This window comes from Amphiura filiformis, chromosome 9 (genome assembly GCF_039555335.1).
Source record: "Amphiura filiformis chromosome 9, Afil_fr2py, whole genome shotgun sequence".
Taxonomy (NCBI): Eukaryota; Metazoa; Echinodermata; class Ophiuroidea; order Amphilepidida; family Amphiuridae; genus Amphiura; species Amphiura filiformis.
The window spans coordinates 35,050,688-35,194,866 of NC_092636.1; the positions used below are offsets into that span (position 1 = coordinate 35,050,688).

General features: G+C 36.3%; 5 protein-coding genes across 9 annotated transcripts; 3 read left to right on the plus strand and 2 right to left on the minus strand.

The window, feature by feature from the left end:
• The first annotated feature begins 22,226 nt into the window (after positions 1 to 22,226).
• Positions 22,227 to 27,389, plus strand: LOC140160055 (uncharacterized). Its single transcript, XM_072183325.1, has 5 exons — positions 22,227 to 22,328; positions 23,335 to 23,894; positions 25,008 to 25,179; positions 25,910 to 26,067; positions 27,175 to 27,389. The coding sequence occupies exons 2-5, from the start codon at positions 23,357 to 23,359 to the stop codon at positions 27,387 to 27,389; spliced, it is 1,083 nt and encodes a 360-aa protein (XP_072039426.1). The 5' UTR covers positions 22,227 to 22,328; positions 23,335 to 23,356.
• Positions 27,390 to 29,216: 1,827 nt separating this feature from the next.
• On the plus strand, positions 29,217 to 34,891 carry LOC140160925 (ras guanine nucleotide exchange factor A-like). Its single transcript, XM_072184273.1, has 5 exons — positions 29,217 to 29,460; positions 29,804 to 29,932; positions 31,213 to 31,346; positions 33,659 to 33,972; positions 34,789 to 34,891. The coding sequence occupies exons 1-4, from the start codon at positions 29,254 to 29,256 to the stop codon at positions 33,804 to 33,806; spliced, it is 618 nt and encodes a 205-aa protein (XP_072040374.1). The 5' UTR covers positions 29,217 to 29,253; the 3' UTR covers positions 33,807 to 33,972; positions 34,789 to 34,891.
• A 368-nt stretch (positions 34,892 to 35,259) lies between these two features.
• Positions 35,260 to 67,992, minus strand: LOC140160923 (protein saal1-like). Its single transcript, XM_072184269.1, has 11 exons — positions 67,800 to 67,992; positions 58,043 to 58,175; positions 55,988 to 56,113; positions 55,161 to 55,244; positions 54,576 to 54,655; positions 43,769 to 43,947; positions 42,078 to 42,201; positions 41,145 to 41,227; positions 40,132 to 40,305; positions 39,356 to 39,813; positions 35,260 to 39,003 (listed from the first exon to the last, which is right to left on the minus strand). Exons 3-11 carry the CDS (start codon positions 56,000 to 56,002, stop codon positions 38,878 to 38,880), a joined length of 1,323 nt encoding a protein of 440 aa, XP_072040370.1. The 5' UTR covers positions 56,003 to 56,113; positions 58,043 to 58,175; positions 67,800 to 67,992; the 3' UTR covers positions 35,260 to 38,877.
• An 82-nt stretch (positions 67,993 to 68,074) lies between these two features.
• On the plus strand, positions 68,075 to 91,273 carry LOC140160924 (thiol S-methyltransferase TMT1B-like). Of its 3 annotated transcripts, none has more exons than XM_072184272.1 (3): positions 68,075 to 69,052; positions 80,531 to 80,810; positions 88,482 to 88,568. In XM_072184272.1, the coding sequence occupies exons 1-2, from the start codon at positions 68,519 to 68,521 to the stop codon at positions 80,765 to 80,767; spliced, it is 771 nt and encodes a 256-aa protein (XP_072040373.1). In that variant the 5' UTR covers positions 68,075 to 68,518; the 3' UTR covers positions 80,768 to 80,810; positions 88,482 to 88,568. The 3 variants fall into 3 exon arrangements, with proteins under 3 accessions (XP_072040373.1, XP_072040371.1, XP_072040372.1); XM_072184270.1 differs by lacking the exon at positions 68,075 to 69,052 and adding an exon at positions 74,318 to 74,988; XM_072184271.1 differs by lacking the exons at positions 68,075 to 69,052; positions 80,531 to 80,810 and adding an exon at positions 87,172 to 87,820 and having other exon boundaries at positions 88,482 to 91,273.
• Positions 91,274 to 109,459: 18,186 nt separating this feature from the next.
• LOC140160926 (FHF complex subunit HOOK-interacting protein 1B-like) lies at positions 109,460 to 142,645 on the minus strand. Of its 3 annotated transcripts, XM_072184274.1 has the most exons (12): positions 142,529 to 142,645; positions 136,254 to 137,158; positions 135,618 to 135,776; positions 134,677 to 134,763; positions 134,016 to 134,042; positions 124,253 to 124,297; positions 117,767 to 117,937; positions 117,080 to 117,159; positions 114,939 to 116,704; positions 111,831 to 112,009; positions 111,007 to 111,217; positions 109,460 to 110,381 (listed from the first exon to the last, which is right to left on the minus strand). In XM_072184274.1, the coding sequence occupies exons 2-12, from the start codon at positions 136,953 to 136,955 to the stop codon at positions 110,128 to 110,130; spliced, it is 3,681 nt and encodes a 1,226-aa protein (XP_072040375.1). In that variant the 5' UTR covers positions 136,956 to 137,158; positions 142,529 to 142,645; the 3' UTR covers positions 109,460 to 110,127. The 3 variants fall into 3 exon arrangements, with proteins under 3 accessions (XP_072040375.1, XP_072040377.1, XP_072040376.1); XM_072184275.1 differs by lacking the exon at positions 134,016 to 134,042 and having other exon boundaries at positions 109,461 to 110,381; XM_072184276.1 differs by lacking the exons at positions 124,253 to 124,297; positions 134,016 to 134,042.
• Between the last annotated feature and the right edge of the window lie 1,534 nt (positions 142,646 to 144,179).

Here is a 144,179-nt window from a genome sequence, read left to right on the forward strand (position 1 = left end):
TTCAAAGTTTGTTTCAGTATCATACGGTATTCCGTTCTTGAGATATATCAATTTTAATATTTACCATGTTAATCAATGCAGGAGCTTTAAAGACACCTGCACCAGAATCGAGCAAATTACGGCATGTCTTGCGACATTTTCTTTTGGTATAAAAATATGGAAAGTTCGTGTTTATACTATCTACTGAAGATAGTTTAAATTAAATTGATGGTGTAATTTTGATTTCCAGTATAATGCTATCTACTGAAGGTCAAGTTAAAATATTCAACCAGTTAGGCCTGCAGAGTGTTGTCACGTTATTTTGAAAATAGTACTCGAACGTCATAAGCGTAACGGATGCGCGCATAACGCGTGGTCTCAAATTCGCGCGTTGTTTTTACGCGGTCATTCGCGACATTCGATCTATCTTGGGTAGATAGCAAAAGCATGGATGAATAATACGTGCGTTCGTGCGTAAGAAACAAATTAATACTGAAAAACTTTTGTTCACAAATGGACTTTTTCCCAGTCAGAATATTATGAATTAAAAGTTGTGTAAGACAGTATGTTGTTTATTTTAATCAAAATATTTCTGCTAATAAAACATGTTTGTATCGAGTTTTTCCTGCTATTGCTGCACATTTGCTCTCTACCAAAGATAGCTTAAATATAATGCATTTTGTTATTTGTATCTCTTGAAAAAAATAGATGGATGGTTTTAGAATTGTGATAGTGGTGCTATCTATTAAAGATCAAATTAAAATGTCTAGGTGTTGCGATATTATCTTTTGGTAGGCCAATAATTATGCAGAATCCGCGTGATTTTCCTATCTACTGAAGATAACTCAAATTAAATGCATAAATCTATCCCACTCAGGAGACAAATATGACAACATAGGCCTTCATTTTATTTGAGCTATGTTCAGTTGATAGAAAATCAACAACATGAATTTAAAATTAAACCAAAACAAAATGTCGCAACACTTGACATTTTAATTTGATCTTCAGAAAATAGTACACCAGTAACATGATCGATTTATCTCGTTCAGCAAACAAAAACGACAACCAACAAGCATTTACATTTGAGCTATCTGCAGTTGATAGCAAACGCACACGAATTCAACATACGCCAAATAAAATAAAACAGATAGCGAAATGTAAAGGCTTTATTTCAAAGTTTGTTTTAGTATCATACGGTATTCTGTTCTTGAGATATATCACTTTTAATATTTACCATGTTAATCAATGCAGGAGCTTTAAAGACACCGGCACCAGAATCGAGCAAATTACGGCATGTCTTGCGACATTTTCTTTTGGTATAAAAATATGGAAAGTTCGTGTTTTTACTATCTACTGAAGATAGCTTAAATTAAATTGATGGTGTAATTTTGATTTCCAGTATAATGCTATCTACTGATAGTCAAGTTAAGATATTCAACCAGTTAGGCCTGCAGAGTATTGTCACGTTATTTTGACAATAGTACGCGAACGTCATGAGCGTAACGGATGCGCGCATAGCGCGTGGTCTCAAATTCTCGCATTGTTTTTACGCGGTCATTCGCGACATTCGATCTATCTTCGGTAGATAGCAAAACCATGGATGAATAATACGTGCGTTCGTGCGTAAGAAACAAATTAATACTAAAAAACTTTTGTTCACAAATGGACTTTTTCCCAGTTAGAATATTATGAATTAGAAGTTGTGTAAGACGGTATGTTGTTTATTTTAATCAAAATATTTCTGCTAATAAAACATGTTTGTATCGAGTTTTTCCTGCTATTGCTGCACATTTGCTATCTACCAAAGATAGCTTAAATATAGTGCATTTTGTTATTTTTATCTCTTGAAAAAAATAGATTGCTGGTTTTAGAATTGTGATAGTGGTGCTATCTATTAAAGATCAAATTAAAATGTCCAGGTGTTGCGATATTATCTTTGGGTAGGCCAAAATTATGCAGAATCCGCGTGATTTTCCTATCTACTGAAGATAACTCAAATTAAATGCATAAATCTATCCCACTCAGGAGACAAATATGACAACATATGCCTTCATTTTATTTGAGCTATGTTCAGTTGATAGAAAAAACAACAACATGAATTTAAAATTAAACCAAAACAAAATGTCGCAACACTTGACATTTTAATTTGATCTTCAGAAAATATTACACCAGTAACATGATCGATTTATCTCGTTCAGCAAACAAAAACGACAACCAAAAAGCATTTAAATTTGAGCTATCTGCAGTTGATAGCAAAAGCACACGAATTCAACATACGCCAAATAAAATAAAACAGATAGAGAAATGTAAAGGCTTTATTTCAAAGTTTGTTTCAGTATCATACGGTATTCCGTTCTTGAGATATATCAATTTTAATATTTACCATGTTAATCAATGCAGGAGCTTTAAAGACACCGGCACCAGAATCGAGCAAATTACGGCATGTCTTGCGACATTTTCTTTTTGGTATAAAAATATGGAAAGTTCGTGTTTTTACTATCTACTGAAGATAGCTTAAATTAAATTGATGGTGTAATTTTGATTTCCAGTATAATGCTATCTACTGATAGTCAAGTTAAAATATTCAACCAGTTAGGCCTGCAGAGTATTGTCACGTTATTTTGACAATAGTACGCGAACGTCATAAGCGTAACGGATGCGCGCATAACGCGTGGTCTCAAATTCTCGCATTGTTTTTACGCGGTCATTCGCGACATTCGATCTATCTTCGGTAGATAGCAAAACCATGGATGAATAATACGTGCGTTCGTGCGTAAGAAACAAATGGACTTTTTCCCAGTTAGAATATTATGAATTAGAAGTTGTGTAAGACTGTATGTTGTTTATTTTAATCAAAATATTTCTGCTAATAAAACATGTTTGTATCGAGTTTTTCCTGCTATTGCTGCACATTTGCTATCTACCAAAGATAGCTTAAATATAATGCATTTTGTTATTTTTATCTCTTGAAAAAAATAGATTGCTGGTTTTAGAATTGTGATAGTGGTGCTATCTATTAAAGATCAAATTAAAATGTCCAGGTGTTGCGATATTATCTTTGGGTAGGCCAAAAATTATGCAGAATCCGCGTGATTTTCCTATCTACTGAAGATAACTCAAATTAAATGCATAAATCTATCCCACTCAGGAGACAAATATGACAACATATGCCTTCATTTTATTTGAGCTATGTTCAGTTGATAGAAAAAACAACAACATGAATTTAAAATTAAACCAAAACAAAATGTCGCAACACTTGATATTTTAATTTGATCTTCAGAAAATAGTACACCAGTAACATGATCGATTTATCTCGTTCAGCAAACAAAAACGACAACCAAAAAGCATTTAAATTTGAGCTATCTGCAGTTGATAGCAAAAGCACACGAATTCAACATACGCCAAATAAAATAAAACAGATAGAGAAATGTAAAGGCTTTATTTCAAAGTTTGTTTCAGTATCATACGGTATTCCGTTCTTGAGATATATCAATTTTAATATTTACCATGTTAATCAATGCAGGAGCTTTAAAGACACCGGCACCAGAATCGAGCAAATTACGGCATGTCTTGCGACATTTTCTTTTGGTATAAAAATATGGAAAGTTCGTGTTTTTACTATCTACTGAAGATAGCTTAAATTAAATTGATGGTGTAATTTTGATTTCCAGTATAATGCTATCTACTGATAGTCAAGTTAAAATATTCAACCAGTTAGGCCTGCAGAGTATTGTCACGTTATTTTGACAATAGTACGCGAACGTCATAAGCGTAACGGATGCGCGCATAACGCGTGGTCTCAAATTCTCGCATTGTTTTTACGCGGTCATTCGCGACATTCGATCTATCTTCGGTAGATAGCAAAACCATGGATGAATAATACGTGCGTTCGTGCGTAAGAAACAAATTAATACTAAAAAACTTTTGTTCACAAATGGACTTTTTCCCAGTTAGAATATTATGAATTAGAAGTTGTGTAAGACTGTATGTTGTTTATTTTAATCAAAATATTTCTGCTAATAAAACATGTTTGTATCGAGTTTTTCCTGCTATTGCTGCACATTTGCTATCTACCAAAGATAGCTTAAATATAATGCATTTTGTTATTTTTATCTCTTGAAAAAAATAGATTGCTGGTTTTAGAATTGTGATAGTGGTGCTATCTATTAAAGATCAAATTAAAATGTCCAGGTGTTGCGATATTATCTTTGGGTAGGCCAAAAATTATGCAGAATCCGCGTGATTTTCCTATCTACTGAAGATAACTCAAATTAAATGCATAAATCTATCCCACTCAGGAGACAAATATGACAACATATGCCTTCATTTTATTTGAGCTATGTTCAGTTGATAGAAAAAACAACAACATGAATTTAAAATTAAACCAAAACAAAATGTCGCAACACTTGATATTTTAATTTGATCTTCAGAAAATAGTACACCAGTAACATGATCGATTTATCTCGTTCAGCAAACAAAAACGACAACCAAAAAGCATTTAAATTTGAGCTATCTGCAGTTGATAGCAAAAGCACACGAATTCAACATACGCCAAATAAAATAAAACAGATAGAGAAATGTAAAGGCTTTATTTCAAAGTTTGTTTCAGTATCATACGGTATTCCGTTCTTGAGATATATCAATTTTAATATTTACCATGTTAATCAATGCAGGAGCTTTAAAGACACCGGCACCAGAATCGAGCAAATTACGGCATGTCTTGCGACATTTTCTTTTGGTATAAAAATATGGAAAGTTCGTGTTTTTACTATCTACTGAAGATAGCTTAAATTAAATTGATGGTGTAATTTTGATTTCCAGTATAATGCTATCTACTGATAGTCAAGTTAAAATATTCAACCAGTTAGGCCTGCAGAGTATTGTCACGTTATTTTGACAATAGTACGCGAACGTCATAAGCGTAACGGATGCGCGCATAACGCGTGGTCTCAAATTCTCGCATTGTTTTTACGCGGTCATTCGCGACATTCGATCTATCTTGGGTAGATAGCAAAACCATGGATGAATAATACGTGCGTTCGTGCGTAAGAAACACATTAATACTAAAACACTTTTGTTCACAAATGGACTTTTTCCCAGTTAGAATATTATGAATTAAAAGTTGTGTAAGACGGTATGTTGTTTATTTTAATCAAAATATTTCTGCTAATAAAACATGTTTGTATCGAGTTTTTCCTGCTATTGCTGCACATTTGCTATCTACCAAAGATAGCTTAAATATAATGCATTTTGTTATTTTTATCTCTTGAAAAAAATAGATTGATGGTTTTAGAATTGTGATAGTGGTGCTATCTAATAAAGATCAAATTAAAATGTCTAGGTGTTGCGATATTATCTTTTGGTAGGCCAAAAATTATGCAGAATCCGCGTGATTTTCCTATCTACTGAAGATAACTAAAATTAAATGCATAAATCTATCCCACTCAGGAGACAAATATGACAACATATGCCTTCATTTTATTTGAGCTATGTTCAGTTGATAGAAAAAACAACAACATGAATTTAAAATTAAACCAAAACAAAATGTCGGAACACTTGACATTTTAATTTGATCTTCGGAAAATAGTACACCAGTAACATGATCGATTTATCTCGTTCAGCAAACAAAAACGACAACCAACAAGCATTTAAATTTGAGCTATCTGCAATTGATAGCAAAAGCAAACGAATTCAACATACGCCAAATAAAATAAAACAGATAGAGAAATGTAAAGGCTTTATTTCAAAGTTTGTTTCAGTATCATACGGTATTCCGTTCTTGAGATATATCAATTTTAACATTTACCATGTAAATCAATGCAGGAGCTTTAAAGACACCGGCACCAGAATCGAGCAAATTACGGCATGTCTTGCGACATTTTCTTTTGGTATAAAATATGGAAAGTTCGTGTTTTTACTATCTACTGAAGATAGCTTAAATTAAATTGATGGTGTAATTTTGATTTCCAGTATAATGCTATCTACTGATGGTCAAGTTAAAATATTCAAGCAGTTAGGCCTGCAGAGTGTTGTCACGTTATTTTGAAAATAGTACTCGAACGTCATAAGCGTAACGGATGCGCGCATAACGCGTGGTCTCAAATTCGCGCATTGTTTTTACGCCGTCATTCGCGACATTCGATCTATCTTGGGTAGATAGCAAAACCATGGATGAATAATAAGTGCGTTCGTGCGTAAGAAACAAATTAATACTGAAAAACTTTTGTTCACAAATTTACTTTTTCCCAGTCAGAATATTATGAATTAAAAGTTGTGTAAGACGGTAGGCCTATGTTGTTTATTTTAATCAAAATATTTCTGCTAATAAAACATGTTTGTATCGAGTTTTTCCTGCTATTCCTGCACATTTGCTATCTACCAAAGATAGCTTAAATATAAAGCATTTTGTTATTTTTATCTCTTGAAAAAAATAGATTGCTGGTTTTAGAATTGTGATAGTGGTGCTATCTATTAAAGGTCAAATTAAAATGTCTAGGTTTTGCGATATTATCTTTGGGTAGGCCAAAAATTATGCAGAATCCACGTGTTTTTCCTATCTACTGAAGATAACTCAAATTAAATGCATCAATCTATCCCACTCAGGAGACAAATATGACAACATAGGCCTTCATTTTATTTGAGCCATGTTCAGTTGATAGAAAAATCAACAACATGAATTTAAAATTAAACCAAAACAAAATGTCGCAACACTTGACATTTTAATTTGATCTTCAGAAAATAGTACACCAGTAACATGATCGATTTATCTCGTTCAGCAACCAAAAACGACAACCAACAAGCATTTAAATTTGAGCTATCTGCAATTGATAGCAAAAGCAAACGAATTCAACATACGCCAAATAAAATAAAACAGATAGAGAAATGTAAAGGCTTTATTTCAAAGTTTGTTTCAGTATCATACGGTATTCCGTTCTTGAGATATATCAATTTTAATATTTACCATGTAAATCAATGCAGGAGCTTTAAAGACACCGGCACCAGAATCGAGCAAATTACGGCATGTCTTGCGACATTTTCTTTTTGGTATAAAATATGGAAAGTTCGTGTTTTTACTATCTACTGAAGATAGCTTAAATTAAATTGATGGTGTAATTTTGATTTCCAGTATAATGCTATCTACTGATAGTCAAGTTAAAATATTCAACCAGTTAGGCCTGCAGAGTATTGTCACGTTATTTTGACAATAGTACGCGAACGTCATAAGCGTAACGGATGCGCGCATAACGCGTGGTCTCAAATTCTCGCATTGTTTTTACGCGGTCATTCGCGACATTCGATCTATCTTGGGTAGATAGCAAAACCATGGATGAATAATACGTGCGTTCGTGCGTAAGAAACACATTAATACTAAAAAACTTTTGTTCACAAATGGACTTTTTCCCAGTTAGAATATTATGAATTAAAAGTTGTGTAAGACGGTATGTTGTTTATTTTAATCAAAATATTTCTGCTAATAAAACATGTTTGTATCGAGTTTTTCCTGCTATTGCTGCACATTTGCTATCTACCAAAGATAGCTTAAATATAATGCATTTTGTTATTTTTATCTCTTGAAAAAAATAGATTGATGGTTTTAGAATTGTGATAGTGGTGCTATCTAATAAAGATCAAATTAAAATGTCTAGGTGTTGCGATATTATCTTTTGGTAGGCCAAAAATTATGCAGAATCCGCGTGATTTTCCTATCTACTGAAGATAACTAAAATTAAATGCATAAATCTATCCCACTCAGGAGACAAATATGACAACATATGCCTTCATTTTATTTGAGCTATGTTCAGTTGATAGAAAAAACAACAACATGAATTTAAAATTAAACCAAAACAAAATGTCGGAACACTTGACATTTTAATTTGATCTTCGGAAAATAGTACACCAGTAACATGATCGATTTATCTCGTTCAGCAAACAAAAACGACAACCAACAAGCATTTAAATTTGAGCTATCTGCAATTGATAGCAAAAGCAAACGAATTCAACATACGCCAAATAAAATAAAACAGATAGAGAAATGTAAAGGCTTTATTTCAAAGTTTGTTTCAGTATCATACGGTATTCCGTTCTTGAGATATATCAATTTTAATATTTACCATGTAAATCAATGCAGGAGCTTTAAAGACACCGGCACCAGAATCGAGCAAATTACGGCATGTCTTGCGACATTTTCTTTTGGTATAAAATATGGAAAGTTCGTGTTTTTACTATCTACTGAAGATAGCTTAAATTAAATTGATGGTGTAATTTTGATTTCCAGTATAATGCTATCTACTGATGGTCAAGTTAAAATATTCAAGCAGTTAGGCCTGCAGAGTGTTGTCACGTTATTTTGAAAATAGTACTCGAACGTCATAAGCGTAACGGATGCGCGCATAACGCGTGGTCTCAAATTCGCGCATTGTTTTTACGCCGTCATTCGCGACATTCGATCTATCTTGGGTAGATAGCAAAACCATGGATGAATAATAAGTGCGTTCGTGCGTAAGAAACAAATTAATACTGAAAAACTTTTGTTCACAAATTTACTTTTTCCCAGTCAGAATATTATGAATTAAAAGTTGTGTAAGACGGTAGGCCTATGTTGTTTATTTTAATCAAAATATTTCTGCTAATAAAACATGTTTGTATCGAGTTTTTCCTGCTATTCCTGCACATTTGCTATCTACCAAAGATAGCTTAAATATAAAGCATTTTGTTATTTTTATATCTTGAAAAAAATAGATTGATGGTTTTAGAATTGTGATAGTGGTGCTATCTATTAAAGGTCAAATTAAAATGTCTAGGTTTTGCGATATTATCTTTGGGTAGGCCAAAAATTATGCAGAATCCACGTGTTTTTCCTATCTACTGAAGATAACTCAAATTAAATGCATAAATCTATCCCACTCAGGAGACAAATATGACAACATAGGCCTTCATTTTATTTGAGCCATGTTCATTTGATAGAAAAATCAACAACATGAATTTAAAATTAAACCAAAACAAAATGTCGGAACACTTGACATTTTAATTTGATCTTCGGAAAATAGTACACCAGTAACATGATCGATTTATCTCGTTCAGCAAACAAAAACGACAACCAACAAGCATTTAAATTTGAGCTATCTGCAATTGATAGCAAAAGCAAACGAATTCAACATACGGCAAATAAAATAAATCAGATAGAGAAATGTAGAGGCTTTATTTCAAAGTTCGTTTCAGTATCATACGGTATTCCGTTCTTGAGATATATCAATTTTAATATTTACCATGTAAATCAATGCAGGAGCTTTAAAGACACCGGCACCAGAATCGAGCAAATTACGGCATGTCTTGCGACATTTTCTTTTGGTATAAAATATGGAAAGTTCGTGTTTTTACTATCTACTGAAGATAGCTTAAATTAAATTGATGGTGTAATTTTGATTTCCAGTATAATGCTATCTACTGATGATCAAGTTAAAATATTCAGGCAGTTAGGCCTGCAGAGTGTTGTCACGTTATTTTGAAAATAGTACGCGAACGTCATAAGCGTAACGGATGCGAGCATAACGCGTGGTCTCAAATTCGCGCATTGTTTTTACGCCGTCATTCGCGACATTCGATCTATCTTGGGTAGATAGCAAAACCATGGATGAATAATAAGTTCGTTCGTGCGTAAGAAACAAATTAATACTGAAAAACTTTTGTTCACAAATTGACTTTTTCCCAGTCAGAATATTATGAATTAAAAGTTGTGTAAGACGGTATGTTGTTTATTTTAATCAAAATATTTCTGCTAATAAAACATGTTTGTATCGAGTTTTTCCTGCTATTCCTGCACATTTGCTATCTACCAAAGATAATTTAAATATAATGCATTTTGTTATTTTTATCTCTTGAAAAAAATAGATTGTTGGTTTTAGAATTGTGATAGTGGTGCTATCTATTAAAGGTCAAATTAAAATGTCTAGGTTTTGCGATATTATCTTTGGGTAGGCCAAAAATTATGCAGAATCCACGTGTTTTTCCTATCTACTGAAGATAACTCAAATTAAATGCATAAATCTATCCCACTCAGGAGACAAATATGACAACATAGGCCTTCATTTTATTTGAGCCATGTTCAGTTGATAGAAAAATCAACAACATGAATTTAAAATTAAACCAAAACAAAATGTCGCAACATTTGACATTTTAATTTGATCTTCAGAAAATATTACACCAGTAACATGATCGATTTATCTCGTTCAGCAAACAAAAACGACAACCAACAAGCATTTAAATTTGAGCTATCTGCAGTTGATAACAAAAGCAAACGAATTCAACATACGCCAAATAAAATAAAACCGATAGAGAAATGTAAAGGCTTTATTTCAAAGTTTGTTTCAGTATCATACGGTATTCCGTTCTTGAGATATATCAATTTTAATATTTACCATGTAAATCAATGCAGGAGCTTTAAAGACACCGGCACCAGAATCGAGCAAATTACGGCATGTCTTGCGACATTTTCTGTTGGTATAAAAATATGGAAAGTTCGTGTTTTTACTATCTACTGAAGAAAGCTTAAATTAAATTGATGGTGTAATTTTGATTTCCAGTATAATGCTATCTACTGATGGTCAAGTTAAAATATTCAAGCAGTTAGGCCTGCAGAGTGTTGTCACGTTATTTTGAAAATAGTACGCGAACGTCATAAGCGTAACGGATGCGCGCATAACGCGTGGTCTCAAATTCGCGCATTGTTTTTACGCCGTCATTCGCGATATTCGATCTATCTTGGGTAGATAGCAAAACCATGGATGAATAATAAGTGCGTTCGTGCGTAAAGCTGAATTTATACTCGATCGCCGAGCGATGCGATGAATCGCTTTTGAAAAAGCGATTTGCAATCGCCGAATTTTGCGATGCATCGCCCGTCGCTTTTGCATTTATACTTATCACGGCGATAGCGATGCAGACGACAATTAAAATATTCTAAATGCCACAAAATACATTTTTAAAACATCAGTTGCTGTCAATAATTATTGTTTTGAATTAATTCATCATCAAAAGTTAAAAATCGAGAAAGGTAAATTAATTAGCAAAATAATAGATCCAGTTGGTTGTATATGATTGGTTGACGCATTCACGTGTCAAGCGATATCGCTGGGAAGTTGAGATTTCTTCAACTTGCAAAAGCGACGTCGTTTTTGCCTCCGCGATTTGAATCGATTGATCGGCTTGACGCTCTCGAAATGTAAGTAAACATTGAGCATGCGTGAAAATCGCTTTTCTGCAAAAGCGATTGAGTATAAATTCAGCTTTAGAAACAAATTAATACTGAAAAACTTTTGTTCACAAATTGACTTTTTCCCAGTCAGAATATTATGAATTAAAAGTTGTGTAAGACGGTATGTTGTTTATTTTAATGAAAATATTTCTGCTAATAAAACATGTTTGTATCGAGTTTTTCCTGCTATTCCTGCACATTTGCTATCTACCAAAGATAGCTTAAATATAATGCATTTTGTTATTTTTATCTCTTGAAAAAAATAGATTGATGGTTTTAGAATTGTGATAGTGGTGCTATCTATTAAAGGTCAAATTAAAATGTCTAGGTTTTGCGATATTATCTTTGGGTAGGCCAAAAATTATGCAGAATCCACGTGTTTTTCCTATCTACTGAAGATAACTCAAATTAAATGCATAAATCTATCCCACTCAGGAGACAAATATGACAACATAGGCCTTCATTTTATTTGAGCCATGTTCAGTTGATAGAAAAATCAACAACATGAATTTAAAATTAAACCAAAACAAAATGTCGCAACACTTGACATTTTAATTTGATCTTCAGAAAATAGTACACCAGTAATATGATCGATTTATCTCGTTCAGCAAACAAAAACGACAACCAACAAGCATTTAAATTTGAGCTATCTGCAGTTGATAACAAAAGCACACGAATTCAACATACGCCAAATAAAATAAAACAGATAGAGAAATGTAAAGGCTTTATTTCAAAGTTTGTTTCAGTATCATACGGTATTCCGTTCTTGAGATATATCAATTTTAATATTTACCATGTAAATCAATGCAGGAGCTTTAAAGACACCGGCACCAGAATCGAGCAAATTACGGCATGTCTTGCGACATTTTCTTTTGGTATAAAATATGGAAAGTTCGTGTTTTTACTATCTACTGAAGATAGCTAAAATTAAATTGATGGTGTAATTTTGATTTCCAGTATAATGCTATCTACTGATGGTCAAGTTAAAATATTCAAGCAGTTAGGCCTGCAGAGTGTTGTCACGTTATTTTGAAAATAGTACTCGAACGTCATAAGCGTAACGGATGCGCGCATAACGCGTGGTCTCAAATTCGCGCATTGTTTTTACGCCGTCATTCGCGATATTCGATCTATCTTGGGTAGATAGCAAAACCATGGATGAATAATAAGTGCGTTCGTGCGTAAGAAACAAATTAATACTGAAAAACTTTTGTTCACAAATTGACTTTTTCCCAGTCAGAATATTATGAATTAAAAGTTGTGTAAGACGGTATGTTATTTATTTTAATCAAAATATTTCTGCTAATAAAACATGTTTGTATCGAGTTTTTCCTGCTATTCCTGCACATTTGCTATCTACCAAAGATAGCTTAAATATAATGCATTTTGTTATTTTTATCTCTTGAAAAAAATAGATTGATGGTTTTAGAATTGTGATAGTGGTGCTATCTATTAAAGGTCAAATTAAAATGTCTAGGTTTTGCGATATTATCTTAAAAAGAACAAAAATTATGCAGAATCCACGTGTTTTTCCTATCTACTGAAGATAACTCAAATTAAATGCATAAATCTATCCCACTCAGGAGACAAATATGACAACATAGGCCTTCATTTTATTTGAGCCATGTTCAGTTGATAGAAAAATCAACAACATGAATTTAAAATTAAACCAAAACAAAATGTCGCAACACTTGACATTTTAATTTGATCTTCAGAAAATAGTACACCAGTAACATGATCGATTTATCTGGTTCAACAAACAAAAACGACAACCAACAAGCATTTAAATTTGAGCTATCTGCAGTTGATAACAAAAGCACACGAATTCAACATACGCCAAATAAAATAAAACAGATAGAGAAATGTAAAGGCTTTATTTCAAAGTTTGTTTCAGTATCATACGGTATTCCGTTCTTGAGATATATCAATTTTAATATTTACCATGTAAATCAATGCAGGAGCTTTAAAGACACCGGCACCAGAATCGAGCAAATTACGGCATGTCTTGCGACATTTTCTGTTGGTATAAAAATATGGAAAGTTCGTGTTTTTACTATCTACTGAAGATAGCTTAAATTAAATTGATGGTGTAATTTTGATTTCCAGTATAATGCTATCTACTGATGGTCAAGTTAAAATATTCAAGCAGTTAGGCCTGCAGAGTGTTGTCACGTTATTTTGAAAATAGTACCGGAACGTCATAAGCGTAACGGATGCGCGCATAACGCGTGGTCTCAAATTCGCGCATTGTTTTTACGCCGTCATTCGCGTCATTCGATCTATCTTGGGTAGATAGCAAAACCATGGATGAATAATAAGTGCGTTCGTGCGTAAGAAACAAATTAATACTGAAAAACTTTTGTTCACAAATTGACTTTTTCCCAGTCAGAATATTATGAATTAAAAGTTGTGTAAGACGGTATGTTGTTTATTTTAATGAAAATATTTCTGCTAATAAAACATGTTTGTATCGAGTTTTTCCTGCTATTCCTGCACATTTGCTATCTACCAAAGATAGCTTAAATATAATGCATTTTGTTATTTTTATCTCTTGAAAAAATAATTTGATGGTTTTAGAATTGTGAAAGTGGTGCTATCTATTAAAGGTCAAATTAAAATGTCTAGGTTTTGCGATATTATCTTTGGGTAGGCCAAAATTATGCAGAATCCACGTGTTTTTCCTATCTACTGAAGATAACTCAAATTAAATGCATAAATCTATCCCACTCAGGAGACAAATATGACAACATAGGCCTTCATTTTATTTGAGCCATGTTCAGTTGATAGAAAAATCAACAACATGAATTTAAAATTAAACCAAAACAAAATGTCGCAACACTTGACATTTTAATTTGATCTTCAGAAAATATTACACCAGTAACATGATCGATTTATCTCGTTCAGCAAACAAAAACGACAACCAACAAGCATTTAAATTTGAGCTATCTGCAATTGATAGCAAAAGCAAACGAATTCAACATACGCCAAATAAAATAAAACAGATAGAGAAATGTAAAGGCTTTATTTCAAAGTTTGTTTCAGTATCATACGGTATTCCGTTCTTGAGATATATCAATTTTAATATTTACCATGTAAATCAATGCAGGAGCTTTAAAGACACCGGCACCAGAATCGAGCAAATTACGGCATGTCTTGCGACATTTTCTGTTGGTATAGACCTTTTTCCCTCTTTCCCATCATGCACTATTCCAGGGGGGTATGAGTGTCGCAAAATACATCATCTCCCCGGGGGAGTACAGAGTTATGTTCATTACAGTCTGGAATACGGACATTTCGACTGGTGCCTTCATCACAAAAAAGGAATCCCCGATAATGATGATAATGGCGCCACGATCACTGATACCTTTCGGGGCAAAAACAACATTTCTATGCCTTATGGACATGGTGTATTCACCCAAAAAGTTTCCCGTTATTGAAACCTAACTTTGTATACATTTTATAGACCTAATGGTGAAAAACTGATGACGGGACACGCAGTGGTATTTTACCGGCGTCCGTTTCACTTTTTTTTTCGGAGTTGAAAATAAACGAACACAAAATCTCTTACACAGATGTTCTGCATCGCTCCGTAACTGCAGCACTCGTGTATTCAATAATTGCATAATTAGTAACATCGATGGTCTTTACGATAATCCGCATATATGGAATCAGTATGCCCATATTAAGACAAAATAATTGCAACGGCCTGGCAAAGACCATCGGATGCACACGATCTATGAGGTTGATGAACTACGTCATACCCCCCTGGAATAGTGCATTGTGGGATAGAGGGAAAAAGGTCTATAAAAATATGGAAAGTTCGTGTTTTTACTATCTACTGAAGATAGCTTAAATTAAATTGATGGTGTAATTTTGATTTCCAGTATAATGCTATCTACTGATGGTCAAGTTAAAATATTCAAGCAGTTAGGCCTGCAGAGTGTTGTCACGTTATTTTGAAAATAGTACCGGAACGTCATAAGCGTAACGGATGCGCGCATAACGCGTGGTCTCAAATTCGCGCATTGTTTTTACGCCGTCATTCGCGACATTCGATCTATCTTGGGTAGATAGCAAAACCATGGATGAATAATAAGTGCGTTCGTGCGTAAGAAACAAATTAATACTGAAAAACTTTTGTTCACAAATTGACTTTTTTCCCAGTCAGAATATTATGAATTAAAAGTTGTGTAAGACGGTATGTTGTTTATTTTAATGAAAATATTTCTGCTAATAAAACATGTTTGTATCGAGTTTTTCCTGCTATTCCTGCACATTTGCTATCTACCAAAGATAGCTTAAATATAATGCATTTTGTTATTTTTATCTCTTGAAAAAAATAATTTGATGGTTTTAGAATTGTGAAAGTGGTGCTATCTATTAAAGGTCAAATTAAAATGTCTAGGTTTTTGCGATATTATCTTTGGGTAGGCCAAAAATTATGCAGAATCCACGTGTTTTTCCTATCTACTGAAGATAACTCAAATTAAATGCATAAATCTATCCCACTCAGGAGACAAATATGACAACATAGGCCTTCATTTTATTTGAGCCATGTTCAGTTGATAGAAAAATCAACAACATGAATTTAAAATTAAACCAAAACAAAATGTCGCAACACTTGACATTTTAATTTGATCTTCAGAAAATAGTACACCAGTAACAGGATCGATTTATCTCGTTCAGCAAACAAAAACGACAACCAACAAGCATTTAAATTTGAGCTATCTGCAATTGATAGCAAAAGCAAACGAATTCAACATACGCCAAATAAAATAAAACAGATAGAGAAATGTAAAGGCTTTATTTCAAAGTTTGTTTCAGTATCATACGGTATTCCGTTCTTGAGATATATCAATTTTAATATTTACCATGTTAATCAATGCAGGAGCTTTAAAGACACCGACACCAGAATCGAGCAAATTACGGCATGTCTTGCGACATTTTCTGTTGGTATAAAAATATGGAAAGTTCGTGTTTTTACTATCTACTGAAGATAGCTTAAATTAAATTGATGGTGTAATTTTGATTTCCAGTATAATGCTATCTACTGATGATCAAGTTAAAATATTCAAGCAGTTAGGCCTGCAGAGTGTTGTCACGTTATTTTGAAAATAGTACGCGAACGTCATAAGCGTAACGGATGCGCGCATAACGCGTGGTCTCAAATTCTCGCATTGTTTTTACGCCGTCATTCGCGACATTCGATCTATCTTGGGTAGATAGCAAAACCATGGATGAATAATAAGTGCGTTCGTGCGTAAGAAACAAATTAATACTGAATAACTTTTGTTCACAAATTGACTTTTTCCCAGTCAGAATATTATGAATTAAAAGTTGTGTAAGACGGTATGTTGTTTATTTTAATGAAAATATTTCTGCTAATAAAACATGTTTGTATCGAGTTTTTTCCTGCTATTCCTGCACATTTGCTATCTACCAAAGATAGCTTAAATATAATGCATTTTGTTATTTTTATCTCTTGAAAAAAATAATTTGATGGTTTTAGAATTGTGAAAGTGGTGCTATCTATTAAAGGTCAAATTAAAATGTCTAGGTTTTGCGATATTATCTTTGGGTAGGCCAAAAAAATTATGCAGAATCCACGTGTTTTTCCTATCTACTGAAGATAACTCAAATTAAATGCATAAATCTATCCCACTCAGGAGACAAATATGACAACATAGGCCTTCATTTTATTTGAGCCATGTTCAGTTGATAGAAAATCAACAACATGAATTTAAAATTAAACCAAAACAAAATGTCGCAACACTTGACATTTTAATTTGATCTTCAGAAAATAGTACACCAGTAACATGATCGATTTATCTCGTTCAGCAAACAAAAACGACAACCAACAAGCATTTAAATTTGAGCTATCTGCAATTGATAGCAAAAGCAAACGAATTCAACATACGCCAAATAAAATAAAACAGATAGAGAAATGTAAAGGCTTTATTTCAAAGTTTGTTTCAGTATCATACGGTATTCCGTTCTTGAGATATATCAATTTTAATATTTACCATGTAAATCAATGCAGGAGCTTTAAAGACACCGGCACCAGAATCGAGCAAATTACGGCATGTCTTGCGACATTTTCTGTTGGTATAAAAATATGGAAAGTTCGTGTTTTTACTATCTACTGAAGATAGCTTAAATTAAATTGATGGTGTAATTTTGATTTCCAGTATAATGCTATCTACTGATGATCAAGTTAAAATATATATTCAAGCAGTTAGGCCTGCAGAGTGTTGTCACGTTATTTTGAAAATAGTACTCGAACGTCATAAGCGTAACGGATGCGCGCATAACGCGTGGTCTCAAATTCTCGCATTGTTTTTACGCCGTCATTCGCGACATTCGATCTATCTTGGGTAGATAGCAAAACCATGGATGAATAATAAGTGCGTTCGTGCGTAAGAAACAAATTAATACTGAAAAACTTTTGTTCACAAATTGACTTTTTCCCAGTCAGAATATTATGAATTAAAAGTTGTGTAAGACGGTATGTTGTTTATTTTAATCAAAATATTTCTGCTAATAAAACATGTTTGTATCGAGTTTTTCCTGCTATTCCTGCACATTTCCTATCTACCAAAGATAGCTTAAATATAATGCATTTTGTTATTTATATCTCTTGAAAAAAATAGATTGATGGTTTTAGAACTGTGATAGTGGTGCTATCTATTAAAGATCAAATTAAAATGTCCAGGTGTTGCGATATTATCTTTGGGTAGGCCAAAAATTATGCAGAATCCGCGTGATTTTCCTATCTACTGAAGATAACTCAAATTAAATGCATAAATCTATCCCACTCAGGAGACAAATATGACAACATAGGCCTTCATTTTATTTGAGCTATGTTCAGTTGAACGAAAAAACAACAACATGAATTTAAAATTAAACCAAAACAAAATGTCGCAACACTTGACATTTTAATTTGATCTTCAGAAAATAGTACACCAGTAACATGATCGATTTATCTCGTTTAGCAAACAAAAACGACAACCAAAAAGCATTTAAATTTGAGCTATCTGCAGTTGATAGCAAAAGCACACGAATTCAACATACGCAAAATAAAATAAAACAGATAGAGAAATGTAAAGGCTTTATTTCAAAGTTTGTTTCAGTATCATACGGTATTCCGTTCTTGAGATATATCAATTTTAATATTTACCATGTTAATCAATGCAGGAGCTTTAAAGACACCGGCACCAGAATCGAGCAAATTACGGCATGTCTTGCGACATTTTCTTTTGGTATAAAATATGGAAAGTTCGTGTTTTTACTATCTACTGAAGATAGCTAAAATTAAATTGATGGTGTAATTTTGATTTCCAGTATAATGCTATCTACTGATGGTCAAGTTAAAATTTTCAAGCAGTTAGGCCTGCAGAGTGTTGTCACGTTATTTTGAAAATAGTACGCGAACGTCATAAGCGTAACGGATGCTCGCATAACGCGTGGTCTCAAATTCTCGCATTGTTTTTACGCCGTCATTCGCGACATTCGATCTATCTTGGGTAGATAGCAAAACCATGGATGAATAATAAGTGCGTTCATGCGTAAGAAACAAATTAATACTGAAAAACTTTTGTTCACAAATGGACTTTTTCCCAGTCAGAATATTATGAATTAAAAGTTGTGTAAGACGGTATGTTGTTTATTTTAATCAAAATATTTCTGCTAATAAAACATGTTTGTATCGAGTTTTTCCTGCTATTCCTGCACATTTGCTATCTACCAAAGATAGCTTAAATATAATGCATTTTGTTATTTTTATCTCTTGAAAAAAATAGATTGATGGTTTTAGAATTGTGATAGTGGTGCTATCTATTAAAGGTCAAATAAAAATGTCTAGGTTTTGCGATATTATCTTTGGGTAGGCTAAAAATTATGCAGAATCCACGTGTTTTTCCTATCTACTGAAGATAACTCAAATTAAATGCATAAATCTATCCCACTCAGGAGACAAATATGACAACATAGGCCTTTATTTTATTTGAGCTATGTTCAGTTGATAGAAAAATCAACAACATGAATTTAAAATTAAACCAAAACAAAATGCCAGGTTTTTACGAGCTCAGCGGTGAAAATTCTCATCGCGCGGTGGAAAGTTTGGTCCGCGAAAAAGTTGAACAATGTTCAACTTTTTCGCATCGCGCTGCGATATCGCAGCCGTGCACGCTTTTGATTGGCTGCTGGAAAATCAAGGTCGGCAGAATGACCTTAAAGGAGATGCAGACTCCACTTCGCAGCGCGATGCGATGCTTTATGCTTTTTAAACATCGCAACATCGTGCGATAAAATTTAAATGTACATTTTAATTTCATCGCGCGATGCTGCGATGTTTGAAAAGCTTCGCATCGCGCTGCGAAGTGGAGTCAGGATCGGGCTAAATAGGGGGCCCGTAAAACCAAAGAAAGGAGACGAGCATTTTTTTAACGCGGCTGTGTACTCTAGCCATTGTTTCTTTCTCAAAATTGAGGTTTTATGATATGTTTGTACCTTGTTATGTTTTTTATAAATACAAGGAATGAAAATCCAGATTTGTAAACTCCAACTGCAATATTTTAAGGATTTTATTTCACTATTCCACTCGTGTTTGAAATTGAAAAGGAAAGAAAATCTTTGTTGTACCAGCAAGGTACACGCGCGCAACAACTCATCGCGTTGCGTATCGCGCAATTTGTTAACGCACAAATACGCGACGCATACGCGACGCATATGCGACGCTTATCTACATGCGCGGCGCATCTGATGGAAACACCACGGAAGCACTGATTTCACAAAAACCTAGTGGTCAAATGGCTCCGTTTTAGCTGATAAAATGTGGGTTTTTTTAATTTCTTTCCCCCGATTTAAATATCAAGTTATGAATGGATTTCGCTCAAACTTCTCAAGGGGCTGTGGATTTACCCGATGTTCACGTAATATAAGTTTCAAAAACGAAAACTGTCGCATTCTCCTGTGAGATTCGATGAAAGTGCAAAATGTGACCACTTTAAACTTCAACGGCCATTATTTCAATGTTCATTTTCTCGGTAAAATGACGATTTAGGTACACGATAACTCAATAAATACAGCATCTATAGGTAAGCAAATATGATCATCGTAAAAAGCATGATCGACTCAAGAAACGGTTTTCTCATTTTTTATATTTTGGTCTATTTCCGATTTTGGGCATCATTTTTTGCAAATAGGCGTTTTTGAATTTTAAAAAGTTCATTTTGATGCTTTATATGTTTATTATTTTAAAATATAAGGCCAATATCAAAAAATAAAAAACCGTTTTTGGAATGGAGCCTCAAGATTGAGCTAAAAACAAAATAAAATATTTTGGAAAGAGTGTTTTTTGTTATGATGTACCTAACAAATATTGCCAAAAACTCACTTTTTGTGATTTTCTTCAAAATTGTTGTTTTTACCCCAAATCTGTATTTGTTTTAAGATTTATTGATGTCTTGCCTTCATAAAAATGTGTACTTTTATATGTTTTGCGCGAATAATTACAAAGTTATTGCACTTTTACTACATGCATGTCTGAGAGTACACAGCCACCTTAAATACAAGATAGCCTTTGAAGCACACACTGTAATAAATATTTCACTTGAATTTACTGTTTGCTTTTGCCAAAATGATCATCCTCGATATAATGAAATCGTCGAGAAATCAGGGGAGTGCAGCTTAATCGTGGAACACAAATGGCAGTTTTCGCGCACTTCGTGCCCTTCAGTTTATTATTTGATCATTTGATGCCTTAAAATAGGCAATTTTTCCGCGCTTCGCACGGAGTTTGTTTCAATAAGATCAATCTGGGAGCAAAAGTCGCTATAGGCTATAGGCTACTGAAGCCCCAAAGCAAGTCTTTGGCTGACAGATCCAACGGTCTTACGTGTTTATCATTAAAAATAAGGGCGGATGCTGAAAAGGGGATACTTAATAATAAACAGCTAGCCCAACATGTACGCATAATTATTATGGAAGTGATATGATCAAAGAGCAATAATTATATAACGTCTGAAAACTTGGGCGCGAGCGCGTATTAAATGACGCTGCGTTGGTGCTCGGTGGCTCGACGGCAATCATCGCGGCTTGCGTAGACTAAATAACAAAATACATGCCACCAAAATCATCACTCGCGCGCGTTCGCGAAATTGAGTCTCGATGGAAACGCGCGAGCTTCACTGTGAGCGTCAATTATTACACAACAGTTGGCGGGACGATACGACAACACTCTGTGAAAGCTATTTTCACTTTTGTTTCACTGAGAACTGGTCGTATAATATCTACTATAAAATTATACTTTTTATATGATAGGCCTACTCTTGTATTGAAACTACGTTGGCCTTTCGTCAGAGAAGCCCGCGGGCGGGAGAAGGCCGGTCTTGAGCAATGCCAAGCCAAAAGCTCCATCGATGTCACACAAAGCATCGTATGCAACGTTTACTGTGGACACCTGAGTACGAATCCTATATAAATCTAGGCACAGATGTTGAGCCTATAGTACTCGTTGAAAGCCCGTTTGTTATAGAAACAAAGAGCGATGAGGTCCACAAAATGGTATACGTTTGCTTGACGACAGAATGTTTGCTTATTGCGGAAGACAATTTGAAGAAACTAGGAGATAGAGAGAACCTTGAATTTTATGAACCGCCAGAAATAACAACGGCGTGCAGAAGGAATGATGATGCAAGCAGAGAGGGCGATTGGGACTTGCAGGATTTCAGTCTCAAATATATGTTTCCTTTGCAGCATGTTAGACTCTCCGTTCGGCAGTACAGGGAAAAAGAAGGTAGGTTAGAATTCATGATATCTTATTTTTGATGATGGATATAAAAAAGCAAGTAGCGTTGTAAGAAATGTTGGAGTAGGCCTTTCTTAACAAACAAAAGTGAACGAGCTAAATAAAATCTCTTAATAACACCACAAAATAAATTACATAAACAACAACAAAAAAGGACAAAAAATGCAAACGGGTAGAATATTATTTTTTTCCAACTGTTACAGGAGAGCATGTTTTGCGACTTCGACTTGGCGAGGAGACTGAGCATTCTCACTTGAAGACTTGGTATCTTGAACTAGCTGGGAGACACAGGTGGGTGTTGGAACGAGATGGTTTGACTCCTCCCTTTTTACATGCCTCTTGATTTTTTTAAATTTAAATAAAGCAAATGTAAACACTGGCCATTTAGTATTGCTGCATTTTCAAAATCGAGGTTTTTGTTTAAAAATGGTTAACACTCAATGAGGTCCTATCGATTCTTCATAGGTGTGGAGGTTACAATCTATTGAACTGATTTGAACAGTATAGATAAGTCTTAGCTCACAGGGCAAAAAGGTGTTCAATTTTGTGGTAAAATAAATGTCGGAAGTGTAAAAAGTAATCTATAATGAGGAGAATGATGCTTTTGGACTGCCAGTTCAGATCATATCAAGGAGGCTACATTTAATGTTTTTCTGGTTTAGGTGAGGTGTCCAGAAAATGTTGACGGGAAGAAAACCACAGAAAAAGATGGCAGAAGTGTTTGAAAGGGATGAAAACTCTATTTGGAAGATTATTGTCTTCTTTCCGGGTTCTTTCTTCGTGTTCTTCCGATCACCTCTTCTGATGTTCAACTAATTCCGTCACTACTGTTGCTTTGATTTTCCCTGGAACAAAGGCCTTCTCCACTCTTTCATTGAAAGAAGGCCGAAGAAACTTGCCCTTTATACGTATTATTGTGGAATCGATATAGAATTCTGTGGCAGTGTGGTGTTAACTTAGTTTGATCAGAAAACCTCTATTTTTGGGGCCGGCATGTTGCAATACTTAGACCAGTGTGTCTAGTTCGATTTCAACAGTGCTCTTACCAGTGACCGGGTATCCGCAAATAATGTCTTGGTCACTGTGTTCATTCTGAGGATGAAGATGCTGATGACAGTGACGACCACGATGATGATAATGATGATGATGAGGAGGAGGAGGAGGAAGATGAGAAGGAGAATGACGACGATGATGTTAAAAGAATTGAATTGAAATTAAATTAAATGAAGTAATAGGGCCTAATTCTAATACCCCATCATAATTTCGCATTCTACGTTTGCTTTTTATCGCAAAATAGGGAGATTGTATGGAGATGGTGGATGGAATGGATTGGAGAATTGGAAGAAAGACGGAAAGAGCAACGACATCGGGTAAAAGTGTTTAAAAAGGAAAGAAAACACGATGATGACAAAGAGCACACAGAACTTGGCGAGCTCAATCTGGACTACCACCGCGATACCCACGGTTTGATTCTGGGATCTGGTGAGAGGTCAGAAGAATCAAACCCAGTGGCTGAGGATGAAAGTAGGTTACAACACCGTGAAAGATTAAAAGCATGGCACATTGAGGAGCATCAGAAACGTATGGTAGAAAAGGATCCAGATCAGTCATTATCACACAATGATAGTGCCATGGATTGCTTAACTACGGAGATCACAGAAGGAGATATTATCAGTAGGTGCACACTGTACGGGGTACCTATACCAGCAGCACCACCGATAAGCCGGGAATTCTATACCAAGCTTGGATTGCGTATACCTCGCGAATTGGACGTTGTAGAAGAGGGACATGAGGATGATTTGGATTCTTGCAGTAGCTTGGAAGATATCGTAACCGTGGGCAGTTTAGTCGATTCAGGTAGGTGTGAAAGTTTTAAGGGTTTGGCACTTATTTTTTTATTTTTGTGAGTATATCCAGTAACTGATAAGTTTACTTTAATATAATGTTAAGTATTCATATAGATAATCCGATCTTCATGTATCCTCATAAAAGAAATAAAAGATGATGATGATGACGACGACGACGACGACGATGATCATGATGATGATGGGACGGTGGTGCACTTTGAGAGAATATGCAGTGACTAATAATAAGTCCACCTTATTATCAAGTTACATATCAAGGTAGACTTCCCTGTCTTCGGGTATTCTGACATGATCTTCGGGTATTCTCACAAAATGGATGATAATAATGATGGCGGTAGGTTTTGTGACAATATACAATGGCTAATAAGGCAAAAAATTTTAAGATTTGTCTCAAAAATACTTGCTATGTGCTTTATATGAAGTTTTTGTTTTGGGTTCGTTTTTTTAAGGTAAAAAGCTATCATGCACTTCGCAAGATTTCTTTTTTACTGCATTTCCGGCATATTTTGGGGTTATTTTTACAACTAAAAGAAAAGGTAAATCGCATAAGGCTATGTGGCAAATCCAATTTCACATACCTCTGGGACGAACCTTTTTGGAAGTGAGTTAAGGTAGGTCTACAGACGTCCCTGTTTACGATTATCGTTACAAAATAAACGATATGATGATGATGATGATGATGATAAGGATACGGGGTTTATAAGGATATGCATGCAGTGACTGACAAGTTAACCTCATCGCCAAGTTAGGTAATAAGTAGACTTCATGTCTACGTGTTATCCTCACTAAAATGGATCTTAAATTCTTGAATTGTAGCTCTTTGTAATTCAGAGGATGGGATAGGAAGCTTTATTTCACCATGGAGGTCCAAATCAACATCTTCACACTAGTGGCGGATTGGCTCATCTTCTCATCAAGAGCTTAGAAACAGATTCGCTGATTTGCGGCGGGCGGGCAACCTGGCTGCTGGCAGATCAAGATCGGACATCGGAACAATTGCTCAGTTTAATTCTCTTGCTGATATAGCTTGCAATGCGTCCAACAAAGTTTTCCCATTTAAAAAACAACATGTGACAAAATTTCATTTTATTCTTCCTTATTTCAGATGTGGATTGGCACGAGAAGCTGAACGACCGTCCTGTACTATGTGTTGGGAATCTGTTTGAGAAATCCAATGTTGAGATGCATAAGCATGGTCATATATCTCGAGCTAGACCAATTGCTTCAGACACAGCGCTTGATAAACTATTAGAATTTGAGGACACTAACCTTTCAATGTAAGTAGTGATCAAAAAATTTAAGTTTCTATAGTGGTATAATTTATAAGTATATGAGCGTAAGGCTTCATCTGCTTTGGTATCTGCCCAACACTCACAATTAATAACAATTGGCAAGCATTGATGACATGCACGTTTAAATATTAAGGAGAAGTTTCAATTTAAGAATAAGAGTTAGGCCTAACACTTTCGAACAGCTTTTCTTGTACACAAATACCATAACACTTCGTCTACAAGCATATAGAGTGCTTTTTATGAAAGCTAAATTAATCCAGGCACCATTCCATCGACCAAATTATAACACAATGGAGTTTAAGCAAATAAATTACCAATACAAGCATTATACAAACAAGTATTATTGTAAGACCAATCTACATAAGGTATTGGCATATTTACGGCTGTTTGGTATTAATTAAGCTTTCATCAAAAACACTCTATATCTGCTTGTAGACGAGGTTTTACGGTATAAAAAAGGTATAATTTTACTAAAAAAATGAATACCGGTACATGAGAAAGAACTAATTTTATAGTCTTCATAATCTAAATCTGAGAATGCCAAATAACACAAAAGTTATTCAAAATGTTATATTAAACATTAATCATCCTAATATACTATGTCGACATTGGTGCATAGAATAAAATAATGTAAGGTTACTCTACAATTGTGCAGATTAGGACAGATTGCCAAGAAATGATTTTATCCTTTTATAAAATTCTTTTTTTTAAAAAGATATGATAACCATCACCTGTTTGTTGGTGTTGACAAGGAGACACTCCATCACACCAATTCAATACCAGACATACTGAATGGAGAAGCAGCCTTTTTAGAAGATGATTATGAAGCTTCACAAGTTACTCATAGAACATCATTTGTTGCCATGGATGTTGGTAAGACTTCAAATTTACCACGCTCACTATTAACCAATTTATCGTCACACATTTCTGAAATGATTTTATTTACGTCTACTCGGCATTTACTACTAGACCGTCTATATAACCAAAGTATATCTTCATTTGTTCTTTCCTTTTTCACCCCTCACACCTTTCTTATTTGGTGGTCTTCCTAATTATTTACATGTTAGTGTTCTGTCTACCACCCATTCATATACTTCTTGCCAACTACATGTTTTGTGTCTGCATGAGCATCTGAATTGGAATCTTTGCCTTTTGCTCTCCATTACCGATATTGTGAAAACAATAACTCAGCCCATCTTCCCTTCCTGTCCCTCTTTTTGTCTCAGTGGATTACTACCCTTTTGCAAATAACAAACTTTTAGACCATCTGGATTGGAAGAGCTTGAAAACTGGTGGTGATGGTAGTGGTGATGGTAGTGGTGTCTCTCCTGAGGTGTTCCTGCAGGTGGTCCTCATCCAATCAAGAAGCATCACGCCTGATTGAGCGCCATTATATGTCAATATTCAAGGGATTCTTTCACCACTATGCCTTCACTGGTCACATGATGTGCTAGTATAATAGGTTTTGTGAGGATATGCAGTTACTGATAAGTGTACCTTATTATCAAGTTTGATAACAATGTGGACTTTCCTGTCTTTGGGTTTCCTCACAAAAATAAATGACTGACAACGAAGAACACATTGTTGATGTCGGTGGTTGTGGTACAGGTACTGGTGTTTGGTAGAGGGTGCTTTGTGATCCAGTGACTGATAAGGCTAGTAGCCTATCTACCTTGTTTCAAATTTGGCAACAATGTAGACTTTCCTGTCTTCAGGTATCCCACAAAAATCAATAAATAATTCTAGAATGATAAAAGACATGATGTTGTTGAACTCCTCTGCCCTCCCATCCCTTTTGCTCTATCTGTCTCTCTAATGGATAACAGTTACTGCTCTCTTCTGTCACTGGAATATCAAGCTTAGAACATTTAACTTGTAAATTGACAGTATTCAAGAGTCACACACAATCACTCTGCTCATCAAATATGTCTACAAATGTATGCCCAATGATCAATAATCTTTTTCTTCATTTCTTTGCAGCAAATGAGAACACCCAATTACAAGCTCATATAATAAATGGACATGCACTTCTCGTTACTAAGAAGCAATTAGAACTTGAAAAGGAGTTGATCAAATTTCGAGAAGAACATCACGATTTAGACTTCACTACGTGCAAGCACATTGGAATACAACATAGATATTATAACCAACGTCGAAAGAACATACAAATAGGAAAGATGAAGAGTTTCAAGTAAGATTATTTGCAATAGATTATTGTAGCTCATGATTCAGATTTGGGGTCATGATATCATTTCTGAGCTGTGGCTGTAAAAAGTTAACATAAAAAGATCACATTTGTTATAAATGTTATAAACGTTTTTAAGTCTAATAATTTTCTGTTTGATTATGTACTGAATTTTCATAAAGAACATCTTGGATATAATGTATAATGTAGACACATTTGAAACTTATTCACACTAGCACAGTATATTTCTACCTAAGCTACTTTGCATGTGTGGATGTAGAGTGACTGATGCCCCAAATGGATGGATGGACCCCAAATTTGTTTTATTTACAGTATATCTCATCTTGAACTAGTGTATTATGTAATATATAATATGCTTTGTTATCTGTACTATTCTATAGAAATTCTAAGAAGAAAAAGAAACGTCATGGAATAAGAGGCAAGTATAATTGTCTAAATATGTTTACACAAGAATATATAGTATCTGATGACACGATCTGGTCCATGGAGGCCAGAGGAGGCATTTTTGAAAATTGAATTACTATAATTATTACATTATACAAATACCGGGCTATAATATACTGAAAACACCAAAGATCTAACATACATGGTTAAGTTTTGTGATGTCTATTTTCTTCAGTTTTTGTTTTTTGTTTTTTGTTTTTACTTCAAACTTGCTGCCTTTGGCCTCTATGGACCATATTGTGTTACATATTCAGAAGTCCTCACATTTTTTAGAGATAAAAGTGTGTGAAATATGCCTATTACTATATGGAATAAAGCTAAATATTACTACTAATTGTGTTTTATTCTTAACAATGAATAATAAACTAGAATTTCACGGTTCTCGACGCAAAGTGCCGGCTGCAATGCCTCCACCTTGACGCCCATCATTTTAACAGGTTCAATTTCACTTGACCCCAAAAAGACCATAACATTATTTGCCACACTAAGGTGGAGGCATAAAAAATCATTATGATGGCTGTCCAAAATAGTGAACCAAAATGACATTATTTGCCTGTTTAATCCTGATTGCAAATGACCTCAGGTAGACTGACACACCCAGTCCCCTTACTGAAGGTCCATAGATCAGACTTGGCTTGCTTCTTGCACCCAGAGAACCAACACACCTATGCACCCCCATACATATGAATTAACCATGTATCAGGGCTGTCAACTTTTTGGAATTGCTTGGCGTGAGACAGAGCCGTGCGGGATTTGCGGACTCAATGTTCATTTTGTACCATGGGGGGGTAGGAGCAACAAATTATTCATGACGATGCGTGAGATTGTACTCATTTTCCAGCTTTTTGCGTGAGATTTACTACCTAGGCGTGATATTATACTACCTTGGCGTGAGAAAGTGACCCAATGCGTGAGACTCATGGCCAATGCGTGAGAGTTGACAGCCCTGCATGTATGTAGAGTACCACAATATCAATTGATTCAAGAATTACCTGAAACTGAGGCAATCTTAATTCAACAGTTTGTTTCTAAGCCATTCCAAGTTGAAAACCTAATGTTGAATGCGTTTATTTATTTATTTAATTTTTTTTATCTGTGGGACAAGCTTTTTGATACACCACCTGTGGTAAAGACGAAGAATTTTATTATAATTTATGATTTAGGCAATCTTTACGTCTGATCAAGTCAAGACTTGAGATAGTTGTGGTGGATTTGAATAAATATAAAACAGCGGACCAAAATGAAATTTACTCAACTTCACCGGGAATAACGTGCAAAACACAGGCAAATTCATTAATGCACCCGGGAGCTATGAGACAAACTATTAAATTAAGATAGCCTAAGATTTCCTTATTGTTTATTATTCAGATATGCTACGGAGCAGGTTACATGTGAATAAAGGAAGTACTATGAAGGCAACAGACTCCTCCAAATACAGCATCCTTCATGTAGCCAACCTCCCAGAATGGGCGGTGGATTTACCTGAGAGAGTCACCATGATTGCTGATGTATCTCCTGAAGCAATGGCAAGAGAGTTGACTTTAATTGACAAGGAGTTATTCCTGATGATTCACGAGTCAGAGTTAGTGGATTGTATGTGGATGAAGCCTGATAAGGTATAACTTGTTCAAAGATGTTCAAGTTAGTGGCAGTGGCGGCACCAGGATTTTTTTTTCGGGGCAAAATCAAAGTTGGATTTCAGTGGAAGTTGGAGAGTTCTAGTCCGAGATGAGGTTTGAAATGACTAACAAAATCTCGGAGGGAAATGGCATTTATGAGTTGGAGGTCACAGGCTGCAGAAACTCAAAATACATAACAGTGAAGTTTGACCACCTCTAACTCAAAGATATGTCTACCTTTATCTTCAATCTTTAGCACCCTAAACTCAACTTTGCTCAATATAAAGCATTCTCAGTTTTCTAATAATTCAATAATTGACATTTACACAATTTTTTTCAGCATTCCAAGGCACCAAACGTCATGAGGTTAATTGAGTTCTTTGAACGAGTTGTAAGGACTGTTTCAGCTGAGATTGTCAAAAAGAACTATGACTGGGCTAGAGCTAGCGCTATGGCTTACTTTACTACGGTAAGAATAAACAGGTTTCTGCTACACTTAATTTACAAACATGGTGGGTCACAAACATGACTTAATTTATAAACATTTCATTCACCAACAAAAACTCTCCAACAAAACACTGAATATTAAATTTTCTTCAATATAAAGTTATTTGTCAAAAAGTTTGGAATACACCAAAATACACACTTCATAAATATCCATTGAATACAATCATTGTATGGGCTATTCCAGTTGAAATACATACACCCCCATTGGATGACATGACCTTAATCTTCCACACAGGGTGTGTGACTTTCAAATGGGGTTACCTGAATGGGCGACTCCATTTGAAACCTACACTCCTGTTAGACTTCTCCGTAGTCCACTTGCCCATTTTGCACACTCTGGCTATTACATTTAAGCATAAAACTCTGATTTATATTGATTTGTGTGCAACTGATAGATTTTCACATCTGTATCTGATCTTTTCAGTCACCGCACTCCCTCTGTTTGTTAGCTTCTGACTTTGCCTTGCGGTTAAGATTTTTAACACGGGACTCTATGGAGAGTTAGGCCAATTTCTGGCCCATCTAAAATTGGCCATGATGTAATGCATCTTTAAATGGATCTGCCTTGTGATTGGTCGCCCATATCTCGCTATGGTTTAAATCTTCCGGCCCACGCCATTACCATTAACTACACGTACACAACTATCTGTGGTATTTGCGGCGCTTTTTGTGTTGACGCGAAAGTTAATCTCTCATCAAACATCTAGCGGCGTCTTGTACTATACCATGCTTAGTACTTGTGGTTAATGGACTGAACAATAATAATAAACAAGTGTGCTTGACAGTGTGTTTTTAGAGAGCAAAGTCCCGGGGCAAAGTTCTGCTTAAAATTCAAAGTCCATAGTCGGATTTTCGTGGTTCGCTATCAATAAACTGGTAGATTCCAAAATCAGAATTGTTCATGTTCAGTATTAAAGTGAGCCATTATAATTATGCAAGATAATGTTGCATTCAATTACTTTTATTGTCACTAATCATCTGATAGTCTTAATTCTTTATGACCATTTTACTATTGAATACTTTAATCGTAATAAACATCAGTATAATTTTGAGTTCAACGAAATGGGTTCATCATGACTAATAATAACATGTTTAATAAAATTCGACTATGGCATAGTATACACTTCTGTGTGCAAGATTAAGATTATGTCTTCCATAAGGTTGTATATGGATTTCAACTGGAATAGCTAATAATGTCTATCCTCACATTTCTTTCTTTCCTTTCTTTGCATGTTTCTGCAGGTAGCGGAAAAATGCTTTGAGTTACAGAATTTCCACTCATTGAAAGCAATCTTATGTGGGATGCAAGTGCCAAGTATTTATAGGCTACAATATTCATGGTGTGATTTTGAGGAACAGTATCCTGATGAGCACAAGTAGGTATAATATATAGCCAAAATAATTAATTCTCGATCATGAGAGCCAAATTGGGTATGCAGAGTTATTTGTGTTGAGCGTACTACGCAAATACCGGCGCTTAGGGCGCAAACACAGCTTTTGAGAATTGACCAATCACACGGTCGTTGCTAGGCAAGGTCAAGGTTCGGTCATGCAGGTCGCGGGATCGTGTTATTCTATGAAAAGTACGCTGACGCAGAAGGTACATCCTCTCATGATCGAGAATGTTATTTTGGCTATAGTAAGAGCATTTTATTTTGGCTATAGTAAGAGCATTTTATTTGCCTCATATTTAGCAGTGGCGTAGATTTCTTTTTGACAGTGGGGGATACCTCGGATAGGGTGTTTCTTGCAACAGTACCTTTTGATGACAGAATAAATTATTGGTACCAATGCCCACGAAGCATGAGAAATTTTTTGTGATATTGAAGTGAAACTGGTGAAATATGGTGCAAAGTGGAATAAATGCATATGAAGCGTGCAGAAATTTGCACTTTTTTAGGCTAAAATGACCAAATATGAGGTTAATTTGATAAAACCCACATACCGATTATACCAATTACTAAACTTACTCTGAAACCAGGGTTTTCTTTAACGCACAAAACACGCGTATTTACGCGTTCAGGCACTTTGCTGACTCCTTCAAATCCAAAGTCCCAAAGTCCACGCGTGACAAAATCTTGAAAACGATACGTTCAGATATTGCAAGATTTGAATAGAGAAACACCCGATATTGTGCATTTATTCTCGCCTTTTGGCATTTAGGACCTACTCCCGATATGTAGGGCCCATCACATTTTGGCAGCATTAATCCATGCATGTTTTAGTGATTTGCGAGTCTCTAAAAGGTGTCAGTTTGAAATCTTGCAAATTGGGTCCGGGTCCTTTTTTCTGTTTAAATGATGCACCAAATGTCTTCAATTGGACTTTAATTTTGCAAAATTTTCCCTCTCAGGGGTGAATATCCACCTCAGACACCCCCATGCGTAGTGGATAAACAAGTGACCATTTTCGCTTCTGCTTTCGACATTTGTCAATTTAGGCCCTATTTATAACACAATTTATAAGCCTAATATGGAAAACGTGACAAAGAAAGGCTTCATGGACCGTCATTTCACAATTTTCGGTTTTTCAACTTAAATTTTACACAGTAATAGTGCCAAAATGGTCCACCAAATCGCTTCAATTAGGTCTTCATTTTGCCAAATTTTCCAAGTTCTGGGGGGAACATCACCCTGCGTAGTTGATAAACAAATGGCTACTTTCACTTCTGCTTTCGACATTTGCCAATAATGTTTAACACAATTTATAGGCCTACCATAATAGGGAAACTTGCCGTCCGAAGGCTCCATCATGATCATGTCCATGGACTGTTCATTTCACAAATGTTCGGCTTTTTTAAACTAAAATTTTACACATTAATAGTGCCAAAATGATCCACCAAATTGCTCCAATTAGGTCTTCATTTTACAATAGTTTCTTACTTCTCAGGGGGCATTTTTAAATAGTATTATTTTATTTTAAAATTGTCCCCACCCTTCTGACTGCTCTAGATCCGCCACTGCTCCAAACAGTGACGTAGATTTCTTTTTGACTGGGGGGCTAAAATGACCAAATATGAGGTTAATTTGGTCAGAAACCCACATACAGGCGTCAACATTGGGGGATGATTGTATGGACCATCCCCTGGCAAAATATTGGGGAGATTTCTCACCCCCCCGGATCTCGCCTATGGCTCCAAAAACAAACATAATTGTTAAAAATGTCTTCAAAAATAATGTTATAAAAATACCCCATTGGGCAATGTTTTTGACTCCTTCAGAGGAAAAATTCACAATTGAAAGGGTCAAAAAAATTTGAAAATACCCCTTCAGCAAAATGCTTAAAGAAAACCCTGTCTGAAACGATCAAAATATTTCTTAAAAATTTGTTTTGAGTGTGTACAGTTGTTGCAATTTTAACCATGAATATAATCATGCTTATATGGGGTCAGTCTTAAAATGTTGTCAAAAATTATGCCAAGAAGTTTGAAGTTTAAACAGGATCACAATAATTTTTAACCATGAAAATAATCATAATAGTTATGAGTTTGACAGACTGCCAAACCTGGATTTACCTGTTTGTTAAATTAGTGTTACACCCGGGTGTTACACATGAATTCTCTTGAATTGGCGAATAGGGCAAGTTAATGTGGCAAGATTCAAAGAGAATTCAAAGGTAACATAAATTTAACAAACACACAAATCCAGATTCGGCAGTCTGTCAAACTCATAATGATATTATCACACAGGGTGTACAACAAACTAGCCCATCTGATGGTTGATGAAGGCTGTTCTCCCGAATACTTTGCTCATCTAGAGAGAGCCGAGTTGAATCCCCCCTTACTTACCATTCCTTGGAGCTTTCTTCAAGAATTTAATTGGTCTCTTCACTGTTGAGGATGATGGTGGGATGAGAACTCAATATAAAAAGAAATTTCATGTTGATAAAGAGAGTGATGATCACGACTGCTCCTCTGCCACTGCAGCTGTGTGTTACCATTATGAGGATGAGGATGCGAGTGTTGAGGAGCAAGACAACTCATGCTCACAGATATTCAAGAAGGTTTGTGTATTTGAATATTATTACTTCTTTGGAGCAAATTGGGCCAGCACTAAAACCCTCCCTAAATATATTTAACTAGATTTCGCGGTTCTCGGGTTGGGCGGTTCTCGTGATAGGCCTATCTCTAATTACCCAACACCTGTTACCCATAATACTTGTCCTGACCTTTCAAACTACTACGATATACGCTCTCAATGATGTTAATCATGTCTTAAAAATAGGCCTATTGGTCCGATGAGATGCACCTGTTAGTCACTGTATGTAATACTTTCCGATGCTCGCACTGCGCCCGTCGGTACTCCGCACACTACGCGATAGCGCACCGCAAGACGCATGGCGTTAGCGAAAGCCACGTGCACGCGATAGCGAAAGCGATGCGTGCACGCGATAAGCCAGTGGACAGAGAAATGCGGACGGACGGACACGCCGTAATTAGTATTAAGATGAAATACAAACAAACTTCACCCAACCTACTTGTATAGGTGTGCGCTTCTTAGCTACAAATCCCATAATGTTGCTAAATGATTTCTAAAGTGTGTCTTGGGTCACAGACAGTGGTCAGCAAATTACTGTAGTATACTTTTGTGTGCTCATACTTGTGCGCATCACACTATTATAAATCACTATGCTTTTTCCTTTTTACTGAATAAATTTCTACTTGGGCTCTCTGATAATGAGTAACTTATGATTAAGAAACAAATCCACATTTACTCCATCATATCGTCTCAAAACTTTTGGTTTTATTTTGGAACCTATGAATACATTTATGAACAAAAAAGGAAGATTAATTTGGTCAATGCCTTTTGTCTTTGTCAGGTTAATGACAAGAAATCAGTGGGTAACTGGGTAGCAGCGCCCTCTCACACTGCCGTTGTACATAAATCCCCCGCCTACCAGATGAATGAAACCCTATTTCACTATCAGATTTCTGCCATCCAATACAATTGGGTTGATCTACCACAGGTCAGGGATTTCTGGCTACGTAATCAACTGCCTGATGAAGTTGAGATCTGGAAAACCTCTTGCCAAAAAGAGGATTTGCTAAAGACGCGGGAGGATAGACATTTGCGAAACGCAAACAAACTAAGAATCGAGGAGGAGTACCATAGACGATGTGAGAGAAGACGGCAGAGGATTTTGCTAGCTGAAGAGGCAACTGCTAAATTGGCTAGCACTTCACAAGGAACGAAAATGTCTGCTTTATTTCAAGACAAGACAGAGATGAAACCTTCAAAACAGGACCAAGTTGTAAGCAAACATTATATGGAAACATCTGATGATAGTGAGAAATCCTTGACGAAGAGTGAAACGGAAAGACTTTTGCGCTTAGCAAGAAAGCAGCAAATCGAGAAAGAGCACCACAGACGAAGTGAGAAAAAACGACAGAGGATGTTGCTCAATAAGGAGGCAAATGCTAAATTGGCTAACACTGCACATGGCTCAAAACTCTCAGCTTTTTTTTTAAACACACAAAAAAGAAGAAACCATCAAAATAGGATAATTTTTTTTAGCAAGCATAGTGTGTATTAAGAATATCATACAAACATATAATACAATTTATTGACTGTTCATTATGGTAATGGTAAACACAATCTCCCCAAAGTGACCTGGCACCTACTATAGTTTGATCAGCTTGTAATCGGCGGGCCTTGTAACATCGCGAATTAATATCAATATATTTTATTTGGAGAATTGTCTTGTGACATCTCGCTAGAAGTATTACAAATTATTATTTGAAGTCCTATACTTTGCCTACTTTTCTTCAACACACAAAATATAGACCAGACAGATCAATTATATCCTTCTTAACGTGGATATACTTTTCGGCGTAGTGGTAAAAGCCTAATAATTCCCGCCGATTACGAGCTGATCAAAGTATAAAGCCCTACTATCCCTTACTATAACCTAGGCCAAGTGGGCCTGTATGCTAAAGAAACTGAGTAAAATTTCATTTTTATTACCAAAACCCTTTTGAACAATAATACTCTTATGGGCAAGCTAGAAAACAATAAATTAATAATAAACCAATACTGGAGCTCAAAATTAGCCTTTCTTGGCAGATAGTAGGGGCAGGGTTGAGTCTCATACATTTGCAAATTTACATCGTCAGTGTATGTGTGCATAGTGTATTCACACAAGTGCAGTGTCTGTTGTATAACATGTGCTTCTGTCCATACACTTTTAGTGTTCTTACTGACATTTCGGACACCTCTCTGAGACAGGACCAAAGAGATTATATCAAAGCGTACAGACTCAACATTGCTCCTTTTGTAACGCTATTGTAAATCCACCCTTTTTATTTGTCGCTCACAGAGGGCAAAAAGTGTACCTTCAGCGTTTTTTGCCAAGAGCCCGAAATCAAACAATAATTTGCATCTTTTAGCTGGAGTGTTATAAAGTTTTACGCATTCAGAGTGCAACCAACAACACACTTTGAATTGAAGTTTGCAAGGTACATAACAATATCATGCGAAACACTATTTGCCCTCCATGAGCAACATGCAAACATGGCAGACTGTACTCTTTGGTTCTACCCACAGAATTAAAGAAAGAGAATCGAGACTTAACCGCCATCTTGATACAGGCATGGAGCAAAAATTGGGGTGTTAGGTTTCCCTCGGAATGTACTTGAGGCGGTTGTTGTCATTCGAGCGTGAAATGGATGATGGGCACATTTGAGAGACGCACTTGATGCGACCTGCACGCGAGTACCAAAACGCTTCAGATGAGACGCTTAGAATTGTTTTAGTTTGTCTCCGCACACTGTCGGTAAGGACACAAATACCCCCAATTTTCTCCCCATAGCTGACGGCGCGGTTGTATGTGGCGGTATAGGGAGTCCCGGTTCTCCTCTAATTCTGTGGTTCTACCTCATTAGACAGGACAGAGCCTGGAATGTCCCTTCGTAGTACATGCTTGACGATAACATGGCCTTAAAACATCCATGTTGATGTGACATGTCAATAACCTGATATAGACCCTAATGAGAAACCATGATTAGTGGATCCTGGATTTCTTTACCAGAAGTCTATTTGTACCAAAATTCCTCCCCACAAGGAATAAAAATAGATCAAATTCAGAGGTCAATCCATCTCCTTTGTTATGCAATACCCATATTGTACTGTGGGAGGGGACTTTGGTACAATTTGACTTCCAGCACAGAAACCAAGGATCACATATTGACAGTTTTATTGGCATATTGTGCACTTTATTAGCTCTCCATGATAACGTCTATACCACACAACATCCTGTGCACCAGCAATGGGCTATTCCAGTTGAAATCCATACACCCCCTGTGGAAGATGTGATCTTAATCTTCCACACAGGTGGTTTAGATTTCATATGGAGTTATGCATTCAGGTAACCCTATTTGAAATCCACACTCCCTGTGTGGAAGATTAAGCCCATGCCTTCAATAGAGGGTGTATGGATTTCATCTGGAATAGCCCATTTTCAGTGAGAGTCTATGGTATGTTATACAACATAGGGGTTTCTTTGGCTTATAAATAAACAAACCAAACTGGACCAAGGTCACACAGACGTTATTTCCATTTTCATTACGATAATAATTACAATCATATTACCACATGAGAAGTTTGTGACAACTCAAATTCATTGTTCGCTTACAAATAAAGTGCCAAAAAACTTTTAAATGCAACATTGTAACATGTTTCTCAATGAACAGTGACAGTAGTAGAGCAGTTTGTTAACATTATTTACAGAACATCACAAGTGTACAATAACCACAATGTGGTTAGCAAGCTTGTATACATGCACTACCATTGTCACATCATTTTGATCATGTCACAACAGGAAATTATGACAAAATGACAAAAGAAACTTGTGTGTGACCATGGCCAATCTATAAACTTCACCTTTTTCAGTACTGATCCAAAATATACAGTACTAGCAAAATGATTTGTTCCCAAACACCTTGGTCTGAGGCAGACATTTTAAAAATGAATTTAGAAGAGCAGCAACGACATCACTTGCATTACACTCCAGATGTTAAATCTACATCATATGCAAAATTTGAAGAAATTCGCACGAGTCCGTTTTATTTTAGGGCCATTTGTCTATAACTGGTCTTTACATGTAGCCCTATGGAGGGAGTGCCCGTTGAGGGCACTATAACCCCATTTTAGGAACAAAAATGTGATTTAAAAAAAACGGACTTGTGCGAATTTTCTAAAATTTTCAGAGTATGTAGTATGAACATGTAGAAATATAATCAAGCAGTTGCCCTACCTGCTCTTCTCCGAAAAAATAAAAAAGTCCTATACCTCAATGATAATGAAACCTAGGTGCAAAGTCAATGGATTGTCAATCGAAGTATGCTTACAACAGCTTCAAACTGTGAATCATATTCCAAGTCATCTATTCTTTGGCTCACCTCAAGTTCAGCAGTGACGTACGTACGTATTTCACTGGTCGCAGTTTCGAAACGCGCTGGTAAAGTTAATTGCGCAGAGCATATACACACGCGTACAAGGGTGGCTTGTTGGTATGCTTGCAGCGCAACCGCGAAAAAGCATCGACGTCACTACCGAACTTGAAGCGAACCAAATATACAGTACTAGCAAACTGATTTGTTCCCAAAGTTGATGGATTGTCAAACGAAGTATGCTTACAACAGCTTTAAACTGTGAATCATATTCAAGTCATTTATTCTTTGGCTCACCTCAAGTTCAGCAGTGACGTACGTACGTATTCCACCGGTTGTAGTTTCGAATCACGCTGGTAAAGTTAATCACGCAGAGCACAAGGGCGGCTTGTTGGTATGCTTGCAGCGCAACCGCGATAAAGCACTGACGTCACTACCGAACTTGAAGCGAACCAATGTATAACCTAGCATTATTATTCACTTCCCTGCCTTCAGGTAGACAATGATGAACTATATTATTGTCATCCAGATGGTTTGGTGTCTAACACCTGTAATAACTCTGGGTTAGTCTCTGTCAGGGATTGTTTCAACATATCTAAGTGTTCCTTCTTGCAAGAATTGATACAGCTTATGAGATCAGATGTTCCCTGTAGTAAAGAAATGAAATGAAAATGCATCCAAGTTCAGAATAGGTAACACTAGGTACATTATCGTAATAATATCTATTTTATTTTATTATTTTTTTTATGTCAGAGCATATCTAGGCATTAACAGCTGAAATCTAACGCTGACGAAACTTCAGCCAGGCACAAGTGACCTTGTGAAGGGGGTCGCCGTAGATAGCTGGTCGGGGTATTTTTATAGGACAGGCAAGTGTAGCCGACAATCGGGCCTTACTCTGATTGGAACCGACTGTATCTATTAGATAGCGCTACTATGAAGTTAGTACTCTAATAGTGATCCTGTTCCACATAAATGAAATAAGCAAACACAACTTACCGCATCATGGTTTTCCAAGAGATTGCAAAAGAATTCCATGAGCACATCTGTCAAAAAATTACTCTCTTTGGTCACTACAGCAACACATTCTATTTCTTCATCATCAGAATCATCAACCTCTACAGGTGCATTCTGGGTAACCTTTGTTGCTGATGCATCTTGGGTAACATCTGCCACTGATGCATCTTTGGAAACCTCTGCCACTGTTGCATTCTGGGATACCTCTGCCACTGATGAATCTTGGGAAGCCTCGTCTCCTCCCGGTGCATGCTGGGAAACCTCTGTTTTCTTATCAGACTGCGATGCTGATGCAATATCGCTCGGTGAAGATGAAGACTCCTCGCCATTCTTTGGTAACGTTGGTTGTTCAATCATCATCTTTTTTGGTTCGGATGGACCTGGGCTGGTGTCTTTGGCTGCTGCCAAGATGCACAAAAGATGAGGTAGGGTCTTTGGATCTGGTGGAAACAAGGAAAATTAATTTGATTTTACCGGTGTGTCATTTCATCACGTCAACTTCAGGAACTTCAACTTTCATCCATGCACTCCAAAGAGCCCATAAAATGAGTAATGAATATGTTAGTTTACAAAATGCTCAGCAGAGCTCTTTTCAAAATCAAATTTTAGGCTTGTAAGCATTTTGAATTTCAAAAATCATGTCATGTGGTAGTTCATTAATAAGACCTTATGCTCATAAAATAAATGTCCCAAACCTTATTGCATAAAAACAGAGGTATAAACCTTATGGTACAAACATTTTTAAGTGTAATACTCACTGTGCTTAAGTACAGCATCCAGGTTTGGTGGTGATGTATTAGCTAATACATCAAGTACTGATACTGCAGATGATATGCTGTGTTCACGCCCTCTTACACTCATGACATCGTCTTGTTCGCATACGCTGCTGATGTAACCAATCACAAGGGGCAAGATGGATTCTGTAGTCTCCACTGTTAGGAGAAACCAAACAAAACAATTAGGCCTATTAGTCTGGTGGTATTTTTCTGATAAAATATACTAAAATTATGCAATTAACATGTTGTGCCAACAGCAACTGGTTCAAATAAAACCAATCGGACAAGTTGTTAAAAAGATATGAGTGAGCCATAGTGTGGTGCCTAACACCACTGTTATCAAGTCTGTTAGCCATATTCTGCTTGTGTCAGTAAAATGGTACTTGTTTTGAGAACAAAATCACCACTAACACAAAAAATCACTAGAACAGTGTTACAAACGTATCACAGAAGGTAGGATTTCTCTGTGGGAATTGATGACACATCGTTTGATGTGTATGTTAGCAGACTAAAAATAGTGGAATCATGAGGGAAAGCAAGCAAACGTGTAAATGCTGACAAGTTGAATGCTCTGTGTGCCTTCAGATGAGAAAAGTTGCTCAAGTTTGTTTGGCTTATATTATAAGGCGGAAAAATAAGACTCATAACACCATGTATTAATATAGAATGACATGTACGCAGTTGGGCGCAGTGCTTATGCTAGGTGTGTGTTGTGTAATGCGTGACTGTTTATGTGAATTTACGCAAGCGTGAGTTGGGACTTTATTGACGCGTGCAGTAACAAAACCGGAATAATTTTCATCTTATATAAGCCAAACAAACTTAGACTACAGGTTCAAATACTGTACCGGCGACAGCTAAATTCATGCCCGTAGGGACAGGCACGGGGCTTTCCAATTATGTATTAATCTGTAGTTGCAAGTTGTTGTTCCTATTCTCTATCTCCTAATAGTACTAATGGGAGTGAAAAAAACAAATTTATTCCTAAAACTTACCAAGTGTTTCCACTCCTGTGTCTGTTGTTGATAAAATATTTAAAATATGTAACAACATACTGACTACCTCAGGCTTTTCTTTTCTGAAATATAAAAAGGATTAAAATGTAGTATATCTTACTTCACATGAAGAGAGCAATTCTGCATTCACAAAGGATATTTCTGTCCAACAAAAGTCAGGTTTATTTGATCAACTTTTTTAAAACTTGATCAAAAACTGTAAAATCTGTGATTAAAATCACAGATTTTACAGAAATTGTTAACTATGTCTGTCTAAAACATACAAAAAAGTTTGATGAGTGAAGTATTCTGGGCCAGAATATCTATGACCATGGCTTTGATATGTATGTGTACTTATGTGTAAGAAGGCAATTTTCAGTGTTTAATGAACATTTTAACCGACAGAATCAGATCAATTGAAAGTTTAATAGGACTATTTCATTATCACCAAAAGCAAAAAAAATGCCCACCTTGATCTTTTAACATGAGGTGTTACTAAAACGTTGTCACTATTGATGGGGGTGAAAGCCTTAAAAATATTAAAATCACAAAACCTTAATAAAAATGATCAAATTATATGACACATTTTGGCAGTGTCATAGACCTGCCAACCAACCGAAGTCAGAATGAGGGACATTGAAACCAAAACCTTGTCCATGTACACAAACCAGGTACCGACAAATTCAAAGACTTGAGGTGTGCAATACTTTCAGAATTCAGAGAAGGGTTTGCAGGTCTGAATTTATCACAATAGACTAAAGAGAATGCTATAGCACATTTTAAAGTGACATTTTCTGCTGTTCTTACATTTAAATTTGTCATCACTGAACTTGTCAGAAAACAGGACTGTCCCTCATTTTCACTTTGGTCAAACCCAAATGAGGGACAGTCCCTCAAAATGAGGGACAGTTGGCAGGTCTGGTGTCAACTTACATGACTTGTTTGTGTGCTTCTGTGACTGCTTGAATGAGTGTGGTAGTAGCCCAATCATTGAGGATCTCTTCATCAACATCCAATACTGTGTCTACTAGGTTAGATGTAGCATGTAATAAGTCACCTGATATATGAAAGAAAAATGGAAAAATAGATCAAGGGTAAAGGGTGATTTAAATTAATCAATTCTGTGATTTCATTAGAAAGGATGGAATGCTCTTGTGCTAGGTATGCTTACAGAAGATGCGCACCGCTTAAAATCGGGGTAAAAAGAAGTTACTTGCATTATATTTTTAGTTGTTTTAAGGTTGATATCTTTGAAGACAAGCTTCATTTTCATTATTTTTACCTCACAATCTCATTATTTTTTCTTTATTTTTATTTTTCTAAAGGAAAAACATGTTTTTCGCAAATTTCAGTGGTGCCCGTTTTTTTCTTAAATTCCGTGGATTTTTCCGTTTTTCCGTGACACGGAAAACTTGACAATCTAATCAAGGATGGGAGACGAGCAAAAACATAGTGAGCGAGTGAGGAAGAGACTTGATAATGACAAGATCATTCCAATTCACTGGGCATGTCACTGAGCATCAAAAGGGGACCTTCCACAAACACATGTCACATTTTCAGCCATTTCGTTTATCAATGATCCCCTTTCAAGGTAAGTATCCTAAATTTGGATAAAAACTATGCCATTGCAAAGTTGACATAATTTGGGTGTGTCCACTTTCTTCACAGAGGCAGCTACCTACACAAACCAACTGAGTATCCCTGGGCAGGTGACATAGCATTGACTTTATTGAAATGTCTGTAAGTGAGAAAGGCCAGTATTATAGACTAGTTCAACATTTTGTTTGCTTTTTGCATAAATGCATCCTACCAAACCTGTGACAGAAAATGGCTGGTTATTGTTCGCACGATACAAAGCGTGAATGAAAAGAAACCACCGGGTACCAATAATTTGACACAGGCATGGGCGTCGCCATCAGGATGCCATTTCTTCCAGGATACACAATGACAGGGTAATGGCGGCTTGCATAGTTTTACTACTGCTGAACTTAGCTGTCATATCCCAAATTTATTATTCCCTGGTTCAATATTTTTTGTGCATTTTGCATTAATCCATCTCACATTCTGCAGGCCAGTAGTAGAATAGACAATGTAGTAAGCCTTTCATAATCTGGTGGCAATAGGCACAAAAGATATTGAACTTTAACACACTAGACATCTGATACAAGCTGTATCAAAGTGATTAATACCTGTCAATTTTCCTTGATAATGGATGAGCCTGACACATCAAAATTCAACATAAGATCCAAATAATTTGTAGATTAATTGTTAAATAAATCATAAAGTATACATTCTGGACATTTTAAGAGTATCCACTGTTGTATTTGGAAAAGACAGGCTGTTCCTTTGGCCAATGGAAGGAATTTCAACAACTAAATTATTATTACTTGGCTACATCAAGAGATCTGAATGTCACTGGTTCAAACCTGGTCGAGTGCACAATTTTGTTTTCAATGTTTATGTTTGACAGCCATATGGCACCAGGGAAAGATAAAACTGGTATATTTCCCAGTTACACATTGAACAATTTTCCTGATGACAGTATACAAAATTTTAAAGCACAGTACATAAATCTCGCATTAACAGATTGATCAATTTATCCAACTACATTTTCAGCTTCTTACAATTTGTTGAACTCTGTAAAATGAAGCAGAGTTTGTCAAAGACTTCCTTCTCCCCAATGCTAATGGCAGATAACCATAACTCCTGTGAAGCCTGCATACTGAGACAGGTGGTTATCAGGCGTGTCGTCTCTATCAGTGTCCGTGCATCACTTGACCCAAGTGTGGCTAGTACAAGGTCTCTGTGTGAAAAAAAAATCAAAACAAAGAAAATATATGAGAGGAAACAGGACCGGATGAGGCGGACACTGGCAAATGAAACTGTTGTTGTACTAGATGACACATTATATAAGACGGCTGTAATCAATGTATCTTTTTATATAAAACAAATACCCCAATGTCTCCTGCTATTTATTTCCCATATTTACATAGACTTTCTTATTCAAGGACCCCTTTAATATGCATGCTCTTTATTTTAAGGACATTTTTTATTTTTCTATAAATTAAATGATAAAACCTAACAGTTTTAAGCTCACAGACTGCACAAATGGCATTTTGCATTTGCACAAAAACATGAGACAAAGACCTAAGGAAGACCTTTGACATGTTTGTTAAAGTATTAGGAATCGAAAACATCCTATAAATGAAACTACAATAGTTTCTTCAGAAGCTGACCCCTCCCTCCCTGTCTAAAATGTAATTGTGACATCTGTTACTGAATTTGACTCTTCTTTTTAAAATATTTCACACTTTTAGACCACCTCCAGGCAAAAAAAGGTGTAATGGTCGCATGTCATAAGTTGGGTATGCTAAAAGGGTGGAGGGATTACACTTTTCTGAAAATTAAGATACAAATTTGATTGTCTTTCCGTAACCCCATATCCTACAGCAGTGGTGGATACCTCATTTTAAGCCTAATATTATACTCTTTCAGTCTAGCGAAGCATATAATTATACATTATTCAGTAAAAAAATCACATCAGTTGAAATGAAAAATGCCAGGGTGGAGGAGCAGGCGGATGTGGAGCAGGCGGATGCGGGAGTGTACAATAGGGCCTATGTGAAAATTCACATGTCAGCATGTCAAAACTACTGGTTACTTTTTTCAAATCTAGGGAGGGTATGATGTATTGACAGCTTTGAATGTTGAATTTGTACAACTAAAAAAATTACTGACTACTTAAGGTGGTACTACACCCCCTGATAAATTTTGTTACTAATTTTGCATTTTTCTCACAAAGTAGCTACACACTGGTAACAAAAGTAATATGTTTATTATAGGGGCAAGGAATCCAATTACTTCACTGAAATTTCAGTGATTCAAGACAAGGGGTTCATTATATATGTTAAGAAATGAGGTACATTCTCGTGGTACCTCTTTTCTTATCATAAATAACGTACCGCTTGCCTTGAGTCACTGAAATTCCAGTGTAGTAACTTGATTCCTTACCCCTATAATATACATAACTTTTTTTACCAGTGTGATATTATTTTTTGAGAAAAATGCAAAAATAGTCACAAATTTATCAAGGTGTGTAGTACCACCTTAAAGTCACAAATAGTCGCATATGTTCCATTTTTTTTCATTTTTAATGAAATCCTAGTTGAATTTCAGTATTTTTAGCAACAAGCTACTGTATATTTCTATTCTTGATAGTCATTTCCTCAATAATAGAATAACCGTCTCGCTAATTACTCGTAAAAAGGTCATTGACCTTCACAATGTAATTAACATACGTACAATTATTTTAAATAGTTCATTTGAAGCATGAATGTATTGGGAACATATCCTCCAAATCTGATGACATTCTTGCATAAGATAAAAATTTTACAGTCATTTTTGTAATTGAGGTCCGATTTGAGAAAAACACATTTGAAAATTGAGATTTACATAGACGCCTGTGTATGAAGTAATTAGTAATTAAGCATTATCTCAAAAATTAAGCAGGTGTTAAAGTTAAAAATGGTGTTAATTATTAGAGGTTGTCAATATATACAACATATCAAAAAAATACATTTTTTGTCATTTTTGACCATGTAATGGAAATTGTACCCAACTTAGGTAAGCTGACAATATTATTTATAAGGTTTCCTGCAGTAGAACGGACGCGCCGCATCTATTGTTTTTTATACCGCAGGCCGCCGACACAATTAGTTGTTATCGGCTAATCTGTTTTATCACCAAAAAGTGTGAGACTGATCAATAAACACTATCGCATCAACTCAATACTGAAGCTTACAGCGGTAAGCTTCCAGCACCGATCTATTTACATACCTATTTGGAAGCATGGAAGAACAAACATTGTCACTATCTACTCGATCTGGATGTATAAAACTCAAGTTCACTTATCTTAAATCATGTTTATATTGTTAATTAACATAGTTATATGGGAAATGGCCTGGCGGGGTTGAAGCTTTTGGATTTTAGCTTTTTTAAAGCCGATTGTGAGCCATTCTGGATTAATGATTTCTTTATTAAAAAATGACCCTGAAAATAAGACTCATTTTAAAATCGCTGGTAAATTGGTAAAAAATGGTTTAACCCAGACCCTGGGTTTAACCTAGAAAGGTTTTCGATTTCAACACACCAATAAATAAATGAGCCTAATATGGGTTATAGAACTGTTTTTATACCACGAGAACTTCAGATAACTGTCCTGAAAACATCAGTCGCTCGTCGCATGCAATACACGGCATCACGGCAATCCCCTTTTCCGCATTAAAAATCTGCACAATCGCCTCGTGTTTTCATACACCCGTGCGAAAGGGCAATCTTTTCCAGTTTCGCGGTATTTCTAGAAAGGAGGGTGCAAGTATTCCCTGCATATTTTTTCTACGATATCAGAATCAGAAGTTATGCTGAAAAGTGTAGTCCATATTTATAATAAATCTTCCCAAGAGAGAAGAATCTGATTTTTATATAATTTTATATGAGCTTAATTCCTTAAAATGTACTTAATTAAAATGTTTAATTAGTATATTTGAAAAATGCTTCGCACAGAGTCGGGTTTCCCCTTTTCATGATAAATGAAAACATTGGGCGATCTAAAACATGCTTCAAAGTCGTACCTTTTTAATCGAGTCGTATCAATTTCATGATCAACCAAGCTTCATTAATAAAAATAATTATAGTCCTGAAAACGTTTGTGACAATGTACAGTATTTCCTTGTTTTCAGTAAATTCAAATTTTCTATTTCAGTAGGTTGTCATTATCTGATCGTAATACACCTCCTGATTGAATCGCCGCCCCAATTAACATTGTTTGAGCATTCAATAGTATAATGAGCTAATCTGTTAATTCTGTTTACCACTGTGCGTGAATTGTTCTCGATTGGCGGGATCAGGACCGTGTTTACAACTCTATCCTAATTGCCAGATTAAATCAATTGCATGGGATTTGGCAGTTCACACCTAATTGCCAGATTAAATCAATTGCATGGGATTTGGCAGCCACAAGTCAATAATATTATTATAATCTGCATCGCATTTGCCACTTCGATTTTCGTGTTGCCAGTCAGTTCAAATCAAAAACATTTTCAATCTGCAGTATTTTGGCCAATTCGATTTTCTTTCAATGACATTATTATATTTGGCCACAATCGACCGCCCTAATTTTGAAAAAGGGAAAAAGTGTAAAAAAGAATACCGACCTTAATTTATAAAAATCCATTTTTCATCTTTTTGCATTCTAATTGACCACAAATACGTTTTTAAAAAACAAAATTTACCGTTTAAAACAAAACAAATATTTTAGAAAGACTGCACTTTCAATATTATTTCCCGTGACAAAATTGCTGCTCAGTGTGTTTCGTCACCTTTATAGCTGTAGGCCGGGGGCACTCGACTTTGGAAGTGACGGAATCTGCGGACAGCAGTTGAAAATAGGGTCTTTCGATGAGAGCCTAGACACCCAAAAAAGGTGGTCTTTCAGTGAGAAGGTCCCAAAAAAGGAATCATTCCGTGAGACTGAGGAAATTCTGACCAAAAAAGGGGTCATTCAGTGAGACTGGGAACAATTTTGGGTCAAGATATAAAAGTTGATACAAAACTTTTAAAAGATTTGAAGAAAAATAATGAAAAATGTCCCTGTGCCCCCCCCCTCTCTGGCTGTTAAAACAGTTCTGGGTTGCTGCCTAATTTTCAGAGAGAGAAGGAAAGGAGCCAAGATAACCGTTGCAAAAATGTGTAATTTTTTCCCAAAAAATTCAAAATCCTTGAATGCATTCGTATTTTTTGTCAAATCGATGTAAAAATAGTGTATGATAAAATATTTACTAGTTTAATCTAATTTTGTTTCTAAAATTGATTTTATTATCGAAATATGTCAGAGCCTTTTATATTTAAAACGCATGCTTGATATTCACAGTTTGATTCCTTAGACCAGAGAAGATCTTCTTCTCTTCTTGGACCTATTCTATCCTATTTACTTCAGTCAGAAAAAGTTCCACCTGTTAGTATATTAAAATAAGAAATAATAATAAAATCCAGGGGCCAACTACATCAGTCCCCGCCCAAAACATGCTTCCGACACGAGATCACGGGCGTATTAATGGTCACGTGGTCATTTTGATGAATGAATGAGAGAAAATAACCTCATAGCGCGATGCCATTGCGTATAGTGATTCGGTAGAAGTTTCATAGCTCATTAATTATTAATCATGCCTGCCGGCACCATTTCCCAAAATATGTATTATAAGAAAGTCACATTAACTTTCGAAATTTTCTTTTATGCTCTAAATTTTAATTCCAATCCACATTATAATCGAATGCTCTAGATATTTGTTAGCTTTTGTTGGCCTATTGGTTATATGATATTGGAGATATTTGTGAGACAAGCAGGAAAAATTTTACAAAAAAGAAACAAGAAGAAACTGAATATTGATAAATCTGTGATGACGTTCATGCGTGTATATACAATTCGGAAGATGCATGCACGTGCGATATCTGTAAATAATGATTAATTATCCCCGGGTAATTATCAGATCTTTATCATTTATAAAGGCCCATAAAAATTGAAATTATTATTGAGAAAGTAAATAGATGCAAAATAAATTGGAATTGAAGGGGAAAGAACGCAACTTTATGTGTTTGTCTGGGTTTTCGCCAGCCCATTCGCGGGCTGGTACCTGTTTCAGGGATGGGGTCAGTTTGCCCATGGAAATAAGAGAATATTCTCTTATTTCCATGGTTTGCTCAAGAGATTATCTTTTATTGGTATTGGAATGACTTATTTTTTGCGGTGGAATTTTTTTAAATTATCGTAATTTGATTTGTAAGGAAAAGTAAGTATGTTTTGCCGTTTCAACGAATGAAAACGAGTGAGTATTACCAAAGTTATGTTTGAATTAATTATGACTTTAAAAGTTCTAGGTATAGGCATAAAATGTAACAATAATAGTTAATATACAGCATCATATGGTCAGCAGAAGAAAATCTGACATCACCTACGATGTCATATCAGTGTCCTTGACCGGGGGTCCTTACTCCTTGACCACTGAACAGCGTGATATCATGTTGATAACAGATCTATAGAATCAAAATTTTCATCATATCGTCATTTCAAAGCTTCGCAACAATCTGTGATCATATGGACCATATTGATGTGAAAGTAGTTATCTATCCTATCCTGTGTCGTTTTATGGATAAAAATGACTCAAAATGTTATTGATGAAATAGTTATTATCATAAACATTAGTTTTGTCTTTTCAACGGGAAAAATCCGATGCAAAATAAAGTTTTTAGGGCCTAGCTATAATATAGGCATAATTTATGCATGTAGGCCTATAGTATTGAACAATGTACCCATTTGACATGCACTAATAGATAAATAAATTGTCTTACTTTCTTAATTTAATAACTTCTTTATTATAAATATATGACTTATGCATGTAGGCCTATAGATGTGCTAACATAGCCTGCGAATGGTTCAGCCAAAAGCCGTGTAGGCCTATTTGAGACCAAATAAGACATTATACGAATCTGTATTTTTAGATACTGACCGTGTATAAATTAGCTACATGTATTTGAATGGCGGGGCTTCAACTTCGTCATACTGCTGTTTTCTTCGTTTTTTGCCAAAGTTGCCATTTTAAAAACACCAAATGACAATTTGAATGACTTATCCTTCAATTTTAATTTTTTTACTCTTGCGCTGGAATCACTGAATGGGTCTTTAAGAAATGTGACGTATCATGTCAAAAACAGACATCTTTTGGGCAGCTTATAAATTTTGAGGCTTTTACATAAAGAGCTATTTTGCTACACAACGCAGTTTTCCCCAATAAAAATCAGACATTCCTAAGCGAAGATATTGAGTTCGTAAGTTATGGTATTAAAAAATTGGATATTGAGATATCGTGGGTAAAAAGCTGAAAAAAACCCAGAACAGAACAATTTGGAGAACAATAATGAATTAACAATAATGAACAATAATGAATTAAAGAGTTGACAGGAGATTAGGAGTTAATGTTTTCTGCTGTTTCAGTGTATAGTTCTCATCGTTGATGGTTTGGTGGACTGTCATGTAACATGGATGTAAGCCGTGATCCTAAAAAATGCCTTTCACATTGACCAAAACTAATTACAAGACCTCTTCTACATTGAGGCTGGCTTTCCCTTTTAAAGGGAGTTTTTATTATATAATTTATCACATAAAGTATAAGTACTCTAATTTTCACGTTGAAAAAAAAACCTGTGGTAAAACTCTTAGTCCTGTCTAGCCTATGATATGATAATGGACATTCCTGGCTCGAATCTCACAAGTGCCATCCTTTTTCTTTCTTCTTCATCATCACCAAAATCAATTCATTTAATTAATTAATTGTATTAAATTTAACAATCACCTCATTTTTTTCGGGAAGCTAAAGAAAACTTTGGGGATCAACAAACGCGTTGATAAAATAATCTTTGTTTTTTCTCTTTTTAGGAAAATTGCATTACATTTAAAAACGAATGTCTCGCTTGCACGCATTTTGGACTATGGGAGTGTTCATAAATACTTTGGTGGGGTCAGGTGGTGTATGACGTGCAGTCCCTAAATTCAGTAAATTTTCATCGTCAACCGTGTAATTGAATGGGATTATTTTGAAATTTTAAAACGCTTGAAATATCACAAACAAATAGGCCTATGTTGATAAATAATATAAATACAAGCTAAAACCGTTGGGGTTCGATAATGAACCCCACGAAACTAACCAGTATATGGAAAATGCCATACGGCCGGGCGGTTTCACGGGTTGCTGGCTCGATCATGTCATCCGCCCGCCTGGGTGGGGTTGGAAAATATAGGGGGATCAAGAACATGCTGGGCATTAAAAGAGGGGAATAACAAAAATGAGGGTAAATGTACAGGGTAAAATGTACAAGGCATGCACATTCCATGGTGGAAGGGTAAATTTGTTGGCAAGCCGAGGCTGGGGGAGCAATTTTGGCCAGACGAGAGGGGGGAAAATGATTTTGGCACACATTCATGGGGCGCCTTTAAAAGAAAACGCTCTAAAAGGCTTGCGAAAACAGTACGGCAATGCGTAAATATGCAAATTTTCCTGCTCGCAATATATAAACCATTTTAGGTTTGCAAATTGGTATCACAAAGAATTTGACATGTGGAAAAAAGGAGGGGAGGGGCAAAGATTTTGGCAAGCCGAGAAGGGGGAGGACAGGTGGGGGGCAAGCAACAAGCACTTTTTGGCAGGCCGAGTGGGGGTGGGGGGCGGCAAGTGATGTTTGGCAAGCCGTTTGGAAATCCCCCCTCGGGCTCATAATTATTATTGCCAGCCTATAGTTAAGGGGCTATCATTTTCTTCGGAGGGGGTGTCCCAACTTTTCCAAAAGTCGGTGTCAATAAAATTGCGCCCCCTATTTCGCAAAATGATCCCCACCCACCACCACCGATAGGCCTACACCTTACCCCCAGCAAACACAAAACGTTTTCGACATCATTCGCAAAAGGTTATAAAAGGTTGTCAGAAAGCGTTTAAATGTCGGGTTATATAAAGGGTATATTAAGAGTATAAAACGTTTTCATAACCTTAAAAACATTTTTGATAATCTACTGCTCAGCAAACAAAAATGTTTTGCAGAAACCGTTTAAATGTCGGGTTACATAAAGGGTATAAAAACGTTTTAATAACATTCCAAAAACATTCTTGAAAACTTGATACAAAACATTCAAACAAAATGTTATTTTGGGGTTGAAAAAATATTTTGCGAAAAATGTTTGCCCAAAATATTTTCAATAACGTTTTAAAAGCGATTTCATGACCTTTATATAACCCGACATTTAAATGTTATTAAAAGGTTTTGAAAAAACATTTTAAGAACATTTTTGTGTTTGCTGGGTTCAACTATTTTAACATAATGTTATTTAAGTATTGACACAACATTTGGCAAAAATGTTTGCAAAAATAGTTTACAATAACATTTTTTGATTTCATTAAAAATATATTGTTGTAGTGTGTTTTCATACAAAACGTTAAAACGTTATCATGGCCTCTATATAACCCGACATTTTAATGTTATTAAAAGCGTTTTACCTAAACCAAAAGCCAAAATATAACTTATTTAAAAGCGTTTTTAAAACGTTTTTGTGTTTGCTGGGCCCCTAAAAGGTTAAAATTGTATTGAAACCAGTCTTTTGAATATGTGGTCATCTTGTGACTCCTGCATTAATTTTTGGTAATCTTTCCAAAAAATATGACCCCCCATATATATTTGGGACACCCCCCCCCCCCCTGAAGAAAATGAAAACCCCCTTATTGGCCAGGAATATTGACGGAAACTATATGTAACAACGTGCTTGCCTATGACCCCCTCAATTATTTATTTATAAGCCTGACACCCAACCCCGGGACCCCACCCGCACTCCAATAATAACCTGATCAATTAAGACACAGTAGGAATAAGTACCGGGATCGAGTAATATGTTGACAACAGCCCATTCATAAAATTATAATAAGGTGAACTTGTTTCCAACTAGCGCTGTGATTGGTTGCACGTAGACCAGACACTGACCACAAAGACCATCGTCCCATGTTGAATAACATGGTTACAACTAGATGTCTTGGTATACTAGTCTCGGGATAGAGGGTATGTTGGCAACATTCCAGAAATAACATCAACTGTTGCCATGGTAGGCTACTAAATTATTGGCCTAGATCAGGCCCTCTGGGCCTAGATGGCAAGGAAGTAAATAGCCCGCTACATATTCTCGCCTTCTCGGAGACTTGTTTTCAAAATTTCAACATGTTTTTTCCGATGATCATGTCAAGTCGTTTTATAAAGCACCCGGTAGTGAAACTTCTCCGAAATATTAATCGGGCCCAGGGCTAGGCCTGGGCAGGCAGATATCTCCGACCAGGCTTCGTGTGAGCTGAGGTTTATAGCAACAAGACATTATGATACTTCATGCTTCCCCGGGGATGCTTTGGCTCATGACAGGTAGGGAGGGAGCTGCAAAGCAATGCCCCACGGGATCTCGTAAGGGACCATGAGTTCGCACATCCATGCATGGTCATGCATGCGTCATCCACGTAACGCTTTTGACATAGGCCTACAAGTGCCCCAGGGGTTACATCGGCTTTTCATATTGTAAGCGAAATGTAGGCCTCACGGGAAATAATTTTGGAAGATTTCTCATCAGTTTTTGCTTGCAAGCGAAGTGTGGGTCACCGTGTGGGTCTATACGGTATGTACATGAAACAAACTTTACTCTTATGGCATTTTTGCCTGGACAGGAGGAGAGGGCCGAGGGCCGGGAAAACCTGGCTTAATTCGGGGCCTATAAGTTATTTTTTTACCAAGAAACGCATAATAGGCCTAGGCTATCTGTTTTCAGAAAAAGGTGAACAATGCATTGTTATCACCTTAATCTTTCTGGTTGAAGATCGCCAACCCTCCCCTCCCCCCGGTATGAGAGGAATGACGGTGATCCGTTCAACAAAATAAGGAAATATTCTGGTGTTTCTTTTTTTGTGAAACTTTGACATGAAGAAGTGTAGATTGTATCTGTATGTCATACACGTAAAAAGACCGACGTGCAGTGGTATTAATATTATTAATACAATCAGTAAATCAAAGTATCAAACCCAATTTTCGGACCCATCTTATAAACCCCAAAACAGCTCCAACACGAATTCAATACATCATACACAGCACCTTGATAACACAATGTGTCGGCTGTGAAGCAAAAATCACTAGCTACCAATACTGTCAATAGATGGTTAATACTGTAACAGTAAACAGTTATATTCGTCCCACACATTCACACACTCCCTAGAATCTTTTTTTAGTTATATTGACCCATGATTTAAACCAGAGTAAACAATGAACATTGTTTTTTCAATGTGCACCAGTGCAGAGGTCCGTCGTACTGCGGCGTACCGCGACTGGTGCCACTACTATTAATGATCCTTGATTTGCTAATTGCTACTACAGAAGTGTGAAAAAATGGGATGAGGTACGCCCCATTTGCGGGATCCCGCTAAAAACCGCAGTGCGACTGGGTAGGCCTTATAAATAATATTGTCAACTTACCTTAGGACATGCGACCTAATCTATTCATTGCTCTCAACTCCAACCAGGCCCACCACAGCACTTTGTACAAACTGCCTATACTGATTTGAAGCCACCTTACCACATTGCATTCAACCCCAACCAGGCTTTGCTTTCAACCCCAATCCCAACGACAAACCTAATATGGGCATAATTTGCTACCACACATCGTATCTCATTAGTATAATATTCAAGATCACTATTATGTCTGTGCATGACAGGCTCACCCACTGTCCAGCTCTTACACAAACTTCCACTCTTACACTCTCCTCAGTTTTGAGATCTGAGTGTCGTCTCACAACCCTAACCCATGCTTACCTTAGTTGCTTATTTTCACTGAAATTCAACGCGATTGGTGGACTGCATGCCATATTACCCAGAATCCCCATGGCAATTTCCTGCAGAAAATGATTGAATAAAACACAACCAAAAGTCATACAATCTGCTATGAACTGCATAAACAATCAAGTTTCCAATCATATTTTTATGTTTCAACTTTTAGTCAATTATAACTGTTTAAGGTGGGTCTTCACTCAAATTTTGAGACATACAATGCTGACATACAAGAGATATAGTATTGGTTATATGTGACATGATCAAGGGGAATGAGTCACATGTTGACCCTGGTCGAAAATGAGTTTTACATTGGTTTCTAAAGAGGAGATTTAGAGCTTTCAGAAACTGAAAATCCCATGTTGATACGGCATTTCTTTGCGAAGTTATGTCAATTTATCAATTGCTGAAAACAATATAAAACAAAAGAATTTTAACACTTTCTTTGCCAATATCTCAAAATCAATATTAGCGACATCTGACTCATTTCCCTTGATCGTGTCACATATAAAGGTGATCTCAAGGCTTTGATATAAAGGGTTTTTATTTATTTCTGTAATAATAACTTACGACAACTCTGGGAGCATTACTCTTGACAATGACATCCAGTAATATATCCACTGTCTTCCATTCTTCCAGGTACTTAGATACAAGCTGTTTTTACAGTACAAAAAACAAACAAACATCAGCTTATTACCATGGTTTGATTTCCTTTGCATTAGGAAGAAATCAAATGGGTGTGACGACCCCTCAACTGCCAGTACAAGTATTAGATGACCATGCAGAACAAAAATAAACAGTACACTTCTGAATTTCAAAATAACCAAACATCTAGTTAACCCTCCCCATAAATATGTCTATTTCAAACACATCAATCCCATGCATTGAATATATGTAATCAGGGTCTTAGCTAGCCACCCGTCTGGCTGTCATTTTAGACGGGGAGTTTGCTCCTGGGACGGGCACAATTAATGCCTTTGACAGATGCTATATTATAAATTGTATGTTTTGAGAAGCTAATTGACTTTTTTAGTAGAACTAATTTGTAGAACAAGGCCATATCAACACATATTTGAACTCTCTGAACCCCCAATGGGCTATAGACGTCTGGTAAATGTTTTAAAGGTCAAATGAGGACAGGCAATTTTATTCAAATGACGGGCAACTCTCAATTTCTAGCTAAGAATACAGGGGTATGTAATCAAGTGTGTTCAGCGAATCCTCAGCAAATAAGCAGTATTTCTCAGGTTGAATAACAAATAATTTTTTTAAAATTTTTGTTAACAAATTTAGGGACTTGGATTCTTGCCCAAAAATTCAATCAGGTACCCGAAGTACAAAATTACCCATTAGGTGAGAGCCTTAGCACACATAAATATTAGTAACCAGAGTCTTACCATATTAGTTGACATGTCCCACAGTCTACACAGATCATTCTCCAGGTCTTCTGATATATCTATCCCATGAGCATTTGCTTCAGCTGCTTCTTTTTCATCCTTTCCTTCTTTCTCTTTTTCCACTTCCTGTGTAAAGAGTTCAAAATTGGTGTCTACTTGTTAACCACTTTACTGCAAACCATTAATATTACAACCATAATGTATGATGAATATGGTTAATTTTTTCAAACCTGGATTTTTGGCATATTTGCAAATTGTCCAAGCTTACACATGTCCAAGCTTACATTATGTACACCAAATTGGAATCAGCCAAATTCATCACGCATGTAGGACCTCAATATTTTGGCTTAAAATGACCAAAAATATAAATAAACTAGAATTTCGCTGTTCTCGACCTGCACAGTTCCCGGCCGCAATGCCTCCACCTTGCACCCATCATTTTAACCGGTGCAATTTCACTTGACCCCAAAATAACCTTAACATTATTTGCCTCACTAAGGTGGCAGTTCCCACCAAATTTCATGAACCTGCAGCAGTCTATGGCGATTTGACCCCAGATGACCCCAAATTGACCTTGACATTTTTGCCTTGTTTCAGTGGCCGTCCCCACAAAATTTCATGAACCTGCGACAATCTATGGCGATTTGACCTCGGATGACCCCAAAATGACCGTGACATTTTTTTCTTCCTACAGTTGTCGTTCCCACCAAATTTCATGAACCTGCAACAATATATTATATAATATATATATTGATTTATTTTGTTAATTTCATTTGATTTCAGGGAAAGGCTAACTTTTTGGTCTTCCAGCCTTTTCCTCCATATGTACCGTGTTTATATACATATTTTTTTTATGTAATGTCTTTGATTTTTATGGAAATAAAATATGAATGAAAAAAAATATATATATATGGCGATTTGACTCCGGATGACCCCAAATGACCTCACAATGACCTTGCGATTACGCAAATTTTGCGTTGAAAAGCAAATCAGGTCAAGAACCTCTGGCTGTGCTACTCTCCGCCAAGTTTCATCACTGTATCTCGTACAGATCTCCAGATAATCTGTGCACAAGGTTATTTTGCTTGATATGCTTAAATTATGCAAATTAGGTACTTAATTACCATATTTTGTGACAAAAACCTGCTCAAATTTGGAGACCACCAATTGCCACCCTCCACCAAATTGCACCACAATACGCCTTACCAGTTCCGAGAAATTGCACTCGCAAGCTCGGACGGACGGACAGATGGACAGACACACAGACGGACGGACGGACAACCAGGAAACATTATACATGTACCTCCGGTGGAGGCGGCATAATAAATGAATCATATATTATGGCTTAGAAGTGGCAATTACTTTCCTACTCTGTGCTAACTACTTAAAATACTACTTAAGGCCAAGAAAAAAAAGAAGAAAATTTGTCTCAGACACATGTTTAAATGTACTTTGTGATATTCATAAACAGAAACATAATATACATACACAATGAATAGCTTTGTTTGTCTCTTTTACAATCATGGCAAAATATGTACAAAAAAAACAACCAAACTGCAAAAAAGACAAAATTGGATCACGCTACTATACTGAAAATATTTTTTAAATAAACATATTAAAAAAAGACTGAATTTTTACGGCCAACGCAGTAGCACTAAAGCTTAATTGGAGTTCACATAGCAATGTACGCAGGTGTCTGAGACAGACTTTCTTTTTTATGGCCGAAGTTGTAACAGCATCTTACTCCAACTGTTCCCACTACCAGGCTTGTAGTGTACCAAAATGATCCATAGAGCCTTGTTATCAATGTGTTATTAATGCAAGAACATAAAAATATATTGAGGGCATCCTCCATCAGTTACAAATGTAACAATATGGGTTTAATCAATGAGCCTCTCGGTATATACCTACATTTTTGTACCCTGTGCAGTCAGAAGGGTGAGTATTAACATGATCTATGACCATGGGCTTAGCTTGCCAACAAATGACACTAGTCCATTCTGCTTCTCTCAATTAACTAATCTGATTTTACCTTTGCCAGCTGAAGGTCCTTACCTTTCCTAATTTTAGGAGTGTTGCTAGTGTCCACTTCTTGCTGATGCCGTACCTTCAATCAGGTCTGCCTGCAGGATTTCTATGTCATCATCATTATCTAAAACTTCAATTGGTGGTGGAGATGGATTCCGATCTAAAATAACAGAGTATGAAAAAGTACTTTGAGTTAAATATGGTATTCTGTAAAGAGTCTTATAGTTTTATAGTGATTTAGAGCTATATAATGTGTGTGACCCGATCAACAACCTCACTCACTTCCCCCACTTGACCTCATCAAAACCGAGATTTTGATATCGGAAGAAATCTCATACTTTTCTCATTACCGTAAGTTACATGTGAGATATGTTTTGATTTTAATGGTGTGAACAAATACATGTATGTGGTAGAAAGTTGTGACCACCTCCAAAAGTACATTATTCTGTTATTTTTCCTATTTTGCTTGTAATCACAAAACTGCTGTGTAATTTAGAACTCAAATAATGTTTTAAGGGTAGGCCTCAATAAGATTTAAAGAGCAATTCATAAAACATATTTTCCCACTTTACAAGAACCAACTTACTCGAGAACTCTTAACTTAGAATTTGCACACGGTAGTTATGCATTCGATACTAGAGTCCATACTATCGTTTTTCGGTTGAAAAGCATTGACATTTTTGGCAACAGATATTATTTATACTGGAAATGTTGAAATTTGGATGAAAGCTATTTCAATGAGTCAACTGAATCTTTGAGCAAAGTTGCCAATTTTGAACTAAAATTTAATTGAAGTGCAATTTAAGGGTATGTGAGATATTGTTGGTCGAAGCAGCCATTTTCATTATCTGAATTAATATATTATTGAAAAATAACACTTTGGTGTTTTGCAAAAGTTCATTCGCCAAATCATATACTTTGAAAACTTGCTTAATTTATCGCCGGGTAGGAAAAATGATGGAAAATCATGTTTTTTAATAATGTTACTGGTTGTTTTTTGTTATTATTTTGAAGAAATAAGAATCACAAAATGTACTGGTATGTATGAACAGGTTCATTTATATTTTCATGACTAAGCGGTTGTTTATGCCCTCGGACATGGGTATAAACAACCGTTATGAAAATATGAATGAACCCTGTTCATACATATCAGAACATTTTGTGATTCTTATTTCATCAAAATAATTTACACGGGACTTCTAATCTCCCAGCTATTTCACTGTACATATCGATGTCTATCTGTCACTTCAGCATATTCATTGACAATACCTTGGGTGGGCGCTTATTGGGGCATGGGCACTTATTGGAATTTATTTATTTATTTTATTTATCTATTTCATTCTTATTTAACCTGGGTTGACCTTTCAATGCACTGGCATTGTTCTCCCAAGGTGCCCAGGAATGAATACGGTAAGTTGAGGTGCAATTCCAACAACATTTTATGCGATTGCCCATCGTGATCGGCTGTATTTCCTTCGAACTTCCATTGCTTTGAATGGACATGGTGTCATGCTTCATCGATTTCTATTAGATTTTAATTTAATAATAAATTCTAGTCTTGAATGTGAAGCTATCGGTTCACGAGCAAATTCGTGGCTAACTTTTTGAGTACCGGTACCGTAAAGTTGGGTGACTTTGGACAGTGGGTACGTGACTTTGGCACATGCATATAGGACAGGGTTGCTTGATATAAATCACAATTTTTTTCCAAAAATTTAAATCAATGATTTTTTAGAAAAAAAAATTATTGATTTAAATTGAGCAACCCTGTCCAATAAGCCCTTTCGCAATTCCAGATCATGGTGCATCATGGGTAATATTTGGCGATAAAATTGGAGATAAACACGATGAGGCAGTGGGCGAGATGGCCGAGCGGTTAAGGCATTGCGCTGCCGGCCGGGAGATACGATCGACGAGGGTTCGAGCCTTGGGCTTGCCTTAGGTGAAAATTCTCTTCCCTCCCAAAAAGTTCCTATATGGTCAGGAATCCTTCAATTAAGTTCAGTAATTTAATTTCAGAATTTAATTGAAGAATTTCTTCTCGCCCCCATACACTGCCTAGCACGTGCAGATATAGGTAGTTATATGCGATGTCCGTGATTCGGAAGTCACGTAAAGCCGTTGGTCCCGTGTACAGGAGGATTCATCCCTGTGCACGTTAAAGTGTCAGAGCTATTCGAAAAGAGAAGGGGGATCATCCCCGGTTCTGATATCTGCACTCAACCCTCTAGGTTCAAGAGGACAAGATGGGCGCGATACAACTGTACATAGGTTGTCTACCCATAAAATCCTGTAGAATGTAGAGGCTACTGTACATTTTCAATGAGGTGAACTTTGACGTTTGCATAAAAACGTTTTGTACTGGAATTTCGCTGACAGTTTGGTCTTCATTCCTTCACAATATTTGTATTTCACAGGAAATATTAACGGAAACAGGACGGTTCGCACCCTTTCAATTTCGGACCCGTGCACTTTCGCCCCCTTTCAATTTCGCACCGTGCACTTTCGCCCCTTTTTAAACCGCGGGTAATGTGCTGCTGTTGATTGATGATGCACGATCGATCGCTTCAACTCCCGGCGGTACAGTGGGGTGTTGTATGTGTATAGTATTGGTTGACTTTTGAGTGTTGATTGTTTGTGTTTGCAGTACCGGTACTGGGTCCAGCGTGTACAAAAGCAAATAGTATGTTGATGGACTCTCCGGTTCGATTGAATTTAATAGGCCTATATTATTACGATATATTAAATGTGCTTCGACTAAAGATTGGTATTCATTATGTTTTTGATTTGTTATTTTGTTTTACTTAGGCCTATTTTATTTTATTTCATTTCTATTTTATTTTATTTTAAGCCTATTAATTATTTTTATTATATTATTATTATTATTATTATTACTATCTATATAATAATACGCTATTCTCTGTCTGTAGATCTGTAGATCTGTCTGTCTGTCTGTCTGTGACTGCTAATGTGAGGTCGCCCGTGGGTCATCACGGGCTCAAACTTGGTGGGTGGGTGCAGCTTGGTATGAGACCGAACGAGTTTATATTTTTAAAGGTCAAAGGTCAAGGACGGGGTCAAGTTCAATTGAAGTCTAATTTCAAATACTTTAAATGGCAAATCTAGCCATGCCATTGTGTTAACCTTGGACTGTCAAACAAAAGTTTCCACGGTGACCTTTTCGTCAGACCAACGGTTAAGAGGTCATAGGTCAAGAAAGGTAACAATTTCAAATTGCTCCTATGGAGCTCAAACTTGGTGGGTGGGTGGACCTTGGACTAACAAACAAAAGTTTCCACGGTGACCTTTTCGTCATACCCACGGTTAAGAGGTCATAGGTCAAGAAAGGTAAAATTTCAAATTGCCCCTATGGAGCTCAAACTTGGTGGGTGGGTGGACCTTGGACTAACAAACAAAAGTTTCCACGGTGACCTTTTTCGTCATACCTACGGTTAGGAGGTCATAGGTCAAGAAAGGTAACAATTTCAAATTGCTCCTATGGCGCTCAAACTTGGTGGGTGGGTGGACCTTGGACTAACAAACAAAAGTGTCCACGGTGACCTTTTCGTCATACCTACGGTTAAGAGGTCATAGGTCAAGAAAGGTAACAATTTCAAATTGCTCCTATGGCGCTCAAACTTGGTGGGTGGGTTGACCTTGGACTAACAAACAAAAGTTTCCGAAAAGTTTCCACAGTGATCTTTTCTTCAGACCTATGGTTAAGAGGTCAAAGGTCAAAAAGGTAAAAATTTCAAATTGCCTTTGGAGCTCATACTTGGTGGGTAGGTGGAAATTGGACTAACAAACAAAAGTTCCATTGTGACCTTTTGTCAGACCCTACGGTTGAGAGGTCATAGGTCAAAAAACAAAGATTGCAAATTGCTCATGGAGCTCAAACTTGGTCGGTGGGTGTAACTTTGGCCAAGGAAGCCCAGGTTTGAGATCTGCAAAAGCCAATAACTATGACAGCCGAGAACCGCGAAATACGGGTAACCGCCTAGTTATTATTATTATTATTATTATTATTATTATTATAATATTAATTATTATTATATTATTATTAGAATTATGTTACCTTATTAGTACTTTATAATAGGCTATATAATTTAGTATTCAATTATTTATGGCCTATAAAGTATAAAATTTATAGGGCCTAATATTGATATGGCCAAAAATATGATGGCTTATAATTTTATCCCATCTTTATGTTGCCGAATTGATCTTCTTTGACATGACACTAATGGAAAAAAAAATTAGCAAATTTCTCAAAGACAAATGCGCACAAGCAAAACAAATGCCTGCAGCAGCTTTGCGATAATGCTGTGCCGACTTTCACCACCTTTCTTCACCGCGAGTATTAGCTGCCACTAGTACGCGAAAGCGCCAGGCGTGACATGGGTTCAATCAATGCAATTGGTAGCACGCATATATTCGTCCCAGAACACACCCGTACCGGATCGATTGCTTGACAAGTCTCCGGGCCACACGGCCGCGTGATTGTATAAAGTGTGACTCCTTCAACCCATTATGTAATGAATGACTTACGCGAAAGCGCCGGGTATGGTGTGGGTCCAATCAATGGTAGGGTACCGTAAACAGACACGCAAAAGTGCCATATGCCTCTTGAGTCTTGACGTACGATCGTAAAATATTATTAATCAGGAAAGTTTTCTGTTAGTTTTAATGAGAATGATGTATTTTGTCTGTGTTCTTAATTAATTTAATATATATTTCTACAAGTGTTACGTAAATTGTATAAAACAAAGAAATGTAAATACTTTTAATGAATTTTGATATATTTGATGTATGATTTTTGATGTTTATGCATTTTTATGTTTTTAAAAATTCTTACATATATAGGGCTTATGTATAATTCTACAAATTGTTATGTATATTGTTTTTATGACACAGAGCCCTGTAATAGCAGATTTATCTGAAAGGTAGCCCTGTATAAATATGGTTTTAATAAATAACATAAAGTAAATAAACAAATTTGTGGAAAAAATGCTATCCAATTCTGCATTGTAAATGATTGACATTTATGTGTTCATGATTCATTTTGTTTACTGGCCTGTCAATCACGGACTCATTATGAAGATGCTTTATTAACACCACGGCACATCTTGCCGACAATTTTAAGGCGGGATGTTTGAACTCGAAGATGTCAATAATGTAATATAGCATCTATTTCTTAGATAATAAAGATCGTGTAAAGGAGATGAATTTCTTTCTTTATTTTTCTTTTCTTTTTCCTTTTTTTTTTTTTTTATAGTGCCTTTTTTCTTCTTTTTTTTAATCAAGAAAGCTGCTTTGTCTTTTGAACCCTGTTTTGTTTTTTGGATGTTGCTGCACATAATAAACAGTTTTAAACAATCAATTTATTTCTATCAATTAGATTTGTTCAGTTCATCTTAATTTCTTTTGTTTTCGTTTTTTCTTTCCCTTTCTTTCTTTATTTCCTTTCTTTCTTTTTTCGTTTGCATGATCAGGCTATAGGGGTCCGACGCATAAATGACATCTATCTTAAAGGAGTATTTCGTGATCCTAGTATCATCTTTTTATGACATTTTTAGTAGACATGGTAGATATGCTTGAAAAAATCTTATTCCCAAAATTTCAGTAGATTCCGATTTTGCATTATGCGAGTTATGCCTGACTATGTGTATTACACTGCTCCATAGGCCACTGTTGTAATTTCGTTCTGGTACACCAGAACGTAATTCAAAATTGATGATATTTTTGCTAGATGAATTAAATCTGCAAGAATTAATTTTTGGACATAAACATTATGTAGCCAGAGGTTTCCAGTGGTATAAAAATCTCAATTTTTTGAGAAAAGTGAGGGGATAATAATAATAATAATAATAATAATAATAATAATAATAATAATAATAATAATAATAATAATAATAATAATAATAATAATAATAATAATAATAATAATAATAATAATAATAACTTTATTTATACACGGTAAAACATGTTCAATACAATATTGATCTTCCACATGTCCGTGTGGATATTAAAACATTACTAAAATATAAAATATAAAAGTTTGTTAAAAGATAATTATAATGCAAAAATGTACATAGACTAATACAATATTTCACTAAGAGACAAAAAATTTATAATAAATGAATATGATAAAAATAATCTGCATTCATCCTCATATCATTATACCCGCATGCGAAGCATGAACGGGTATATTGCCATTCTGTGGTTTCATCTCCTTCTCCTCCTCCTCCTTCTCCTATCAAACACATCATTCTGTCAAGGCTAGCGCTAAAACTACAAGGGCCCCAGGGCCCATATGTGGTACACTTATGGGCCCTACCCGTGGAAGTGCCTTTTGCCCATCTTGGCCCCAGAGGTCAAGGTCACGGGCCCCAGGGGCCCAAATGTGAAAAATACAAAGCACGCCGTTTCTCATCAAATGAAGCAGCCTCAGGGCCCTGAGTTGGTCCAGTGATAGCCCTAGGGGTACTCTATATTTACAAATATCCAAGAGCCCCATATGTTATATATTATGGGCCCCAGGGGCCCAAATGTTAAAATATGGTGCAACAGATTGACAAGCCTAGCTCTACAAGTTCAAGATCACTGGGGCTCATATATGGCATATGTATGGGCCCTAAGTTGTAGATTTTGGCCCCAGATTTACAAGGCTAGGGGCCACAGGGGCCCAAATGTTAAAACAAAGGGCCGGCCGTTTCTCAGCAAATAAAGTAGCTACAGGGTTCAGATTTGGTACACAGATAGGTCTTAATTATTATATTGTCATATGTATATATAACCTCCATATGTCACATAATATGGGCCCCAGGGCCCCAAACGCTAAAACATAGGGCCGGCCGTTACTCAGTGAATAAAGCAGCTACGATGCCCAGCTTGAGTTTACTGATAGCACTTGAAAATTATACTTCAACATATGTGATGCGATCAAGCAAAATCAGTCGCAACTCGGAAATATTGATTTTGAGATATAGCCAAACAAAAGATATATTTCCTTTTGTTTCCTATTGTTTTGGAAACTCTTTAATTGCTCATATCTTTGGAACTAGTTGCTCATTTTCAATGGGGTTTTCTGCAAAATCCAGCTTTGTAAATGCTTTTAACTATCCTATAGGAAACTGAAAATTTATTATTGCAGAGTTCCGACTGATTTTGCTTGATCGCATCACATATGTACATGAGCCCCATAAGTCAAATATTATGGGCCTCAGGGCCCCAAATGTTAAAACAAATGTGCCTTTTGCCCATTTTGGCCTCAGATGTACAAGGCTATGGGCCTCAGGGGCCCAAATGTTAAAACAAAGGGCCGGCCGTTTCTCAGCAAATAAAGTAGCTACAGGGTTCAGATTTGGTACACGGATAGGTCTTTAGTATTATATTATCATATGTATATATAACTCCCATATGTCACATAATATGGGCCCCAGGACCCCAAACGCTAAAACATAGGGCCGGCCGTTACTCAGTAAATAAAGCAGCTACAATGCCCAGCTTAAGTGTACTGATAACACTTGAGAATTATACTTATAACATGTAAATGAGCCCCACAAGTCAAATATTATGGGCCCCAGGGCCCCAAATGTTAAAACAAAGGGCCGGCCGTTTCTCATCAAATAAAGCAGCTTCAGGGCTCAGAGTTTGTACACAGATTGCACCTGAGAATTACATTGTTATATGTACATATGAGCCCCATATGTCATATAATATGGGCCCCAGGGCCCCAAACGCTGAAACATAGGGCCGGCCGTTACTCAGTAAATAAAGCAGCTACAGTGCCCAGCTTGAGTCTACTGAGAGCACTAGAGAATTATACTTCAATATATGTTCATGAGCCTCATAAGTCAAATACTATGGGCCCCAGGGCCCCAAATGTTAAAACAAAGGGCCTGTCGTTTCTCATCAAATTAAGCAGCTTCAGGGCTCAGAGTTTGTACACAGATTGCACCTGAGAATTATATTGTTACTAACACCCTTCCCATACACGTGGGACTAAACAGATCCACAGAGAATTAATTATAATATAGATGACATCAACGTTAAGGCTATTCCAGTTAAATTACATACCCATTGGCTGTTCCATTTAATTTACATACTCCCTCTGAAATGGCCCCAAAATATGCTGTTCCGTTTAATTTACATACTCCCTCTGAAATTGCTGTTCCATTTAATTTACCTACTCCCTCTGGAATAGTCTTCCCCTAATCATATTGCATAGCCTCACTGTGAATAAGAGAGACTGACAACAGCAACCTATGGAGAGTAAGAGAGCGATTCCCCTGGGAGGGACTTTTTACAATTTCTTTATTTTAGGTGCTACGACAGTGCAACCTACATTCAATTAAAGCTTGTGACTTGGACTTTCACTTTTTACACATACAATTTCTTTATTTTAAGTCCTCAGCAAATAAGGACTGTAAGTTTGGGTACACCGATAACATGCGGGTATAGCCGTATTTGTGTACAAATATATAGCCTTCTAGTTATCATATTATTATCATTATATTATATTATTAAATAAACTTTGTTTATATTATTAACATTGTTATTATTATTATTATTATCATATTATTATTATTATCATCATATTATATTATTAAATTTACTTTGTTTATATGTTTTGTGTTACTCCCCCATTGGATGTTGTGTCATACTTTCATTGTTTTTAATTTTATCCATTGCTTGTTGACACTTGTATCCTTTTGGATCCATCCTTTGGTCGTCAGTTGGAACAAATTTTCACTGTTTTTATACATATTATAATTAATAATTAAATATAAATTTATCATTATTATTACTATTTATTATTATTACTATTTTTATCATTGAATTCTAATTATTTCATTATTTTGGGTAAGCCTGCTGCTAAAATATCTGGCCTGTAATATATACTGAGAAAAAAAAATCGTTCCTCTATTTTGTTATAAAATATCCTTTATTTCCTTCCTTCCCGGGTTTATCATGACTTAAGAAGTGCATGCCCGACGGCCCCAGCACTATAAACATACTACGCCGCACCGCCGGGAGTTCAAGCAATCGATCGTGCATCAATCACTAGCAGCACAATACCCAGCGGTATAAAAGGGGCGAAAGTGCAGGTGCGAAATAGAAAGGGTCTTGCGAAATAGAAAGGGGCGAAAGTGCACGGTCCGAAATTGAAAGGGTGCGAACCGTCCAGCATTCATATTAACATATGTAGGAATGAATAAAAAATGTTTTACAAAAATATGTTTTTGAAGGAAGTGCAAAGTTCGCCACCATTGCAAACGCACTGCAGCCTCCTCGTGTTTATCTCTTGTTAAAGAACTGTGTGACGATGTCTGAGCATGCGCAGTTGCAATTTTCCGAAATTGCGAAAGGGCTTTATATTTTATAATATATGTGTCCAAAGTCACCCCACTTTACGGTAACTATACTAGCTATGATCCCGGGGCTATGATCTGGTATGTGGAAATGACCTAGCTTTAGTTGCCACACGCTTGAATTGGAAGATCTCCAGACCGGTGACCGAGGATTGTATAAATCCAGCTTCGTCTTCGACGGTAAGGATCGCCACACTAAAGTGTGCAGGAATTAACAGTTTGGTAGATCGCCATGCAGTGTGTGGTAATTATAATGCATTCCCATCAATCCCATGCATTGTCAGTCATGATGTTTAGTACATGTAGATCGATTTACATTTTAAGCTTTACCAAAAGCATGATGAAAAAATCGACCGCCGCGCCGTGCATGCAATGCCAATTCAATTGGCAATTTGAAAAACAAGATAACTTACCCTCTGAGGCCATTGCAGATGTACAAATTGTATTCTTCTCACTCACGAGTATCTCAGATTAAATATCTGGCACTTCAAAATGATTACAGAAGGTGTTAAAATGCATAAAATAAGAGAATATAGACTGTTTTTCTTGACGCCGAACTAAATTTTTGCCCGACGAAATTTGGCGACGACGCTTTGGTAAATACAGCTCGTCGTAAGTTTTAAGGGCACACACCACGAAAGAATAAAGTAAATAAGGAAGCAAAAATCGTCAGCATTCAGCAGTGTGATCACTGTGTTTGTCTGGGTTTAGGAGTCTAGGATCTAACAGAAGACTTTTTGCCTGCCAACATCAACATCAGTTGTTTTAATATTTGGGAGACTGTTTCACTTTACTAGCCATACATGAAACATTGCATGCTGTACTACACATGCTATATTAAAGCTTACACAGTCTGGCCATTTTTATTCAAGTTGATTATGTAATGTTTTTGTTTGACAGGTCATCTGATCAGAGTCCATTATCCTGACCAAAGATAACAGTATTGAGTCCGGCATGTACATTGATCTTCACTATGCACTAGGGCTAAGTGACTTATAATGTCCCATGTGAATTTCATACTTAAAATCACCTGACTTCACCCCGGGATTTCACCCCCGGGACTTCACCACTGCGAAGACCCTTTTCCATATAAACCAGACAAATTTATTGGATTTGGCCAAACAGTATTGCAATGGCATCATTGGACAAGCACATTGCCCAGCTAATTCGGCAATATGGGCCTTATGTTGTGGGACTATTTATCATGTACAAAATCACAGCTAGCATGGTCATAAGAGCATATCCGTATGGATATGCATGGTTCTTGAATCGGTTAGCTGATAGGTACAATAGAGGAATGTGGAGACAAAAGGAAGAACTTTTTACTGATTTACCAGACATTAAAAAACAGTTTGAAAAAGGAGCCGATGTGGAAGAAAAATTTACAATTTTAGAAATTGGTGTAGGATCTGGAGCGAACTTTAAATATTATCCAGAAGGAACATCAGTTATCGCAATTGAACCAAAGGAACAATTTCAGACGTACTTAGAAGAAAATGCAGACCAATTTCCAGGGGTGAAGATCACAGAAGTTGTTTGGTGCAATGCAGAGGATATGAAAGAAGTTCCTGATGAGAGTGTTTCCGCTGTTGTTTGCACCTTGGTATTATGCTCTGTGCTAGACATCGATTTAGTTCTGAAAGAAGTTAAGCGAGTTCTGAAATCGGTAAGTGACATGACACCAGGGTTTGACAAAAGTGCAATCTTAATTGCAGCCATAATGCACCCAAAAGGCCCGAATAGTCATAACAGCCAGGAAGGCTGTCCATTTTCAGCTTAAATAACAAGGGAAATTGAAAGAAACCTCAGTACCTCACTGGCTATTTTGTTCGTTTAACATGGAGTTCTATGTGGCAGACATCAAGTCATAAACTTTTGTCAAAATTACTCTGTTGACCTACAGACACAACAAATTTGGCTCATTCCATTTTAGTGGAAGTTGGGACATGCGTGTAAACTGTAAACATTACTAACATCAACATGCCAAAAAATCAGGTTTGAAAAAATTAACTTAATTCATATGGAGATGACGAGGAGACACAGTGGATAATCACACTTTAGGCTGCAAGTCTTCAGGGATAAGAAGTGCTTGAGCCTTAAGGAACCACTTGAGGATCCACACTGGGCACCATGTAACTCCAAGGGTCCATAGGGAATTAGAGGGGTCCTTAGCCAGAAAAGCAGCATGAGGGAGATCAGAGACTCCCCTGGACCCCTACTGCCCAAATGAAGATACATGTATATATGCTTGAGGGCTCGTCACTGGACAGGGCATGGGTCTCAGAACAGTGATGCCCGCAAGTCTCTGCAACCAGGAAAACTGACTTGAGTGTTGGGTTCTACCGTGATAAGTCCATCAATGCAATGACTTGAACGACCCAGTCAGAGACCAAGAGACCAGTGAGAGGTCCCTCCCGAAGTTGGGAGGGACGGCAGGACTATATCTGGGAACATGCCCTCAGAGAATTAAGAAGGAACGGAGCTAGAAGAGACAAACATCTCCTCCCAACCATGGTGAATGCTAGCCACCCTGAGAGCATGAGCAGAGCGAGGCATACAGGCCTTGTGAAAAGTATGCCTACAGTGACCAAGATGGAGATTGGATTGCCAGACCATGGCGATTAACCTGACTACAGCAATGGGGCAGGTAGCCATACGGGACCCTAGGCTGCCCTGACAGAGGTCAGAGCCACACTGATAGCTGAAGAGCTGGAACTGGTGACGGAGAGGGGGCGGAAGGAGCTGACCGCTCCATCCCTGGCTGCGATAGAGCAGCAGGAAAAGCAAAGCCCCTGCTCACAACTGGAAGATGATCACTGGTGAACCTTGAGGCCGGAATCATTGAGGCCGTGCTCAACACAACCGCAAAACAACAGGGAAGCATCATAGCGCCTTGATCATACTGGATATTGCGCCTTATAGAATTTAATGTATGTATGTATGTATGTAGGAGCTCAAGTTCCACCATCGCTGATCCAATCAAGAAGCCAGAAAAGAGAAGGATTAATTAACAGCCCTACAGAAACCTAGAGATCATCTCCCTAACCCCTGGACAAGATGAGCCAATGTGAGTAGAAACAAAGGGAAACTGGGGAAAGGGTCCAAGTCAGAGACCCTGGGTGAATGCCCTGACCAATCGACCGCACCTGTCGAATCGGCTGTCCTGGTGGAGCTGGGGGCCAACCGACGGTTGAGCCTGGGAGTTACTCGGTCAATCCTTCTAGGAGGGGATAGCAAAGCACTCAACTGTGGTACTCGACCTGACCACAGACACTGTTTTGCAGTCTTTATAGCGCAAGCCACCCAGTACCTCTGAACAAAGATCAATCAAAGGGTCTTCCTGAAGGATGTTAAAACAGATATCAAGGAACAGGCGGAACTCTGGTGAAGAAAAAAAAAGGGGAGAATCCCAAGGTATACATGTATGAATCTCATCCCAGAATATGGTCACCTAAAGTGTAAAGTCAGTGCATGCAGATATGTGCGGCAGTCAAGGGTCCCTTTTTCAGGCTTTATGGCAGTTCCCAAAGATCAACATTATTTTGGGGATCATGCAGCAGTTCTTTAGCCTCACCTTGAGCAAAACTCCATTGTACTAGCTCTTTAGCTCATATTTTGAATTTCTCGGCTCCACAGCCTATAGTTTGGACCATTTTTAGTTCACTAGACCTCCCCCAAATGTTGACATTTCAGTTCAGGAGCCCCCCCATGTTGCCTCAGATCTCAGTTCCCAAAGTGCATCACTCGATTCACACCACGTTGCATACAGCACACCCCTACTAAAATTTAAGTTGAGTGCCCCCCTCCCCGGTTGACTCCCACCCTAGTGCTAGTGAAGCAGGCCTACTACCCATTTTAAAGCAAGTAGGTGGTTGGTTTTAGTTTTGCCTGGGTCTGGGTCTAAATGGCTAGTCACATACAAAGAGTTCTACCTGGCATGGTTACTACATCCTCCATAACACCCCCTTCCTCCTGAACAGCATTTTGTAAGCAGCAAAAAATAAGACAAAACATAACCAAGTGAAACAAGGTTCCCCATTGGGCTACCTCAAACACCTATCACATACCATCATAAAGAAAAAACAAATACCCCTAGCTCAACTCACCCCTTACTGCCTACCTCACACATACATCCCACCCCAGTTACCCCACTGTTGCCACCTTACTACCCTCAACATTCTACCCCTACCCTAAACCCCACCCACCCTGCCTCTACCCAACCCCTGCACCTCCCATCACACCCGTACCACACTCCTCCCCTAACCCATACCCCACCCTGACCAACCCACCATTATCTTATACTCCTAACCCAAATACACCTGTACCTATACTCCTAGTCTCCTGTGACCCAACCCTATCCTATGACCACACCCAATCCTAACCTCACCCTACCCACCTTGCCCCTTATTCCAAATCCACTCATCTCCACCCATGCCTATGTACTACCCTCACCCCACAACTGTGACCCTTGCTCTCAGTATTCCACCCCTATCTTGGTCACCCCTTAGGGCCCTTACCACCACCCATCCCCAGCCTCACCCATCAATCATGACCCCAACCACAACCCCTTGTACATGTACCTCGTACTTGTACCCACACTCCTACCCCTTACCCTACCCCTTACCCTACCCATCCCCAACCTCACCCAGGTGCACTTAACCCCACTCATCCACATCCCTACCCCCATCCATATTGCACTACCCACCACACCCACCCCTAATCTCACCTACGATGCCTATCCCACCTCACCCACCCATCCCCAACCACACTCACCCATATACCCTACAACCCCTTACCCTACCTAACTCCTCCCCCTTACTTCACCCATCCCCACCCTCTCCCCTACACTTATCTAGTACTAGTGACCAACCCCTAACATCACCCTATCTCACCTCACTCCTAATACCTTCTACCAACTATCCCAGTGACTCTGACCTCCAGCCGCAAGCACGATGGGGGAAAGCCAAAGATGATGGGCTATTTAGCAACATGCAACGAAGGAGCACAAATTGGCTGGGACCGAGACTATATGTGCAAAGGGGTGACACTGTGCGGGGGGGGGGGCAAAGATTTTTAGACAGGCTGAGACTAGGGGAGCAATTTGGGGGGGCAAGTATTTATTGGCACGCCGTTTGGAAATTTTGGAGTGATTACATAGGGTTCAGCTCTACTAGTCTCATTACAAGACCCCGGGGGCCACTCATATATGAAAGTTGTAAGCATCCGCGTGAAATATTTAGGGTGGTTTTGAAAAGCAAAACGAGGATCCGCGCGGATCCGTGATTAGGGTCTCAAAACACTCATTTTAGTAAAAGAAGGGGAGTTTTTTTAAAGGATGATCCTCGCTTAGGGTAATTTTATAAAATTACCCAATTAACGGACATTTATGGTGACATATTTATCAAATTATTCGGCACAAAAGAGTGGTTTCTGAGCAATTTTACCAACCAGATTTTAAAAATGGAGCCGACTTCAACAGTGCCAATTTTAAGCTATACTGATATCACTGTACCGACACACGCAATGTCTATCCTTGTTTGGGGCAAATTTCTAACCAATTCCTCGATTAGGGTGTTTTTATAATGTCTATTGTTTTAGGGGTAAATTTCAAGACAATTCCTTGCTTAGGGTGTTTTTATTTCAGTTCAATCCTGGTTTAGGGTCAGCTTGACAAATTTTCGACATCCTAGCTTAGGGTCATTTTTGAAAGTCAATTCACGCGGATGCTTACAATATGAGCGGATCCCCCCGGGTACAAGACTGCCCTATCCTAACCCTAAACTCCATAAATGAAGACTGGACTTAAAGGAGTATTTCGTGATCCTAGCATCCTCTTTTTATGACATTTTTCAGTACATATCCACGAAAAAAGCATATTCCCAAAATTTCAGTTGATTCCGATTTTGCGTTTGCGAGCTATGCATGATATGTGTATTACACTGCTCCATAGACAATACGTTGTAATTTCGTTCTGGTGCACCAGAACGAAATTCAAATTTCACGATATCTTTGCTAAACGAATTAATCTGCAAGAAATATTTTGTATATAAACATTATGTAGCCAGAGTATTCCAGTGATATAAAAATCTCAACTTTTTTTGAGAAAAGTGGGGGCCCGGGGTGGGGGGATGAGGCTGTGGATCACGAAGTGCCCCTTTAAGTCTAACAAGTTGTACCCATTTGATTTTATGGGGGGTCTTATAATTATTGTATAGCCCCTAAATGTTATTGTGTTGTATTAATTTGATATCATTGCAAGCTGAGTGATTCAAATAAATATTACGGTATTAGGCCTACATTGATTATTTCAGATCAACGGGATATGCAATCAGACAGTGGCGGCACCAGGCATTTTTTTGGGTGGGGGAGAGGAGGGCAAAAATATTGACACCCCCCCCCGTAGCGCGCCGCCGCTGCACGCAATCAGAATCAGTTGACAAAGATAACCCATTCTCCCTCTCTCTCTGGTATACAAAAAGTCCCCCAAAACCACCTATGCGAGCAAAAAAACCCAGTTTGGTCAAAAAATGTGCACATTTTGAGAAGAAAGTCCACTTTTCACAAAATCTCCCCCTTGGGAAAAAAGTCCGCTTTTTCATAATCGGCACCCCTCTCCAACTCTGCCTGGTGCCCTGGTAGCTGGTCAGCTTCCTGAATCGCCTTAATTTAAATCCAGTATTTTTCGCGACCTGATATTTTCACGGTTGGGAGAGAGAAGATTCATGCCAAATTTGAGTGGTGTAAAATGGAAAAAAAATACAATAAATAAAATTAATTTTGACGTACCTTGATGGAGGAGGCCTACATTCATGGCATTTCTATAGAAAAGACAGTTCTGTGCTCACGAAATGTCATGATTCGTGAAAAAGATACAGCTTATTACGTAACGTCAAGGACGTCAATAATTGTCAGTTTGTCACCCTTTCCCTGTCATGCATGAAGTGTATTGGGGAAGTGGTAGTGGTACGCGTGGTGAATCACAGGTGATCAAGTGGTGGCTTATCTTTCAGCGTTTGACAACCGGGTTTGATAATGGCGGCGGGAATTTTTGGCTTCATATTCTACATTTTCAGCCTCATCTGGAGCCTGATCGTTGCTTTGATCGGCAGAATTTACTGCTGGATATGGTTTAATATACTCTCCGTCAACATGGTCAAATATGATAAACGCATCGAAGAACACAAACTTGAATTGTTTGCCGATCTCGCCGATTTCAAAGAGGATACCGAAGTGTACCCAATAACCCCAGTGGTTCAACAAAGCAGGTCCCCATCTCGACGAAAACAACAAACAGCAGTTGACGACAAGTTTACTATTTTAGAAATCGGTGTAGGATGGGGTGGAAACTTCAGATATTTTCCAGAAGGTAGCGACATCATAGCTGTTGAACCAACTTTCCCGAAAGAGCGATTTGCAGAATATCTAGCAATGATACATTCTCATGGTCACGGAGTCCAGATCAGCAAAGTGGTCGCGACTGACCCTGAAGACTTGAGCCAAGTGGAGACCGAAACGGCAGATGTTGTGGTGTGCACGAAAGTACTATCTAATGTGCGAAATGTAGACCAAGTTTTACAAGAAATTAGGAGAGTTCTGAAGACGGTAGGCAATTTTTTTTTCTGGTCCAAAACCAAATTAGAGATGAGAAGGGGAGGGGGACAATAAACTGAATAAAGATAAACTTTATAAAGGGGTGGTGCACTAATTATGTGTAACCCATGTGGTGAATTTATAGGCCGGGGGAATACAGATCTTGGCAGGCCAAAAGGATGGAGGGAGGGGCACATATTTTTTGGCAGGGTTAAAAAAAAAAAAATTTCTAATATTTTTTGCTGCGATGGGTCATTAATTAATTATTTCAAAATCCCCTTGCATATAAAACATAGGCCTACATTTACTCATAAGCAGTGGCGGTACCGGGGAGGGGGACGCCCTCAGTCAGAACTCTTGACCCCAGTAAAAACCCAAATTAAGGAAATGTTCCACTTTCTGGGGCAATTTTGAAACTCCCCCCCCCCCCCGAAAAGCCACTGCTCATAAGTGAACTTTTATGGTTCTTAACTTCTTTGAACATTTTCGCAAAAAATGAACTCTATATGCAGAGCTGTAGGCTTTTGCAATCGAGGGAGAAACTGGAGCCTGGGGTCAAAATTTGCGGGTTATTATTTTCGTGGGCACATACTGACAGTTGGAACCAGTGAAATACTGCTACGGCAGTAAAATAAAGTTTAAAAAGCTGGATAAAGTTGTAACATTTTAATTACTTTTGCTATTGCTTCTACCAATATCTTATCTGCTAATTCAATGTGTCCCTTGCTGTTCAATGGGAGCAACAGTAATCAAAATGTACAAATTTATCCAGCTTTGCAAATAAAATAGAATTTTAAACTTTTTTAAATATATTATAGCTGTATTCCTCCAGTGCTAACCTTGAATAAATAAGTAATTTAGGGTCTATAACTCTGAAAACCTGAAAAAAAATCATGGAGCCCATAAAATATGAATTAAAATCTTGAGTTGAAATAAATCCACTTTAATGTAAATCAATTGTGGGAAAATACCCTTTTCTAAACATTGAGAGCAGCGCAAACAAAAGGTTCTCACTGCACTGGGTTTGTTCATGACAATATGAAGCAAAATATTATTTAGGAGGCTGATAGTAAAGATATATTACCCATTCAGACTCCCTGTTCATGGTTTAATGTTCAAAGCAGAAATAATGTACAAACTGGAAGGTGGTTTTCTGTAACCTAGAATAAGTTTGATACAATTTTGGTAATGACAAAGGGCATATCATTTTCCTTCTAAAATGGCATTGTCTTGTTATCAGTGAACGCCAAAAGCATGAATTTTGTTTTATTTGGCCATGAGCAGAACTAATAATTGCTACAATCTAGGAAATATTTGTTCAAACACTTTAAATGCCTTATTGGAAATGGTCTCCTTCCACCCACCCCCCTTTACTCCCTCATTTCAAATTTAAGTTTCTCTTTTGTTCAGAAACCAAATATCAGGGGATTAAAAACAGGAGCAGATCTTGTCTACAATCATAATGCCTAAAGCTGAATTTGTACTACATCGCTGAGTGATAGCGATTGGTTTTTAGCCAATGAGGTAGAGCGTTTTTGGTTGCGTTGGGAAAAGCGCAGCTGTCTCATTTGTCAAATACCAAATGCTTTTTGCTCATCAATGGGGTAATAATTCAACTTCAAATTACAGAAATGTAGGAAGGACACACACTAGTGTATTTATAGCACCATCTGTATAATAATATGTGTCATAGGTCAAGAAAGGTCAAAATTTCAAATTGCCCCTCTGGAACTCAAACTTGGTAGGTGGGTGGACCTTGGACTAACAAACAAAAGTTTCCACGGTGATCTTTTCTTCAGACCTACGGTTAAGAGGTCAAAGGTCAAAAAGGTAAAAATTTCAAATTGCCTATGGAGCTCATACTTGGTGGGTAGGTGGAAATTGGAATAACAAACAAATGTTCCATTGTGACCTTTTTGTCAGACCTACGGTTGAGAGGTCATAGGTCAAAAAAACAAAGATTTCAAATTGCTCATGGAGCTCAAACTTGGTCGGTGGGTTTTGGCCAAGGAAGCCCAGGTTTGCGTTTGTTAGGTCATCCATGGTCAACGATTTTGAGATTTGCAAAAGCCAATAACTATGACAGCCGAGAACCGTGAAATACTGGTAACCGCCTAGTCTATATTATAACAGAGGAGGCTTAAAGGCATTCCTACAATGCACTATGATTGGGAAATTTGATCAATATAACCTAATTTTAAAGGCAAAGTCCCCATTGCCACACACACAAAATGGTAATTTTAAAACTGCAGCCAACAAGCTAATAGTTGAGACTTAGGACTGATATTTGATTTTCTTACAGGAAACATTCATATTGTCCCACTGCATTAATTTTATTCCTAAGTCTCGATGTTATGAATGTTAAATAATAGGATGAAAACACCAGATATTTGCACACAATTCCCATGCAAGCCATGATCAACTGTACCGCATGTGTACAAAAGCCAGACATACAAGGTCAGAAACCCCATTGGGTTGTGGGAATGTCTTTAAACATCCTCTGATATTATAATATGCTATTCTCTGTAGATTTGTCTGTGACTGCTAATATGAGGCCGCCGTAGGTCGTACGGGGCCCAAACCTGGTGGGTGGGTGTAGTTCTGTCCTGGCAAGAAGAAGTTTATGTTCATTAGGTCATCTGACCCCGGGCCCCCTCCCAGGGGTCATCTGAGGTCAAATTACTAAACACTGTCGTGTGAGGCCGCCGTAGGTCGTACAGGGCCCAAACTCGATGGGTGGGTGTAGTTCTGTCCTGGCAAGAAGTAGTTTATGTTTGTTAAGTCATCTGACCCCGGGCCCCCTTCCAGGGGTCATCTGAGGTCAAATTACTAAAAACTGTCGTATGGGCATGAAACTTGGTGGGTACAGACAACATTCCAAAATTTTGGAATGTCATCTTGGGGTCATCCGAGGTCACCCACGGGTCATCTGAGGTCAAATTACTAAAAATTGTTGTATGGGCATGAAACTTGGTGGGTACAGACAACATTTAGAGCCGAAATTTTGAAAGGTCATTTTGGGGTCATCCAAGGTCACCCACTGGTCATCTGAGGTCAAATTAGTAAAAACTGTCGTATGGACATGAAACTTGGTGGGTACAGTCAACATTTAGAGCCAAATTTGTGTACGGTCATTTTGGGGTCACCAGGGGTCAGCTGAGGTCAAATTAGTAAAAACTGTCATATGGGCATGAAACTTGGGTACAGTCACGATCAGCCAAGTAATCGTGCCCAGCCGAGAACCGCCAAATATGGGTAACCGCCTAGTAAATATATAATAGCCTATTGTCATGATTGTGCTAAGCATACATATCAACCTTTTTGTTAAATATTGAATGTACACAATATGTGACATGATCAAGGGGAATGAGTCACATGTCGGCAATTTTCAAATACAGGTTATTTAGATCATTTTCTGGCAGTTTACATTTTGATGCAAACCCCATCAAAATCGGACATCTGGTTACCAAGTTATGAGCAATTTATCGATGGCTAAAAACAATATAAAACAAAAAAATTTGAACAATGTTTTTACCAATATCTCAAAAACAATATTAGCAACATCCGACTCATTCCCCTTGATCATGTCGCATATATGGATCAGATATCAATGTCATCACACGCGTGCACGGTGACTGGTTCATTCATAAGCGACATAAAACTTTTGGTTTGTTTCTTTGTATGATGTACATGCGCGTATTTTGGGGGCTTTAGCGCCAGCCCCGGGTCATAGTAGAGGCGGCAAAAAGCGAAGGGCGGCGGAAGAAGAAGGCGGCAAAAACAGGGGCGGCAAAAGCGAAGGGCCGGCAAAGCGAATTAGCAAAGAAAAAAGGCGCTAAAAATTGAAAAAGCATGAAATATTTTGAAAAAAGGTTGCTTTTGGTACGCTAGCGCCTAAAATCCTTTTTTTTTTTTTTTTCTCTTCACTTTTCAAGCGACCGTGAAAAAAATTGGGTCAACCTTTTCGGGCTGTTAAGGAAGGGCGGCAAAATTGTTTCTTCTTCAGCCCCCCGGGGTTGGGGCGGCCACGGTACGCCACTGATGTATATAGCGATGATGATGGGGATGATTTTATTACGGTATTAATTAGTTTTTTGTCCCTGGAAAGCACAACCCATACCTCACCTAGGCTCATTAGCGCCAATCCGGCTTGAAATGGGGGGGGGGGGAATCTGCCAATTGTCAAAAAGTGGCTGAAAAGAACAAAAATGGGTAATTTTGCCAAAAGTTAGGGGACACATCCCTCCTGTCCCCCCCAGGATTGATGTCCATGCCTAGGCTCCCCTTTCCACTCACCTATATTACATTCTCTTCCCCTATTCCCTCTCCTTCTCTCCCCAGTGTCTCCTTCTCATCTCCCTTGCCTCTCCCCTCCCATACACACTGCTCCATTCCACTCTCGAGCTCTCCCATCTCCTTCCTTCCCTTCCCTCTTCTAATCCCCTCTTTCTCCTCACTCCTATAACCCCCCCCCCTCCCACTCACAATCTCTCTCCCTCTTTCTCATTTTTTGTGTGCAATAAATAACTTGAATAAAAGTCACATATAGCCTATATCGGAAGTCATATATATGTATCTTCAATTGATCCTCCCCTATGCAATGAAATGAATAGATGTGTCAGGCGGTGGATGACATGATCGCGCCGGCAACTTGTGAAACCGCCTGGCCGTATGGCATTTTCCAATATACTCAGTTAGTTTTGTGGGGTTCATTATCGAACCCCAACGGTTTTAGCTTGTATTTATATTATTTATCAACATAGGCCTATTTGTTTGTGATATTTCAAGCGTTTTAAAATTTCAAAATAATCCCATTCAATTACACGGTTTACTGAATTTAGAGAATGCACGTCGTACACCACCTGGATGTGTATTACATCAGTCGAGTGTCTATTGTCTATTCTTTTGTAATCTCGGGAGAAAATATTTTGATGGTCTATATTTTTTCACAGGGAGATAATCCTAGGATTATTTCAACATCTAAACCACGCTTTCAAATGTAGATGACTTATTCGTTTCTCTGAATATTGCATTTCGAAATTTAAACACTTCTTTTGTATACTTTGATCAGGTAACTTCAAACCAAGGTGATTCTGTGGTCACACGATTATATAACAAACTGAAATGAAAACCAAAACTGCTTTATACAAGTGATATGAAGCTAAACTTATACAAAATCCACTAGCCATTTATTTGGTTTTAGAAATCATACCAGATACATGGCCAATGGGTCTCAAAGTTTCACAGGGAATAACTCACTGCATACACGAAGTGAAATAGACAGAAGACAAGATGTGACTTCACAATATATTATTTAATTCCACATTTCAAATATCAACAAAGGATCACAATAGATCATTGATTACATTCGCTCAGTGTTTTTAAAACTTAAAAGTTTCTAACAAAGGGTACAGACAAATGTATCAGTAATAATGTCAGGGCACTCCTGTTGATCACATGGATTGAAAATTAAAAGGACCGTGTGGACAACTGCCTGCATGTACTCTTCATTGTCTCACCCACAGGCACTCTTTGTTTCTCCTATTGTTTACAGGGTGGCCGTTTTTATTTCATGGAGCATGTATTCCAGCCAGAGAGGAGCTTTACTCACTACACACAACGCCTACTCAATCCTCTTCAAGTCAAATTTGGTGACAATTGCCATTTAACCAGAGAAACATGGAAAAATATAGACAAGGCTGGGTTTGCAGAGGTCAGATACAAAAGATTCAGTGCCTACAAGATGCCTTCGATCATCAGACCACATCTGATGGGAACGGCTACCAAGTAAAGTGGCTGGCTGCTGAGTAGTATCATGTTATTTATATTAAAAGGTACAGTATGATCAAAATTTTTGTGTCACTGCAGAAGTGATTTTAGTGTGAGCTATTTTTTTGCAGACATTAAGGGCTGGGGTATGAACGTTTGGACAGTATTTATTTTGGGACATTAGAGCACATCAGACATATCGAATTGCATTCTGAATACGAAGAATGTCCTTCTGATATGAAATAATTTTGATTTTTTGAAATTCGCAATTTAATACACATTTTATGGCAAATCATTAAAAATTGACATTTTTGATATTTAACAGTACTCGAAGTAAACTTTACAAATCTGATGATTTATACTTAAAGTGTATGTAGGTGGGATGAAAAGCCGACGATCAATTGAAAATTTTGACCTTTCATATTGGAGATATGGATTTTTTTCCAAAAAAAACCAAAAAAAATAGGTCTTTTTGGGAAAAAATCCATATCTTCAATATGAAAGGTCAAAACTTTCAATTGACTGTCGACTTTTCCTCCCAGCTACATACACTTTAAGAGTATATCATTAGATTTATATAATTTACTTCGAGGACTGTTATATATCAAAAATTTGAAAAATATTAAATTTTTATAATTTGTCATAAAATTTGTATAATACAAATTTTTTTTATTATTGTGATTTTCAAAAATGAAAATTATTTGATATCAGAAAGACATGCTTCGTATTCAGAATGCAATTCGATAGGTCTGAGGTGCTCTCATGTCCCTCAAAAAATACTGTCGAAACGCAATAAACGCTCATTCTAGATCCCTTAAATCTATACTTCTTATTTTATACTTTTTTTTATTTACATATGTGACTAAATATAAGTTTTGTACATAAATTTCACTGTAAATGTAAGTTAATCAAAAAAGTTCTAATTCGACTTTGATTGACTAATCATTTATCAAAAATCTGATTTTCGATAAATAATTTAATTAGTCATTCAATTAGTAATCAGTTAGTAATGCACGTAAATGACTAATTAAATCGCGAAGTCATAAATTTGTCATTAGTCATGCAATTTCTTATTCTTTACAAATTGAATATTATAAGTCATGAAAATATGTTGAAATGATGCAAATTAATGTGAAATGATATTACTGTTCTTTTAGCATTATAAATACATAATTTCAGCATTATTTTCCTTGAATAAAAAAAATATTTCTTATAGGACTAATTTTAGTTAGTCAAAAATTAGTCGAATTAGACCTTTTTTTAACTAACTTAAGTTTAACAGTGTATAGACTTACACATTAACTTTTTGCATGTTTTTAATTTTACATAATCTTAAGGGATCTGGTATGAGCGTTTTAAGTGTTTCGACAGTATTTTTTGTGGGACATGAGAGCACATCAGACATATCAAATTGCATTCTGAATACGCAGAATGTCTTTCTGATATCAAATAATTTTCATTTTTTGAAATTCATGATATAATACAAATTTTATGACAAATTATTAAAATTTGATATTTTTCCATTGAAGATATAGATTTTTTTTCCCCAAAAGACCTAATTTTTTTTGGTCTTTTGGGGGAAAAAAATCCATATCTTCAATACGAAAGGTCAACATTTTCAATTTATCGTCGGCTTTTCCTCCCACCTACATACAAGTATAAATCATCAGATTTATAAAGTTTACTTCAAGTACTGTTAAATATCAAAAATATCAATTTTTAATGATTTGCCATAAAATGTGTATTAAATTGCGAATTTCAAAAAATCAAAATTATTTGATATCAGAAGGACATTCTTCTTATTCAGAATTCAATTCGATATGTCTGATGTGCTCTAATGTCCTACAATAAATACCATCCCTAAATAAAAGAATGGGAATTAAACTTGAAAATTGTCACGGTCACTTCTACAGTATTGATATAACAAATCATCAAAAAACTTGAAGCATGAAATGTTTGCAGTCATAAGCATTTCAGAAGTTCAGTTGATTCACAAATTTTCATGCACACAAATATTTTTGTTCTTTGGCAGGCCTTTATGGAAATACATGTATACAAATTGCATATTGCAGAATCTTGGGTTCTCGCCAAAATGCAAAATTTTAATGCAGCGAAAATACTTTGCAGACTACAGTATTCAAACGTGAAAAAATCAATCAGCATCATGCAACTACAAAAATAAAAACATGCAAATATACATCTTTTATACCAATTTTATATACAGATAGATCTGTGTCTGGAAGCTGTTGAAACAATGATGATAGGACAGTTCAGAATTAGCAAAATAAATCGCTGTAAAAATTCCCGCTTTCACAACATGTTTCAAGTTTTCCCAGAACTCTGAAGTTTTTTAGATCATCCCAATTTGTAACAAATAGTTTAGTGTGAGAGTAACAAGATGTTTTAGTTATCAGGCCCATTAAGTAGTCATTGCTCCCGATGGTATGCACAAATTGTCTGTGTGATGAGAGTTACCACTGTGAGTGTTACATTACCGTACGTATCAAGCTGCTCATGTAGCATTCAGGGCCAGGTAAGTTTTAAAACCATACATGTATATCCCTGCTATAAGAAAATGCTCTATGTAATCATTATTACTTGCGGGAAAGTGCAGCAGCTAGTATTAGTTGGCCCTTTTTTTCATTTGTCCAAACAGATATGGGATGTGCCCAGGTCCATTCCTGGGGGTGGGGGTGGGGGGGGGGGGGTCCCCAATGAATCGGCAAAAAGTCTTATTTTGTCGAAAAAAGAGCAAAATTTGGCCAAAAGTGTCAAAATATACCCTAAATCATGAATTTTTTGTGAAATTTGTCTAAAATATAGCCTCCAAAAATCAATTGTAGAAGGGCAATGATCTGCTTTTGGCCAAAATGAAGATATCTCTAAAGATCTGCATTTGGAAAATCTCCCCCCCCCCCCCCCCTTTGAATGTAAACTTGTTTGTCCTCGGATCAACCAACATATACATGACTAATGGAACATGCTCAAGTTCAAGAACCGGAAGTAAAATTGCACTTCAGAAAAACAGCAATTTTTTCGCACATACATGTACGATCCTCACCTAAAATTGTTTCCATTAGTTTAACATAACTGTAAAAATACATTACCATAGTTTTCAGTCATTACAGTAAAAATCAAAAATTTAGTTGCATATCATTATCATAATGTATCATAATATATCAAAAATGTAAATATCATTTCAAAAATTTAAGAGAGGATAAATGTGTATTTTTTTCTATTTAAAAATGTTAAAGTCTGTAGTTTAGTTTTTTGATGAAAACACACCACATGTTTCTTGGAAAAGTTGATAATACATTGTGTGTGACTTCTTCGCTAAGTGAAAGATTTTACGGTTTCATTATTAAATTGAGAAGTAGAACTAGTTGTGTATAAAATATAAAACAACTCATCGTTATTGATACTGCAGTTATAATAAAAAAAATAATAAATTGCTATCTAATAATACTTGCAGCTAATAATATGAACTTAATTAAATTTGAAAGTGTTAATCAATATATTGAGTTTACCAACATCTGTACCTGAACATAATGCAGAATGTTTCACAGTTATTAGAGCAGAAACATCTGCTATTCCAATTTAGATCAATTAGATAGATGTTATGTTAACATGTACCTACTCATGATTCCTGAAAAAACAGCACAAATTTGTTTGGATTGATAAAAATATTAACTTGTGTTGTCCAATTAAACACATATAGAGAAATCCAAATCCTTAGTAGTAACTGGCAATGAAAGTCAAATTTTAATATTTTTGCAGTTTGAAGGAAAAATTTATCCTCAAATTGCAAAAATATTTGGGTCAATAATGTATGCAATTTTGCATGTTTTCTTGCAATTGCCAGGCGGCGGATGACATGATCGAGCCGGCAACTTGTGAAACCGCCCGGCCGTATGGCATTTTCCAATATAGTCGGTTAGTTTTGTGGGGTTCATTATCGAACCCCAACGGTTTTAGCTTGTATATATTATTTATCAACATAGGCCTATTTGTTTGTGATATTTCAAGCGTTTTAAAATTTCAAAATAATCCCATTCAATTACACGGTTGACGATGAAAATTTACTGAATTTAGAGAATGCAATGCGGCCACCACCTGGCAATTGCAGTCATAAAATTCAGACTTGCATGATCTAAGCACTAAAAATCTGAAGTGTGCAGGCTTAGAGTTTGCTGATAATTTTAAGAGATTTGAAAATTAGAATTACATTGCCTGAAATCAGTCTTTGTAAAAGTCTTTGGACTTGATTGTTACAGCATATAAAGTAGACCATAAAAACACATGTTTTGGGTCCTTATTTCCAAAAATTAACCAGATATAAACATTTATGTTTCAATTGGCATAACAGGATATTAATTATTTTATCCAAAATATGTAGTGCTGTATTTTTTTGGAATCGGGAAAGTACATGTGTGTATACCCCGGACAATTACATGTATGCTTGATATTCAACTTTCCCTGGCTTCAAGGAAGAACCATGGAAGTAATGATGATTAATTGTGTTTTCAACTAACTGATTGAGTGAGTGTCCCAGGTTAAAGAAGAAATAAAACAAACAAAAACTAACAAACATGTGCCTAAATTTGTTATTGACTGTATCCACCTTCTTCCACACTCTGAAGAGCAAAAATGGTCTTTGGGTGACAGATCCGCAGGCCTTGCCGTTTGAGGCGAGCGACAGTGGCGGCGCCAGGAATTTTTCGGGTGGGGGGGGGGGCAAAATAAAAAAAATTGGGCTAAATTACCGCAAAAAGGTGAAATTGTAAGAGTTCTGACTGGGGGCATTTTCCCCCTCATGCCCGTAGCGCCGCCACTGGCGAGCGAGAGACTAATCGCCCAAACTCAAATTTCTAGTGAGCAATTTTCCACTTGCCATAGGCACTTAAATATCGCTCGCTGCGAATTACCATGATCACCCAAAATTTAATCCAATTTACATTGCAAGTTTCAGCACTTTCAATGTACATTCTTCTTTAATTTCTTTTAATAAATGAGCTCTTATTCCCTTGAAAACAAAAGAGACGGCAGTCTGTAAATACTTCATATTGGTATGAATGATCTTTCAGATGTAGAGTGATTAGACCACTAGATACTACTAGAGAGTGTCACTCGCCTAGCAAAGCTAGCATCATGTTAGCGAGTGATTGACCACTCCCCTTTAAAATTTAGAAGGCAAGGCCTGGATCCCCTTGTTGAAATAAAGGTCTTTTGACCTCAGCAAACATGTCTGCCCATGATAACTCTATAGCAATTAATTAAAGTGGACAAGACAATATGTGCCAGTTTCCCCTTTTAAAAACAATTTCTTCAAGTTCTTGGCTACAAGTGCCAAAAATTGTTTTTCTGTTTATCTGCAAACATTGATATAAATTTTCAAAACACTAATGTTACTGACCAATCCCTGACTAGAAGCTGTCATCATTTTATCTGCCTCCGAATATATCTTGCACACATATGAGACATCTGGCAACCTTCATCTGATAATTTGAAAAGTTCACTGACATTTAAGATGGAGACAAGATACCCCACAATTTAATTTCACAAAAATTTGTTAATTTTCACTTGCAAAAATAACTTAAAATGCATTAAATATAAATTTTTCTGTAAATCTGTATTTTTTAAGAAAAAAAAACTTTTGAAATGTGGTATAAGTTAAGCATTAAATCTTAAAGATTAAATTGACCATGGTGAAACTGATCAAATCAAATTTGTGAATATTTATTTACATATATCAGATGCCCACCAGTAATTGACAATGCACGTGGTGCAACTGTCCACTAGTTTGCATTACTGACAATCCACTGATATTGTTGCTCTAGAGTGCATCAACTGAAATATGATTCAGGGTATACCAGTTTCACTTGAGATATATATATGTATGTTGATCGAGATGTAGCCTACAGGCAACTGGCGCAAATATACACTCTGAAAACCTCCAAGGCAACCTAAATAGATATAGAACACACCAGGCCTGGTCAAGTAAACTTGAATGAACTTTGACATGAATAACAAAGTTTTAAAATAGTTTTTGAGCTATTTTAGTTAATGGTACTTGAAAGTTACACATGCCTTATAATTCTGGCAAAAACAAAACAAACAAAAAATGAGTGATGCATTATAATTATATTTTAGTTTTTAATATTTTCTTATTTAAATTCATGTTCACTTCCATTTTGCATGTACATTCATCCCAACTTAACTAAATATTAAAATAAGTTAGCTCACTTAAGGCAACGGACACCACCAAACAAGCATGAATAATCATACTGGCCATATTTCCTTATACCACGTTGTATACCCTGGCTGTCAGTAGATGAACCTGATCATATCTGCCTTAATGCATGTGCATGTGTACATACGGTCTATTCAAAATGTTTGCAGTCCTGTGAACTTTAGATCTGTGCTACTCTTGTCTACAAATAATACAATACAGCTGAAAAGTTGAATAGAGTCGATGCCAGAATGATATATGACTTATTGCACACATCATCGTAGTACATAGTATACTGCCATGAGCGATATTGATTGTTCATTGTATCAGAAGTGCAAGGAGCTTGCAGGAGAACTTGATGCCTGCACCATGTTGATGTACATCATTCTTGTTGCTGTTGTTATACTGCTTGCTTATATCTACATTCCAAAAGTGTATCCTGTGTTTTTTGCAATGATGTGTACCTACTGCAATAACAAGTTTGCTCATTATGCTGTGGACGCCAAAGAGGAGCTGTTCTCGGATATGTCTGAGTTACGAGAAAGTCTAAAAACAGAAAATCTCACAATTTTGGAGATTGGTGCTGGATCGGGAACCAACTTCAAATACTTTCCAAGTGGCAGCTCAGTTATAGCATTGGAGCCTAATCCACATTTCCAAAAATATTTAAAACGGAATGCATCAGCTTTTCCAGGTGTAGAAATCAAACAAATAGTGACAGATTGGGCGGAAAAAATGACCCAAATTGGCGATAATAGTGTTCATGCAGTAGTTTGCACAGTTGTATTGTGTTCTGTGAAAGATGTAGATGCTGTTCTTAGTGAAACGCTACGAGTACTTAAACCAGTAAGTGGGTTTTACTAGACTAGTAGGGGAGGGGGCATGGGGGCATTCCCCATCAAGCCAAGCCTTGTTTCCCCATTTCCCCCGGCATCGTCACAATAAATAATCATAGAAAATCCCACTATTAGCTACTATTTTGGACAACATGCCAAATTTGATAAAAGTTTCAGATTTTTGCTGTCTTGGATTTCACTTTGAATCCCAAATCTTCCCCAACCCCACTGGAACTAAGCAAATTGGTCAATATGGCAATAATTTGTCACAAACAATGTCAAACATACATATGTTCTTATCGAGAAAGTACAAATTTAAAGAAAGTTCTCATGACTTACATTGTGGAGGTTGAGGCCTGCGACCAGCATCCACTGGTCTTCAATACTGACTGATGTTCTTATTTTTAATTTCATTAATTACAAGTTTTCAACACATGTAAATAATGTGCATATATATTATATAATTTGCATGTTTTTAATTTCATGCAAACATACATACAACAACGCAAAGGCTGGTCAATTTAAGCTAAAAAATTCCAATGTAATATTGACTTGATTTGAAGAGGGATAATATTACAAAGATCTGTAGAAAAGTGATGTTGGATTTTATTTTTATGTTTCAAAACTTTAATTGTTCTCTTTCTATGTTTTTTTTTCTTCTGCTTATGCAGGGAGGGCGCTTCTACTATCTAGAACACATCTACTGTGAGGAGGAGTGTTTTACACAACGTATGCAGCGTCTTATCAACCCAATTCAAGTGAGATTTAGTGACAACTGTCACCTAACCAGGACTGTAGCAGATAACATTGATTCCGCTGGCTTTTCAGAGGTCCAGTACAGAAAATTCTGGGCGCGTAAAATGCCCCGTGCCTTGTTTATTATGAAATCACAAATGCTGGGTACAGCTACCAAGTAAAACCAAAGATACTGAAGGAAAACCATGTACATTGTAATTATTAGTAAGCATTTAGATTTAGGTAAATATCACAGAAATAGGGGACACAAATTTCCTTGGCGGTTGCCACTCAAGTTTGATTGGCCTACTTGCCCTACTAGTAGTGTACACATGCATAAAAAAGATCATAACACCTCTTTTATGAGCTTCACCCAAGCTACCAGCAAATTTATCCCCTATGGCGACAAAAAAACCCTGTTCTACGTGTCCACCGACCCTGATTTAGCCTTTTGGGGATTTTTTTTTATAGCTGGATGAAATTAAAAACCTGTTTCATGGATTGATATTTTGTTGATAAAAACATTTTTTGATTTTTAAAATGTTTGTCAAAAATTATCAGATGTTTTTTCAGTTTTTCAAGTTTTCAGTAATTTTTAGTGCCTTTTCTAAAAAAGATATTAAAAAAAACCCCTGACCAACCAACCCTACTTACTTGGCAAGTCCATCCACCCATAGAACAGGGTTTTTTCCCATCGTCTGAACAAGAAAATGTTGCACCAAATTTATCCTCGTCAAGTTTTTGGCCAAAAATGGGGTCATCTATTCACAACCAATATGGAGAAAAAATATTCCCCAAGCATATAAAATGTGATTAAAAAAACCCTGCAATTTTCTTGAAAATTAGTGTGTTTATTAACCCCTTACAATGTAATGCAAGTTAATTGATTGCCTGGTTTAGATTTTTTCCATCCATGTGTACATTATCTTTTGAGTGTCATACATTTATCATAAAAATAAGAATGGACTCAATGGGCCTTTTCAAATTCTAAATTTTGGGTTCTCTATTGTTCAGAAACTAAAGTTAACAGTTCTAGAAAGCTGGATAAACCTGCCGTAGTCGGAATGTTTTGAATAGAGTTAGCTTATCCATTACGTATTAATTGGACATCAAATTTTTAATCTAGGTGAGTGGCGGACGTGGTCTCATTAAGTGTGAGAAGCCCATGTGTGGCAATTTTATCATCCCATGAAAAACTTCATTATCAGACATTAATGTTTCACTCTCATCTACATTATTCACAGAAAAATATCACTAGATTTATTTAAAATGTATGTATACCACCCTTTCAACTCTTTCAAATGTATTAAGACCTGACCTGGCTGATCTCACTGTTCGCAAATGTTGCATTGCAGCATGTAGTCTTTTTTTTTTCGACAGCTGACTTCTCACCAGAAAATCGGCAGTTTGATGACTACTTTTAAGCAACTTTAAAGAAAAACCAAAACCATTTTTTTTTCAAATTCAAGTTTTTAACAAAGGGTAGAGACATAGCGACAATGGGAAACCATGTGACCAAAACCATGAACTTGAAAAGGCCCATTGTCAAACCATTGTTTCTTGAATTTTGAGAAGTCTACATGTCATAAATTCAAATGTGCCAAGATATGATATTGTATTCTTTGTAGTTTCTATATTTGTTTGGCAAGTAGTATAAAATTCTTGTAGATTTTCTATTAAATTCAAAAAGATAAAAACATAAACCATGTGTACATGTACATTAGGAAAAAGAAGCAATTGCATTTTGACCACATTTGTGACTGGAACAGGATGGTTTTTTTAAATTTGAGTAAGTGAATGTTTACACTACATGTTTTAGTAAGCTGAAATCCTCTTCCAAAGGCATGTAGGGAAAAATTATACTGAATATTATGTATGCTGTATGCCTTGGGGTTTTATGCAGCTGACGCACTTGTAAAACTAATTTGACTCACTATGAATACTAGCAAAAGATGCAATTTGATAGCGATAATCAGAATCTATTTTGACTGCACATTATTTTGATAGTAACATTTTGAGTAGCAATGGAATATCAGCTTATCTGTTACACACTTGTGATGTACTTCAGGTGCTGAATTCGACACCAACCAGACCAGTCAAAATGTAATTGCAACCTTTTGCTAGTGTAAATGGCTTGAGTTTCCATTATGTTGCCTGTGTCACGCCAGCTGAAAGGCCTATCCCATTATGCTTTGTAGTACCATAATAAAAATGCACTTGTCACAGAAAATGTACAAAAAATTGCCCACTTCAACTTTCAATTACTTCCTTACATTATTAGGGGTGCTTAGACTTTTGTTTGAAAAAAATACCACCCCTGAAGTATCGTGAATCTATCGATAGCTATCAATATTTAAGCAGCTCTTTTGCATTTTTTTGTATACATTCACTATGGAGCAAGCAGATACATTTAATGAATGATGGGATACTCCCTTCAGCTGCTGTGCCTGTGGGTATTTATAATAAAGGTTATGGATTTGTAATGTAATATGTTCCTAAAATTTACTCTGATATGAGATTAAATTTTACTATCCTAAATGCCTAAATTATTAAAAAAGGGGAATTTTAGACATAGTATAAGGGTCTTTTTATCTTTTCAGTTTCTGCTAGTCTTATTGTTCAGAAATGAAAATGCAAAGGATTATGTGAGTTGATCTGTAACTTGTTTGAAGTACCAATTAGCTTATTTCAATGGATGCCTGCTGTTAATAAAGGCTGGATAAGACAAGATTATGGAACACCTGTGTTTTTAGTGGTCTAGCACCCCTCTCACTTTTGTCATCTTTGACCTATTGCAGAATTCAGTATTGAAAGTGGTTACATATTTCTCTTGGTTACCGGATCACGCTATTTTGATATTTTTTGAGTGCCATATACTTTGTGTGGTGTTTTGATCATGGTTCATTACTCAAGCATGTGATCCCGTTGACATAGTAACATTACGTAACTTCGCTGGCAAATAGGCCTTTGATGTTGTTAAACTGGTTCACATTAATGTGACAAAATGCCAATCCGAATGTAAACATGTATGAGGAAATGTGAATATGTTCAGTAGGTTTTACAGGAACAGGCAACATATATCATATCCATATCAAAACTATGCACTTGTTGGCTGCTACTTCTCTCTTTTTAGACAATAGCTAGGAATAAGTACCAGATCCTTCTCTTCCTTCAAATCATCTCCAACTCATGTGGATTGGGAATGTTCTCTGTATTCATAAACCAAGTGACTTGGGGATGATTTGAAGTGCCCTCCACATGAGATGTCTTGTATTTATTCCAAACTATTATGTAAAAAAAGACACACGTAGCAGTCAACAAGTGCATCCCCGGTGGGTTCAGTCTTCACTGACGATGTGTATGCATGATGGTTCCAATTAGGGGTACTTTTCAAGAAATGTCCGCGGAATTTTCGAGGATAAAACTGTTCGCGATTGTCCAAATTAGGGGTGTTTTGGAGCAAAATTGTCCTTGAAATGAAAAATAGGGTGTATTTCTAGGACATTCCTCCGCGTTTTACCTCTACAGTTTTTGTTTTTTTTGTATTTTTTCTGTCCATTTGATTGATAGGGTATTTTTTCCAAAAAAATTGTCCTCATTTCCCCGTGAAATAGGGGAAAATTCAAAAGCGTCCTTGAAGTGGTCAAAATAGATGTATTTATTTTGGAAAAATGTCCTTGATTCCTCGTAATAAGGGGTGAAATAAAAATCGTCCTCAAAATGATAAAAATAGGGGGGTATTTGGGGGCAATTTTTCCATGATTTCGCGCAAAATCGGGGGTAAAATAGCTGCAAATATCCTCGATTCCCCGTGAAATAGGGGGTCATTTTCAAATCCTGGAACGGTCATACGTCCTATACCTTTAAATACAAACTGAACCCACCGGGAGTGCATCCTTTTAATGTACACATATGAGAATACAATTTCAGACCATAAATAGATGTGTGTGATAACAATATTGTTTTTGTACATACTAATTGTATTTTTTATCTTGTTGAATATCTGTTCCAAATTTGTTACTAATTTTATTGTCTTAAGTACCATATTCTTTCCTCACTTATACTTCTATGTTTATTGTAGTTCAGTATAAGGTTCAGACCAATTATAGTTACCTGTTTTAGGACAGTTTTGGGCATGTACACATGTAGGCCTACATGTAGATGAATTGTATTGGTGCTCAGTTGGAATCCTGTGGTCAGATCCAAAGTCAATGTTTATATAGGGGTCAAAGTTTAAAAAATTTCATTCTATAAACCCCAAATTCCGAGGAGGGTGTATGTAGGCTTGGTCAGAGGTGCCCTATGTGTTTCCCCCCGTGAAAAGTCTTGCCCCCCCCTCTTTCCCCCCTGTGGGATGCTGGCTACTCTGTAAGATATTTAGCACTTGTTTGTACTTTTCCCCCTTTAAAAGTTGCCTTGCCCACCCCCCCCCCCTCCCCTTTGCCCACCTTCTGAAAAAGTGCTGGCTACGCCACTAGTTGCCCGCTCCCACCTTGTTGAAAGGGAGGCACTCAACCTGTGGTATTTAGAAACATGTCTGTCTCTGGTCATTATACAGATTCAGAAAATGTACAAATATAGTTCGACCTCTCTCAGTCTCTCTGTACCACCTATCTTTTTGAAGTTATTTTTGAAATGGTCAGCGATTGACATTTGCGCTACACACAGGTTGAGTTATACTTAGATCTGGGCCAAAACGTCAAGCAAAGGAGATGTGCATCTCGGCTTGTGAGCATTGCTCTAATCTGACCTTTTTTGACCTTTACCTTATCCCTATCGCATATTGCTCATATAAGATGTAATTTATTCACATATTGATCATGGAGGGTGTAATTCAGTAGGTTTAAATGATAAAGATTAAAGAACCTAATCTCCCCATATATGGCTATACGGTACCATATGACCAAAGTAAATTCGATGTCCACAAAATGCTGCAAACATGAGAGTACCTTTTTGTGAATATAATGCAAGTATGTATCCAACCATACCCACTCTTGTAGCACCTACTTAAGATGAGTTACATGAAACGTTTTGTCTCATAACATACAATACTGCATACATACATTATGTTTTGCATGCCACATGTGTGTTTTCCATTCCTTGCATTCCATTCATGTGCATTAAGTATAATGTCTATTTTGTTGGCTTCAAAATGTCTTAGCTATACTATTACTTAGAGGGTAATGATACTCTCTATATAGTTGATGAAATATCAAAAGCTATGAAAGTTGATTTCAAGCTTCCCATCACCCGCCTATGGCTGCGCCACCTTTTCATTTGGCCAAAACTTTCTTTATTTTCATGAAAAAGTCAATTATCTGAAAAAATTGAAAAAGAACTCATGATATATGTTTTCAAACTCTCAGCAATATTTCTTTTATCAGAAATATTTGCCTAAAATAGTAAAGAGATTTTAGGATACTTTGAATGTTCTTGTTGTATTTTCTTCAAAATGGTTTAAAGTAGATTTTGTGAGCTTTAGTAGTATAAATGTTATTAAATGCATGTTTTAAGTAATGTAAAAATTAGTACATGTAAATACATGATGCATTTGGTGCATTCAGATAATTTTGTGTGTGAATAATTCACTGTGTCAACCCTCTGGTATGGGATGCAGTATGTGACTTCCTATCTCAATGATCAACTCAACAGACATCGTAATTTCTGTTGATGTTCGATGTAAGAATTGGATGTTTATTCTCTCTGTCTCAAATATTTTATATTGTTATGCTAAATTGATTCGATAAGGTTAATGAAAGTCGATTCCAAGTTTCTCATCACCCCACTGCATCACTTTCTCATTTTGGTCAAAATGTTCATTATTTTCATGAAATTGTCTGAAAATTGAGATGGAAATAATCAAAACTTTAACTCTCACAATGTCAGGCATGCACTGCTGATCATTTTCTTTTTTTACATGCTATACCCTGAGAAGAACTGCTAAACCAACTAACCGCTGTCCCCACTAACAGCGGTTAGTGGGTTGTGAGGATATAGCATGGTGTCTCGGAGTATATAGTGTGAAAAAAAAGGCCCTGTGGTAGGGCTACGTGGAAGGGGGGCAAAATTGCACGAATTCTGTTTGAAAACCCTGCTTTGATTACAAAAAAATTGCACAAAAAATCTTTTCTCATTATGTTGCAAAATGTCTGTAAATGTGATCTATGAGCGAATCCCTGTTATGACATGGTCTTGCATCAACAATATAGCCTAGGTAATAATAAAATACAGTCCCAAGTAATGAATAATGAAAGAGTCACCTCATCTCTTGACATTATGTGACAGGAAACTCAACATGCTTTAGGCTAATGAACATCAAACTCAACATTGATGTTCATTAGCCTAAAGCATGATTTGGTTTTACTACACAAGCCAGCAGAGGGTTTCTGGAGTATAAAGTTCCATCTGCATACATCAAATATCCATCATATGGTTGAATAGAGCCGACACTTGAGAACAGTCATGCATACACACTATCGCTCTAGAGATGTGATGAATGCTGTATTAGCTGGATAATTTAGAGACCATTATTAATATTTCATGATTTTTAGTGTTGAACAATGTTGTTTGTGGTTTGTTATATTCAAAGTCTCAAAGATCTGCATATTAAATCCAGGTTTTTTTGTTTGTTAGATACAATTGTATTAAGGCCAAGAGATCTAGAAATTTTTTTTTTTTTGCTCAACCAGAATCATTACTGCCACCACTGGCACTACAACTTATCCTGTGCTATTTTCCTCTTACCATTTCATTTGTTATCATTTATGATTAGGATAATTGTTTGGGTTAGGTCTTGAAGCAGTGAAACAGGAAGATGACCAAGTTCTTATTTTCGATGTATATGCTTATGTAACTCTCTGTTACCTATTTTTGAAATTAAATTTGTTGTGTAAAAACTTCATTTTATTATCCGTCATTGAACCTAAACGTAATTCATCTGGGTAAAAACATGTATTTCATCAAATTTCTGTGATAATTTAGAATAATTTTAGCCTTTAAAAGCAACGGCATACCAAACAAGGAAAAAAATATGCATGTCGGCTACTAGAATGCAGTAATTTTGATTGTTAATGGTGGAAAGTAGTGCAATTCACTTATTGCATGGTTCCGCCATATGCGAGGAGAGCCTTGATCTGGCAGCAATGAATGGGACTAGTCATATAACATTGTGTAAAGTTACTTAATACTTTCTTTCATGTCTATTGCCTGTTCGAGGCTCTCCCCGCATATGGCGGAAACCGTGCAATAGGCGAATTACAGTTGAACCTAACCTGTTGACAGTGAGACAAATCTTTGAATAGCCTTCCATTTATTGTACATTTTGCCAGTTGAAGCTTTCTTGGTACATGTAATTCGGTTATGAGTGACCCAGTAAACTTTGTTATACAATAGCAATATTTGCAGTGAGTTGTTCCAATTCAATATTGCCTTTTTGTTTAACTTTTAACGTGGTATTTTAGATTCTGATATGATGACGCACAGTTTAGCCTAACTGAAAGTGCAGACTTCTCTCTACTTTTCGCTATTAAAAAAATATGGTTCACTAGAAATAAAAAGGGGTCGCTAATCTAAAAGTTTTATCATATGTACTAGGAACTTTCATTCAGACTACAGAACCTTAGTATAGCAGACCTTAGGCTTACTAGTGGATGTAAACCACTGGAAACATCCACTGTGCTGTGCTTCGAGAGGCTAGAACAAAACTGGACTAATCCAACATTTTAATACAGGGCCTAACCAGTTTTGGTTCAAAGCTACTTATTGTATAGCTACAATGTATATCAGTATTTATATAGTTTTAACATTAAACATTTGAAATCATGTGCCAATTCTTGAAGGGAAAAATAAAAAGTTTGTTTCTACTATTCTCTTGTGTCCAGAATTCTTGATTGACATAAACATCACGTTGAGGGGTCAGTGACATAAAGACTCGACTCCTTTTTGGCTATTATGAGAAAAATGAGTTTAAAGATAATGGTCCACATGACATTGACTTATGTAGTTAACATGGTTAAGTCTATGTTTCACTGGTCATTGATTTCAATGGGGGTGCTAAATGGGGTTACTTCTATGTGTTTATTGGAAGGTTCTCATGTTTCTGAAAATTTTGTCAAAATCTCAACAAAAAATGGAGCTGTGTCTTTGTGTCACTGATCCCTCGACATACAATTTCCCAATGGCTATAAAAATCTGCATAAACAAGTGACCACTGGCAGCACATTTTTTTTTCTGGTGTGGAGGGTCAAGGTCAATATCAGTGGGAGGAAATCACAAATTGCTTGATATTGGACATGTTTTGCACTAAATAATGGAATTTTCAAAGATATTGTTTTACCCCTGTCAGAAATTTCCCCCTCCCCTACTGCCATTGGAAGTGACTGCAGAAAGCATAAAGATTTTCTTGGACCATTTATATTTTATCTAATCCTACACATAATATGATTATTGAATCCAATGTGACCTTAAGAAGTAAAGTTACAAGCATTTGATTAGACAAACATCCAGTTTTACAAATGGTTTGAGAGTGGTGGATGGCTAATTTATGCACGCTTTTTTAAATTTAAATTTAAGAGGGGGAACAAACGAAAACTGAAACAAAAGAATTGAAAAGTACAATAAAAGTTGTGAAAAGTACAGGGACTACAGAGAAAAAAAAAAGAAATGTGCTTGCTGAATCTTTTCTCCTTGTATAGGCCAGTTTGTCACTTTTAAAACGAGACCATCGTCTAACCAAATGCTTGTAACTTTACTTTAATGCATTGTTTAAAGATGTTTCTTGTGTTCTCTCACTGGTATCGGTTTGCCCATCTTGTAGAACTTAATTTGCTCCCTAAATGTTGACTTTATTCCACAGCTATTTAAGCGCATTACTGTTACACTTTCATTGGAGATTTTGCTTTTCTGCCAAAGGGAGTTCTGATCATAATTGCTCTGCATGATTTACACAGAGAGTACCCAAAGTAGATTCTAGAAGTGAGGCAATTACAAAATACTGCTACGAGATGGATATCTTTTTTAAATAGCTCTATCAATCCTCCAGATAAATATCAATACAAAGAATATTGGAAGGTTCTGGTTTACTTTCTTAGGAAATAAACATTCAAGGCCCAGATCAGTGTCTTGGCTCAAGATTGATGTGTGCCCATTATGAATAAAATTGCCCATCTAAGTTGAACATTTACACATTAACCTGGCTTCTGCAGCCCATTGTCATGACTGTGGGCTCAAAGAGTTCAAATATGTGTTGCTATGGCATTTTGTAAATAATCTACTTGAAAGTTAAAAGGGCATTTCGTGATCTACAGCATCACCACCCCCCCCCCACTTTCCTCAAAAAACATTGAGATTTTTATACCACTGGAAACCTCTGACTTTATAATGTTTATGTACAAAAAATTTCTTGCAGATTAATTCGTTTAGCAAAGATATCGTGAATTGTCTATGGAGCAGTGTAATACACATAATCATGCATAACTCGCAAATGCAAAATCAGAATCAACTGAAATTTTGGGAATAAGCTTTTTTGTGGATATCTACTGAAAAAAAAAGAGGATGCTAGGATCACGAAATCCTCCTTTAAACAGTCTACTCAGCAGCTTTGATTATAATTTAGCATCTATAAAAGGCATTCATTTTGCCCATTGCATGTGCAAACTCTTGTGTCCAAAATGATGGATTAGTGACCCTACAGACTTTTTATTCGACGTAAAATATTTGATGTAACATATCTACGTTATTTAATCTATTCCCATTCTTTTCCCAGTAATGTTTAAGTTCTAACGAATGTTTGATGACGTAAAATCGATAATATATTTCTACTTATATTTCCATTATACGTAACATATTATCAATTTTACGTCATCAAACATTCCTGAGTCTATAGCGGCCCTTAAGGCCTCGTATCCATAGGCTGTTCCTTGTGGCGCGTGCCCTTGTTCGTGTTTACTTTTCCCATGTGACCTGCCACACAGACAACGAACCGTAGCAGCCACTAAGCAAAACAAAGGTTCGTTGTCTGTGTGGCAGGTCACATGGGAAAAAGTAAACACGGAACAAGGGCACACACCACAAGGGAACAGCCTATGGATACGAGGCCCAATGAAGTAATCCGAATTGGAAGTGGGGGAGACAAAATACTATATGGCCATAAGGACTTGTAAACCAAATCAAATTAATAACAATCTCAATTTAATCAGGCAAATCAGAAAGGTTTGCAAGCACAGGGAAAACCTCACTACAGTAGGGATTTCAATTGAATGAACACAGCTTTCAACAGCTGTACTTAATCCAACTGCGATCGTACATTGCATATTTCAAATTACTATACCTCATAAATATTTATTAGGTAATCCAGACATCTAATTGGTTAATAACGCCAGCGTCCGAGTACGGTATTTTGACTACTTTACCGCGCCTGTGCAATTACGTGCACGCGGGGAAGTAGTAAAAACTCCGCACCCTACTACCACACGGTGTCTCGACCCTGCGCGTCACCGTTCCTTCAGACGTAACATTATCTACACAGCGGTTCTGCAGATTCGTTTATCGTGAAAATGGCGTCTGCTGCAGTTATTTTGCAGATTACCAATGGATAACACACGAATTTGACGTTTTATGAAACAAAATGTTATTTATGGAATGTTAAAAAGAAAATTCGAATAATATAGGTCAAAATGTAGATTGATTGAACAGAAATCCTGCAATAAAATCAGGTAAGCAAAATATTAAGCTTATTTGCCATGCCGGCCGGCTGTGATGTTGACTGGATGGACTGGTGTGTGCTTTGACTTTTGTTTACGATTTTTTTGTGATAGTGAAAATATTTATGAGGTATAGTAAAACAAATACAACATGTTTTATTTCGGAAAAGTAGTCAAAACTACTGGTCCCTTGGTGTTGGATGATTTGACTACTTCCCTCCGCTGGCGTCGGGAAGTAGTCAAATCATCAACACTCGACCAATAGTTTTGACTACTTCCTCAAAACATGTTGTATACTACAACACAAACGCACAACCTTGGATACAATACTAACCAATCAGAAGTGCGTTGGTATGGTTGGATTCACTTCCGTGTTCCTCACGCAGTCGCACAGGCTGGCGTACATCGCGCAGTGTACGCAAAAACATCACGCTATGTCAGACTGCGTTCGTTCAATTGAAATTTCCACTATAGTACCGTATTCATTCCATTAACTGCCCAGGGCGCTTAACAAAATCATTTTGGATGGGTGCTTATTTCTGACATTGTTTTCATAATTGCTGACGCGTCGGGAAGTAGTCAAATCATCCAACACCTCGGGACCAGTAGTTTTGACTACTTCCCCTCAAAACATGTTGTATTTGTATACTACAACACAAACGCACAACCTTGGATACAATACTAACCAATCAGAAGTGCGTTGGTATGGTTGGATTCACTTCCGTGTTCCTCACGCAGTCGCACAGGCTGGCGTACATCGCGCAGTGTACGCAAAAAACATCACGCTATGTCAGACTGCGTTCGTTCAATTGAAATTTCCACTATAGTACCGTATTCATTCCATTAACTGCCCAGGGCGCTTAACAAAATCATTTTGGATGGGTGCTTATTTCTGACATTGTTTTCATAATTGCAAACATAAACAATGGCCCAGAACATTGATTTTAATCCTATCAATGGTTCATGTTTGATGTGTAGTTGGTTCCTGCACATGATGATGGGGAATCATGTGTAGTAAAGTTGCTGGGTGGCCGCGTATAGTTAATGGAACGAATATGGTACAAGCTATATGACTTTGTAACACACTCACTGTGAGGACAACAAATAAATACAACAAAATATGAATTTGGCAGAATATATTTATTGTAGATAATTAAATTTGAGAATTGCATGAATTGTCATCATTCCCATGTGATCTCCTTTTGCTACCAATTAACCAAACACTGATCAAGTAAACCAGAGAGCCACATTGCTTGAGATTTTATTGACAGAACCGCCTTGAAACCATAAACATAGGTACATGAGTGGATCAGTGATTTGTTTACATTTACATGCATTTGCTTTTTAAAGTTTTTGAAGCATGAAGCTAAGACCCGGATCACACATACATAATTGCATCATCCGACCATCATTTATTTACCATGGTCCAACTATAGTTGACCAAACAATGTACGGTCATACTGCAGTGTACTGTGGTTGGATAATGATTACTCGCAGTCACACGCTCATGTATGCTAATTACACTGCCATTCAAAAGTATTGCTAAAATGCATGATCGGATGACGCATTGTGGTCACATAGGTGTTTTTTTGTACTAACTATGGTCCGACCATAGTAAATTGGGCACAAACGATGCTAATTAGCATAGTTGGGGAAAGATGGTCTGACTAAAGTCTGACCATGGTCCCATGCGGTCACACACTACCCGTACCATGGTCCGACCATCTTTACTTGGTAAATACATGCACACGTGACCGGGGTCTAAATCTAAATGTAGGGAATTAGTTCTAGTCATTCATGCATACATAAAGTGTACAAATTCTCATTTTGATTTTGAAATTTAAAAGGTGCATGAGTAGTGTCTTCCATTGACCAGCCAGGGTTTGGAACTTACAACTTTTCCCAATTTTTTTAAAGTAAAACAAATCAGGCAAAAGATATGATAAAAATTGGTTCAGTTTTTATGCGTCATCATTTTGCTAAAGAGTATGTATGAATGCTAAAGAAATTAAAATTTGACAGTTTTGAGACTACTGTTAATTTTGACATAATGTCATATCCCAATAAATTGCACTGATTTACATAAGCTATTTAATGAATTTGTAGTCTGATATCTGTCAGAATAACTACAAAAATGTGGGATACAGAAATTGTTTCTTATGGTAAACTAAAGCTTGGAGGTCACAAAAGTTTGCAATGCATCATAAGTGTCAGTCCATTTCACTTTCATGTTCATGGTCCACAAGTTCTTTATTAGTTCTGGGATTACAAGTGATCGATCAATAATAAGCTTGTTCAGATTACAGATATTGGAACCAGATGCAGCAATCTTATGTGAAGTCAAACTCTTCTGTAAATCAAACATATTTAGTTTTAAATCCAAGTAGTTTACACTCTTGATCTTAGAATTACAGTATTTGGCAAGGTTTTTCAACAGTATCCGACTGCTCTTCTTGATTATCATGTAAAAAGAAAAAGGTCACGTGTTGCTACGTAGCTTGATTTGCGAATGAGGTGCAGATGTGATGATAATGTGATTTAATTAGCCAACCAATCAGGACCCCCTTCCATGTTTTACGCTCTAACAGTGCCAAATAGGCAGACTGTTGAAGAACCTTGCCAAAAACTATAGTAGCTTACACATATGCCCAAATAGATCTGGAATGAAGTCACCTTTGCATAAAATGAGAATATGTCATGATAAATATTCTTAGAAAACACATTTTGACTCAATGCGGTAGTAATTACATTTAATAATTAAAACAAATATTAAATGTTAGTTGATTATCTCACATTGTTTCATCAAGCCTGAGGTACAATACATTTTAAGGCACAATAGCATATTTGGGACATTGGTAATTTCTTGTGCCAACACACACTTGTAGGCCAGTACTTGAAACCAATGTCTCATTTATTATCACATTACTCATTACATGTATACCACTAATTCCAGCTGAGTGAGAGGGGCATTAGGCATGGGTGTATCAAGTACATAGATAATAATTGAGACAATGTGATTTCTAAGTGCGCATCAGTTAAATCAATTGAAAATAAGTCAGTGATGGTTGAAGTTGGTGATGGCACTAGAAATTGCAATTTCTCAAATTCTGGTCATTCCTGCTATTTATGGTTTCGTAAGTCATAAATGATGACTGTTAAGATACATCACATATATATTCATGCGAAACTGCTATTAGAAATTGAAAATTGAAAATAAAATTAGAAATTGATCAACATTTCTTTACTTTGCTTTTAAAAGACTAATGATTTTAAAATTAGCTTATACTTAATGGTATTAAAAGTAACAATTCCAGCATTTCATCTTTAAAACCCATCATCACTTCTATTCCTAATGTTACTTAAAAACAGTGAATGAGAAAATAACACTGTTTCAAAGATAAATTCAGAGATGCAATTACACTATTTAAAATCTTTAATATTTACTGGAACAAAATTGATAAACATTAGCGATTAATCTTAGATAAGAATTAAACCTGCTGCCTCTCGCAGTCATAGCTTCAAGTTGATGTCATCATGGTGATAATAAAAGATTAGCTTTATTTAGCCTTACTTGGTTTTTATTTATAAACAAAAATTTCAGTACAAACACTAAGAAAGCCTTTCTAGTTCCTTACTATAGACTGTCATTATGAAAGCCTCTCAACTATTTCCCCTTTTACTCAAATTTAAAAACCCAATCCTGAAAGATGTTGATGAGCCTTGAAGCAAATTTGAAACTGAGGCCTTCAATATTTAACTTCTGGTGAATGCTTTGTTTAAAGCCTTATCAGCTACAGTTTTGTGATTTTTCAGTATGGTGCTAAAAACTATATTGAAAATCCTGATGAATTTATTTGCAGGTCAAAAACCATGTTCCTGCCACAAAGCTAGTCAACATTCTGTATTCCCTTACATGCTTAGACAATAATAACATACACAGATTCTGTGATACACAACTTAGGGTGCATCTAGGTACAAAAATACAATCATTTGACATACACATTTGGTATATACATATTCATACATTATCCGGATTAAAGATACAATTTTGTACACAGCAAAATTACACACTTAAAAGTGATATTGATTTACATCACAATATTTATTACTGATGTCACATTACACGTATAGTGACAAAAAATATGATCTGAAATAAATATGATGCAAATTCCAAGCAACCATAAAAAATTGCAAAGTAAAAAAGCAAAAGCTAAATTAAAATAATGAAAGGTATCTTTTGCAATACAGAATACAGAAGTTGAGCTTTAAGGGGGTACTACACCCATGTGGTAAATTTGTGACTATTTTTGCATTTTTATCCAAAAATAATTACACACTGGTAACAAAAGTTATGTATATTATTGGGGCAAGGTATCCAATTACTACACTGAAATTTCAGTGACTCAAGACAAGCGGTTCAGTATATATGATAGGAAACGAGGTACATCCTAGCGGTACCTTATTTCTGATCATAAATAACAAACCGCTTGTCTTGGGTCACTGAAATTCCAGTGTAGTAATTGGATTCCTTGCCCTATATACATAACTTTTGTTACCACTGTGTTATTAGTTTTTGAGAAAAATGCAAAATAGACACACATTTATCGAGGGTGTAGTACCCCTTAATTGATATAAATTTATTGCAAATAGGGAATATATATAATTTTATGCAACTTGAGCAGTTGTCGCTCATTGTCACAAACACCAAATTATTCATTTCTGGAGCAAAAACAATCCCAATTTGATGCTCAGAAGATATATGGCGTCGATGAGTTTCAAGAACAATCTTTTCGATCTTTAATACAAATTGTCATTGTAACTGAGCTACCTTATTTCCAAACTAAGTAAGGGATAAAATCAAAGCATGACCAGTGGTTCTGCCCGGTTTCCATAGTTTAGAATAGAAAGCAGGCAGAACTGGACGGTTGACCGCCGGTCAAGTTTTGACGTCATCCCTAATGCTTTTTTGAGTACAAAACTGACAATATACCAAGAATCCCTCACACAACTTGCTACATCAGTCATATGTGCTGATATAGTTTTATTACAATTGGTGAACTTTCAGTAGATTATTAGCAGATTTCAGTGTTATATTGGCAATAATTAATCAGCTGACGAAACTAAAGTATAGGAGTATAGTCAGTCCCAAGGATGTATTTGCATGCATTTTTCCATAGTGACAAATGCAGAGTTTCCTGTTCTCTGATGCGATATTTTACACTCCGCTAATATTTTTGGCTCTCTGCAAGGTTTGCAGCTATGATAACCAACTTTGTTTGGGGTATTGTTCTTCCTCTGCCTTTCATTGTTGCAGTATTTTTTGCAGTGAGCATTTGCACAATGACAAAATGCATGCAAAACGTTTAAGTACACACTGGTCCTCAGGAAAAAAATACATACAGTACATGAAATGAATGAATCAAATTTGATTTTGATGTTGATATAATACAACATAAACTAATAAGAATTATAGTAAAAGCAAATGCTACTTGGGTACTTTGTACCAGTTACATTTGATGTAAACTTAATATTGATATAAATTTCTGCTAAATCAAACACTAAAGATTATTATGCTTAGTAACAATTTGGTTATGTGTACTATATATATCATAGTGTGTTTGCAAACTGATAGTATAATAATAGGTATAATGGACCTATGGGGGAAAACAAAACGACTGCAAATTTTCAGTGATGTTTATATTATATTTATAGTAATACTTCTAAATAAGATAATAAGATTATATTGTTACTTATCTGAATTATCTGTATTTGAATACAATAAATGGGGCATTTCAAACCCATAATTGAGCAAGATAACAAAAAATATACAAAGCAGGCAAGTCTGGATGAGGGCATGGACTACATAAAGCCAAACACGGGTCCGGTTTTTCAAAGCTTGGGTAGTGGTCAGGCTTCCTAAGCCAGCAGGCTAGCCCACCAATTGGATCCATTTTATTGATTTATCTTTCTAGGTGATATATGATGTAAAATTGTTAAGCACTGGTATGTAATCTAATTGGGCTTAAGCCTGACTGCTAGCCATGCTTTGAGAAACCGGCCCACACTGTCTACTGACCCATGTACATAGCAAACAATATTCAAAACACAAACCTCAAGAGTTGACAGGAAAAGCCAAGAACATTGGGAATTGAACAGGGTTAGCGGTGACATGCCGAGGCCAGGGGTCCAAATTGGCAAATAAAGGGGTCCAGGCATCTAATTCTACACAGACGCACAAAATTAAGGGGTCCAAATCACGGGGACCTGCCAAATCAAGGAGTCCTGGACCCCGAGACCCCTTAAAACGCTACCCCTGGAATTGAAATTACAATTTGTTAAGAAAATCCAGAACAAACTGTTATATAGCCCTTGTGAAAGATGATCACATTTATCTTTGGTGCTCTTTAGTGTTTAAAAAAACACCACAGGTGTTTGCTTGCCATCCTACACTAAGCCTGCACTTAAAAAAAAAAATGTGGCAAATGTCATCATCAGGAGTCCCAAGTTGACCATGAAAGATATTTCTGACTGTGGTGAATTTGCACAACAAGAGTCAGAAATAGCTTACTTGGTAAACCTGTGACTTGTGTTATCACTCTGTATCAATTTCAGCCGTCAAATTCTCATGGTCAATAAATGTACGCTTTATGTCATACCATGCTGTGTCTTTTATACATAATGAAATAGTGTTACAAAGAGTGGTCAATAAGTTCACATGGTAAAAGGTTAGACTTTCACAAGAACGTTAATATGGCAACATTGATTATGTTCCACCGTATGCATCAAATTGGGAGTCGTACAGACCCTTTCTCATTAGCATTAGGGATGACAAATGCTCATCATTTAGGTCCGAGATTGTTTAAACTCTCAACACTATTTGGTAAAGAGCCAATGAGCATGTACAATATACATTGTATATAATGCCTTTACAGATTAGTTCAGGCACAGCAGATATACTGATGTAAGCAACAGTAACAGTACATTTGCAGGTGGTTAATTGGCTGGTAAGAGATCCATGAAGCAGGAAATCAAAATTGCAAGTAACATTTTCATGAAAGACTAATCTTTCTACTGATACCTTGTTAATTAAATAGCCCTCATTGCAATCCTCTTTGCAACTCTACCAGACCAAATTACAATTCATTTTCTTCATAATCCTGACAATATTCTAATAAAAAGATTAAAACATCACTCATTATCTTAACTTGAAAAACAAAATCAATTGCCTGAAAAATTGTCCATAAATATCAGTATGTACAAGTTTAAAAATATTACTGTTGCACTGATTACATGTTGTAAAAATAAACTTCAAAATTCATATCATTAAAGAACTAGCTACATACACTACCTACACCAGAGATGTACACACCCTATAGATATCTGTATTAAAATCACAATCCATCCAGATTTACTAACTACTCGAAAACTAAGACTTGGGCTTTGAAACTTGTACAAAGGCTTCCCATCTAGAAAAATTGCTCATGTTAAACCTTTTGTAATCGCCGTTAATGACCAAAAGTGTTACATATTTTTTTATAGGACTATCATAAAAGAATGTGACTTAAACTATTTTTTATCAAAAATTTTTTTTGAGAAAACTTGATTTTAAACTTTTCTGGAATTAGGAGTACTGCGTCTCTTTTGGGGTATCAAACACCCCAATCACTAATGTTATCAGTAAAGATTTCTCTCCAAATATGTTTTCACTTACAAACATGGACTTGAGTCCACACTTATGTAGTGAAAAATCACAAACTGTGAAACGTGGACGTTCATGATCGTAAGACAGTGGCAGAGGGTGCTATACAGCATAACTTTGCATATAGGTTAAGATCCTCTATCTTTGGTGTAATACCAGGTCCACGGTTAGCGGTGAAATATCACAGATGTCCACATTGTGATTATGATATGTCTGTGTGTGGGTCCACGGTTTCACTGTTAACAACCACATACACATAATTTAAGTACACACAATATGGGTCCAAACACATACAAACATGTGCAATAATGTCAAATTAGTCGCATTTCTTCCACATAAATGGGTATTATGGTTATATTGGCACCTAACATAAATTCCTTAGTGTCACATTTCAATAAGGTTCATGGTCCTAGAGTAAAACATTGTGGTCCTGGACCTTACGATATTGACTATATCTCAATGTACGCATATTAAGCAAGAGTGTGGCTGTCTACTTAATCATATTTCAGAGAATAGCTTCAGATAATATATCTTTCAATAAGGCACTGTTTCATTACAAACTCAAAGAGTTATCTTCTTTGTGAAAGACAAACCGCATTATTTAGTTATCTTTAAAAAAAAATTATATATCTTGTCAAACCTTTGCTCAAATTTCTGACAAAAAATTAAGTTTATAAATATCAAATGTACACGTAGATGCTTACACTTGCTAGCAGAATAGTACGGCACTTGTTTACATTATGAGACTGCACACACCGTAGACACGGAAGTGAGGCTATCATTCAATTGTCTGACAATCATAACAATAAACTGATAACCTGATTGGCCAAAAGCATGTCGAAGTGTTGTTAAACGCTGTGCGGCGCCCATGAAGAGAACACAAAGCTCCACATGTCGTTCATTAACCAGGGCGCTCATGTGCTGAAGTAGTGCTGTACTACTCTAGAAGCGAGTGTAGATAGGCCACATCAATTTTCAGGAAATTACTAAGTTTAATGTCACCAATAGTATCTTATGTTACAGCTTACATATATTACATTTCCCTTTTTCAAAACACACATGCTGAATGCCCTTAATTATATCTATGTTATCACTAGGATCCACAACATGCTCATCTATCAGAGCCACAGTTCTTTAACCCCAATACATTTGTACATTTATTGAATGACCTTTGAAAATTTAGGTACAAAAACTCCAACTCTGCAACTTGAGGTCAAATTCTGCACTATGATTGTTTAATTGAGGTTATTGAACTATGCCATTAGGATGGGCTATTGTGGCCCATAGTGAATGATTCATGACAACTACATCCCAACAAAAATAATAAATCCCAACAAAATTTGTTGTGTGTGTGAGTAATTACTATAGTCCAACATCTTGCAATGTTTTTCACACTGCAACTTTACTTCCACTAGTGTCTCCTGTAGCAACAAAAATTTTCACAGCGTTTTCTGCTGCAGAAAAGATTCAGGCTGAAAACTGAAAGTTGCTGTACAGAATCCACAAAGACGACGGCCTGTAGCCTGGCCTTAAATGTACTGTGTCCAACAGAAGCTGGCCTAACAACTTTGTTAACTTCTGTTTGCTCACATAGTATATCTTTACCGTATAAATTGTTACTATGCATTGCTTGAGTCAAAACATCTTTCAGAAAATCATTTCAATCCATTTCTTGCCCAAGCCTGTATTACACAGTTAAGTATGCCTTCACTAAATTCTACTCTACCCTAATCACACCAGCCCAATTCTACACTAGCCTAATCACACTTTATGAAAATAATTTGTCTTACATTAACACTCTTAAATATGAGTTACCAATCAGTGTCTTGAAATTGTCTAATTGGACTCTGCATAATGCGCATAAATGTTTTCAAACACCTGAGCATTACGTACAGTTGGTTCATTTTTCTTGCTGGTTATAATTAAATTGCATTGTGTTTGGTAATTTTTTGGTGACAATATTGTTACGCAAAAAAGGTTTGCCTCTCAAAATTGTGCAATCTGCTATGTGAAATCGGTTTTGCCATATAGATCAGCCAATTTTGGGTCATTTTTAGCAAAGAGCATACCACATAGCTTTTTGCCAATTGTTAGTGAGACAAATCTTTTTTGCTGGCCTTAGCAATACACATTGTGATTCTTTGTTTGCCACATATTTATTAGGTCCAAAACTGCACATTACTTATTGAGACAATATACACCTTGTTGCATTTGCCCTGAATGTTTTTGCTTGTCCAATGCACATCAACAATTCGGAGCATGTGCATCATTTTTTCATTGTAATACACAGTTTTTAGAGCCTAGAATAAAAGCTTGCATTTTTGATGCATACCACAAGTTATCAAACAGTGTATGGTAGATACAAATATTGGATTATTCAAGTTGAAATCCATACATCCCATTGGAAGACATGATCTTAATATTCCACACAGGGAGTGTAGATTTCAAATAGGGTTACTGGGTGGTTCCATTTTAAATACACACCCACTGTTTGGGAGATTAAGAACATATCTTCCATAGGGGGTTTATGAATTTCAACTGCAATAGGCCATTACACGCATAGCTATATCTTGGGTGTTGGTATTCAAAGCTCATGTTTAAAAGTAATAAAGACATAGAATAACATTAGTTCAGTAAATTTAATTTATGAATCATATCAAGTTACCAATAGGATCATTATTTTCCCTGACACACACTATATGATAATTTTGCTTGTTGGTATAAATCACAATGGTATACTGTAAAAGTCAATATTTCCACGAGAAGATATTTTCGCGATTTTGAAGATTTTGTCAATTGTGCGAGAATTAAATTTCGCGGTTTTGATATTGATACAATAGAAACCTAATGCAAAAGGTTATTTTCGTGAATTTTTATTTTTGCGATTTTATGTCCACTCGCGAAATTCGCGAAAATAAAAACCTCGCAAAAATTTCTACTTTTACAGTACTGTGAAAGTGGAAATATTTTGTTTAACTTTATTGTTTACACTTTTGGTGCTCTTCTCAGCTTGTACGAAATTAAAAATTTGCAATACTGTTTATTTAGAATGAAAATCTATGAAAAACCTTGATATTTGAACAAGAAATTTTAAAATTGTTGAAAAAATTGCACAAAAAATACCACTTTTACTGAAATTTATCCGATTTCAAACATGATTCAAACTAAAACTTAACAAAACCGCTACGAATCCTCTACATACGCCACAGCATGCTCCTGTGCCAATGCAGCCAACTCCTTCAAGAATTCTTCAAAGACAACAGCGCAATACACAGCATTCTTGTTGTTACGTAGGAATTCATACTGAGCACTAGTTGATCCTGTGCCAATCATACCGGACTCGCGGATTGTGTTCAGTTTCTGTTTCTCTGCAGCTGTTACAGCCTTACGACGGTTGCCGCGACGAAGTAGGTCTCCTAGAATTGTCCTCTTGGAAGCTGTAAAATGAGATGGAATTATGGTTAATAAATCCTCTTTTTGCATTCAAGATTCATTTACTTCCCAACCTGAACAGATACAGTTAGTCAAAATCAACACAAATAGAGGCATAGCATTATCTTAACTGTTAAAATGTTGTAAAGGAAAGGCAGTAATGTAAACGTGAGGAGGCATCAGTTTCGCACGGACACCAATGCTGCGTGCATGTGCATGCAAGCGCATTGAGCAAACGTTCACAATTTGAAGCTGCTCCCAAATGATATATGCACTGCCTCACCAAGGTGTAAAATGATATTAACAATGCTACCAATAATTTCAAAAAAAGTTACTTAGTGGCCTGACTACAAAAATGGCATTTGCATTAGTTACACTGATCCAAAATTAATACCTAAAAAGTAGACTTCGTATATGTAATTTGATTTTCTTTACTGTACGCATCAATAAATTCATACATAGGCTTACATAATTCATAAAAAAACATTCATCAGTCACAAAATAAGTGAAGTGCACTTTGCATCCGTGCTGTGACCTGTGTGTATGCCATTCTATATCAATCCACAATATAATGGGTTTTGTCTATTATGAGCTGATGTAGTAGTATATAATCAACAAGTACTCCCTTACTTGATTTTGTGGATGCTGAGCTGGAAGAACGCTGTCTGACATCCTCCTTGTCCTGTTCTTTGTCCAACACTGATGTCGCTGAGCGAGATCTTGCTGGATCCTCCTCATCTTCTCTGGTGCATAGATACTGCCTGGCCTTGTACAAGTTGGTAGGGAAATCTGGTACAGATAGAGCATGCATGTCTAGGCTGTTTCTGGTAATGGTCAGAACCTGTCAAAGAATATTTGAAGACAGTACAAGTATAAGTAAAGGGTAATGCCAGAGCAATGCTGTGAGCAAAGAGCTGTGAGCAAAATCACCTTTTCCTTCAAAATGGTATATGGGCCAGACTTTTGTATAACATGCTGTAGCAATTCTACACCACAATATATTAGCTTCCCAGCACCAAATGCTGGTGCCGATTAATACATATATGGTTGGAGAAAGACAATCAACAAGACAATAGAGTTTAAAGGCCTTGTCTAGGTACACACCACGATGGAACTAACAGGGCTTGAACCTCCTATCTTGCGCTCATGAGTTGAATCCAGGACCTGAATCTATGACCTTTTATAGGCTGGTGAATTTCAAATACTTTTGTTTCTGCTCCTATGTTAGGGTATACAAACAAATCATTCGCCAATTGATACATCTTTCTTTATTTGAAATAATAATTTTTGCTAGTGTGAATTGCTTCTGTCCCACTTTTTGTGGAAGAAATTCAATTTACCATGTCTATCTAACACACAAAGCTAATTCTCAAAATACCACAGAACAAATAAACAAATATATCTTTAATGTCAACCCGGCAGCATTATATTGGGGTATTACAGTAGTCTCTTACCTGTACAAGTGATCTCACACTTGGTTGGAACACCATGCTAGTGTTGAGTAGAAAGGATCGTAGCAGAGGTTGTGGATAGTAAGCTAGTCTTGTCACAAGTCCTGTTACTAGTAGATTGATGTACAGGTTATTTTGCATCATATTCTCTACTTTCTTAAACAGTGCATCTATAAAAGGACCTGCCAAGAAAGAAACAATTTGCTGTTGGTTGACAATGGGGCAGTCTACACGACAGAGGTCATGTGCATCAATGACTTCCTTGGTCTGCATTAATATTGCATCTAAACAGGTGACTTACATTATTGTAATGCAAGGCACGATGCACACTTCCATTACGTGTTACATAAGGCACAATGTCTGCAGCACTATCGGTGCACTGGTAGGTACCGGTTGATTTTTCTATCATACCCTAATGATTTACATAGTGCTTTGGTAAATGATAAGACTATGCAAATGTTGTCTAACAAAATTGAAGAAAACAAAAACAATCCTAAAGGTCTTTGGAAACAATTTAAATCTCTTGGCTACAGCTCCAAAGGTAAAGATCATTCTCAAATTGTTTTAACTGTGAATGGTGAGAAGTGTTTTAATTCTAAAAAAGTCGCCAATTGTTTTAATGATTTTTACACTACTGTTGCTGGCAACCTAGTGAAAGATCTCCCACCATCGAAAGGTCTTTTTTCGACTGAGTCTGAAGTTTTTAAAAATTTTATAAAGAAAAGGATGTGAAACCAAACAGTTTTAGACTCTCATCCATCACTTCTGATTTTGTTTTAAAAGAACTCTGTTCATTAAACACATCTAAAAGTACTGGGCTCGATGGTATCCCAGCAAGATTTCTTAGGGATGGAGCCTTGGTCATCAAAGATCATTTAACGCACATTATCAATTTATCTATCAGTTCAAGTTCAGTTCCAACCGAATTTAAAATGGCTCGTGTTAAACCACTTTTTAAGAAAAATGTAAGAACAGAAGTTGGTAACTATCGTCCTGTGAGCATTCTTAGTGTCACTTCCAAGATCCTTGAGAGGGCCGTCTATGTCCAGCTTGAGAACTACTTAACAAAGAATAACATCCTTTACAGCTTCCAGTCTGGATTTAGGGGGCTTTTCTCAACGGACACATGTTTGACTCACCTTACTGACTATATTCATAGTCAGACCGCTTCTGGCAATTTTACTGGTATGGTTTTGATTGATCTGCAAAAGGCTTTCGACACTGTTGACCATGTCATTCTTTTGAAAAAATTAGAGGCCTTGGGAGTGTCCTCGGTTGAGTGGTTTAAATCTTATTTAACTGGTAGGAGGCAAATCGTCAATGTCAACCAGGTTGATTCTGCCCCACTTGATATTTCCTGTGGAGTTCCGCAAGGCAGTATCCTTGGTCCACTCCTCTTTCTCTGCTATGTGAATGACATGCCCACCAGTGTCGACTGCAAATCACTTTTATACGCTGATGACAGTGTCTTGCTTGTTTCTGATAAAGATCCCAAAAAGATCGCTGATAAACTGAGTCTCGAATTAGACTCTGCAGGCAATGGATGATAGATAATAAGCTCTCCCTTCATCTTGGTAAAACTGAGGCCATCTTATTTGGTACCAAAAGGAAGCTAAATTCTGTTGATAGTTTTACTGTTGCTTGCAATGGAGAGCTAATTAATACCTCTCTGTCTGTGAAATATTTAGGGGTCACCCTCGATAACACTCTTTCTGGTGAATCAATTGCTTCTAATATTATCAAAAAAGCAAACGGGAGACTCAAATTCTTGTACAGACATGCAGACTTTTTATGTATGAAAACACGCAAGACACTGTGTTCAGCTTTAATTCTTTGTCATTTCGATTATGCATGTTCTTCATGGTATACAGGGTTATCTAAAAACTACAAAAACAAATTACAAATTATGCAAAACAAGATCGTTCGTTTTATTTTGGATGTGGGGCCACGTACTCATATTGGGCAGAAAGAATTGGATTTGGTGGGTATGCTTTCAAGTCAAGACAGAGTAGTTCAATTAAAACTTAGTCATGTTTTTAAAATTTTCCATAACTGTTGTCCTGAATATATGAAAATGCATTTTACTAGAGTATCATCTCTTCATAATTACAGTACCAGGGGTAGTCCATTCAACTTTAAGGTTCCTCACTCCAAGGGCCAAAATAGCCTCACTTTCTTTAATAGTGCAATTCATCATTGGAACTCACTGCCAAATGAAATCAAGAACATCAATGATTTTAAATTGTACAAACAATCTGTCAAACAGTTTTTAGCTGATCAAGGGTCCATTTGATTTTTTGAGTTTGAGCTGGTCTCACATTTCTGTTTTTTGCGTCCTTTGTGCACGTTGTCTCTGTTCTTGTTTTTGTATGGCAGTTTGTTCCTATATTTCTCTTGCTTGTAAAGGACCCCAATGGAAATAAGCTTTTCCCAAGGCTTTTTGGGCTATCCTTGGTACTTGTGTTGATTTGTAATTTCGTTATACAATTTTGATGTGCAATATATTTTATTTTGTTATAATAATACTGTATATGTAGTGTAATTTGTATGTTATTCTTATAGTACCAAATAAAATCAATCAATCAATCAATACCATAATTATTATGCTTGATACAATTTATTACAACAAGGTTAAGATAGAAAGGGTCATTGGTACCTAAATGAGCACCGATAGTGCTATATGACCAAATTAGACATGGATGCCTAACATGTATTTGCCCACTACAGGTGTTCTCATACGACACATATGCTGTTGCTACTATGGACATGGCATTACAAGCTGCATGGATTTTGTTATAAAATGGGAATAAAAACTATTTCTAGCCCCCCCCCCACCCTGTATCATTTCATTTGTATATCATGAGCAATACATTAAAATAGGCCACACCATGTGAAATCCATATCACATATTTCAAAGGGGGTACATGGATTTCAACTGGAATAGCCCATTTGGCATCTCCGCCTTTACCCTCATTGTTCTACTTATAATATGGTTATTGGCCATGTTGTAGGAGATAATGGGTGCATAACCTAGACGAAAAACAATATTATATTCTGCATATATTACAGTCAAGTTGTAAAAAACTTAGAGTAGGCTACCCTATTACTTACCCACTGATGGATTTCCACTTGTCTTTCCTATTGGACTAATAGGCTTTGATGGAGACAATGATGTACTCATTGCAGGAGAAGATGGTCCACTCATTGCTGCAGATGGTGATGCCATTCCACTAGATCCTGTTCCATTCAACTCCGAGAAGCCAGACAAATCTAAGGAAGAACTCAAACTAATATGCCGCCTCCTCGTCTCCACTTCATCCGAGAAGTGATCATTGTCTACGATACCTCCCGTTACCGGTGATTCACTCAACCCATGAGGTTGCGGTGTCACCGGTATACGTCTTGGTGTGGAAGTTGCACTGTTCACATCAAAGCTAAATCGCATCTGTTTGGCATTGGCCTCTTGTTGTAAGCTTGCTTTCTCTGCATAGCCAAGTGCTTGGAGTATTCTATCTGCTTCGCTAGTCTGTTCACTTGATATCCTTCTATGAGTACCACCTGCTAGCCTGGGTGTGGTCTCCAGATCGGAATCAAATTCCCAGAAGACACACGGCTCATCTCTGTCTCTCACAGACTCCGGTCTACTCAATCTCCTGTCCTTTTCCATCTCATTTGATAAACAATCAATAAAATTTGCACCACCTGAATCCTCACCTAGTGCTCTCAACCACTGGGCTACTGGCGATCCATCACCATCTCCTTGCGTGGTTTCACTCACTGAACCAAAGCCTTCAAATAAAGGAGAGTTCCCACTGGAAAAGGCACTATCGGAACTGATGGACATCTTACCAGTTCCATGTTGTGAAGGTGTCAGTTTTAGTTCCTTGGGTCTGGCGCCTTGTTGAACTGAACTTGTTAAATCTTTGGTATTTTGATTAGTGTTACTTTTGCTTGCTGATAAGGCTTGTTTTTGAAGTTGTCTTCTGTCTAAGAAAGCTTTGTCATCTTTAAACAACTCCAATATATCAATGTCGGATGTATCTACTGAATCAGACGTGCTGCCAATTTGGAAGTCAAGAACTTCTTGTATGGTTGCCGACAAGGATGAATCAAAAGTTCTAGATCGGGTCCTTGGGGTAGAAATTTCAGCGCTTGATTTATTTCCTTCAGGACTTCTTTTGGAAGATTCATTTCCTTTCAAATTGTCAGAATTTTCTGTTGCAAATTCTTCACTTAAGACAGAGCTCATTCCTGTCATTGAGTCTGAGCTTGTCACCTGTCCTGATGTCGTGTCCAGCTGAGATGTAACACGCATGGAATCATCAGAGTCTGGACTAGGACTAAGGCACACTGGAGGAGGTGAATCGCCATCGTATGGCAATGACCAATTACGACATGCGATTGAGCAGGCACGGATTCCTATCTGAGCATCAATGAGGTATTCCACTTGACTCGATTTCAAGTCTTTAATGTCATGCTGATCTGATGTTACTGATGAAGTCCCAATATTACCGTTCATCACATCACCTGCACCATTCTGAACAGGTCCATTAGAAACAACCTTGCCATGAGTGGGGCTGCCTTTCACTCCATTTCGCCTTGGTGAGATGTCAGCACTGCTCAACACCACCCTATTTTCTCGTGTCAATTTGACCGAGCTCAATACACCATTTGCAAGGACATCAGCTTCACCTGATGTTTTAGTTTTAGTTCTATTATTCTCCTTATCCACATCCACCACTGCTGGAGGGGGTGGATAATTCATACAGCATACCGGGGTTAGTGTAAGAAATTTCTCCGCCCATTTGCCTGAGATATCAAGATCCTTGATGGCTTTTCTTTGGCTAACCATGATGTGGTTACATGGTACTAGATACCTGGAAATAAATGATAAATAAATGAAATATCATATCAGTTTTTGTTTGTTTTTCTGTCACAAAATTTTAATTCATTCAATTAGAAACAGAACCTGATAAACTTTTGGAATGAAAACAAACTAATTTCTGGTGAACTGAGGTATTAAATTTCCTATTTCTAGGAAGAGCCTAGAAAGCAAAATTTGTATACCTGTGTTTTTCTTTTGAAACTTACACTAAGAAACCCATTATTGTAATCAAAATACTTTGATAAATACTAGTAATCTGATAGAATTGCAATTATAATCTGCTAAATTTGTGAACTTTATTTTAACTGGCTATATCTGATACTTGATGCAATTCTGCTCTACTCAGAATACAAACAAGTGTACTTACTTGAGAACTAATTCAACCATAACATCTTCACAGTTGAGGTTAATGAAGGTATGAAAAAGTGACAATGTCACTCTGCATAGCTGTTAAACAATAAAAAATATCAACAGTTAGCTGTGCAATTCACATAATCATCTGCATAGAATGCTTGTTTACATGTTGACCAAAAACTTGCCATGTCGATATTTCAAGCTAAGCTAAGATTTCAGCGAAGATGTGATGAAGGTGGTGGCTTGTATCTTTTCTGTCTTACATTTAAGATTCTTGGTTACCTGTCTGACTGGCTAGTGCCACAAAAGACAAGGTATCCCCTTTACACACGACAACACACTAGACCATGAAAGCACTAACTTACAAACTGACATTGTTCTCTTTAGTTCACCTCAATTTCAGTAGTAGCTTCAATGTTATTTCATGGTCACACTGCAAGCATGCTGACAAACTGCTTTTGTATGCGTGCGTGTATACTCTGTGCGATTTACTTTACATGCACAATTTGATACTTCAACCACATCTATGTCACTACTGAACTTGAGTTCAACCAATTTATAGTGCAATCAAGAAATGAACTGCACTGCAATGCCAAATGAAAGAACAGTTTCATCACCTAGAATTTTATTAAAATTTATCTTGTCTAGTTAAGTACACAGATCCTTCTTTTAAACACAGTTTTGGAATATGTGTACTTACTGCTCCTGATTTTGAGTTAATTCTTCTAATGAGTGAGTCCAATAGTGGTTGTCCTTCATGCCATCCTGTACATAAATATCTGAGGAAGACCATCATCAACTTTGGCTCTGTAATGCTACGTAAGAATAGATCCACATATGCAGTGGCTGCTATTATCTCATCTTGGGGACCCTGTATAGACAAACAAAATACATGGAGATTATTTTATCTTGTATTGTTCTGTACTTGAATCCAGTCATTCCTCTATATTCCAATGGGGACTTTTCATTCCATCTGGCTGTGTATTTTTTCTGCATACTGCATTTTTATGTATCACTGCATATGGAAAAAATATCCAGGCTAGTGTTTGAAACTGCCATTGATTTGAGTGTGCTGGCGAGTCAGGATTGTTGCAAGTCACTTCACATAATATTAAGCAATGCAAACATGCTCTTTTTTGAGGAAATGAACAAAAATATTGGTTAGAGACAGATCACAGGCATAGCGACAGCAGACTGCAGTTTTGCAGTATCATCCTTCTCTGTTGTGCCATACCAGTTGCACACTTTTGTTTTGGAATGTTGTGGTATTCAAAGCAACAAAGCAGAGGGCAAGTGCTAACACAGTTTCCACAGAGGGAAAGTAGGGTAGATTGGTAGGGAAAGTCTAGACATTCTCCATATAGCAGGGTTTCCCAACCTGTGGGTCACAATCAAAATGTGTGTCACAAGTACTTCTTCATGGGGGTTGCACACCTTGACTGTAAAGTAAAAAAAGAAGTGTTTCAATTCTGTAAGTTCCCTGTAGCTTTGGTCTCTCATCACCATCAGTGTGGACTACAATGGCCTCACCCAATGGCATAGTTCAATAACCCCAATTAAACAATCATAGTGCAAAATTTGACCTCAAGTTGCAGAGTATGAGTTTTTGTACCCACATTTTCAAAGGTCATTCAACAAATGTACAAATGTATTAGGGTTAAAGAACTGCGCCCCTGATAGATGAGCATGTTGTGGATTCTAGCGCATGCATCAAAGTGAGGGTACAAACATTGTAAGTCAGCTCAGACCTTGGTTGCATGGTTTTCACAACACTCCTGAACATTGATAGACTCTACACAAATAAGCATGCACATTTTCGGTAGGAAACAATGTTTGAAGTAACAATTTTTCTCATGAAATATGGGTCACAGCTAGAGAAATTTTGGGAAGCCCTGCCTAGCTAAAATGGCTGCTTTATGTTTTGACCCCCTGAGTACTACCTGCCAATCTAACATTTTCGGGGGGCATTAGGGGGGCAAAGTGAATTTCACCGTAAAAAGTGGAAATTTTCGTCATTTTGAGTTTTTACTGTGGGGGCAACAGGGGGGCCAAGAGTTTTGACTGGGGGGGGCATTTCCCCCGCCCCCCCCCCCATGGCGCCCCCACTGAACATTGCCTCTGATTGGTCAATTACATGATATCTTCACCAATCAGAATGGAGCTTTGCAAATAATTCACCCCAACTTTTTTGGCATGGCAAAATTATTCTAACAATGTTGCTGATTGGGCCAATTGATAATCAAAACTTCTTTTTGGTCAATCGGCAGGTAGTTCTCAACAGGTATGTAGCAAAGGAGCTAGGGTTCAAATGGGCTCTCAAGTCCCTGCACCTAGCTATGCCACTTAAAACACCATGGAAATGAAGATCAAATTTGCTGCTAGTGTTTGCATTTACACTAGACAAATTGCACATGATGGTAAATTTATATAAAGCTCATAAATATTAAGGTTGCAAGTGTGCAAAATAATACAATATAATTATGCTGTTAGTAAAATAGAATAAAGGCCATGGGGTTACTCATACATGTACAATTGTACATTACAAGATCCCATAAGTCCCAAGATTCAACTCCTTTACTATATATTTGCCATAGAAGTGATGATGCAACCAGATTCACTACCACAGCAATAGGTTAAAACCATTTTGAAAATATTGCCCTGCACTACAAGCAGGTTGCACTCATCACCTGTGTCCGCCTGCAATCATAGATTGAATACAATACCACTCTTTTCAAACATACTAATCTTACCAGTGTGAGTGATCAGCATGATATGATTATTCTATAGAATTACGATCCAGGTCTTTATCCCTGTTCTTTGACATCTATGGCTCAATGCAGTACTGTGTGAATGTACTAGTGCAGTGCAATATAAATTGTTTTAACCTATTCCTATGGTAGATCATCCTGTTACATCATCACTTCTACGGCGATTACATACTGGAAGGCAAAAACAGAGGCATCATCCAAGTACTACACAAAGGACTGTTACTGTGTTATTATTAGTAGAATACATAATTTGTGTTTATTATAATACATCAAAGTAAAGATAAATAGGGTGTTAGTCCTATAATAATGTATATGTTCACAAATTCAACTCTTCTCAATAACGAAGAGGCAACTGTGAAAGGATTCCAAATGCACACAGGATCTTAAGGTTTCTCCATCTTTTGAATAAAGCTACCTGCCCTATATTTAGCCATACATAATTACCCATGCTTCGGTGAGTTGGAATATGTTGCTATGACCTTAACTTAGGAATTTGATCTACTTCTGAGCAAAATAAAACAACTGCTAAATTCAAAGTGTAAAAGCAAGGCATTACTATTGACTGTCCTAGGACTTCCTGTCCGAATGATGAATGACTGGCTGAAACACTACTGCGGTATTTTACTTTGTAGCCCCTTGTAATTTATCATCCCTGCAATCTGGTCTTCCCCCTCTGATAACGAAAGCGCCACCTATCCTGCTCTGACCCAACAGCTATAAATCTCAAACTTTGGTGGCTCACTCCGAAAACGCTCAACCCTCAACAGTGTTCTTTGATTTGGAATGCAAGGGATATCAAGGATCCAGGGAAGCCTAAAAGCAGGAAATCTACCGCAACCACTTATTTTCACACACTTTTACATAAACCATGTACAAATCTACCCCAACTTCTTATTTTCATGAAGGTATAGATGAGGTGACATGTGTTTACATTTGATACGCCCTCTGTTGGTCTGAGATGAACACTGACAGGCAAAAAACACTATGGTTTACATGGAAGAAGTTGATTTTTATTCATTAAGTTTGATTTCAAAGCAAATAATACTAAAAATGTTATCAAACTTGTTTACAAATGCATCAAGCTATACACATAATATCACACAAAATTTCAAAGGTTTTTAAAAGTCGAGTTTTGAAGAGATTTATGTGGTCTGTCATAGACACTCCTGTGTTATTTTGTCTGACTTGAAACAACAGAGGGCGGTCTGAATGTAAACATGTGACATCATAGGTCACCTCATCTATACCATAAACAATATACAGATGGTCAGGCCACCCAAATATTACAATGCAATATGTGAGACCTGGGGAATGCTATGGGGTTACTTTATAAACAAATTACTATGCAGGTAAATATGATGTTACTAGTAGCTCAAACCAGGCTTATGGCGAGACAGTGGGTGCAAATGCAGCATATGAGGGAACAAAATATAGATTTTTCCGAACACACATGTATGTATAAACTGCCAGTACACCGTAGGGATGCAAGTGGGTGGTATACTGGTATGTGTTTAAATGAATGTGCTCTCCTCACCTCCCTATAAACCATCTTCCATAATATGCCACCATGCAAAATATGCAATAACTTGACACAAAACTATATAGCACCAGGGATATGAGCCGATAGCACTGAGTACACGAGGGCACCATATATCATCGTACCAAATTAGAATCAGTTATCATGTGTAGGCTCCAGAAATGTGTAAATGATTTTGCTTTCACCCCACCAAGCCAGACAGACACACAGCTGACAGCCCACCTGCATCATAACATAAGCCCTGCTCAACACATTGTTATGGGGACAAAAATCTAAGTTTCACTAATTCTTAGACCAGGATTGCGAAAAATCCGGGATAGTCTCCTGAAATGGAAATATCCGGGGAAATATCCTCCAATCACTTGCCTTTATACACACACACACTCCCCTCCACACATCAAAAGAAATCAAATAGTATCTGATATAGTGAACTGTAAAGCTTATAAATATATATTAGCACTGCAAGTCTGTTAAACAATACGAAATGTGTAAAATAATACTGTTAGTATGAAATGCACAAGGCCCAGGAAAGGCAGTCAGGTTACTTCACACAAACATTGCACTACAAGTGTGGGGGTTCCCATGGGTTCCATGGATCGACTTAAGAATAATACCAACACAGACTTTGAACTGGAAAAGGGGAGATCAGGGGAAAGTCTTGTCAAGGAGACTCTCATGCCCGCAGGTAACTCAACTAGATCAATTCAAACAAGCAAGTTGAATCAGAATTCTTACTTGCAAGTCAAAACACCCACACACATTTTGAGTATAAGGCAGCAGTAAAATATGCACATCTTTAGACATTTTCTACATCACATCATCCTCTTATTTCACATGGATCTAAATTCTGCTGCTGTTGGTTTGTTTTTTATTTTTGTTTGCATGTTTTAGTGGGGGGTTTTTTATTCCATTATTCCAAGACCACTATCTTGGGTCAAACATGTTGTAAACACAAATTTTGAGAAACTAGAAACTGTAAAAGCTAAAATATGATGAAATTGGAATATGCTTTATTGTTTTTCATCTATTTTTTATTTTCCTCACACTTTCTCTTATATCAGCAGTGTAAAATTACAAATCAAATGTTAAATTTGGTGTTTCATGTACATTTGTGTACATCCATATCAAAAGGATGCACTTGTCAGCTACTACATGCATATCATTTCACAAAATAACTGGGAATAAATACCAGACTCATTTCAAGTGGGGGTCACTTTATATCATCCCCAAGTCACATGGCTTATTATTAATACAGAGAACATTCTTTAACATAACCATGTCACTTAGGGTTAATTTGATGTGACCTCCACTTGAGATGAGTCTGGTATTTATTCCTAGCTATTATGTGAAATGAGGCACATGTAGCAGCCGACAAGTGCATCGTTTTGATATGGATGTACACATTTTCTTAATTTCCTCACACTTCCTCTTCGCAATGTAAAATTACACATCAACATCCTATACAGGTGTTTATCCAGGTGATGGGTGATGATGGACAGTGGTATCAGGTGAAAGGTTAGGTAAAACACAGAACCATACATTGTATCCCATGCAAATCATATCAACACCAAACTGTTGACACATCAACAATCTGTATCTGGTATAGAAGCTACTTTAAATGAATCACAAGTTACTGGGAGTTGAGAACATGCTGCATTTTTCTAATGAAAACAAGTGCATGCAAAAATTCAATGCAATATTATTTTCCTGAAAATATTATAGCCCTAACCAAACATTAAATACTTTAAATGTAGCTAATATGCTGAAAATATGGCATATTCAATAAATTAAATATATTGCCTGCATAGTATGCCGGTGTGCAAATATTAAATGTATCTTGTGCTCTATATCTTTTGATCATAATCCAGATGCATGCATAAGTGTTAAAAACCATAGACAGCCTCAGACAGGAATACAGGTCCTACTTTAGGAAGATGCAAGGCATATATTAAGAGGTATTTTTTTAGAAACACAAGGTATATTGCACTATGGCAGGGGTGTGTTTATGGGTGTGTATGTATGTGGGGGTGAGTCGGGATTGCTATAATAGCGAGGAAGTGTGTTTAGCAAAACACCATCAAACCGAGGAGTTTTGACAAACAAAGGTACAGAGCAAGGCTGACAAAACACAAAACAATTCTGATGCTTCTGATGTAGCAAGGAGGTGCATGGGGGTATATAGGCATTAGGCATACCTCTCACTTCTAAATGTGAGAATACAAAAACCTCGGGTCTCTATGCATGTGTCTTTTATATCCTCGCTTTGCCCCATATGCAACGACCGAGTAGGGGTGCACTTGTGTGTACTGTGCATGTGGGGGTGTCTGTACATATAGCTTGCATGGGTGTCAATCTTAGGGGGGGGGGGGCATGGCGAGGTGCCACTAACTTTTTTAAAGGAAATTTGCAATGTTTGTTCTTTTCAGCCATTTTTTAAAACAATTTAGGCCACATGTCCTCTCCCCTTATTTTCAAGAAGGATTTATACTACTGTTGACTTGTGTGCTGTGTGTTGGGGTGCAGGGGTGTGTGTACATGTTTTCTTGTGCATATCAATACTTTTTATTATTTTTAACAGTCTCAGTTAGATGGTTAACTATTAGGTATAAATGACAATAGGTTAGGAAATATTGCAATCAAGTTAAACAGAATATAGTATGAAGTTACCTAAAAATGGGTTTAAAGGTAAAATTCTCAGAAAAAGTGTAACCCTAAAATGATGTGATTACCAAACTACACCCGCATATATTGTTATACAGATAGTGGGGTAAAGGTGAAGTGTTAAACCACACTGGAAAGCCAAGTCCTCTAAATATCCACACCATGCATGTTAAATAATTAGTAGAGTTAAGTGTCTACATGCACGAACAAACCAACCTACCTCGTCCTCCAATGATTCACCATTATTTCCACTGGCAACTGAGAACTGATAATGGGATGAAGAAAGCATGACATGAATACAAAAGTTGTTGACTGGAATGTTTACGACAAAAATCAGATGTTTTTCAGCCTATTTGTGGCTGCTGATTTTCCTTTTGAATGTAATGGTGAGATGAACAGGAAGCAATGTCATGTACCACATACACTAAGGACCACAATGGCCTCATCCCAAAGGCATAGTTCAATAACCTCAACTAAACAACCATAAGTGTAAAATTTGACCTCAAGTTGGAGAATATGAGTTTTGTAACCAAATATTCAAAGGTCATTCAATGAATGTACAAATGTATTGGGGTTAAAGAACTGTACCCTGATAGATGAGCATGTTTTGGATCCTAGTGAGCAGTGACCAGACTGCACAAAAGTGAAATATGAAGCAATGATGGTACATGTAAAAAAAAAAAAAAAGAACTGTACTTTACACTGAAATCAATTTAGAAATACAAAAGTCACATGACATTACAAATTATCTTTTCTAAAACTTCCACAACTGACTGCAATGTGAGTGCAATACAAGTATTTACTTTTACCTGGGGATACTCAAGTTAAGTTGGGTAGGGAGGTGCTGTGAGAAAGTGATCCATCACTAATACATGTACCAATTTTACCGAAATTTAAAAAAAGTTTGGCCAAATGAATTTAAGACAAATTCTCAGTTTTTACATTATTTTTTTTTTAAATGTTTGGCTACAGTGAGACCAAATTAGGCTATTTTCCTACAAATTGAAACATTAGCTTACAAAAAGGGATCATTAATATACCAAAAGGCCAAAAATACAACCCATACCCCATCCATATGGTCATTTGTACCTGAGCTTTGGCTTAAGCGAACAGGCAACATTGCGTAATTTGTTTATTTTTTTCAAGTCTTATGTAACTTACAACGTCATACACCTGTGGAGTGCTTGTAAGACACACTTGTTGCTTTCATATGTACTTGATTGAGAGAATGACTTAACTTGTAAGTTTAAGCTCATTAAAAAAAAGTTATTAGATAATATATAATTTAATTGACTCATGTGTTAGACTAGTCGAGAGAGTGCAGTATTCTCGGTTAAACTTGATATACTATACACTAGTATCATCAGGGCACAGATATATATTTACAAAAAAATATTTTAAAATTAACATCTGAACCAAATTAAGATACTCTTTTGTTAGATACAAAAAAGATAAAGACAAGCATGCAAACAATATTATTAATTACACAATAGCAAAACAATGATTATTTTATATACCCCTGCCTACACAAACACCCCTCCCATCCCTGAAATCAAATGGTTATCCACATATTGACAGAAAATCAAGTTTGGAATGAATCTGAGCATCCATGTTGATCTCTACATGCCCAGGTGAGATATTTGCAAAAATGCAAATTTGTTATGATCAGTGGGGGGAGGAGGGGCAGGGGGCTTCCCCCTCCCGCTCATCATGGCCGTTGGTTCGTGTAAGGTGGTCGGTAGGCGTTGGTGAAAAAAAAAATGGGTTAACAATAGACTATTTTTTACCCAGGGTGACAGAAAAAAAGGGGAGAATTATAAAAAAATGATGAAAAATTGTGAATGAACTTGAATTTTACATAAAAAATGTTGGTTCTACCTATAATCCTTTTTTTTTTTTTTCTCTTCACTTTTTCAAACCATGCAAAAAAAAATTGGGTCAACAAATCAACTTCTGTCGCCAAAAAACATTTCCGTCAGTACAGTTACAAGTTGTGCCCCTCGGTTCCAACTGATGTAGATCAGAATGATAGGGCTATCAGGCATGATCATGCCCTTTGATGTCACACTTGGATGTCAATATTGTGCAATTATTAGAATGAATGACAAATGAGAACAAAAGCGATCATATTATACCAATTTTAAAGCAAATTGAATACCATATAATAAGAATTTTGTTTTGCCATCCATGATTTACTTAGCACTTGAGTCAGCTTTGAATATATATATTGTAAATTGATTATCAATGTGTAGTCAGTATGATGATTGGGAAAATCATATTTATGCAATTGGGAAACAATATTTATTTAAATCAGATCAAATGTCCTGTACGTGACACATATTAATCATTTAGTGCAAAGTACGCAGATCAATACTGTTTGTCTATTGTCAGAGGCATAAGACACGTCATTCATCATGATTGATATTAGGCTGAGTAAAAAATAAAACATGTTTCTCGTCCCCTTCTGCTTCTTTTTTTGAGGCCGCTTCAAACTAATTTGTTTAAAGACAGTTAAAACTTCAGAAAAAAGATGTCTAGGAAGTTGAGATACTTGTAGCAATTTGTAACAAGCAGCAAGGTTTCAATGGGTACTCCGTCAGATTAAAAACAAGTTGTAGTAGAGTTTTCATGTGTGACTCTGACTTCTTCACAAACAGTTGTCATAGACACATATTAAGGGTATATGATGTATTGTTGATCGAAGCAGCAGAAAAAAAAGTAGTTCACCGCATCTTGCAAATGGTAGTGAGCTTTAGCAAAATTGCATTGCTCAATTCATAGCAAGCGTGTAGAAGAATTCAAATATCACAGATATACTTTTGTAGGTCCTGTGGTTCTTGAGTTATGTTGTAAAGAGGGCTGAAACAACAACACTTTTGTAAAAGCGTACATAACTCATTAACAACAATAAATTAAGCAAGTTTTCAAGTATATGATTTGTAGAATGAACTTTTGCAACACACCAAGTGATATTTTTCAATAATATATTGATTCAGATAATGAAAATCAATTTTTTTTGGCTGCTTCGACCAACAATACCCTGTATACCCTTAAAGACACACACTGCTCCATTCACCACACAAACAAAAACACAGGAAATTGCATTTTGAAATGGCTTCAGAAATATCATATCCCTGAAATTGGTAATATTTTGTTGTGCAAAATTAAATATTTCCGGCCATACTGTGACACCCATATTTTATTGAATTTAATGACACTGATATAGATCCAATGCCATACACATCAGAGAAGATGAGAATTCTCATCTTCTCTGCATATGTGTACTGTGACACCCATATTTTATTGATTTTAGTGACACTGATATAAACGAAAAATAGAAAATCTATATAATACACACAATCACATCCAGCTATTGTTTTAACCAATAGATTGGATTAAAATTAATATTTTTTAAACATAAGAATAGATACATACTACAATGTATACTAAAAATTATTATCATCTATTCTAACACAATTGACACCTCATTCATAATGTATATGGTCATTTTCACGGTAAAGGGTGTAACTTTTGATTTTTAGGGTCAAAATTTCAAACCACTTAAATATGTTTCTGTTTACTGAAATCATGCATAGAAGCAACTTAAATTCAAGTAAAATAATGTTTCAAGGCTTAAACCTTTTGATTTCTAATAAAAAATTGACATTTGCATAACATTTTGGTTAAAATCTAAGAAAAAATGTATTTTACATAACCTCAGAAAATTTTGACATGAAAGCTGGAATACATGTGAAATTCCATTCCAAAGTAAGTCAACAGATATAAGTTAAATTTTATACCATGTTTTGCTATGTTTGTAATTGCAGTTTTGAAAATTTTTAACATCAAGTGTCATTTACAATGGAAATTTCCAAACCTTAAACATATTTTTTAAGTTTTAATTGGGTTCCTAAAATAATTTGAATGTCTAACTTCATGTACAAATACTACTTGATGAAAGGAACCTCCCATCCAAGTTTCACAGAAATTGGAGTTATTTTTTAGAATTGGCAATTCAAGCGATTTGTGTTTCGGAGGCTTCAGTTAACAACACAGGTGATCATAAAAGTAAAATATTTAGCTAAGTACTACAAGTTGACATAAAAAATAGGTAAAAATATCACAATTACTAATTTTCATGCTTTGCTTCTAAGTATTGAATTTCAGTTGTGACAAAAATTAAATTATCACAGCAAGTCATTTTTTTTGTTTGGAGGCTTCATGTTAACAATTGTTAAACATTGCAGAAGTAGTTTTTTGAAAACAACAGTGTTGGGATCATCTAAGCTGTTATTTTCTTGTGTGTATTGAATCAATGATTCTATGCGGCAGATATTGTAGATTTATCACACATTAATTTTTTCACCCATTTGTTAAGTATGGTGTTTTTTGCATGTGAAGCCTCCGAAACAGGCTTTTTAAGGTATCAGTATATTTTTCAAACATTAACCATAATGTCAATTTTTTTTAATTTATGACATTCTGCACATATCAAGTAATAATTACAATGCAGATATCAGTATGAAACACACCAATTTAGATATGCATAGATGATAATTAAGTTTACTGTTGTTTCGGAGGCTTCATTTGTTTCGGAGGCTTCAATTGTTAACGGAAAGTTTGTATTGGGTCCCATTTTCAAACGGTGATATATATCTCCACGATTTAAAAACATGTGACTTGAGGATCTACTTTGCTACATTTTGATAAATAGATTGGATGAGCTCTTTTATTTATATTTGCACAAGCTTGCTGAACAGTTTGTTTGGAGGCTTCAAAAAGTTAACGGAAAAACAGCTATTTGAAGTCAAGATTTTATAAAAATTTTAAAAGCTTGCAAATCGGCTAATTTTTGTTACCCATTTCAAGTTAAGATAACAACTGTTATAAATCAAGAAGAAGTGAAGAAATAACCAAGAATTATGAACCAAAGCTACACCCACAAAGTTTGTTAACAATTGTTAACGGAAAATGAAGCCTCGAAACGACAAATATGGAAGTCCGGTTCTCAAAAATACAGGGCCGTTCACAATTAAATCTAATGTGGCAGTGTTTACTGAACATATGACTGTACTTTCAGGATAAGAAAAATTATCCATGAACTAACTGAAGAAAACACAGGGTTTTACAAAATGTTACTGTTTTTTATAGTTTTTCAAAATGGCAATATTAAGTACATTTAAGCCTGCTAAAACTGAACGCAGTAACTCCCAAAGCTGATTATGCTACCCAAGGTAGCTGCTAACTAGATGACTTATGTGGCCAAAAATTATGGAATTCTGTGGCTTTATTAGAACACTACGGATTAAAATGTTAAAAATCCAAAGTTACACCCTTTACCGTGAAAATGACCATATGTATATTGTTTTGTGACTTAGGTCAATGTTCCCTGAAGGGGCATGAAAACTTGCACTACAGCTCTGTTATTTTTCAAGTAAAACATACTAATTATTACAAATACAAAACATCATTAAAGGTCCAGGAAAATTAATGTGGCGTTACTGGGGCTGGAATAGATAATAACATTTTCCATTAATAATTTAAAGAGCATGTATGTATTACTGTCTGTGACACCTCTACTACAAGTAGTTATATATTGATAAGATTCTGGTTCAGTGTTTTAAAATTTAAACATCCCCGCTTCTTTTCTCCTTCAATTGAGTTCCAAACAACAGGTATTATAAAGGAGAATCTTGTTAACTACACAAAATGACAGATAATGACAAAATACTCATCTACTGGAATGCATGGCAGTACTATTGATTGATTATTTTATGCATTGTTTCGATTGAAAATAAATGCTGTAAACACCGTGTAATACAAACTTTCTGTTAGCAACAACAATTGTCAACGCTGTTTGACCTTGGTCCTTATGGCAATGAAACTGTTCAATTGGAAAAATTGGAAAACATGGGCACTGAACTGGATGAGATGAAAATGGTACCAATGTTCATCTCTATATTTGTCCACCATTATGCTAAATTAACTTCTTATTATGAGTAAACCAAATGCATGCATGCCATTTCAAAATCATTGTAACACATCATGACCATAGAAAACTAACCAATTCCAAGGATAACTTTATCTTGTGACATGTTTTCAAATATTATTGAAAATAAATTTTGAAATGGTTGGAAATTTTGCTTTCTCTGTGAGAAATGTGGCTTATCTTAGGAAATGTTGCTTTCTCTGTGAGAAATGTGGCTTATCGTCCTGGGAAAGGAACAATTTATAACTAAAACATTAAAATGTTATATAATATGTAATTTGTTAGTATATACTACAGTACTAGCCTTCTGAGTCCTTTTAAAAATTCTCAATTTGCTCCATCAATCATAACACACGTCACAACGACAAACAAAGAATACACATGAACACTGTATTCCGCACTTATAGTGTGGTCAGTCATTGTAAAATTATAACCAATTAGAACCATTATAATTTCTGAAAGCAAATGAGCTTCATGAACTCCACCGTGAAAGCAAGCCACTGAGCTGTCCAAACATGTCAGACAAAGACAATTCAACGCTCAAACTCACAAAATGTATTGCTATGACTACACACACCATTGCATTTTCTTGTCATTTTAAGGGATCTAGAATGAGCGTTTATGGCGTTTTGACAGTATTTTTTGTGGGACATGAGAGCACCTCAGACGTATCGAATTGCATTCTGAATACGAAGCATGTCTTTTGATATCAAATAATTTTCATTTTTTGAAATTCATGATATAATACAAATTTTATGACAAATTATTAAAATTTGATATTTTTCAAATTTTCAAATTTGATATTTTTCAAATTTTTGATATATAACAGTCCTCGAAATAAATTTTATAAATCTAATGATATATTCTTAAAGTGTATGTAGCTGGGAGGAAAAGCCGACGATCAATTGAAAATTTTGACCTTTTATATTGAAGATATGGATTTTTTTCCCAAAAAGACCTATTTTTTTTTTTGGGTGTTTTGGAAAAAAAAAGCCATATCTTCAATACTTAAAGGTCAACATTTTCAATTGATCGTCGGCTTTTCATCCCACCTACATACACTTTAAGTATAAATCATCAGATTTATAAAGTTTACTTCAAGTAGGCCTACTGTTAAATATCAAATATATCAATTTTTAATGATTTGCCATAAAATGTGTATTACATTGCTAATTTCAAAAAATCAAAATTATTTGATATCAGAAGGACATTCTTCGTATTCAGAATGCAATTCGATATGTCTGATGTGCTCTAATGTCCCAAAATAAATACTGTCCAAACGTTCATACCCCAGCCCTTAAGTGCATAAAACAAAATGCCTTTAGAAAACATTTCCAAATGCTTTTCTCATGGATTTTGTTTAAAAGTGAGATAAACATCAATAATTCTTGAAAATTATTTAAATTTGATTTGCCATCAGGGATTTGAGACTTGCTTTACCATAAATTCTAGCATATTTTTTTTTTAAGATACCAAAAAATGAAAAATGCATCTTTATTTTTTTTTGCACTAATTAGTGCAAGCTTACATAAAAAGACATAACCAACTCTTTTGAAAAGAAATGCTAGGTTAGATGGTGTGCCACTTTCAGATGTCGGTGCATATTAATTACAAGAACAACAATTCATTACCACATATCAAAACGCTGTGCCAACAAACAAGAGATATGCATTCATGTGACTCTGTGTCCAAGTGAAGTACTAATTGGCAGCAAACACATAATCTATCTGTGCCAATGAGGTAAACTTAGAACCAAAGAGTACAGAATCCGCTATATTTGCCATAGTGTACACCTCCTGGTAATTGCGTTATTTACCCGCCAAAGTATGTTGTTTGTTTGCATTTGGTGTGTCACACACTGTGCCAAAAAATGCTTGCTAAGTGCAAAATCCACTGTAAAGCTCAAGCTTAAAGACAAATTCTAATTAAATTTTGGGCTAAAATGGCAGGTTAACCATAGAGTCTGTTTGAGTACAATGAGGGAAAAAATGCTACAATATGCATTTATTAGTTTAAAAAAATTGTAAACTGCTACACAATCTAGCCAAATTGCTATACAATTACACAAACATACATGTACATGAATGTCATTGCTATACATAATTATTGCTAAACAAATAAAACTTTCTGCAAAATTCTGACACTAAATTATGCCCTGATTGTCTGACTTTTTTCAAATAATTATTTTTTATTTTATAATAAAATATAATGACAAATAAAAAATATAGTTGTGTGGCTGGTTGATTCCTGTCTGTCTGCGTGTCTGGAGAGTGAAATTTGATGTGGATGGATGGGTGGACGACACACTGAGTGATGACATGTGATACCAAGTGACAGTGTGCTGTACATGTACTGCAGGCCTACCTTTGGAAACTATAAACATGACAAGATTCCCAGGAATCACCAAGCAGCATGACACAAATTACAGGAAATGGAAGGCAAAATCATACAACCATATTTTGCTAGTATGTTATTAGGTGAATTTATTTAACCAAAGCCTACATGTTCTCTTCCTACCTAAAACAATTTAGGGACATAAAATAATAGCATCTATTTTGTGCACACCAATGGGGTGGAGTTCTCTCATAATCCACCTTGATAGTTCTATATGGAACAACAATTGTGCAAAAATAATGTAAATTTAATATATAAATAAAAAATAAATAAATAAAAATGCTAAAAAGTCATACTAAATAAATTATTATGAATTAATGTAACCAGGTGCAATAAATGGGCATTGGTAAGGATGGAAAATATATAAAACCATTGCAATATTTGATACTAAAGCCTAACTAAGGTCATTATATTTTATATTCAAACATTATAAATAAATTAAACATCTTTCTAAAAACATGAAAACACATTTCAATGAGCAACTTTAACATCATTGTAGTCTAGAACCACATTGTATTTTACAAGTACCACTACGCTCTTTTAACCTGATACTACATGTAGGAGTCTAATGTAGTAAGTGTATCAATGTTCATCATTCTTTATACATCAGTTTAACTATTATTCCCACAGAACCCAAAATGTAAAACAGACCCCCCTTTTGAGATAAATATTGCCTTCAAAAGATACACACATTGTAACATAGAAATTTCAAATTTTCTGAAACTTTAGCTATTAAACTTTCGTTAAATCCCTATTCAATGCTGTGTAATTGCACAAATTCATTGTTCCACTTCTCAGAACTGCATTGACACTATCTAAACCCACGTTGACAAATTATACTTGACTGTATAGCATGCAAAGTACTGCAGGGCCTACTACTAGTATATAGCGGGAAAGTTTTGATAAGTTTATATTTGCACTGGGATTTGCAAACTTTTTCCGGTTCATTTGAAAACCACAAAGAAATTTTGCTCCATATGATTTATTGTGTAGGTCTGTGAATGAGCAAAGGAAAGAAATGGCTTTTAACGGATAATAACTGCAAAATTCCCAAAAATGAATACCGCTAAAAAGTGTATTTAGATTGATACAAAAATAAAATTGTCAATCATGGTAAGGTTTTGTGGGAACTGGTAACATATTGCACAATAATGGATTTAGAAGAAATTTGTTTAAATAAATTATATTTCCACTACTCAGTGCCAGAAGTGGGTAAGTGCAATAGCTGCCATGTGTAGATGAATACAATATACTGTGTACAAACCTCCAAATGTTCACAGGGCAGCTAATGCACTTACCTAATTCTGGCACTGATCAGTTAATTTGTACAATTACTGATTTTACTGACAAGTACCGTACTTCATAACTTTGATAGTGTTTAGTCACATATATTTGGAAAACTCAACATAGTCTAATATTTAAACAATATTACCTTCAGTGTCAATTACATCAAAATACTGCATTAATTCCCTTAAGATTATAAATATAACAGTTTATTACATTAACTGCTATGTACTGTACAACACTAAGAAGAAACATTTTATCACAATTAATCCAGAAAGCACAACAAAAAGTTTCACCATTTTTTAAACATGCCTACCTCTTTTGCTCTCCTTGAAAACATGCTCTGGGAAATTGAGTGATTAAAATGGAGCAATCAGTTATCTATTACAAAATGTGCTTCAGTTGTGGCTACAAATGGGCCAACTGGAATACATTTCATTGAGAAAATAAAGCAAGGATGACAATGGCCTGCTAAATGGAGGAAAAACTTCTAATGCTGATGACTGCACCAATGATGATATTGAGAACTCACTACAATTGATATATTATTGGAGCAACAAATGTATTGCCTGCCCCAACATCGTACTTTTATAACTTATCCACAGACTCTAGAAAATGTTCAGTCTATTATCTTTAAGTTTACATGAAAGCAGGGACTCTATAATTTACCAATGTATTCTTTACTAGGAGGCGGTTGGGGGAATGACCCTCTGAAATGTATGAAAAATGCATCCCAACCATCTCAAATAAAGCACCAACTCCATACGCAATGTTGCCTTTCTGTTTATTTTAAAATAGTGTCATTCCCTAAGCTGGCAAACATAGCATTCGAACCAACATGGCATATGTTGGACATGCCAATCTTACAGTTCACTTATTAGGGCTCAATATTGGGCTCTTTTTAACTTTAGAAGTTGCAGTCAAATTCCAAATGCTGATTTTTTTTCTAAATGAATTATTTTCTTCAGAGTACTTACTTGATGTAAAGCTGGTCCAATGATAGGGACAAGGAAGCCATCATGAAAGAAATGTACCAGTTGAGTACCAACTAACGGATGAGCCACCTGCAAGTACATACCCAAAAAAATCAATTATATAAAGCCAGTATATAACTTGAAAAACTTAGTATGTTTACTGGGCCAAGTTAGGACCTATATATCCTGTCAAGACTCAAGAGGCAAGAGTGAAGGGTTACCCCTCCCCCCACCATATACCCCATAATCCCTCAGTTCCTGAAATCATTTATTAAGGGGCTACCAGAAAACACACAATTTTTCACCTTTTCATAACAAATATAATCAAAAAGGAGTTTTTAGCTTGAAAGTAATCACCTAGCATATGACTTGCACAAACACATTTAAAACGTAGTTGGGAAATGAACTGATTACATACTGCATGGTAATTTTTACATATGCATAATGAACACTTCTAGCCTGCAGGTGTTTAGTCTCTAATTGGCCATAAACAGATACAATCTTCTATGACTGTCTGCCACAACATCTGACTAACACATTTTACCTTGAGAATGTACATTATACCATTACCTAAAACACAATTTAGTCTTACCAAATGATTCTATAATTTCCCCATTACTCTTTAGAATGATACAAATCAATTTCTCTGACAAAATAAACAAAATATTTGCACAATTATACACAAAATATTTGCAAAATCAAAAAGCTTTTCAAATTATACTAAATTAAAAATCCATAACACATAAATAAACAACAATCATTCTACATGGACCCTATTGTAACCCAATTTTAAATGAAATGTTGAAAAGTTTGCAAATACAATATCAATTTGTTTGATAAAAAATAATTATAAAACAGTAAATATATTTATAAGTAAACAAACAAATAAACAAACAAATACACATACAAACAAATAAAACAATAAAAACACATTTAATAATTACCTGGACAACAGCATTGCAAAATTCCAAAGTGTTAAGGAACATAACCATTTCAGGCATTCTTTGCCAGTCTTCTCTGGTTAGACAATGCCAATGATCAACGCTCAAATCAAGCTTTCTAGGAAGAAGAGAATAGCGACCTCCTAGACCGCCTGCAAGTACCTGTTTAGTGGGAAAAGCATAAAGGCAAATTGTATAAAGGTGGTCTAAGGGGCAAAATTTCTGGAAATTAATATTCTAGGCATATATTTGAATGAATATTTCACATGGGTGGGTGGAACTGGAATGATACTTTTTACAACATTTGGTACATTAATTTTGGTTTCTTTGTAACATTTCAATATTTTTATACAGAACATACATTTGTACGTGAATTAGCTAAATGAACTTTTTATGTGCTCAGGAATATGTACATGTATTTGTGCCAAAATGTATTGCTTTAGAGCAATGAAAAACATTTACTGTGAGTTTTTTTTACATTTTTGCCCTGAATACTAGCCTACATGTCCCTTGTGTCTCCAAAAGTCCAGAACTTTTTACCCCATGGATGCTACTTTGCATTCACACATGCTAATACCCAGTAACCATGGTAACCCAAGTATATGGCAGAAATACTATTTTAATACTTTTTTTACTTACTGGACATAAGTTGGTACTCTCTGCAATATACTGTCCAATATTGGCGGCTTCCCTAGACACGGATATACAAAGTAACAATGCATCACGAGCCTGCATGCCCAGTTTGCCTTCCCTATGGATAAATGGGATCAGTAGAGAAAACAAGAGAAACTTTGCAGGTCCTTGGCTGGGACTGGCATGGAACAGGAACTCCAGTAACATTGGGTCTCTTGACAATGACACGCATAGTTGGTGTAGTAGTAGCACAAGCTGATCTTCCAATTTCTCCGAACATTCATGACATTCCATTAGGAGTCTAAGTAAAGGATTCAACATTGCATTGTGCATCAGAACAGATTGCTTGGCCTGTGCTATCAACAGTTCATACATGCGTAATAACTCGCGTTTGAGATCCTCCGAGTATTCAACAACTTGCAAACTCCATGATTGTAATTTATCCATTATGTTTTCATTAATCATCAGCTCAAGCATACGTCCTATCATGCCCTCACTTGGTGGTGATTCTTCAACTATTAGGTACACCATCTGAGCGGCATAGTTGATTACTGCTTGGGCATCGTCAAATGTGACTTTCTTTTTCTGGAACCGACTGGAGATGGGTTTGCTGAGGATTATACTGACTTGCATCCAGTGACTGCGGAACACTTCATAACACGCCTCAATGGTCGGCATTGTGAAGCGGAATGGCGCCTCTTCTGGCATCGCAATGCCATTGATGCCAAGGAAGAGTTAGATGATGATCGACGACGGAAGCGATTCATGGTGGCTGTTAGTGTACTGGTAACCTTACATTAAAATTGTTCCAGCAACATTAAACTTTGAACTTGGAAGATGCATGCTTTATTCCTACGTAATATCATCCATTTCAGTTATCCATTGACTTGATTCAATAATTTGATGAAACTCTGAAAATAATAAAAATAATCTCTTGCTATAAAAAACAGTAAAAGTGGAAATTTTTCATTATATAAGGCGACGAAAAAAAGAAACCCTGTTCTACGGGCGGACGGACTTTTCAAGTAGGGTCGGTCGTCAGCTTTTTTTTTTTTAATGACCCAAAAAATCACCAAAATCTGTAAATAATTTGCAATTTGAGAAAATACAAAAAAAATTGTTCCTGAAATTTCCAAAATTTGGGTCGGCATTCATTTGTACAGGAAAATTTTTCTCCCAATTTGTTCAAAAGCTGGGTCGTTCGGGCCCGTAGAACAGGGTTTTCTTTTTTTGTCGCTTAAGTATAAAATAAAGTTTGCACAAAATTAAAAACAGGCAAAACAGTTTCATTAGTAATGTACATGTATGTTAAAAAGTCACATTGGAAATTGAAAACATATTTTTTCATGGTAAAAACAATAAGTTTGTGAACATTATCACTTCTGCAGTGCATTCACCCACACAGTAGTTCCTGTAACTGAAACTCAACATCATCATTGAGTATGTTATCGGGATGTCGAGTTCCAGTAACATGTATTTATAATGTCCACTATACAAATGAAGAAACATCACAGTAAGTATGTGGGTTGCTTATTGGGCTTCAAAGGTTTAACATTCAGGCAGAATCAAATCTTAGCGTGCATGAATGATTTCTAATCTCTGACATGAATGTTCACCGATGACACTGAGTACATATTGTTTGTGCAGGGGAAAACAATATCGTTGAAAACAACATCAAGTTGGCGTGATGTTTATTTCCCTGCCGACTCGACCATAGAGATAGAGATAGTGTTGCACTCACCGATGCATGGCACTGCACACAAAGAGAGTTCATCAACATTTGGCAGGATTCTGAGTTGGCAAAACTGACTAGCTGCTTCATGAGATATTGACTTAGAGGAATATTTTGTGATCCTAGCATCCTCTTTTTATAACATTTTTCAGCAGATATCCACGAAAAAAGCTTATTCCCAAAATTTCGGTTGATTCCGATTTTGCGTTTGCGAGTTGCATGATTATCATAATATGTATTACACTACTCCATAGACAATGTGTTGAATTCAAAATTCACAATATTTTTAATTAATCTGCAAGAAATTTGTTGTACATAAACATTATTTAACTAGAGGTTTCCAGTGGTATAAAAATCTTTCCAAAAATTGAAAGTTGTAAGACCCTAAGGTTGGGACTGAGTCTCGGGAATTCAAGTCCCGCCGGGAAGCCTAGTACCCGGCAGGAAATTCCATGCCCGGTACCGAAATTCTTTGGAAGTTTTTTTTTTTTCGGTTTTGTAGTGTCCCTGGACCTAGACCTAAATGCTAGGATCATTCATGGTTGACCTAAAAAAAAAAAAAATTGCATGATTTTTTGTGTTTTCAATATGAAAATTGATACTTTGTTTTCATGTCATACTCTATAAAATGATATCAAAATGCATTGAATTTGAATGCATTTTGATATCATTAATAGAGTATGACATGAATACAAAATATCAATTTTCATATTAAAAACACAAAACATCATGCAAATTATTATTTTTTACCCGCCCGAAAAATGCGCCGGGTACCCGGGCACAAAATTACCCAAAAATCCCAACCCTATAAGACCCTAAATTACTTGTTATTGAGGGTTGGTACCAGAGTAAGGCCAATGGAAATGAATCCATAGTTTCCTCTTGGAGCACTCATCATTTTTCAAAACTGGCTAAAACTTTCATTAGTTTCATTCAAATCTCAATTTTCTTTAACTTGATGTTATTTTGAATTTGTTTTCTTGTCAGTTATGTTTGTGTCATTCTTTTGTATGCATTTTAGGCTGTTCGTCGATGATTGTTTGCTCTACCATACCATACAATCGCAAGCTGACCATAAGATCCTCCAGGAAGATTTACATCATGACTTGAACTCTGGCAACAGAAATGGCTCATGCAATTCAACCCCCGCAAATGCACTGTCATTAGAATGACCAGCACCAGACGTACACCAAAAGTCTTTGATTACTCCTTATGTGGACAGAAACCGACTCCGGTTGATTCCAACCCGAACGTTGGCGTCGAAGTCTCCCGCACCCTGTCATGGAATACGCATATTGACAAAACAGTGAAGAAAGCAAATTCGTCATGGGTTTAGTAAAAGGAACCTTTATTCAGCACCCAAAGAAACAAAGGTTCTTGCCTACCAATCAATTGTGCGGCCAACTTTGGAGTAAATACAAGCTTGAACTTTTGGATTTAATTTAGGAATATATTCTACATGTAACTATTCTGTAAGTATAAACTGGTGAGAAATTCTCAAAGGTGGGAAATTAGGTGTCATTTGCGTTAGTTTTTTCATGAAAATCTGCATCATTTTTGCCACATTAAAAGCATTACCAAAAATGTACTTCTCGTGCTCGGATTTTACAATTTTTTATATCTTCGGAAAGTGCATGCTTGACTTGGTCAAAAATGAAAAAAAAAACACCCTAAATTTTAATGCCACATATAAAAAAACCCATTATAAGTGGTGCTGTTTTTGTGCAGTGACCTGGTCGATCAGTGCTTGGCTTAGGAAGTATTACATAATCCAATTAAATTTCCTTAACAACACACTGATGTTCCCCTCTGCAACTTGGAGACTGTGTGTTTACTTCTGATCTTCCATTGCTTTACACAGTGTCATGCTTCAGCGAATCTGACTAGATTTTGATGGGGGAAGCCCCAATTGATGAAATTGACACTTTGTTTACAAGCATGCTGGACTGACGATGTGTGGTTAATGTTTATTTAATTATATATCACAACCTGACAATATTCAGTTTTTAATGTTTTATGTTTATTTTTCATTTAAGGGGTACTACATTCTGGCCAATTTATGCCTATTTTTGCATTTTCTCAAAATTATAGGGCATTGGGGACAAGTAAGATATGCATATAGGGGCAAGGACTACAACTACTGCACTGGAAATTTTATTTCAGCACAGACTTACAGTTGTGGAATTACAGACAAAAATGAGGGAAAACCAATATTTGATCAATAAATCAATAACTACTTGCCTTGAGTTGCTAATTTTTCAGTACCGGTACAGTAGTTGTAGTCCTTGCCCCTATATAAATCTTACTTGTCACCAATGTGCTATAATTTTTGAGAAAAATGCAAAAATAGGCACAAAATTGGCCAGGGGTGTAGTACCCCCTTAAATAATCTATGTTTATTGTTTCCTTTATTAGTATTATTGTTACGATGAATAAAAGCAATTTTAAAAGAAAAAATTCAAATGTTAACCTTTTTTTGTATTTGTAGCAGCGTGTGTTTAGCTATAGGTATGCCAGGCAAACCTTAGTTAAACACATTTGCTAGTCAGCGAAATTCGCCTAGACCGGGGACCAAACACAATACATATTTACATAGAAATTTCAATTTTTTTCAAGAACAGGTCAGTCAAGGAAACCTACATACATGTAAATATGTTTTCTATACTTCACTTGACCCAAATATATGATTTTTTATGCTAATGAGACACTCACACATGGAATTTTAGAGGGATTTTGATAGCAGTTCCATTAAAAAAAGCTGCTATCATCATGAGACTAAGATCTAGAAACACCCCCGTAATGCTGTTTTGGGGAATTTTGCTAGCAGAATCTTTTTGATGAAAGTCGATCTTTGAAAAGATGTAACTTTGCCATGAAAGTGCTATGACAAAAAGGTTTTCAGTTTTGGCTTTCTTTACTCAAGGGCTTTAATTTGATATATAAAATGATGCAGTTTGATGGCAAATTTAAATTCACCTGGCATACCTACTTTATAGCATCAACAACAGTACAACACTTAATTGATTTAATTCCAAACTTCAAAAGTACAACACGTTAATTAAAGAAATGCGGAAGTACTTGTCCTAAAGTTTGCTAAAGATTGACAGACTTTATGCATGTTTTTGCAGCTGTTTCTGACCCGCGTTTCTGACCAAAACTGACACAGATATGAGAAAAATTATCATAGAGACTGGAGATGGAATATCACGGCGAAAATGCACTTTTATTTTATTTTAAGGGGGTACTACACCCCTGACCAATTATGTGCCTATTTTTGAATTTATCTCAAATATTATAGCACATTGGTAACCAGTAAGATATGTATATTATAGGGGCAAGGTCTACAACTACTGTACTGAAAATTCAGCAACTCAAAGCAAGTAGTTATTGATTTATTGATCAAATATTGGTTTTCCCTCATTTTTGACTGTAACTCCACAACTGTTGTCTGTGCTGAAGTAAAATTTCCAGTGCAGTAGTTGCAGTCCTTGCCCCTATAATATACATATCTTACTTGTCCCCAATGCTAGGCATGTTCACAAAATTTTCAAGTAGGATATTTCACATTGAAATTATTTTGTTTAAAAAGGTGATTATTTAACTTAAAAAATGAGGGGTCAACCATGTCTGTAGGTCAAAAATTAGCAAAGTTATGGGCAAATATCTGTTTTTAAAAACTGCACTTTTCTGCGCCCATCATTGACAATGCCTTACACCGACTTACTGTACAAAAAAGCATTTAATGCACCATTTTTTACCACGATGATCCATTTTACACAAAGGCGATTTTATTTTATGAAATCTAACTTTCACTGCATGCTGACTTCTGTATCAAGGATAAAGTACCAGCACTTTTTTTTTTTCGTCAAGTTTCTGGTGTCCAAATTTCAAATTTTTGTATTTCCCTATGGGGATTACACAGTTAAGCCATTGACTGTGAGCTACTGTGGACACAACTTTTTGGATTGAATGTCGCCTCTATAATAAGCAATGTGGACATGTCTACCAATGCGCTATAATTTTTCAGAAAAATTCAAAAATAGGCACAAAATTGGGCAGGGGTGCATGGGTGTAGTACCCCCTTAACAATCAACATTTGATGAGATTTAGACCCAGGGTTCGTGTGTAGCAACAAGGTGTTGCCGTTCTGGTCATGGCATTCCGCGGTGTTTCCCAGTATTAATTGATAGTGAATTTCAGATGGACGCACACAAATCCGTCTGCACGCAAGTTTTTGCAACCTTGTCAGCAAACTTGCGTCACACACAACGCACATTTTTTAAGCCTTAACAGGAAGCCTGGCGGTGAATTAAAAAACATGTCATGAGTCAGTCTGAATAATAATACTTATAGGCCTACACCTACAATGTAATAACTAAATACTGTTCATGTGTTGACTGTTGAAAAGAGAGGTAAGCTTAAAATCTGCCACTGCACATTCCACCAAGAGCAAGTCTAGTGTAACATAGCGTTTAACACATTATGTACAACGTAACAATTGTTGACTACTTAGTCACACCAAAAAAAAAAAACTATATAAAATACTTACATGAAATACAGAGGACGAATGTTGTCATTCCATGGCGTAATTACCACTAATAAAGGGCGTGAAAACATAAACAGTCGCAGAAATTCCTAACATTAGCTGACATCTTTGACTAATTGATTTAGTGTTGGGCGATATTTGATACTCAATACCATAGAGTCGATATCGCGGGATGAGATGGATAAAAGGCGAGTTACGATATGGGTGAGTTAGGGTAAGATGGGGGTAAGTGGGACAGTGGGGTAAGTGGGACACTTACTATTTACTATACTAGATCTTTATTGCAGCACTATATCCACCAATACGATATACCGAATGGTGAATTACCTCATTGCAAATATGTAGGCACTATGTTATAATTTCACTGCTCAATATTGGAGTTTATTTCAGGGGTTTATTTGGTATTTGAGCTGCGGGAGATCTTGAGACCAACACCGGGACCAACACTACCTTGATGTGGCGGCCACTTTGAGGAGTTATATTTATTTATTACCAAATATTTAAAAGTCTTTGCTGAGAATTAGGAGAAATTGGGAGATAATATATTTCATTTACAATAAATTTTTTTTTAAACCGCTTTTTATAAGCCTGATAGAAGAAAATCATGATGAAATCATGCCTTAGCCAATTACCCCATCCACTTGAGGTAGGTGGGACAGTGGTTCTTAAAATTAATTTTTGATACAAAGAATAACAAAATTACCAAGTTAAATGCCGCACAGTGTCGTCGCCCCGATATCTTCATGGCAGAAATCGCCATGGTAAGTCTATGGTAGATTGAATCCACCGCCACACATGGCCATTATCATTATACATATCGACCTGTTAAATATACCATAGGCCGAAGGACATCTGACTAAGGCTACTGACAAAAGCCCCGATTAGCTCGGTGACTCACCTCGCTGTGTGTCAGTCAAGCATGGTATGCCATAGCGGTCATATTCTTTTAGACAACCTTCACGATTGGCCTATACAAGGCCACATGTCACAGGGGAAGTTGCCCAAAGGTGTCAAAATTCTCCAAAAATGTCCGAAATTTTGCAACATTTTTTAATGTTACGTAAAGTTCCCCAAAAGTGTGTGAGGTTGCTGACCTATTTGCGCTGCATTGGAAAATTTGTGACAATTTCATAGAATCCGCGCTCACTTTACGCAGCTTGCGCGGGAGTTGAAGCAATTTTGAGTAATTTTGAAAACTTTTGAGCATCTTTTCAGCAACTTTAAGCAATTTTGAGAAAATGTTAAGCAATTTTGTGAAATTTTGAATAACTTTACGCGATTTTGAGAAACTTAAAAAGCAACTTTGTGCAACTTACCGCAATTTCGAGGAAGTTTTAAGCAAGTTTGTGAAACTTTGAATAACTTTATACTATTTTGACAATTCTGGACCAATTTGGGCAACTTCCCCTGTGACATAGGGCCTTATACACTGCGCTATATAATTCGGCACATATAAATCAGAATTATTGCGGAATTATTGTCAGTTTTTGACTCAAGACGCAAGCTACTGTCTCAAAGCGCAAGCTAACGACTATTATATCTGTTCAAAATATATATTCATGTGCAAGGAACCACATCTGGTTTCTTTATACGAAATCATTTACGGGAGATATTCATCATTTTCTAACCCGGTACGGTATCCGAAGATTTTCAT

Excerpts from the sequence above, each read along its gene's own strand:
- LOC140160055 (XM_072183325.1), top strand. The coding sequence starts at position 23,357 with ATGGAATGGATTGGAGAATTGGAAGAAAGACGGAAAGAGCAACGACAT. Across the intron at positions 23,895-25,007 it reads GGGCAGTTTAGTCGATTCAG|ATGTGGATTGGCACGAGAAG; the intron begins GTAGGTGTGAAA and ends TCCTTATTTCAG. Across the intron at positions 25,180-25,909 it reads GAGGACACTAACCTTTCAAT|ATATGATAACCATCACCTGT; the intron begins GTAAGTAGTGAT and ends TTTTTTAAAAAG.
- LOC140160925 (XM_072184273.1), top strand. The coding sequence starts at position 29,254 with ATGAAGGCAACAGACTCCTCCAAATACAGCATCCTTCATGTAGCCAAC. Across the intron at positions 29,933-31,212 it reads CTATGGCTTACTTTACTACG|GTAGCGGAAAAATGCTTTGA; the intron begins GTAAGAATAAAC and ends ATGTTTCTGCAG. Across the intron at positions 31,347-33,658 it reads CAGTATCCTGATGAGCACAA|GGTGTACAACAAACTAGCCC; the intron begins GTAGGTATAATA and ends ATTATCACACAG.
- LOC140160923 (XM_072184269.1), bottom strand. Across the intron at positions 41,228-42,077 it reads GAAGCACACAAACAAGTCAT|AAAAGAAAAGCCTGAGGTAG; the intron begins GTAAGTTGACAC and ends TTTATATTTCAG. Across the intron at positions 39,004-39,355 it reads TCTTGGAAAACCATGATGCG|GGAACATCTGATCTCATAAG; the intron begins GTAAGTTGTGTT and ends TCTTTACTACAG.
- LOC140160924 (XM_072184270.1), top strand. The coding sequence starts at position 74,419 with ATGGCGGCGGGAATTTTTGGCTTCATATTCTACATTTTCAGCCTCATC. Across the intron at positions 74,989-80,530 it reads TTAGGAGAGTTCTGAAGACG|GGTGGCCGTTTTTATTTCAT; the intron begins GTAGGCAATTTT and ends TATTGTTTACAG.
- LOC140160926 (XM_072184274.1), bottom strand. The coding sequence starts at position 136,955 with ATGCCAGAAGAGGCGCCATTCCGCTTCACAATGCCGACCATTGAGGCG. Across the intron at positions 134,043-134,676 it reads TTGGACCAGCTTTACATCAA|AGCATGTTTTCAAGGAGAGC; the intron begins GTAAGTACTCTG and ends TCAATTTCCCAG. Across the intron at positions 112,010-114,938 it reads AAGTGGAAATCCATCAGTGG|GTCCTTTTATAGATGCACTG; the intron begins GTAAGTAATAGG and ends CTTTCTTGGCAG.